Genomic DNA, 144,179 nt, shown 5'->3' on the forward strand with positions numbered 1-144,179 from the left:
TCTTCAACCATCCATTCATTCACTTCCGCTCATCCTGTTCAGGGTTGCAGGGGGGTTGGAGCCTGTCCCAGCTATCATAGGGCGAGAGGCAGGGTACACCCTGAACAGGTCGCCAGCCCGTCGCAGGGCCAACACAGAGAGACAAACAACCTTTCACACTCACGTTCACACCTACGGGCAATTTAGTGTAGCCAGTTAACCTAACCCCAGTAAGTGCATGTCTTTGGACTGTGGTAGGAAACCGGAGTACCTGGAGGAAACCCATGCAAGCATGGGGAGAACATGCAAACTCCACACAGATGTTATTCTAACTGTGAGGCAGCAGTGCTAACCACTGCGCCACCGTTCTGCCCTTCATTTTCAACCTTTCAGCATTAATTTTGCTTGGGGCCCCTTCAAGGCTTGGGCCAGCTCTGGTTGACAATGTCGACTAATCGTTGCAGCCCTAAATCAAAACATTGCTATTGAAACAATAATTGCAAATTCACATCAAAATTTATTTAAACACCAATTTCAGGAAAGCTGAACTGAACTGAATTGAACTGAAACCTTTTTATACTCAGCTGTGAATGTGTGTAACTGCTGTGAACTGAATGACAGCAGTCCTGGAAAAGATCCTCCTTCTCAGTGACACTGCAAAAACATGGATATAAAGATTGGGAAGAAAATAATGTTAACAACATCATCATAGTCATTGCTCTTCCACATTATTTTAGTCAGAAGACAAAGTAGAATTGCTGGTCACTGCCATGATTCTAAAACCCTGCACTCTTGTTGCTTAGCAACAGTAACCAAACATTCTGTCATCATTTCTGATATTCCAGACTTCTTAAGTACCCCTACACAGTATATCTGTATCAAAGCACAATTTACCACGAGAGAATAACGATCACAGCACACTTTATTCTACAGACAATATCTAAGCAAAAGTACAGAGCCCTGCAAATTTCTTGGAGGAAGAGACAGAGGACGCCTCTCCTGAATTCAGTTTGATGCCACATGAGGTTGTGCAGGCTGTTACGATCATGGAAGAAGACGTGCTACTGCCAGTCCTGACAGAGAGCCCTCCAAATGTCTTGGAGGACAAGACAGAGGATGCCTCTCCTGAATCCAGTCTGATTCAGCATTGGGTTTTGTGGGCTGTTGCGATTATGGACGAAGACATGCCACTGCCAGTGCTGGAAGAGAATGCATTATCTGCATTAAGGGAAATAATTAGTCAGACGTCTTTGCAAGAGGCAATTCAAGACATCCCCACAGAAAATAAGACTGGTGAATCGGTCAGTGAAAGCCCTTTGCCACCAAATATCTTGGAGGAAGAAGTTGAAGATGTAAAGGTGGTAAGTCCAACAGACTCCATGGACTCCACCAGCAAGGCCCAAACAGAAAGGAAAAAAACATGGTTCAAAAAATGTAAGAAAGGATTGAAAAAATTCTTTAGAAAAAACAAGATTGCCCCAAAATTAAGTGCCACTCCTGATCCACTCTGATCCACAATGAGGTTGTGCAGGCTGCTGCCATGGAAGGGGGAATGCCTTTACCAGTGCTGACAGAGATCCCTTCTCAAATTAAGAAAAACATAAAACAGGATGAGTTTAACAGGAGGGAGAATAGTCAACTGGCCACTGAACGCTCTTGGGAAACAATTAGCCTGGAGGTAGAAAGGGAAGATTTAAAGGTGGTAAGTCCACCAGACTCCAGCCATTCCAACAGCAAACACAAAACACAAAAACAAGGTTTCAAAGGTTTAAGAAAGGGCTGAAAAAATATTCAAGAAGCAAAGAACCACTTCAGAGTTGTCACATGAGGATCAAGCAAAGAAAGAAGTGCCCGTCCTTAATCCACTTAATCTAGGTCTTGCAAGCTGCTCTCATCATGGATGAAGAAGTTCTTCTGCCTGCACTGAGAGACTGCCTCTCACATGCTGAAGAGAGCATCCAGTCAGAGCAACAGAGAGAAGGAAATGAAGAAAACAGCATGGAAGATGTGGAGAAGTGTGCGCTGACGTGTTTCAGAATGTTCGAGATTTTCGCATCACATTTGTCTCCCGGTCATCCCGGTCTTGCACCTTGACAAACCCTCTTTCTTCTTACCACCTTTTTCTAATAACAAACAAATTGGCAAAATGTACTATTAAACGTTAAAAATCTTGGCTGAAATGCATTGTGTGTTGAGAACAAAATGACATAACAACGGTCAGCATACCAAAATCCCCCAACTAGTCAAGGCAGATGGCTGCCCTCGCTGAGCCTGGTTCTGCTGGAGGATTCTTCCTATTAAAAGGGAGTTTTTCCTCCCCACTGTCGCCTAGTGCTTGCTTATACGGGATCATCTGATTGTTGGGGTTTTCTCTTTAATACAGTAAGGTCTTTACCTTACAATATTAAGTGCCCTTAAGGCAACCACATTTGCAATTTGGCCATATACAGTACCAGTCAAAAATTTGGATACACTCAGTGTATCCAAATTTTTGACTGGTACTGTATTCATTCAATTTAATTGGAAACCAAAGGTTTTTTTAAAAAAGTGTTCAATTAGCAGTATATATACAAACAATGTAAATTTGAATATTTGATTATTAATAAAAAGTAAAAACAAAAATCTCAATATCTATGATTGTGATCTGTGTGTTTGTGATAAGAATATTGGTTTATTCACCCTTGAACCCAACAGCAATAATGTGTACCTTTGTGAATGAAACAGTGTAACTTGAATTCACTGCAAAGTGAAAAGCAGTTACAAAAGAGCAGTTAAATTTTCTATTAAGCATCCCACCCAGCTTGTTGGGATGCTGTCAATGAAAATCCCTCACAAGGGAATCATCGAGGATGGCAGATCATGATACCCAGTAAATTTATTCTGGGCCGTAACTCTCCAGTCCACCAGGTACTGTACTAGTACATGTACTGTACATGTAGTAGGCCACAACCCTTGCATCTCACATCTAGCAGTCTCTTGACTATTTCAAAGGGACCAATGAAGTTGGGTGACAGCTTTTTTTTGATTAAACTGCATTTGTTTACAGTTGTGGGGGGGTAATTAACCATCAGCAGTTAATGTTTTCTGTGTGATGGGGGAAATACTGTCAACTGTCACTGGATTACTTTAAGAATAACTCTTAAACAAAAAATTACTAATACTGCAGTACAAGATCAGCTAAACGTTAGATCCATGCTCAGCTATATCCTGCTCATTACAAAATGGTATTTTCACACGCTTCTTTGTAAGAAGTGATGCAAGGTCAGCCATTGCCAGCATTAACCACAGTACTAAGCATTGCCTTTTATCCTGTGGTTAAAAATAATGCTGCAGCACCTTCAGATAGCAGCCGGTCAATACTCTGTGTGTGTGGCTGATTTGACGAGTCAGAAATATGCAGCAATGATTGTACAGACTACAACTTATCCAGCTGTACCTACTGTTTACACGTGCCGCTGCCATCTTGGTGGGACTGCTCCAACGTCCTGAATGACAGTTTGAACTACATGTAGAGGGGGTATTCCGGTTTAAATTCCAACTTGGAATTTTGTGTGCTCCATTTCAAGTTGGAAATTCCAACTAAACCGTTCCAGCTCAATCAAAGTACTGGAATTTGGTGAGGTGGATCGCAATGGTCCCCCTCACACACATTTACCCATACCAAATGTAGCGGTTCCTAAATCGTTAACTCAAAAGAACACATCATTCTATATAATGTTGTTCTGGACTTAATTTCATATTTAGGTATAGTGGCCATAGATGTATACTAATGTAAGAAATGTAAGTTGCCTTGAATCACATGTTGAAATCATAAAGTTGACTGCTGAGTCCTCCATCCATCCATCCGTCCATCCATTCACTTCCAGAAAATGAAAGAAGTTGTTTCTGGTGGTGAGTAGGGGCAGAATTAGAAATGAGTCAGAGGGACAACTCAAGTTAAGGAGATTGGAAACAAAGTTAGAGAGGCAAGGATGAAATGGTTTACACATGCAGAGGAGGATAGTGGATCTAGGATGTTGAATATGGAGCTGGCAGGCAGGAGGAAAAAAGGAAAACCACAGAGAAGATTCATGGATGTAGTGAAGGAGGACATACAAAGGTTTGGGGTGACAGAGGAGGATTACAGGGAAATGTGGGCAGATAATCCACTGTGGAGACCCCTAAAGGGAGCATCTGAAAGGAGATCACACAAGTACCACTTTTGTGAAACAAACAGTGATGCATTTAAGGTAAATAAAGAGCTTGTGTGTAGTCAGGCATCAGACTGGGGCTTATCCAATTTACAGATTTATTTAAATCATTCTAAATGCATTGGTTGTTCATCAATATAAGATTTCAGTCATCCAAAAAATGTATAATTTTAATAACATTTAAACTAAGTTGAACTCTTGGTTTTTCATATTTTACATCCCACTCATTATTTTACCTGGCATCATGGTGTCACTGTCAGCCACTCTTCTAGTCATTTTGTTCCCCAGCTTCTCATTTTGATCTACATGCAGCTGTTGGCTGACATATACTGCCTTATAGGATACTATAAATCTACAGAGACCCCCACCCCCCCCCCCACCCCACCCACTTCTAGACTGGATTATTTTTTGAAACATTTTTTCCAAAAGGGATTTAAAGCATATACGGAAAAAATATTACAGTATTAACCCTTGCATTTATGGAGACCACAGTTAAGGTCATATAGCACATTTATTTATTTACATTTCATTAGTGTTGAGGATCTGATCTTACAAATTTGAGTTTTGAGTCTGCATTTCATTGCTTTGTACTTGTCACATGTGCAACGACAATAAATTTAATTTAATCTACACTCTACAAAGTGTATGTGCATAAAGTTGAAGTCACTTAAAATTTTGAGTGAAACAATCTACATTTTGTTTGTAGAATGTTTGACTCCCGGGCATGCCCTGGCCAAGTCACCAGTCTGTCACAGAGCTAACACACAGAGACAGACAACCATTTGCACCTACAGTCAATTAAGAATCACAAATTAAGTTAATCCTACTAACCACATGTCTTTGGACTGTGGTAGGAAGCCGGAGTACCTTCTTGCTGTGAGACAACAGTGCTAACCACCATTCCCCCCTTATAAAAATTTTAATTTAATTAAAATATGTCCCTAATAGCCTTTTCACACGCTCCACATAAAATGCTCAGCCAGTGCACAAGAAATTTTTTTGGGTCCTATTGGCATTTAATCAAGTTAAATAATGCATTTTGATCACAGTTTTATGAGAAGGCTAAAATACTGCCAACTCAGAACAACCTGTTCTGAGCCTGAATATGAGAACAATGGATAGAACATTTAATTCAAATCAGTACATCCTGATGTAAAGGGGAAGAGGGGAGCTTAATTTTGTTCTTACAGACGTGTCCTCATTCCTTTCAGAGCCTGTTTAACGGGCTTGGGCATGACAAAGAGATCTTTGTTCAAAGTATATTAATTTATGTACTACAGTATATAGCCTGGCCTTCTACCATGAAAACTGTCTGAACTTAAAAATGAAACTTGGTATTAGTGGTCCTAGAGTTTTGTATAATTTTCTGTCATTTCCATTTAGGTTTACCTGTTATTCTGTCACCTGAAGCTTTGATTCTTATGTTTTGTAGGTTGAGGTTTCAATTCCTTTTTTCATGTCTAATGAATCATTCTAAACACATTGGTTGTTTATCAATATAAGATTTCAGTCATCCAAAAAATGTATATCTTAGCCTCAGTTTTATTGGACTGAGTTCTAGTTACAGTGATGCATTTGTACTTATGGCATTTTGGATGTGTATCAATTTATAGGTGAGTTAATGATCTTAATTTAACCTCAAAATACCTGCGTTTAGTTTCCACAGTGTTTCCTTGTCTATCCATCTTTCTGTGTTTATGCCAGTGTTCTCCAGTGTTCCCTTGCCCCTGTGTTCATGTTTGGAGTTCTTGCCTAAGTGTTCAGTGCATCTTTTGGGCATTTCCTGTTTCACTGTGAAGTTTCCTCTGCACGCCTTGATTTTGACACATGCTCTATATTGTTATTGTACCAGTACCAGTACCGAATACTCCAAAGGTTTCTCCACATCTCTGATCGATGCAAAATAAGAAGAAAAAGTATTTCATTTTGTCTAGAAAAGTATCTACTTCATAAGAGTACCCACTGTACTGTACCCACAGTACAATGGTACTGTACTGGGTACTTAGAGGTTAGAGCTTAGAGGTTTTATTATGTGCTCTTTAAAAAAAAACATTCAGAAGAAAGGAAGAAAAAAAATAACAGAAATAAATACATTGATCACCCGGAGTACAAAATACTTTCAATAAAATAATACATAAATTACTAATACCAAAACTTTGAATTTCTAAATATTTATTATTATTTCTAAATTTACAACATGTGCTATTATCAACAATGCATTTTCACACATGCACCATATATCTTTTGACATTACTTCCCCAATCCACTGTGTATTTAGAAAAAATATGAAATGTTTAAAATATGATTAAAAAATAAACAGATTTTAAAGCCCCAAAATGAGGAGTAATTATGTTTCCCAGACACTGTGGATATTATATGCAATTCTGAGCTGTCCGGCTATGTAACACTCAAAGTTTCTACAGCAGTATGGACAAAAATAAGAAAAATATGCATTCATGAGTTATTTTATTGACTCACATGATATCTGTAATGTTGGTGTCTCACTGGTGGGTTGCTATAAATCTAAGTGTCAACGTAGATCATGCTGTTGGGCTAACAGCCATGCTCTTTGTCATCCAGACTTGAGCTGGAGGTATGGTGGCTGTCGATGCTGCTGGAAACATCTGGAGACATTGAGGACAGCAGGGGATCACTGGGGGAAATTGGCCCTAGGGTGTTGTCTCTTACCAGCTCCTTCATTTTACAGGCACTGGAGCTGCCATAGGGTCCAGGTTCCCCTGCATCTGTAGGTATCTGGTCAAAGGTGATGGTGCCGTTGTTGAGGTCCAGTGTGGTTGGAGGGGACATGTCAGGGGCGGAGCTATGCTGGTAGAGCTCTGATGGGCAGTCACCAAGAACGGGCTCCTGTTTGATGGCTCGCGCCATCAGCTCTGATGCGCAGACAGATGTGGATGACACGACTGTAAGACCATGAGCACGGGCTTGGATCTCCAGCTCCTAGACAAATATGAAAATGGCATGGATAATGCACTGTATTTCCACACTGGAGCAAAAAAATAAATAAAAAAAAAAAAACACAATTACAGCCATCTTCTCAGCCTAAACTTCAAAATCATATTTTCTGCAAATTAGCTTAGCCTAGCAGACAACCTGGAAATGTGCAAGCAGCTGATCTGGCTCCATGTAAAATAAGAAAATCCACGTAAAAGTATTTCTTGAACTCATTAACTGCCGTGTTATTTGTGAAGTTGGCTGAAGCTCGCTTTTGAATGGAAAGCTGTTTTCAAGAAAAAAAACTATCTGATTTTTGCAAACAAGTCCTGCGATGAGGATTTTGTTTTTAAGCCCCCTTTGACACTCTTCACTCTAAGCTGAGCTATGCTGGCTGTCGGCTGACTTTAACAGTGCAATTCCCTTATATAGTAAAACATTACTCACAAGCAGCTTTATACACATATCTATTACAGGCATTAAAATAATCATTTGTTAATTTTGTGTGAAATCTTGCACAGCTGGCATCAAGCAGGTATTGCAAGATTACTGTACACCTTTTGGGGTTTTCCTTATTTTTTCATCTTGAGCCTAAACTCTGACAAAAACTTCTGCAAAAACTTGGAGTGACCCACCTGTATACGCAGCATCAGGTGGCGATTTGCATGTTCCAGCTTCCTTTGTCTGCACTCAAGCTCCTTGGCTCTCTGCTGCTCCCGCTGTAATTTCCTGATATAGTCCACTGAGGCTTTCAGAATAGTGCCCTTATTCCAGCGCATGTCTCTGGGGTATACATGAGACAAGTATCAGAGTCAGCTGACCAGCTGACCAGAACAGCTCAGGATTCTTTACAGCTCGCTGAGTAGGATGTTAAAACATAGTTGATGACTGGATCACTCCAGCAGGCAGACAAAAAGATGGCTGGGCACATGCATCCATTAGCATAAATGCATGCAAAAATACTTACGGATCATTTGACTTGGGTATTAAGGTTCCCAGCTCTTTAATGCGATCGTTGATGTTGAATCTCCGTCTTCGTTCAACTAGAATACACAGTAAGTACATGAACTTTGAACATTATAATAATAAAAAAAAAATATTATATATATATTAAAATATTTTCAGTTATTTCTTATTTTAAAAAGTAAGATCACAAAACAATCAGAAGAAGGAAATGAAAGTTAAAAATTAGAAGCTTCTTTCAGTTGGTCCCTTTTTGGCAGATGCCCTTCCTGACTCCAAAGGGACCTTTCACATGTTGGGTGAGTGTGTAAACCACCACACCATTGAGCTACTAAAATTAAACATGAAAAATATAAATAAAATTATATTTTGATTGCCTTACTTAAGTTGTGGTTATCCTTCTTCTGTCTCTCTTTGGCCAGAGCACGAACTTCGGCCTCTATGAAGCAAGAGAAAAAAGAATTTGAGCACAATCAAAATATCAAATTAATTTATTTTATGGGAATGTATTTCACATGCTTTCAGGTTTGTTTAGCATATTTGAAATCTGTTAATCACAGGCAATAAGAAATAACATAATCTGAAAGCCACAGCTGGAAAAAAAAAAAGTTTAAAGTTTGCAGCTCAGTTTTTGCAATATGCAGTTATATGTTGTGTGCAATTTAAAAATACACAAAACACTAAACAGACAGTCTTAAATTTACAGTTTACAAAACATCATCTTTTTCTTTTTCTTCATTTTGTTTGCTTACCTACTGGAAAGCTTTCTGGCCTTTGATAGTTTTCATACTGGCCACAGGATCCAGGCTTGTCCAGTACTTGCTTCATGCCAGGAGCTGGAGTAATTATTTGGCACATAATTGACTTAACAGTATTTTGTGCACCTCTAAATTGCACACATTATTGACATTTGCCTAGAGTGATCTATATATTTAGATGGAAATGTGTCTGACTTTCGCCTAGACTCGGCTTTAGTCATACAAAACAAGGTTATTTACAGCATCTTTGTGCATGTATTTTATCAGCAGTGCATTTGTCGTTAACTTTTTAAATTACATTTGACTATCAGACAAAGGGAGGTCATACAAAAGTGTACTAAACTGAATAACCACTGGCCCACCTAATATGCCTAAGTGTAGTATACTTTCTAATATCCAAATACTAATAAATTTAAGGGTTTACCTGTAAATTCCCTTTTAATGTTGGGTGGGCAATTGTTGATGGCGAGGCCTGGTAGCGGAAGTCCTTGGTTGGAGTACACATCCAGTAAATTTCCAGACACAGGAAGCTGTTGGTGTTAAAAATCTGTTATTATAATATTTACATCAATGGAACAACTGTGTCATACACTTGATTTAAATTTTAAAAAGAAGGGTATCAACACATTGTAGATTTCATCTTGAAATAAATGACCTGGTTGTTCATTTGAAGTCCCGGGTCCATCAGTCCAAGAACATCTTCATTGTAGCTTGACTCCAAGCTAATAATATCATCAATGACATCATCCATCTGTATAACACAAAGCTACATTGGATAAAGAGCTTTCTCTCTGTTAAGGGCATGTGTATGTATTGAAATCAAATTTCCTTGCAATAAGCAGGTGTACCTCTTTCTCACAGTTGGAGCTAAGGGTAAGCAAAGCCATGGGACTGTTGGGTGCACTGCTGCCAGGTCCAGGTGGCATGCTGTGCTCGGGGGGCTGGCTCGAGCACTGGCTGCCAGCTTTACCACCCAGTGTGGTGGACAGATACTGCCTCACCTGCTGCCGCTGAGCCTGCTGGATGTGGTATTTGGTGGGACTTTCCAGGTGGGACTGCACCTAAGTGACAAAGTCATAATCATTACACCCTCATGCCTTTGGATTTATTCTTTGACTAAGCTCTGTGTGTTATAGAATATGTGGTTAAGGACAAAAACACAGTAGAAAATAGAGAAAAAGATCTTTAAAAATGAGTGTTAATCTGCAGAAATTAAAAAAAAAAAATGCTGTGTGGTTTTGATTATAATTATTTGAAACACCGGTCCCAAAATGTTAATAAATGCAAATTGAAAATGGAAGAACTTCTAATCTTACAATGTTTTAATCCTCAAATGCTTCCAAATTATAATAATTTAACTTACAAACCAAAATTAATCACACTATACTGCTATGTTGCAGTTCCATTCATAATTAATTCTACTCTGTGCTGACCAATTGACCTGAAAATACCCTTTTAAAAGTCACATCTTCTAACCTTTCTCTGCATCATCACAGTGCTAAGATGACAAAACAGTTTCTTTTACATCAACTCTGGCTTAAAAGTCTCCCTTCACTCCAAAGAATGCCATATAAAATATTTCAGTCGTGTTACATGATCCGTGATGACTAAAAGGTTATCCAGCATCTCAAAAACCATGAAGTGATACAAAAACCATTCAGTGTAAAACAGCTTGGCTATGTTAGCTCTAACCAAAGAGTTGTAAACTGGGTACGCATAATGAAGTCTTCAGCAGTCCACCGATAAATGCTATTTTTAACTAGAGCCAAAAAAATTTAATACTCTTTTGAGGACAGCAGGGGAACATATATCTATTTTTGTTGTTGTTTGGGTTTGTAGAAATAGTAAAGAAAATAAATTAGCCCATCTCACCTGATAATGACTGTATTCAAGCATCTCCAGCATGGTTTTTAGTTATTTCAGAAGTAATTGCTAAAAAATAATCTACATAGATTACAATCCCTTTATCTTGTTAGCTGACACTGTGGTCCGCAAGTTAGCATGTGTAAATCTGACAGCAGTCACTGATTCTGCTTAACTTATCCAGTATTTAAGGCTAATTAGTTATGCAAGTTAAGAAACAGAGGAGGACACCAAGACTTATCCTCCCACTGCAGTGTTGTTCCAGATTAACTATGAATTTATGTCTTTATAGAGCCCATTTGACGTCACCACTTTCAGCTCACAAAGAAGTCTTTCTACTGATTGGCCGGTAGTCTGCGAACTGAAGCTTGCTTAAGGCCAACTAACATTTAATCTTTAGTTCTGCTCATCCAGTATAAAACATTATTTGTTCCGAGCACCCGAAACACAATTGACACCACTGTTTCATTACAAACTAGCCATATGAAAACCCAAACGTCTGCTTTGTTTCCTAGCTCCATCCATTTTTAAAAATTTCTAGAGGTTAATTAAATTTGACCATCAACTGTTATAAAGTCAAAAGTATTTTTATATTTGATTAAATAATTTAACTATCTGGCTACAGTTTTGTGCTGGGTAGCTCAATTCTCTTTGTATTAGAGCATTTATCTTGTAACAGAGCAGAAGCGAAAGGGAGTTCATCTCTTTTCAAATCTTTTATTGAACAGGCTTCATATTTGCGAACTGGTTGAAGTCCAGTCAGTGGTGCACTGCGAGAAGCCCAGAGGGTATGCTGAATGACTTGGAAAAAAATGTTGTGGCTAGAGACGCATGAAGTGTAGCGCTGGTGGAAGTGGACTGGGATCATAAACTGTCATATGGTTTCCTTCAAACGCAAGTGTAAAATGTTCAAAGATGGATTAAAAAAGTCCTGATATGAATGCATCTTTTGAACAAAAGATCCTCCTCAGACCTTATGTCCTCTGTAGTGGTCACAAAAACAGTTAAATTGAGACGACGAGTTGGCCTGCCTTATGTAAGGAACAGAAGAGAAGTGACCACTCACTGGCCCTTAATATGCATAAAAGATTGTGCATGCAGATAATAACACTGAAAGCGTGGGAACCAGTGCTGTTTTACCCAGCCTTACCAGAAGTAAAACACTGACTGGAACAGTCAGGACCCATGGATAAGGAACAAAGATGGGGAACAGACAGAAGGGCACACATGAGGACTATAACAGCTCAAAAGCCTGTCCAACAGGTGGTACAGAGCCGCCATTTCAGGTCCTAAATTCACGGCCCTCATTCAGCATTAATTTAGTTACCAACTGTATCACTGTACACTTGTATACTGAATTGATGACACTATATTGATCAATATGTATTGAAGGTGGCAGTGTGTAAGAACTGCGATAAAACCTCCGTAAGTGCTGTATTTATCCAGAAGTGAAAAAATAAATTAAAAAAAATCTGTAATTAACACAGGAACAAAAGTGTAAAAGGGTAATAAAAAATACAATAAAATGGAAAATAAAACATTCAATTTCTATGCTGGCTGTGTAGATGTCCCTTAAGCATGAAATATGTGAATTGTACGCTTTGAATAAGAATGCCGTGGGGCCAAGCTGAAATCTCTGGTGCTAGAAAATGAATTAAATGTGGAAGTGGTGTAAACTACAGCTCCTCTAGTGGCCAGTGTGGCTGACTCCAAAAGTGAGTCAAATCCCCTAAACTTACAGGTTAATGGCCTTTTTAATGCCAGGAACAAAAACATGGCTATGGCTGTGTGCCTTCCTCCTTCATAACAGGTGCCTTTCAGACCTCTGAATTAGATCCCTCAAGCATGGCGCCTTTGTTAGCTTTTTAATGCTTTTTAATTGGACAAAAAAAAAGGTTCCTTATGAAAGTCAATGAAGTTTGTGCTTCAATTTTGGTGAGTGAACTTCTTGTATTTTACTTATAATTTAGGTATGTGTGTGTTTACCCATACAGTTTATGGATACAGTTTGTTGACCAAGCTTTGCTGCTAACATCAACCTCTTGCCCAAAAAAGGTCACTTCTATCTAACAAAAAAAGCGTCCAAAATGCTGTGCAGTTATTTGCACTCATACATCTTATGTGCATAAAAGATTGTCACCTTTACAGGCCACACAACAAATTAAAGAATAAGCAACCTACTTTAATCCACATCTCAAACCAGTATGCATAATTGTATCCGTATGAGTGTTATGTTCTCACAGAGAAATGCAGTCACAGTTACAAAAGTGCAACATGTTTCTTAGCATGTTAAATAATGCAAGCGTAACATTTTCTCAAGGTGCACAAGTGGCTTCATGAATTCACCACACACAGGGAGAATTGGAGACTCTGTGAGTGCTGACTCTCCTGGAACACATTTCCATTTATTTTATAGTTTTTGAGTGTGATCATGCTTTAAAGCCAGCTGCACAAACCAATGAAGGACCTCAATTTATACTGCTGTGCAAAAGTCTTATGCAACCCTTCATTTCTTTATATCTTGGCAGGAAAAGGTGAAATACATGCAGGGATTTATTGAAACATGTAAAGAACTGTGCCACCAACATGGTGTCAATTTTAAGGCCGTAATTAATAATTCACAGTGGAATAACATCAATGTCACGCCAAATTCCTTTCCATTTTGAGCTTTGCAGCTTAACCATTGAGTGTAGTTCCACAATGCTACCAATAATTAAAACACTTAGTTGAAAGTAGATTAAGTGTTTCGCCAGGAAAATGATGTTTTACAGTATTTCAAATGACATTTTGTGACAGTGATGTTTTATGTCTGCTTTTACAAGCACAAAAACAACAGCAAAGCAAGAGGAAGTACTCCACGCTGAAAACTACTTGTGTGTGACTGTACACTATCTCTAAAATCTCACATTTATTCAGAGATCCTCATGATGATGCTTGTTTAGCCATGGACCTTAATCATGCATTGCTATATGCCACTGCATCTAACATTCCTAGAACATAAAACATTGTGCCTTTATCTACATTAGTGGAAACTCACTAAAAATTTGAGAGGTAGAGGGGAAGAGCCCCCTGGCTTGACAGAGGTTTATACAATGAAACAGAGAAAGCATTCTTTGTAAACTCATAGCAGAACATTTCTTTGTCTCTCCTTCAGAGCGTGGCCTTTTCCTTCAGCAAAACCTTTGGGTCTATTAACAAGGGATGTATTTCATCTATCCCTACAGCAAGACGAGCTCTCGCTTTATTCACAGACTCTTTGTGAGACAGGGGTTTATTACCTTCTCAAGGAAAGCACATGGGTCTGCGCTTTAGACTAATGCCTGTAGGACCAATAACATTTCGAGATAGTCGTCACTCTTTGACCTCTGAAAAGAAATAGATCCATTCATACCACTCCACCAGCCCCACTCTGCTCTCCACTGTTTCTAACTTCCTTGGCAACCAGCCACACTTGCGTGCAACCAGTCAAAAGGAGGATGCTAACTATGTGGGCTAACATTTAAGAATACAGTAGAGCTCCTGACTACTTAAGATCTTTCATCGATGTTAGTGCAGTAAAGTATCCGTTCAATGATTCAGCCATGTGCTCACTGAATTTGAGCATGGAAGCAACAAGTCAGTTTCTTCCCTCCTAGATTTTCCACGACCAGCTGTTTGTGATATTATTGCAAAGTGGAAGCATTTAGGAATCACAAAAAGTCAGCCACAAAGTTGCAGATCGTGTAAAGTTAAAGAGCAGGGTCACTGAGCACTGAGGCACCAATGCTCTGCAGACTCAATAACTGCACAGTCCAAACTTCCTCTGGCATTAACATCAGCACAAAAACTGTTCAGCGAGAGCTTCATGGTATGTGCTTTAAATTAAAGGAACACGTTTTAATCATAGTGTAGCATTGAGTCAGTTAGACTTCTGGCATATTGACGGTCAGTTAAGTAGCAGAGGGGGTTGTTAATCAGTTTCAGCTGCTTTGGTGACAGGTGCACTAGAGGGGCAACAATGAGACAACCTCCAAAACAGGAGTGGTTTTACAGGTGGAGGCCACTGACAGTTTTCCGTCCTCATCTTTTCCTGCCTGACCTAAATCCAATCAAACACGTCTGGGGCATTATGTTGCAGTCCAGCCAATGCTGCCAGGTTGTGCCTCAGTTTGTCCAGGAGCTCAGTGATGCCCTGGGCCAGATTTGGGAAGAGATCCCCCAGAATACCATCAGTCGTCTTATTAGGAGCATGCCCTGATGTTGTATGGCATGCATACAAGCATGCGGGGGCCACACAAATTACTGAGTACCATTTTGAGTTGCTGCAATGAAACTTCAGCATAATGTTCTAGCCTGCTGCATCATTTTTTCACTTTGATTTTTGGGGTGTCTTTGAATTCAGCCCTCTGTAGGTTGATCATTTTAATTTTGATCAAAGTATGCAACCTCCTTTCATTCCTAAACATTACTCAGTCCATGTCAGCACAGATATCCAGCTTGATTTTATTTTCCCCCATTGAGATCTGATGTGTTTTCAAAGTGTTCCTTTATTCTTTTGAGCTGTGTGTTTTATAGCCAAAACTTGGGGGCTCACTGATTTATGTTTAAAACTACAAAGTCTCACAGTTTACAATAAACACTAAGAAAGAGCATAATCATTCCTGCTGTTCATCAGTCAAGCTGAATCTGACTCAAAGCAGTATGAGACATATCCATTTCAGGACTATCGTGGCTCTAGATGAATAGTAATGCGGGTCACGTGCTAAAAAGTCAACAATATTTATTTGATTTTTATTTATTCATTTATTTGTCAGATGAGCCCAGGTAGGCCCTCATTAATACCACCAAGACTAATTTTATTGTTGAGATGTGTTAATTAAAAATAAATAAATAAACCATAAAATAAATTGCTTATGCTGAAAATGAAAATAGCAAAACCTGAATATATTCCTTGCTAGAAGCAAATGTTTGATTTGTGTTTGGTAAAACACCAAAAACTATTAAAATAATATCAAGTACTGCTTTGTTTCAGTTCTGCCTTTAATCAGTGTATTATCTAATACATATTTATTGTGTGGATAAGTTTTAATAACAATGCTAGTTATAGTAAAGGTTGGGAAATTTACAAAAGTAGAAAGATAGACTTCCCACATAATGTCATTTTTGTGAACATAAAGCTGTTGCACAAATGTGTTACATAGAAAATGTCACAGTTTGTGTTTACGTGCTGACAGATTTCCTGGGAAGAATTTTCTGTGAAATTATCAATATTTCTGTAACCATATCTGAGTGTCTACATTAGCAATGGTTTCAATTGCAAAACTGCACCAGTTTAATGTCTGTGATGTAGAGCAACAGAAATAAGCTTGTTTCTGTCGCTCTACATCACAGACATTGCCCTGGTTGTTTTTTGTTTTTTTTTTAATCTGTTTCCTGATAATTCACTAGAGAAAACGTCAATTTACTTTTTGGGTAAACTCCATAGACATAAATGTTGTAACCAGGGTTAAAGTGTTGCTTCCAGCGAGTGCGTGCTCAGAAATAAGAAAATAATAACCAATGTGTCTCTGTGACACATTGTTTATAGTAATGCATTGTGTTGGACTTGTGCAGAGTAGCTGTAGTGTTCGTGGTTAAAGCTGGGTCGCATCAAGGGTAATTAAAGTGATTAGGAGCTGGAAAGCAGCTATAATAGTTCATGTAACATTACACTAATTATACACACTTGCACAAATAGAAGCAGAATTTTGAAGATGGAATTGTCTTTACCTTTCTGTTGTGCCCACTGTTGTTTCAATTATATAACTTTTCTAATGATATTAATAACAATACTAATTCAGATGGCAGACCTTTATTGCAGCCACCTTCAGTTACTGGCTTTATTGGGTTGAGATCAGCTGACTGATTTGGCCATGGAAGAATATCTCATTTTTCTGCCTTGAGAAACTCTTGGGTTGCTTTTGCACTACGCTTTGGGTCATTATCACTATCATTTGAACTGTGAAGCTCTGTCCCATCAGTTTTGCAGCATTTGGCTGAGTCTGAGCAGTCTAGTGACTGGGTTCCAATGCAGGCATCCATGCCCATGCCATAACATTGCCTCCTCCGTGTTTGACAGATAATGTGTTCTCTGTACTTTTCTTTTTCTGTCATTCTGGTACAAGTTAATCTTGGTTTCATCTGTCCAAAGAATTTTTTGTCAGAACTGGCTGGACTCTTTTAGTCTAATCTGACCATCCTGTTCTTGTAACGAATGGTTTGTACTTTGCTGTAAACCCTCTATAATTCCAGTCTGTTGATTGCAGATGTTAACAATGATATATCTGTCTTCTCGAGAGCGTTCTTCACTTGGCTAGATGTTGTTAACCAATGGAATAATTCTTCATGCACTTCTGTAGTCTTTCAGGCCTTTCGGTGTTGCTTAGTTTGTCAGTGTTTATCAGTAACTGCTGCTTGGGTTTTGGTTTTTTTTTTCAGTCTAATGATAGGCTCCTTCACTTGCATTGACATCTCTTTGGACTTCACATTAAGAATTCCAATGAAGAGCTTCCAAATGTAAGCCCAATATTCAGAATCAACTCCAAATATTTTATCTGCTTAATTAATTCATCTGACCATGAAACTCGTCAGTCAGTTTCTCCAATTACCTTTCAGCCTCTAAAAATGGGAAACTACTATTAAAAATGGGTGTAATTCATGAACAGTTAATGCAATACTTTTGTTAAACCCCGTGATTTAAAGCTGAAAGTCTGCACTTCGATCAAATCTTGTTTGTTTTAATCCACTGTGGTGCTGCACAGAGGCAAAATTACAAAAAGGATCATTCTTCAATAAATATACGAGCCTAACCATATCTGTCTTTGAAGCTTACACAAAGAAATTACATTTACAAGAATCAGCAGTCGTATATCTTTACACAACCACGGTCATTGTTACTCCAGAAAGTTCTGTCCACAGAACACAACAGTTTTCATTGGATCTGCATTCTACTGAATAAATGACCACATTTAAAGCCTTTAATGTTGTTGTATAGGTCACCGCCACCTCCCCCATAGCTGCCCAGCCTCAAGGGTTCCTCTTTTTCACAAGTACCCATTTAACCTTTGTTCAGGCTTTTTGCTCATTTGATGTAGCCACAGTTAAGAAAACCGTTGTGTATGTTGTAACAATACATAATAAATATCAGTGTAACTGCAAGGCCTCTATTTGAGCAAAACATTTATTTTTGAGGACTCATTAAAACCTCATATCAAAAGTGACTGTAGTTGTGTTGAACAACTACAGTATGTTGCTTTGACATGGCCTAAAGGACTAAAGACTTTGCTCTCTTGCCCAATGCCCACACTAACACTTTTCTTTAGCAAAGAGCAGCTACAGCTGAGACAGGCCGATTCATTAAGAGGAGGAGCTTGGGACAAAGATGTCTTCTTGTTTCTTTCCCTGAGGGTAGTGGGTAACATTAGCAAGAATGGAACATCCTCTTCCAAGAATGAGACACACAGTCCAGTCACTGTGGGATTAGAAACATGCACTTGCTAAAGTTACAAACAACAGAGCTTAATTTAGCAGCTACATAAACACACAGTCTGGCTGTCCAATCTGATGTGGGAGCTTTGCAGTCAGCTAGGCTTTCAAGAAATTAGTTAAAAATTAAATGATTTTTTTTTTTTAACAAAGCACTTTACATTTACATCTTGCTATACTGTCAGAATTTACAGATGAAATGGAGCACTAAAAATAAATAACAATATTATATATTATGCTTGAAAACTGTTGTCATGGATTTTGAGACTTTGTCGAGACATGTCCTAATCTTGGTAAACATTATCTCGAAGGATCGACTGGCTCTCCAAAATTGAGAACAGAGCTCTAGGTATACTCTGAGAAGTTTAACAAACAAAAGCTTCTCTCTTAGCTCATTTTCAGCTCAGGCTGAGCCAAACCCAAAAATCAACTAGTACAAAGATCTAGCATTATTCAGTTTAATGTGCCTGGAGTTTGAGGAAAAGGTCAATGTAAACCACGAAAGGCTGCACGTGGACTTGAATCTGATTTTTTTTTTTTTTTTTTTTTATTAGTCGTGGCTTTTCAGAGCAGTTAAATGACTTTGGAAAATCTTTGATGGCACTGTTGAATTAATTCAAATTTTATACTTGAAATGTTATGAAATAATCAACTGATTACAAGAACTGAACTGAACTTTGACTTGAAATTTCTATTTAAAAAAGATATAAAACATTTTAAAAGAAACATACTTCTAGAAATAAGTATCATGAATGCATAAACAGAGATAGCACAGAACACAACTTCAAGCTATGCAAAAGTTAATTGTTATAACTGCCAGAGTTAAATATGAAGAATGTAATTACAATTACAGTTAAAATAACAGACAATCTCATTGTCATGTTCAAGAAACCAGTTAGAGATGGTGAGCTTTGTGATATGATGTGTTATCCTGCTGGAAGCAGCTGTGAGAATATGTGTACTATACACTCGTCATAAAAAGATGGACATGGTAAGCAACAATTTTCAAGTAGGCTGCATGATTTAAATCATCTTAGTTGGCACTAAGGGGGTCAAAGTATGCCAAGAAAATGTTCTCCAACCTGTTAACTGACAGGAGTGGTACGTGGTGTGGTCTTCTGCTGCTGCTGTAGCCCATCTGCATCAAGATTCAACATGTTGTGTATTCAGAAATGCTGTTCTGCATACCTTGGTTGTGGTCATTTAAGCTATTGTTGTCTTCTGGTTGGCATGAAGCAGTGTCCCATTATGGCATCATCAAGGCATTTTCACCCAGAGATACTTTCTCTTTTTTTTTTCTTTTTTTTTTTGAACCATTCTTTAAACCCTTGAGATGGTTCTTCAGGAAAATCCCAGTAGACCAGTCCATCTGGCTCCAACAAAGATGCCATGTTCAAAGTCATTTAAATCATCTTTCTTCCCAGTTTTGATCCTTACTTTGAACTTGAGCAGGACATCTTGACCATGTCTATGTGCCTAAAAGCATTGAGTTGCTGCCACATGATTGGCTGTTTAGATATTTGCATTAACAAGCAGTTGAGCCAGGGGAACTAAACAAAGTTGCCACTGAGTGTTTTTAAGATATGTCATGACCGAGTGGGAGGGGCATAGAATTAGGTAGGGATGATAGGGACCCTACCAAAATCAAATGAAGGCTGTTATGTCCCTACCAATGTTTCTGATTGGAATATTTGGTACACAAAGAGTTAGCAACATGTAGAATTCCCTCATGAATACATACTCTGTCACCATGTCAATCAGTGTTGTCTACTTAGCTTGACAATAAAAATCCAGCTCCACTCCAACCACTGACCCATCCTGCCTGACCAACTTATCCAGCCAATCTTCTTAATGCTGCCTCCCCAGCACACCACTGCATAAAAGAGAATGCTAGCAACTATAGATTGGTAGAACATTTGCAAGAGTTTTCTGCAGATGTTGAAAGACTCCTCAAGAAATAAAGCTGGCTCTGGCCCCTTCCTACCTACCTCAGTTTGTCACTCCCATAGAGACTGGCTGCAAGGGTTTGTTTTCCACTGGCTGTTTTCCACTAGCCAAAATTAGCTACCTATTTAATACCATAACACTCCAGCTCTGTATTCTCATCTAAATATGTTCATTTCAAATTATTATTTCATGTACTTGATTTTTCAGTGGTAATCTACAAACCACTGAGCACTCTTTGTGTCTTTATTAAAAAATGACATAAGTTGCATTCGGCGTAATGAGAGAGGAAAAAAAAACTTTAATCCTTCAAACCATACAGAATGCTACCACAAACCCAGAAAATAAAGAAGTGCCTGATAAGCACCTGAGAGGTGAGAAAAACAGGGTCTGATTTTATGTGTAGCACAGCTATGGAAGCAGGCATAATGCTAAATTGCTGCTGCACACAAGAGAATTTTATCCCAACCCAGAAGCAAGCAACACAAATAAAAGTCAGAAAGTCAGGAGGTGGACTGGCTGGCATGTATTGACCTTTATAATATATGCTATTCCAAGGAAAACAGAACAGACATTTTCTACAAGCTCTGATATAATCTTAGAAGCTATCATGTAGGCATAGCACAACTCCAAGAAGAACAATTCCAACTCAAAGGCACAAATTAAGAAAGCTTTCCTGTCTGTGGTGCACCACAGACTCACAAAGCAGTTTCCATTGCATGAAGTATGATCTTAAACCATGAAAAACTCAACTTCAAAATGTTTTTCTAACAATTATTCGAATTATTCAAACTGCCAGGCTCAAGTAGTGAAACTTTTAGCTGTTTCTCAAAGCTTGAGAGCAGTGGTGCTCTGCTATGGCATTCCAAATGTAGCACTGAAGCAAGTCTGTCCCAGACTGGCTACTGGAATACTGTAACTTCCCAGGGATAACATAATAGATGGGCTTCCATTATTTTACCCCACAGTTTAGCAAACACTTTCAGTAGAAGCAGTGGCTCAAAAAAGACAAGTGGCATCAAGAATATTAATAGATAGATCATATTGAATAAGCACGAAAAAAAATTAATGTCCTCCATGGGTCTCACAGCAAGTGGCTACTGTACAAGTTTGTTAGTTTTGTTAGTATTTTACTGGTAACTTTATGCTTTATGCTGGCGATTTAAGTTCTTCAGCTCTTATCCTCTTCTCAGGATACTGTATCCAATGAAATATTCTTTTCTGTAAGCTTATAAGTAGAGATAAAAACTGTTAATTCCAATAGGGGTCCACAATACGTATGCTTTTAAAAAATGCTAATGTTTAAGGAGGTGGAGCTCCATTATTTTACTGTGTAAAAAGAGCTATAAATGTTACCTCTCTCAACACTTTAATAACCTGTTGGATAAAACAAACATTAGTTCTGAAAAAAGAGGCTTTTGGAGATTTTGGAGGATATTTTTTATTCAGAAAAATAATTATTAACTTCATGTTTGAGTGTATTGTGATTTAAATCTCTCCACACCTCAAAGCTCTCTAGTTGCTTATGAAACTATGAAGTGTCAAACTGCTATCACCATCAGTTACCACCATCTGCACCAGATCTTGGCCAAAAACAAAGTCGCTGTTCTGTGGAACCTAGTCATTAGCATTGTTGAGTGAGTGCCTTTGTCTCGGTCCTTAAACTCCTACACAACTTCTTTTATACTTCATTCTTGCAGGGGTCAGCGGCAACTTGGCTAATTAAGCCACCACCACCCCACTCCCCTTTTGGACTTCATCTGAGCTTTATGTTTTCACTTTTATGCTCCAGCAGCTCTCCCTGGTACTTCTAAGCTAATTTTGCACTGAATGCACGTCTTGGGGGTGGGGGTCTCTTGTAATCCAGACAGATAAGGTTCAAACTGTCAAGAAGTGTTTGCCCACATGGCATTTCTGTCTGGCTTGTGTGAAAATTATGTAGTATAAGAAAAAGATCCTTCAAAATAACCCCCTGAATAGTCCCCTGCTTTATTACACTGCATGTGAAATCATGATACAGTAATGCTATGTTTTGCCATGTGGCACACTTATTTGCAGATGGACCTGATGAAACACATGGATGATGAAGACATTTTACTCTAACTCAAGTACACAGAAAATCAACCAATGCCATGAACTACATACTATATCAAGTGACAACTGAAACTTTCTTGAACAGCCCCTTAAACACTTCAAATCTTAAATTCCTTACAACATGCAAACTATATGTGGAGACACATTGATATTTAGAAGTTTTAAAACTTAATTATATCTGTGCAGATTTCTTTCTTTTTTTAAAAAAAAAACATGTATGCTCACACTTTCAGGGTCTATTTGGTCATTCTAGGACTCAATTGAATGAAAATATGTCAGTGTAGTGGAGCAAATAGGATTAAATGAGTTTAAAGCCAAATGTCTGGAAACAGGAATTCTGTCAAGAGATAATCCCCTGTATGGATTTAACACAGTCCCCTCTTAAAGAACTGTATTTGTCTCTCAGCAGCTGAAAAAGGAATCTCTGAAGCCAAATTCCACAATCACGTCGAAATTATGATTTAAAGAAGAGCAAAATTATTAAGCAGGTTCGGAAACAAGGATCCAGAGAAGAGAATGCCCATTACCAATCGTCACTGACTCGTGCGGGTATGCCAGAGTGTTGGAAGGCTTACCTTCTGGACTTTTATGGACGGCTGGCTCACGGCAGCCTGGCCAGGTGGAGGCGTCAGGTGGTGGACAGCACTGTGTTGGGTGCTGTGGTGCAGAGGGTCACTGGTTTTCTTCTTGCCGTCTTCCCTACATGCTCGACCCTGCCAGTGGGCAAACACTGGCATCTCTTGCAGCTGGATCTGTGACATCACAGCCGGTAGAGGGGGGGAACCCTGGTGGCGCTTGTAGAGGCCATGCTGGTCCAGAGGAGCACTGAAAACACCAGCCCACCCAAGGGCAAAAAGTGGAGGGAGGAGTTAAACCAGCCAGGCTCAACAACATGCTGGTGTGTACGTACTTGGCCATTGGCATTTTTCTGAGCCATCCTGACTCACTGAGTTATATGAGGTATTGTAGTAGAATACAATGTAATGATTGAGCAAGAGGGAAGCCAGAGATTCTTTTATTGAGAATATGTTATTGTTCTTTGAATGAGTGTGAATGATGCATTTATGTTTCAGGGACTTTTATGCACTATAAGAGGGTGGGAAGTTATCTATGCAATATAAACTGCCCTGATATGCTAAAATAATATGGAAAGCATTACTGTAGGAAGTGTCTTTTGCTGTGAGGTCCAATATCTGCTTTCTTTTTTAGTTCTGCTTTTGGTTTACAAAAAGATACAATACACCAGTATGTTCATTGCTCGTTGGTTACTTTGTCAGTCCTGTGACACTACACAGATGGTACACAATGGGCTTAACAGCTACTCAAATGACTAGGACTATCTTCAGTGCTCATGTTAGTAAGTGTTAAAAACCAAAATATTAAATTACCAGGCCATAAAAAAAAATAATAGACAAATAAATAAGAATGAGCTGAAACGCTCCATACAGCTGAAGGAGCTGTGGAGCTGAATTATTATTCCTGGATTTGGGATTGTTACATTATGCAGCCTCTATCGTGTTAGTCAGAGTAGTCATTCCATGAAAAATCAGTGAGTAGCTTCCACCTGACCGCCTGAAGTGTGAAACGTCTTTTGTACTTTAGCATATTTAATGAAGTCTTCCAAAACTTTACCTTCATACTATGGAAATTTCTTGGACTTACAGGCCCTCAAAGAACAGCATATTGTATGAACATGGGCTGAAAATTGGCGCTTTTTAATTAACCTTAATTTTTCAAGCATTTTTATCCCTCATAACTTCAGTACAAGAGCTAGCCAGGTGAATTTTTCAGGGCTGGGTGTTTTATGTGTTTTCTGAAGAAAACATTAAAAAGTGTGCTTTGTGTAAACTTTCAACTGTTACATCATCATGTGGGTCAGGTAGCTAGTCAAAACAGGTTGTATCATATAAATGGTCTCCTTTGTGCCCACATTTTGATGCCAGGAAAGACATTTCTTGCTAATCTGAGGAGCTGTATTTTGTTTAATTCTGATAATAACCTCACTGTCCATGGCCAAATACTACCTGTAACATCATTAGGTCTGCTTGGGCTTCTAGCCATACTCTGCCAGCTAAGAGAATGATTTCAGGGAAATCTAATGCAGATTATGTGCCATCAGGCTCCAAATGACTGATCTGCTCTGAGGTACGAGGCAGCGCCTTGGCCCTTTGGAAAACCTTTAATAAAGATCACAGATTTACTCATGTGCAGAAATACTCTGAGCAAAAACGCAGTCTGTCCACTGTGAGTTCACCCATTCAAATCTGTAGCATATTTCAGCAGACAGCTGCTGCACATCCCAAACTGAACTGGGTCTGGCAGTGCACACGCTGTCAGGATGAGGCATTCCCTGAGAAAATGATCCTTTTGATAAAACCACTTCAAATCCTCTCAGCCGGTGCAGCTGTGTGATAATCGCACTAATTAGGCCGGCATGTCAAATCTAGCCTCGGTCCACAGCTATTGCTTTTACATCACCAGAGGAAGCGCTTCAGGAGAAACTCAAAAGGTTTCTTTTATATTTATTTAGGGGTTTTTTTGTTTTGTTTTGTTTTTTTTACGCAACCTTCACATAAATCTACATCTTGTTTCTTTGAAAGTGATTATTTGGGTTTTTTGCTTCTGACAAGTCCCATCTCATTAAGTTTTCTCAGTAGTTTTCTTTTCTTTTCTTTTTTTTTATAGTTTTATAATGTTCAATATTTGTTTATGATATATTGATTTTCCATAGGAAATATCTTCCATTCTGCCTTTCAGAAGATACTTGTGTTGTAACCATAGTAAAATAAAACTTCGTCATGCTCAATTTAGTCTGCAGTTGCTTTTTTAACCCTCAGTAAGACTGGCTGTATTTCCTGTTTGCCAAAGCATCTCTATTTCTTTGAAAATATCAATAAGTGCAAAATAATAATATTAATTAATAATATTATAAATTAGGAGCAAAGCTAATGAAGGTAATGAAATACAGTGTAGAAATTAGAACAAGGGACAGGATCACATAAGTTTATAGTGCTTCTGTTCCTTTTTGTACTGGAGTATAGTATATCTATATCTATTATTTTACCATACCTTACCATATCTATTACCTTAACCATAACTTTGAAATAATCCTAACTTCATCCTTAAAACCAGTCTTCACTGCATTTAAAATAATAATTTACCCCATGAGGTCTTGTGACAATAGATTTTTGTACCTGTGAGTCAAAAAAGACAAACAGTGTCCAGTAAGACTGTACTTGGCTCTCAGACTGCTGGTTCATTTGTGGTTCCTAGAATAATCAAGAGTAGAGCTTTCAGGCCCCTCTTCGGTGGAACCAGCTCCCAGTTTGGATTCAGGAGACAGACACCATCTCTATTTTTAAGATTAGGCTTAAAACTTTGCTTTTTGATCAAGCTTATAATGACCCTGAATCCTCCCTTAGTTATTCTGCAATAGGCCTGGGTTGCTGGGAGGTTCCCATGATGCACTGAGTGTTCAGTGCATCATGTGTTCATGCATCAATTTTACTGAGTGTAAAATTTCAAATTTTACTCCGTCAGACCTGTTGTCACTTTTCTGTCCAGTTCTTGTGTAATTTGAAATACCTCAGCATTTGCTTCCTGTTTCCCTTTCTCAAGCCTGGCTATAGAATGGCTTCTTGGCAGCCACCCTCCCACTGAGACCATTTCCACTGCTTCAGGGAACCAAAAGCATCAACTGAAGCATCAGATGCATCTCTCAGGTCCTTTGCTGGATTTCTTCTATTTTCTTAAGAACATGACTTTCAGAAACGGATCGTGGGCCGCAGACAGTTTTTTTTATGCCACTTCTTTTGTCCACCACTTGTCCAGTTTCCTCAAATGTTTTAACGACACACAGCACACCATGATTTATTCATAATTTATTACACTGCCAATTTTGTGCTCTCCCATAATTGGGACACAAACACTTTGGCCAAAAAGGATGTAACTGTGGAGTGGAATTAGCTTCCCCCATTAAGTTAACCTTTTCACATCCACGGAAGACTAAAGTGATCAGATCCAAACTAAAGAATGTGTGGACCAAAGACTGTTTGAGATGACGTGGGACACATAACTAAAGCTGAGGAGCAGTCTGACATTCCCATAGATATAATTTGGAATAATCTATAATCTTCCCTTAAACGCATTTCTTCCAATGCCTTATAACCATAAATGGAAGCTCCAGTTTGCTTTTATGGTCCTTTGTCTTCTAATCATTTTTTTCTCTTGTTATCTACAACATCTAAAACTGTTATTTCAGGTGCTGTTCTATGTGCTAATCATTTTTGTTTCAGTACGAATAATCCATAAACACAACTACAGTCACAAGTTGTTTTTTCGAAGAAGAAAAAAAAAAATGCTAATTTTGCTAATTAAAAACGAAGCTTTTGGAAACTCCAAAAGGGTGAGGATATTAAAACACTATTTGCAGTGTTTAAGTGTAGACAAGCCAGAGCAGAGATCAGGAAATGATGATACTGACGCCCATGTTCACTTCCCGAGTGGATCTTATCAGTTACTCAACAGCCTATTTGATTTGTCATAATTGACGAAACAACCCGCTTCTTCCCATTTATATAAGACATGCACAGGGTATGTGGGTGGTCATGTGATGTGCGTTTGTGTGTCACGGTTTGAGGTTTTTGTTTAGTTCCTACTTTATTTTTGAATCACTGCTTTTATTAGTTTAGCTAGTTTGGTTCTACTTTTGAGTTTTGTTACCGCTCACTAAATATCCAGTCTTCATACTACACGTACCACCTGCTGTTCACTTTCCTGTTGCCAGATAATCTTTCAATATTCCACATCAGGTTTTTCTAACTTTGTGTTTCCTTTTCTCTTGTTGTTTGTTTCCTTGTGTTCCTAATTGATTTTTGGACTGTTTTGCTTTACTTTGCCTCACTGTCTGCTTTGTTTGCCTTGGTACGACTTCAAGCCTGGAACTAATGCTTTGGACTTTGGATTTCACTCGACCTCTGGTGTGTTGTGTTGGGGGTGTACTTAAACTCGTTACCGTATGGAAAGAGATTTCAGAAAAGAAAAAAAAAAAAAAACATCTGGACAGATCCTTTTTGTTTTATACCTAAAATGCTTTTTCAACACCTTTTGTGGCAACAGACCTTTAGTCCTGTTACCAAATCTAACCTTACTTTATCCTTTAAATAGTAAATAAAATAAAACACACTTTATAATCATCATAAGGACACATTTTATATTTTTTCTCCAGTAATAATGATCACAGAAAGTGAATATGACCACTGTGTAGCAATACTTCAGCTTAAAAAAGGTTTTAAAAAGAGAAATGCCATTAGTCATGTCTTGCTTCTCTGCTGTGGTTAAGTTAGTCCTTATGTTAGTCATAAGGAATAACCTATGCATGTGCTATCAACTTTAAATTCACAACCAATTATCTTTAATAGCAAAACCCTTTTAAAAGGTGACTTGTAACTGCACATATGCTTACACGTATCCCAACCGACTGTCATTGATTTCTTTTTTTTAATTGCACATACTTTCCTTAAATTGACAGAACACATATTTAGTGCCTTCATGGAAATTTGACCAAACAGTAATGTAATGATGCTCCATAAGTATAAATAACCACCTTTTGTCCACAGAAAAAATAGTCCCACATAGTTGTTTGTCAAATTAACGCCTCAGAGTCTCCAAATATGAGCCTGTTGATTCTGTGAAAACCACAAACCGTTTCTCTGCAGTCGGCACTTTAGAGCAGCTGTTGAAAAAGACTTACATGCATGTGTAGCTCAGACACACATCCAACACGCAGCCAAAACAAAAAAAAAATGAGGACAAGAAAATGAATTTACTGAAAATAAATGAGGCTTTCTTACCTTTTTATTTTCATGATAATGACGCCAGGATTCACCCTTTAACACTGCTTCAGATTGAGGAATAAGATCCTTTTAAGAAAAAACGAAAGAGCTAAAAAATGTCAGAACTTCCTGATGTGACACAATGGTGTCTCACTCATGAGTCGGCCTAAAGACGAGTACCAGATGTCTCGACTTCCGTGATTTAATTGGACATATTGATTTAGGGAAGGAGGATGAGCAGTTTTGCAACAGCATTGCTATCTGGCCCTCTTTTTCCATTCACAGTTGTGATGGTGAACAGTTTTGCAACCCCGTTTCATAAAGAGATTTGGACGCTGCATAAAATGACAGAATTAAGTGAATCTTGCAATCACATAAACTCCACATTTAATATGAAAACACACAACAGAAAATGTTGGAACGGAAAATTTTTCACTGTTCATTTTTGATCAGGTGGAGAGCAGCAAGAAAGAGAGATGGCCAACCAAGGATGTCTAATCTAATTTGCAATTTAAAATAGACTTTACAATAGAACTCTAAAAACAATAAAAGCAGCCTAGGGTAGGCATACCTCAAAAGTATAATATCTTGAATACAGTCAACAGCCTCCGGGGGCAGGTCTGGTCCCTCCTTACATAGCAGCTGCTCACTCCACACATCAACTTCCTGTGCAGAAGTAAACAACTTCAGTACCTCTCAGAAACAACACCAGTCTCACTCTCGATACTGCGGAGCATCAGTACTCACAAGAGGCGGGCAGATGTTCAGTCTCTACCTGCAGCTGAATCCTGTCTCCCAGTCTTTCGTCAGCCCCTCAATGGGCTGCTTCCCAGAGCCGTCCACCCCTGCCTCCATTGCAGCATCTGAGTCTCTTAAAATCTTAAAATCGGCGCTCTTTCTGTTAAGAGTCGTGGCCTCTGTGCAGGCCTCCTGTCATTCCAGTGCTCCAAGTTTCTGATTATTTGTTAGCTTGAGTTTGGGATTAGACCTTTGGTTCTGTGATTCGAGTCTCGCTGTTTTTGCTTTGTGGTTTCTGGTGATTATTCGTGTTTGTGATGTCTTGTGTTTCTTGCCCTGGAATACGAAGCAAGTTCAGCACACCCAGGGAATCTTGCCAAGTGGGATCATTTTACAAAGGAAAAATAAACTGCAATATTGGAAAAATATGAACATGAATGCAAGTAACACAGCTGCAGCAGATAATCAGCAGTGTGAGAGGGAAAGCACTGGACAGAAGTTTAGTGTTAAAAGTGTGTGAATGTCATCAGTAAGACTGGAAAAAAGCTACTATATTAATAAAGTTTAGCCTATGTGAAGGCAGGAAGAAAAGCAGGCAAAACTGCCAACTGTGTGAGTTAACAGACTTATCAATAAGATCATTTATCATTAAGACACAGAAGCATCTGATCAATTATTCCATCAAATTAGTGTTTAGTTTTTAATTCTTTCAGCTGCAGCCCAGGTGGTGTTTAATGGTCTGAGTAAAGAATAAATACAGAGTTCAAATGGAGGTTTAATTTACCTGCAACTGATATAAAATCCACAAGTACAAATAGACGTCCGATTTATAGAACAACAAAATTGTTGTAAAATAGTTTGCAGCCAAAAGGTAATAACTAAAGGAATAAAGTTGCCTCCAAGAATCTATATTAATTACTGATGAACACAAAGACTTCAGACACTATTAAAAAACTTCAGACTCTCTTACTTCCAGGAACGGTGGCGTTATTTCCCCGAGACTCGATCGGTCACGAAGCAGTGATTTTATACCTAATGAAATCCTGCTTCGTCCCACAGGCCTCTGCTGTACACCTTATTATTATTTGTAGCAGTAGTTGTTGTATTATTGTCTTTTCTGTGTTTCTGTTTGTGACTGTATGTATGAATCTGCTTAGGTTATTTCCTGTTTTACTCTGATGGCTTGTTTTAAACTTGTGTGGATTAACAAAAAAAAAAAAAAGAAAAGTCCAGGATTTTGTATTAACCACTGCTTACGCTTAAGACATGCACGCAAACCTTAAACTTCTGCTGAAGCACAAAAATTAAATGTTTTATATATTTAAAATTTTCATTTTGTGGATGAAATAGAAGAAGAATGATATTTTTCTTCATTGTTCAAACAAAAGAATCATTAAAAACCACAATCTATTAGATTGGCTTGGCACACAGTGTGCCTGCCTCTGTATGAAAGTCACAGTGTCCTTGAACTTGGTATCATGTTGTGGTTTTGGGTTTGTCTACGGTAAATCTTCCCTGAAAGCCCAATCTGAAGCAGAACAACCTTGAAAAAGCCTAATAACATTATTCTATGTGTTATTTAGAGGTAGTTTAATCACCCCAAACTTAAATTTGTTTAAAGGCATATTTGTTTGCTCTAATATAACAAAAACTTGGTTAAAAATGTTGTAAACTACACTTTATGAAATTAATTGTTTATAATTTTTAATGTCTTGTTAGCACATCGTGTTCCCTAACGCAAGCTGATGATGCAGAAATCTGTTAAATGTGTTTTACAGATTTTTTTTTTTTTATAGAGCAACATATTTAGCGGATGAAGTATTTAGAGCTGGCTTTTGTTCGCTCCACTTTAGTCCCAAGATGACCCTAAAAATAACAATTTGTGTTCTAAGAAATAAAAACTGTTCCATGTGAGAAAGTGTAAGTAAAAATCATTATGTCTGTCCTTGTCGATGTCCTCGCTATATTCTATGTTTATATTTTTCATATTTACTTTCTTAGTGACCAACAACCTTTAAGCAGAAGTGTGTACGTCTGCACTGTGTTATGTAGCAGGGAAGCTTATATAGGTCTGCCCACAATGTTTGCACCATGTTTGTGCGCAGCTCTCATGCCCAAGGCAAAATCACCGTGTAATCTCTTCATACTAATCTGTATTTTTACACACAACCTTTCAGCTCTGTGGTGATACCAGCTCTGAACCACCAAACGAAGCGTGATCAATGTCCTCATTCACTTCATTATCAATAAAGTCTTGTCTCTAATTTGACCTCATGTTATACACGCCAAGGTTATTAAGGTTGAGTAAAGCTATTGTGTACATGTAACTAAAATCAAATAAAAATGTACAGAAAATTTCTTTAGTTTTGGTCTTTGGCAACTTTGTCACAGCCAGCCTGAGGAGCTTTCGGTGCCCGTGTGCATTGAGACTGTGCTGTGCATTCTTACAGTTACCATCCATATTTTGATAAACTAAAACTGAGCATTGCTAAACAATTAAAACTAAACTGAAATCGTTTGTAAAAACAAATTGGTCATGGAAAATTACTGGAACTAATTTAAATTCAAACTAATGCAATAATAAATAATTAACAAAAAAATTCTAACAGGTCATACACAACAAATAAGATCACACTCAAATGTGATGGGAATTATGGTTTTATGCTGTTTCATTACAAATACTCTTGAAGACTTTGGGTAGAAGTAGAACTAGATTTCTGACTCTCACACATGTATTATATGACAGATGCATGTGGAACATATTGATTAATGTGGCAAAAGGCTATCCTTAGACTTCCTGTGGAAGCCCAAATTTTCCAAGATTGTAAATGTGGCAGTGCAGCCACGGAAAACAGGAAGCATGGGTTGTGATTCAGCCATTTCCATGTTGTAACTTACATCTAAAATTGGTGCTTTCCTTTCCTGATGTTTTCATCACCTTCTTGCAGTTGCATGACCTGACTGTACCTCACAATCCAGCGTTTGACTTCATCTGTGTGAATACAGCAATTTTCCAATGAATTTTTGGACGTCTGTTTAGTTTTTGGCATCTCGTTCTCGTCAGATGAAAAGAACAAAAAAAAAACAAAAAACATCTGGTGCACAAAACTGTTGCGTTGCCCTTTAGCACATCAAGTTACAGCACTGCTTGCCACAGATTGTAAATATGGGCTTGTCAGATGTGTTTTGCTTCATGCAATTTCCACTGCAAAAGACTCCCCCTGTGCCTCTCTGCTTCATGACTGAATAAAGCATGCAAATTCATTTTGCTTGTTGATGTGTGAGGATGCAACTTGTTACAAGCTCAGTTGTCTGCACACAAAAGGACAATTCAAAACGACATCTTGTGTTCTTTCCCAATGATAATTGGTTATTCACAGGATCTGCTGCAATGTGCGGTCTCGGAATGCACAAGGCTACCAGCTCCACGGGCATCGGCTGCATCGTGAACCTCGTTGCTTAATTGTTGTGTGCTGTAATTCACGGGTGGCACAGATGTGTCTTTTAAATTAAGAAGAATGCAGTAAAATGCGCCTTCATATATGACCCCCCAGATGATGGCTGCAGACCGAAACATGTTGGTAATAAAGCCGTTCTTTATGCTGCAAGTGTTGCCAGAGCTTCGATCTCTTTAGACCCTTGTTTTTCTGAGTGCACTTTGCCAGAAACGTTGATTCTTTCTTCGTTTTCATACTCATATTTCGTTTGTCAGACAAACGCTTCTTTGTCCTCTCTATCTTTAGCCCCGATCTTAGGATCCCCCAAAGGTTCTGTAGTATAGTCACGTTTCAGCAGCAGTTTATGGGAATCTCATGACTCCAAATATGCAGATGTCTGATTATTTTAGGCTGATGTCAAGAAATGCAAAGTGAAAAAGCAAACAAATTAGTGAGTGTAAAATATCATGTTTGCACTGGGGGGGCTACAGTAGATGTACAGTATAAACTGAATCATGCAGTGCTAACAGAGCTATATGAGGAAGCCTTTTTAAAATTTAAATGACAGGCTGATTGTCTTCTTCTTCTGGAAGGTTTTCTAGTTGGTAGTGAGACCTGCTTTGGTGTACAGTTTGGAGACGATGGACAGGAGGCAGAGCTGAAGATGCTCAGATTTTCTTTGGGAGCGACCAGAATGGAGACGATTAGAACTAAGTACATCAGAGGGACAGCTCGGGATGAGCAGTTTGGAGACAAAGTTAAAGACTCAGAGGCAAAGCTGAGACGGTTTAGACATGTGCAGAGGACATGTTGGACAATATGGAGCTGCCAGGCAGGAGGAAGACCACAGAGAAGGTTCATGGGTGTAGTGAAGGAGGACATGCAGAGGTTTGGTGGGACAGGGTAAGATGGAGGCAGGTGATCTGGCTAAATACTCAAACGTTGTACATTGCAAAAGATTTACCTGCTGGTAAATGTTCACGAATACAGATATACAGTATTTTGAAGAACCAATGAAACCCTAAATCTTTGTTGTCAAGTGATAGTTTCTGTTTCTAAGACTGGATAACGTCACGTTCTTTTACTGTTGACACAGCAACCAAAACTTGCCCAAACATAGCTGGTAAGTAAAACTTGGACTACAAGCACATTAAAAACTGCAAACTAAAATTTGCCTGTACCTCTAAGCAGTGGTACAGGAAGATTTTAGTTTAAATTTTGTTTACATTTCCTAGTTGCTCAGTCCTGAGGCAGATGGCGTTTCTAATCACCGTCCAATTATTTTTAAATTAAATCTTTATTTTCCACTCACCTTGATTACTGTGGCTGCTTTGCTTTAGTCAAATGTTTTCATTTCTTCTCCAGCTTGTTCAGAGTGCTTCAGAAAGCCCTAACCTCCTCAGGCTTACTTAGAGTAAGAGTTTGCCATCATATGTGTGACACCAGTGAGGCAGTTCACTGACTTCATGTTGCATTAGAAAAACAATGTTCTGCTGTTTCCTGTCTCTCCAATGAGCAGGAAATTGTAGGATAGATGTAAGTTACATTTTGATGTGAGTTTTATATCAGTCAGTCATGTTTCTGCTGCTGCTTTGCAGACTTTATATGACAGTCAGTTATTCTAATAGCTGAAACATCTTCATATCTATGCCTGCCAGAGGTAAAAAAAAATATAGGTAAAAAATACACTGTGTAGCCACAGTGGAAGGAGAAGCTAACATAAATTTATAAGCATTCATGTGCCAGTATGCAAGCATAAAGGATAATAACAGCTATTATTTTTCATCTTCTATGCATTACCCACAGGCAGATTTTCTTTCTACTGTTGGGTGGTTGCTGTGGATGATCAGTCAGACTGCTGCTGGTCCGTCACATAGCTGACTGCACGACCTGAAGTCAGAAGATAATGTTAAAGGCTGTGTGTGGGGACTTACCTGGTTCAGAAGTATTATAATGAAGCAGGTTTGTGTTGGTGAGCAGGTCCTGCAAAACCTAAACAGCTTTAGGTTCAACTTTGGGAGGCGGTTGCTGTAGCTGAAAATGTTCACAAGAGGGCGCCAAAGCCAACTAAGAAGCCAAACAACGATTCCTCCCTCCTGACTTCGAAAGTTGTTTTTCTGGTCACGCACTTGTTAATACTGTAACCGAATACTGGCTCACAGTGTTTGCCAAGTTTTTAAATATCTGACTCTGGGAAAAAGAAAAAAAAAAAAAGAAAAGAAACACACACATCATCATCATCAATTTTTGATGATATGAACTGTAAATAATGAAATATTCAAAGTCTTCACAGTTTTATGTTGAGTAACATTCTTATGAAATTGTTCAACAATTTGCAGATGCATTTTTTTTTTATCAGATTGGAGAACCTCTGCCCATCTTTAGCTCCGCCTCTCTAAAATATTTCGCGTTACTGACCAGCTGCCGGTGAGCCTGTAAAATGTTGACAAAATATTCCTCCAGCTGTTTCATTCTAGTCCCTCTTACTTTCCCAGCCTTTTGTTGATGCCATCCTAATTTTTTTGGGGATGTGTTGCTCCCATCAAATGCAAGCTAATATTTGATGTTTTCTATGTTCTATTGTGTATAAAATATGGGTTTATAAGATTTGCAAGTCATTGCATTCTGTTCTTATTTACATTTTACACAGTGTGCCAACTTTTTTGGAAGTGTGGCTGTAAGATAGGAACTGCTGTCCATTTAGCGGTGTGATGCTAGAAGTTCCTCTTTAAACTTAAAGCTTGCATTACACATTTACTCCACATGGTGGTGCTGCAGCAACGTGTGCGTGCAGTTTCTCTACACTACAAGCGTCCATAATAAGCTGCGAGTGAACTTTAAAATCCAGCATTGTATTTTAGATTAGAAAATGACAAACTAAAATTATAAACAAATTTTTTTAAAAAAGTGAAAAATATCAACATGCAGCATATTATTTTGTCCTGTGTGAGTTTTCTGTCTTTACTCAGCTTCCTGGTCAGTGTCTCCAGCTGCATCCTGATAATCTCAAAAACCTGCAAAAGGTTTCGATTCTCTGCCAGTGTGACCACATGAGATTCTGAGCCAAGCAGACAAAGAAAAAGCCAAAAGATGTTATTCCAGGGAAATTACACATCCCATGCTGTCTGACCTTCACTTTTTAGTGCCTGATATCATAATTACCCCAGTATAACCTGAGGATGTAAGGAAACAGACTCAAGTTCTTTCCAGTGGCTATACAAGATATAAAACATCACTTCATTCTTGTTACAAATCAAAGCCAGGTTTAATCTGAAAAACATACATTAGAAGATATTGACAAAAGGGAAAAAATACATTTACAGATTTGGAAAAAAAATTGTTGGTATCCTTCCGTTAAAGAAAAACCTACAATGTCACTGAAACAACTTGAAACTGACAAAAGCAATAATAATGAATTATGGTTCAACAAAATTATTTTAAAAAACAAACTAATGAAACCAGCCAGGACAATAATTATGGTACCCATAGAAAAGAGTGAAATAAGTTGACCACAGGGACAGGCTAAACTAAGGCCTGTCCTGTAATTAGCATTACAGGTGTCTTCTAACTTGTAATCAGTCAGTCTGCTTATTTAAAGGGTGAACAGTGGTCACTGTGCTGTTTGGGACCGTGGTGTGTACCACACTGAACATGGACCGCAGGAATCTAATGAGAGAGCTGTCTCAGAAGATGAGAAAGACAATTACTGACAAGCATGTTAAAGGTAAAGGCTAGAAGGCCGTCTCCAAGCAGCTTGATGTTCCTGTGACTACAGCTGCACATATTATTCAGAAGTTTAAGGTCCACGGGACTGTAGCCAACCTCCCTGGATACAGCTGCAAGAGCAAAATTGATGATAAATTGAACAGATGGATAATACAAACGGTAACCAAAGAGATTAAAGGTGAACTCCGAGGTCAAGGTTCAACACTGTCAGATCGCACCATCTATCACTGAGCCAAAGCAGACTTCATGGAAGACGAGCGAGGAGGGAAGAGTGAAACTGGAATTTGCCAAAATGAATATTGACAAGCCACAAAGTGTCTGGGAGAATGTCCTTTGGACAAATGAAACAAAACTGGAGTTTTTTTGGCAAATCCCATCAGCTGTTCACAGACACAAAAATGAATCATCAAAGAAAAGCACACTGTACCTGCTGTGAAACATGGAGGAGGCTCGGTTATGTTCTGGGGCTGCTTTGCTGCATCTGGCACAGGGGGTCTTGAATCTGTGTAGAGTACAATGAAATCTAAAGACTATCGAGGCACTGTGGAGTGACATGTACTGCCCAGTGTCAGATATTTTTGTCTCAGTCATAGGTCATGGGTCATCAAACAGGATAATGACCCAAAACACAGCTAAAAACACCCAGGAACAAAACATTGGACTATTCTGAAGTGGCCTTCTATGAGCCCTGATCTAAATACTATTAAACATCTGTGGAAGGAGCTGAAACATGCAGTCTGGAGAAGGCACCCTGGAGCAGTTTGCTCACAAGGAATGGGCCAAAATACCTGCCGACAGGTGCAGAAGTCTCATTGAGAGTTACAGAAACTGCAAAAGGTTGTGCGACAAAATATTAAGGGTAACATCATTTTTGTCCAGGCCAGTTTCAGTAGTTTGTTTTTTAAAATAATTCTCTTGAACCATAATTCAAAAGCAATGTCTGATTTTCATTAGTTAATTTCCCCTAAATTCTTATTTATTATTTCTTTTGTCAGCTTCAAGTTATTTCAGGGACCATTGTGGGTTTTTCTTTAATGGAAAGGTACCAATAATTTTGTCCACATCTGTAATTTATAGCATTCAGAGGGTCAAACTTTAACAAAGGTACAAAGTATAACTATTTGTCCTTTTATAAACAATTAGTACTTCAAAATGTATTGTTATTCAGAATCAGTTCTAAGCATTTTCCCTAATAAGTCGGCTGTGTAATGTAGCAAAGATTATTAAATCATACAGCTGGGGTGCCAGTACAGCTCACTTGGTCGAGCAGGCAGCAGCTATGCCGAAAAGCTGCAGGGGCCTGGGTTCGACTCTACCATAGACCGTTTCCTCTGTGTTATTTCCCCTCACTCTTCCTCTGCTTTCCTGTGCATTCTCTGCTGTTGCTGTCCAATAAAGATCAAAATACCCGGAAAAAAAAACGTCATGAAGTTGAGTTTTTAGCAAGCTGGACACTGGCCTTTTAGCTGAGCCACCAATACAGGACATTATGATTACCGAGACATGACAAGAATAAATTTTTGAATAAAAAGAAAAAAAGATTCAGAATTACATATTCATACTACAATTAAGTCAAGTTGTACATCAAATCATACCCAAATTGCAGGTGAAATGATTGACAGTTCCAAAGCAGTTTTTGAACTCTGGAAACTGCTGAATGAATCAGGCTAAGAAATTATCAGAAGGTGTTTTCCCCTCTTTTTTTAGTACACTCTGATCTCACTTGTGGACATGCTCTGGTTTTGTCTACGTCATGAAGTCGCAGGTAGAACGTGCACTGAGCACTGTGTATGTATAAAATCCTAAATAAGGGAAACATGAAGAAACACTACCGAGAGGGGCGACTGAACAAAGTGCAAGGGGAAATGCAGACCACACACACACACACACACACACACACACACAAACTGGAGACAGCAGGGGAGAACAGGTGAACAGACTCATACTAACGAGACACGGGAAGCAACACTGGAAACAAAGCACACGATACAGAGACTGTCAAATTAAGAGGAGGTACGCAAACATAGAAACAGAAACGCAGACTTGACAACACAGCGAGGCCTGCACACCGAGGAAGGAACATACAGGGAGAACTTAAAAGGCACTGCAACAGAGAATACAACTAAATATACTTAAACTGGAAATATTCAAGAAACAAATGCAAATAACTATCAAAATAAAACAGGAAATAAATAACAACCCTAACTGAAACACAGAGCATGAGTACACTTAACAGGGGGATAAAGGAGAATAAGACAGATGGGACTAAATGAAACTCCATGAGCACAAATTAGAACTAAAATATAGCCAGAACTGAAGACTCTCATAAGAACAAAGACACATGAGGAAACCAATCCAAACTAATAATGCAAAACTCAAAGAACAGATGAAATATTATACAAAGAAAACAGGAGAGGTTAATAATTAATAAAACACAAGAAACCAACTATATCTAACATTAACAAGATTTGAAAAACAATAAGAACAAACTCAAACAAGGACTGGAACTAAAACCAGGAACCGTGAACCCCAACAGAACCCACAAAATGGAAAACAAGAACCTAAAACACCAGAACACTGAACACCATGGGTCCATAATCCAGGACCATGATTGGGCTGGAGATGAGAAGAATATTCTCACTGTAACAGAGAAAGACCCATCAGATAGATGCAAATGAAATTAAGCAGTTTCCTTAACACCAACACAGTTTTCTCATCTCAGATATTGAAAAGGATGATGGTTAACCGTATTAAATACTGAATTCAGATCTAGCAGAATTAAAAGGTGAGCAATAAGAGGCAAATCATTTGTAACATTAATAACCTTAGGTGCTGTGTACATACCCACTCTCCTTCCTGAGGAGGTATAGCAGGTCAGCTACTAACCGGAAGGTCAGTCTGGTTCTTCCAGTCTACATGTGGAAGTATCCTTGGGCAAAATACTGAACCCTGAGTTTCCCCCTGATGCATCCAGTAGAGTGTGCGTGTCTGACTGTTAGGTTAAAAGTGCTTAATCATGGGAAAAAATAAAATTTAAAAAAAAAAAGGTTCAAGTCTGAGAAGTGATGCAAGCCCAGCTTCAGGGGGTCACAGGCTAGTTTACCCCCAGTGCTGGTACCAAGCTTAGATAAATAGGAGGGTTGCGACAGGAAGAGCATCCCGTGTCAAATCTGCACCAAATCACACAGTGGTTCTGTCGGCTGTGGTGACACCTTAGGAAAGAAGGGAGCAGCTCAAAGTATCTACATATGTGTTGCATATAAAGATTGCTGGAAGAATAATTTTACCCTGAAGAGACGTCTCCCCGTCCCCAAAGCAATGATTACCCAGCCATAAAGTCAAAGCCAAAACCTGACCCAGCAGACAGACCAATCTTTGAACTGCTGTTGAAGCAGTGTTCATGAGGCCATAGACTGAATACTGCTTTGCATATTAACACTTTAGACATAACAGGTTACTGACAAATCAAATGGGACCAAATATGCTAATACACCAGCAGCCTCAGGCCAACTTGGCTTAGTTTGTCAAACTCTTCTAATATTCCCCGTCCTGAAATCTCTTTTTTTCTCCTTATATAGTAAAGCATGTGAAAGAAAATGCAGAGAAAGCTGGAACTCTTCCTTTATCCATTTCTGTGTGAAACTGAAGACCCATTGTTTTAAGAAAAAATCACTGCCAATTGGCATTTGAAACAAATGTGCCACTGTTTAGCCTATAAACTGCATGTGTGCCTTGGGTGAACCAAAAATTGAACAGCATGGCAGATGTTGGCAAATGGTCAATAGTTTGAGGCTTGAAATTAAAAACAACCATACTATTTTTAAAATGCAGAAAGCTTTGTTTTTCTTTGCGTTTTAATTCCCACTCTCTATACATGATGAATATTTGCTATGAACAACATATTTCTATCCACATTTCTTCCCCCCAAAAAAGCCCCTCAGTTTTACAGAACATGTGGGGGTTGGGTTTCACACAGTGAAAGACCACTGAATTCATTCACCCTGACCTGGAAAATACTAAAGACGCACTGAAATGACCAAGCCATGGAGAAGAATGAAGACCGGTGGCACAGGACAACAGCACAACAGCTGACCTGCTTGAAGGTTTAAAAGATGGGACGGAGAGGGTCAGGGCTCACGTATTGTTGATGTTACTTAATGTCATCCAGTCTTTGTTCATATCAAACTATTCATGAATGCATGAGGTTTGTTTGGAAAGGACCTTGGAAGTTGGCAGGAGTTAATGTCTGTCAGAGCACAAAGAAAGATGACATTAGCAGCCCATCAAGGTCAAGGCTGGTGGTGGGTGGGTTAATCTTTACTGGAGGGGGTGGGGGGCAACATGCAACCAAAGACTCAGAGGACGGGATGCACACTGACAATGGGCCAGTAACTGTGTGACAGTATGTCAGTCAGGGGCCACTCTCAGGAGGGTAGACTTGTCTCCATGCTAGCATCTGTTCCACGAGCACAACATAATCCCTTTGTGTTTAAAATTCATCGTTTCCTCCCGCGGTGCACAAACCGAGGTCCCCTTCAGGCTGTTTCTCAGGTCTCCTCAGCTGTTTAACTTGAGCTTCATATCAGTTGTTTTGTGTCTAATGAATTCATTTTCAGTTTTCAGATCAGCTTCTGCGAGATAAAAATGAATTTGTGTTGGCAAATAAAAGTTTTCCTTATATGGGTAATGCCATTTTCTTTTTGCATATGTGCCTTCCCTCTGTACTGTATACTGAGCATTTTCTTAAATAACTGGGTAATACAATCTCGTCATTGTATTATCATAATGAGAGTATAGCTTATTTGATGTGTCATCAGAACAATAGCTGGGGGCTAATCTCAATGGGAGCCAAGGCCAAGCAGAGATTTGGTGTGCCTGTGTGTGTGTGTGTGTGTGTGGGGGGGGGCTTGGTGCACACATGGCACTGGGGGGGTGAGCCTAATCACGGGCTCGCAGATATCCTCACAAATAGAGAGGGGGGTGGGGGATGTCCCTCGGGTTACTCATTTAGGTTTGGAGGTAAGCATTTAGCTCCAGTAGCACAGCCCGTCTTCATTGAAACACGAGGACCCGTGTTTTGTTTCCTTCTTTTTTGGTGCTCTCTCCTCTGTGTGTACGCACAGCTGAGACTGCCACGGGAACATCACCTTATAGCAGCCCCGACACATAGTTCAGCTGGTTCATAATAAAATGGACAGTTTCATCCCTCCCATTTCCTTTCTCCTACAGTTTCTGTGAGTTACTCAGCTTTTCCATTGTTAAGCCAACCATGCAGGCACAACAGTGTGGCACTCCTTTCCTTCCCTGTAGTCACTGGAAAGTCTGTGATACACGGGTGTTCTTACAGACCTGTAATCTAAAACCCATCATGAGTCAAACTTAATTCAGTGCAAATTCTCTTCACAGCTTTGTGATATCAGATACATAAATAGGATGTAATTAATATTTTTTGCTCACTGCTTTAATTAATTACAAAGTTGAGCAAAAAATATGCTAAAGTGCTGCTCAGACACGGGCTGTGGGAGATTGTGGTTGGGGTGACTTTTCTCTTTGAATCTGGCCCTGCAGATGATCCGGTGTACATAAAATATGTCATCATATTCCACAGAAAATACAAAGTGATGATTGGTGCCACTTGTAGAATATCAGAAGTTATATGGCTGATAGTGTGTCATTTTGCGTCCCTAAAACATTTGTAAAACTGAAATACTAAGCTGTTTGGTATTTGCCTGTAGATATTATGTGCAAATACCAACAGCATAAACAGACTGGGAAGGTACAACTGTGCGTGTGAAGGGATTATCTGGGCCTAATGCACTAAAATCGCCTTTTTAAGTCTCGTGCAACAGGGAATACAGTAAAATTTACAGCAGTCTTATGAACATAAATTGCTGAATGCCCTTTTAAATCTCCATTATTGGAAGCGCTTAATCTTCGGCTTACTCTGATACAGTGTTTTGTTTTTAATTGTCTCTTCCGCTGAGCGATAGTGCGTTTAGGCAGCAGAGAGCGCCTCTTTATTGGCTACCAACAGCAGTAGTGGGAAATTCATCTGTCCCATCCGGAATCCGTGGAAGGTAGCGAAGAGGAGGAGGAGGAGGAGGAGGACCGGGAGGAGGCGGGGAGTGTGAATGGATGGGACTCGCTGCGTGAAGTGTGGCAGAGAAGGTTACTATGCCGGGCGAGCGGGCAGCAGCCTCTTCTCCTCCTGGACTTTTCAGCACGACTTCTGATGAACTCTGCAGAAGCTGCTCTTCATTTTAACAGGACGTCTCGCTGTGACGAAGCCTCTGCTTTTAATAAGGAAAGCCCTCTTTTTTCCCTTTGCTTTCTTTCAACTGACCGGTGCCTGCTGAGAGGCTCTGCGAACAGACAATAAGTGGGAGCGATCACATCACAACAAAAGAAATAAGGTGAGAGTGGTTTCATTTTTACTGGAGCATTGCCCGTCAGAGCCGCTGCTTCTCCTTCTCCTTGTTATTCCTTTGTTGGCAAACTGTAAGCACACAGAGGTGTGAGGACCTGGAGCAGCCTTTCTGGCAGCCGCGCGGTTTGTTTTGTTATCTCGGGTTATTCGATGTCTTGCGCACTTTGCGCTCATGTGACACTTTACAACATGTAGGCTGCTCATGATACTCTGAGCCTGTAACTTATACACTTTATCAGCTATTTGGAAAAATTGTATCAAAGCAAAAATTGTAGCAAAGTTTAAAAATACAAATGGATCCTAGAACAAGGCAACCCACCTGCGATTTAGGTGACTTCTACTTGACTGAGCGTCAGCTGGGGGTTGAGCTGTTGTCATGTCAGCATGAGTCACTTTCTGGTCAGAAGGTGTGTGTGTGTGTGTGTTTTAAAGTTGTTAATGATTAGTGTGTACCATTCAGTGACAACTGTGGTGTACCATAAACTCAGCATAAACCTGAACTCATGCACTTAAAAAAAAAAAAATCTCACTCTGTGGTCAGCTGGCCATTCTCATCTGTGTGTGTGTGTGTGTGTGTGTGTGTGTGTGTGTGTGTGTGTGTGTGTGTGTGTGTGTGTGTGTGTGTGTGTGTGTGTGTGTGTGTGTGTGTGTGTGTGTGTGTGAATATCCTGTTTCCTGGCCAAAACAAACAATGGTGAGTCAAGCACATGATATCCTGTATGGGTCTCATATGAGTGCATTGTGTAAGTGTTGGTATGGATGATGGGAAACAAAAATACTTTAAAACAGAGTTTAAAATAAATGAAAAGTCATGGAGTCTGACGAGGCGGGAGGTTCTCTTTTTTTCAGTGGCCTGTGGTGGCGCAGCTCTGGCATGAGGAAACCTGAGTGACAGGATGTGAGAGTAATACAGAACAAAGGCACAGGGCTGCTTTGTATAGGTGGCTGTATTGAAATTGCGCCTCATGAGAGCAACATGTGCTGCCTCTGGTTCTCTTTTTGATGAACACACACACACACACACACACACACACACAGAGGCAAACTGCAAAGGCAGCGCTGCTTTGTGTTGACTTTCAGTCTAGGGTGTTCAGCTGCTTTTAATGGGGTCAGCGCTTCTGATTCAATAAAGCTATTAACGGTCACAGAATATTCCAACGCTGGCCTCGGCACATTAGGAGTCATTTGCCAATCAGGGTACATGAACAGCCTTAACCACACACACACGTGAGGCAGTCACTGAAAAGGTAAACAATATTAAACCTGTGCAGTGTGACCTAAGCTGGTGAAGTGTTCCCACCTCTCCTCAAAGCACCTGCTTTGAGTTGAAAGTTGCTCATCTGCATTTTTTTCTTTCCCACACATCTAATCGTGCACAGATTGGAATGATAGCATTTGTCAGTTAAGGCTGTGTGACACAGTCGTCACGCAGGTTCATGCAACCCAGCACTTCCAAGGAAGCAGAGATCCTGCCAGACTGGTTCTGAGGACTGATTTCATCCACACAGAGGGATCAAACTTATGATCACAGGCTGTCATGTGACTGACAATGTAATCAGTATTTCTTGCAAATTTTATGTGGAGGCATTGCTTTCCATACATTTTTTTAAAAAAAAATTCTTCCTGTTGCGAGCTTGTGAAAACTTTTAAATGTGGCCATCAGGTATTTCAAGGTCACGCAGTTCAGACAAAATATTTCACTTCCATAAAGCTGGGAAATGCACAAGAGACATTTAAAGCAGCAGGCATCAAGAAATCTTAACTTTAATATGATTTGAGCGCCAAACAGGATCTGTAAATCTGATGCTTCAGTACATTTAGCAGAATTTCTAAGTGTATTTCCCATAATGCAAATTTTGTGTTCTCCCTCAGTTAAAAACAAGAAGTCACATTGTACAGCTTTCAGATGTTTATTCTAAATTTAAGGAAGCCTACACTTGTGACTATAAAATGCATTGTTTTGTTCAATTCCTCATTTCCTATATTTGCTACTGCACGAACCATAACTGAAATCTCAACAGCCGCACTAATGGGAAATGTGGCAAATTGAATTCTTCATTGAGATGAAAAAAGTTAGCTTTGCAGAAATTCCAAACAAACAGAAAAATTAGATATCACCTATTGATCGTTTGGGAATATCCAAGTGTGAGATTAATGCTTAATGTTTGTCAGAACTTCAGGAAAAATAATTTGTGATTTGGCCTTTCAGGCGTGCTGCTTGAGGCCTAATTAAAGATCAGCCACTGGAGTGTTTTTCAGGTCTGCGTTTGTGGGTCATCAGTAATCTATAGATGTCACAGTGGAAATCAGTGCAGATCACCAGACCCAGGGACATCTGAGTGAAGAGGTCACGGGCATGTTTAGTGAAAATATTTGGTCCTAAATGTTTTATCACTAATGTGTCAGTCCTCCAGTGTTTGCAGTAAATGTCCTCAGTGCCTCTAAGTCTTTCCATAACATGCAACAACAGTTGTGTCAACAGGAATCTGTTCCTCATTGGTAGTGAAACAGCTCAGCGGTGTGCAGACACCTCTCTTCCTTTCAGAAAGGACATCCTGAGTAAAACAAAGAGTCTGGGTTTTGGGTTTTGCGTGCAAATCACAGACACTGGGAAATTTCCCATTTTTCATTGCGAGTTTCAAAATTTGCAAAACCAAAAAAATGCCACATGTGTAAAGTGATACTTTTTTGCTTGGTTACTGAGGGATTTGGTCCTTTAATGTGTGATGCTCAGAGTTTGTTTGTGTGTTTATTTCCCCTCAGAATAGAGTAGAAAACACTAGCATCAACCTTTAGAGAGAGTGGATCTCAGCTGGGTTTGGAATTCCTCCGGGAGCCTGTTTCCATATCATTTAGATAAAAGAGACAGCCTTAAAACAGGCTCCAATCTGTTTAAGGGCAGGCACGTCCCGGTTTGTGGACAAATTCCACCCCCAAAATGTATCATTCAAGCCCACCTCCTTATGAATTATTTAAAGAATGGACACAAGGATAGATTTATAGGTTACCCATGCGTATCAGTGGCTATTGAACCAAGCACTTCAGAATAAAAGGGGAATATTTGTAGGAAATAAATCCCAATTTCAGCTGTACATTGTTATCCCAGCACAACAGTGTCTTCAAATTAGGCAAAACAGTCAGTTGGTGATAAATCACCATTGACCCATCTTGAAGACAACAGCCACCAGACCACAAAATCACATTTGAAGAAACTGTAGGTGGATATTGCAGATATGATCTCTTTTTTTATAAAAATCACCATTATACACAGCAACAATTTGCAACAGCGATACATTTTCACTTAACATATTCACAGCTTGGTGTCATTCCCAGCTCAAACTCCCAACAAAAAGTCTAAAAAAAATAGACATGCAAACTCCTGTCAGCTGGGTGAGGCTGCTATTTGGTCTGTTTTTAATTTTTTTTCTTAACTTCATCATTTTGCAAGATGCTGATCTGGAGCATTACCCTACAGGCTGCAGGGGGGAGCCCAATGCAGGGACAAAGGGTCCCAGCAAAGCATCAGTACGTGAAAAGTGAGAAAGTGCTGTTTTTGGATTGCATTCACTGACACTTCAGTGATACCGCAACAAGATACTTAATGATCTACATATATCACTAAAAACATGATTAATCCATTTATGGTTATATTTCAGCACCTTCGAAAGGAAAGGAAAAGATTCAGCTCTGGATGAGGGCAGAGATGTCGGCATGCACACCTCAGTCTCTGTGCTTTATTCACCCACCGTCCACCACATAATCCTCCCAGTGACCGTTCTTTGGCATATGCCGTGCTTTGTTTAGCCAAGGTAGTTTATAACAGTTTATATGACATCATCTGATGGTTTTAAAGAAAAAAGCATGAACAGTATAGGTATTCAAATCTGTGTGTGAGTTACAGTTGAATGGCACATTAGTATCAGGATAGGCAAATGACCATTTTTATAAGGAATGTTTGCTGTGTCCCTCCTACCACTTACATTTCCTAGCTCTCCCAACTATCTGTATTCATAAGACTTCCTAAATCAAAATCCTATGTGCTGCTGCTCAGGTGTGCGGTTGAGATGTAGATCTTCTAGCAGATCCGAGCCCCTTCCTCCTTGTGGGGGCAGCCACATCCTCGGGCATTTGAGGGAACCTTGAACCCAACAGATCTGTGCACAGTTTCGCTCCGCTTAATACCCCTGTTTCCGTTCTTCCTCCTCCTCTTCTTCCTCCTCACGTGTTTCTCAGACTTGAATATAATTGCTGTGAGGCTGAGAAAATGAAAATAACAACAAAGCAAAGCCCTCCACCACCTTTCCTTCTGCATGTGCTGCTGCTGCTGCTGGCTTGCCTGGGAGGTTTTCGGAGAGATGGAGGGGAGGGGTTCTCCCTGAAATGATGCTGCTTGTGTGCCTCTCTTCTATCTGTCCAACAATCCCTCTCTTGTAATCACTCCCCATTTCTCTGTATTTCACTCCTCAATGCACGCTACACACGGATCACACATTAGGAGAGCTGCAAGGTGATGATGTGGAGGGGGGGGTGCTTAAAAGCCTGAATGGTAATGCTCAGAATGAGAGTCCCTGCTCGGCAAATGTGTGTAAGGTAAAGGCGGAGGGATGGACAGAAAGGGCCTGAGTTGCTATTATTATCCTCTCAGGCACAAATAGAGAGGTACATGATGTCGGAGCTGGAAAAAAAAAAACAAAAAAAACAACCGTGCTTGCAAAGCAGACATACCCCACAGCTTCATACCCACAATGATCAATACTGCTCAGCTCTTAAAACCCCATGTGAGTGTTTCACACATTATTGCCAGAAGGGTTAGAGGCATGTAAAAGACACACACTGGAGACTTCTGTGAATATGCAATGCCCGGAGTCTCACAACTCCCTACAAACTCATTTCCTGTTGAATTGGCTTGATCCCCCCCCATCCCCCTCCCTTTCCAACCATACCACAAAAAATTAATTTTGTATAAGTGGCCATATAGAGTGCATATATTGGTGGTTGGATACTGCAAGTGCTTACCCACTAGAGCTTAGCATCCATCGTTAATGGTGTTACCTGAGCTTCCTCTTGTACTGGGTTAATAGTGGAAAGCAACACCCCCGCTCCAACTAATACAGATACACACTAGCTGCTCACAATTCATGTCCCCTGCAGTTTGGAAAGACAGAAATCACCCAGCTGCAGTCACCTTCACCGCTGCAGCTTGGGATGAGGGGGTAAAGCTGGAGGAGTCGGCGGGATGTAATTATCACCTGCCTTGTGGACCAAAACCGAGCACCCTGCTGGTTCAATCAGACAGGCCAGACTGAGCTCTCTGACAAGGATGAACGTCTGCATTTTAGCCCCAACATGGAGGAAGTATGTAGGAGGTTTGTAACAGAGTGACAAAGAAACCACATCATAGGGGAAACCCTGTAATTCAATAGAAGCTGACTTTGATCTGGAGGGTTTTCTTTTCCAGGATTGCATTGTGCTGCTATATGCTATTGTATCAGCCACGGACCACAATTACAGAAGCATGCTAAGCAACAAGTTAAGGTGTCCCCTCGGTAACAATAACCGCAGAGTCAGTCCTCTACTAGGAATGAATGACATCAGGACATCATTTGATGATACTACACACTGGACTCGGACAGAAAGCTGATATGGAGGTTGTGTGCAGGGCGCAGTTATAACAGGTGTCAAGCACACTGGGAGGAAAGATGATACTCTGTTCTCAGGGGAGGGTGGTGGTTGTTATACTAGGGAAGATGATCAGTGGTATTAAAACTTGTGCGGTTACATTTAAACTCCTGCTAATGTTACTACGAAGTACAACGTTAATTTCATTGAGCTAGTTTATAGATTTATAAGATGTTAGTCACTGCAAACATTTTAGCCTCTGGAACATAACTGATTTTAGGGGCAATGCTAGCTCTAGATGCCAGTCTTTTAGGCAATTTGCTAAACTGGAAGTGTTTCTTCCCTTGGTCTGAAAAGCACAATAGCACCATTTGTATAACATTTGGCTTTTTGTGACTCAATTATCAACCTTTAGTCTTTTGCCTCAAATGCAAAGTGCTTCCATATCCGACTCTACTCTCTTTCTTATCAGCTAGCTGCGGCAGAGCTGTCGGTGCAGCTACTCTAGTTGTGTAGTTTTTCCTGTGCTAGCGGGTATCCTTCCTCATCTTCAGCATGCAAGGATAGACTAGAACACTTGTAGGCATTTGCAGGGGTTAAAGTGGGATTTGGTGGGTGGGGGAATCCTAATATCAGGTATAGTTTGGGGGAAATAATTACTTAGAAAAATCACATAATAATTTGTTTTATGGGCTCCAGTAGATATTTTTTGTGGCAGACTGTGATCATTTGGCCTGAGCTGCTACTCTAGTATTTGTAGATTTAGCCAACAAGCTATAAATACACTGATGACTGATTTCCAGCCCCTTAAACAACATGAAGCCAGTATAAAAATGGCTGAATGAATCTAATCAACATCAGCTTGAATTTAAATTAATGTCTGCTACCCTTGGTTCAACATAACATGAACACTGCAGCCTGCCCTGTATCAGTTCAATATAGTGAGTCACTATGAGCTTCAGAATACTCAAACTGACCAGTTTAGCCTGCACTACAGTACAATAAACTGTCTAGTAAATAACCTTTGAATAGCACAACAGTTTGCAAGACATTTCACAAAAACTTAATTCAGCAACACCAAGACGCTGAAGTACCATGACTGCAACTTTACATCTTGCACCTTGAATGCATCACAGGGACAAGAAGGAAACAGGGATGTATTGAAGATGTAAGCAGGCTGTGTCATTATTTCCTTATTAGAGCAAATATCTCCATGTCGTCAGGAAACGGATTTAATTGGTCATTACTTCAGTTTTTTTTTTCTCATTGCAAATGGCAAATTTCATTATTATTCACATTATTTCAATTCGAAAGGTCACCTCTGGCATAATAATTTGCACTTCGCTTATTTCACACATTGCATGTTTATTTAATTATTATTTTCAGTCAAGTCACAAATTCCAGTTATGGTTTAGAAGGAGAGAGAGAGAGATAGGTCCTATTAACTTTTCTTTTGATGTAGTTCATATTTTTTTTCCTTCTTGTTTCTTCTTCTAGCATTCCACAAAAACAGTTACCTATCGTACCCGTGCATTTAGATTGAACTCCAGTATTCTCTCTGCTTTTATCTCTGTTTTGGTCTCCACCTGCTTCCCATAAACTCATGACTGTAGCTCCTCACCTGCCAGTTTTTTGCTGTTGTTGTCATCTCTGTCAGTCTGCTATGCTGTTGTCGGCAGGTGAGTCTATCAGAGTTTTAGGGGAATGTTGCAGATAAACCAGAGAGAGCAGTGAGTGAGAAAAAAGCGTTACACTTTCAAGCTTTAAAGCCAAAACAATGAGCCTAAAAATGATTTCTGTCTTAGAGCCAGGTGGTTTGTTTTTTGTTTGTTTGTGGGGTTTATTTTTTTTTTACCTCTGTGTTTAAAATCATCTTTTTATATTGAAAATGAAACAATTTTCAATATAAAAATATTGATTGGTGCAACTTTTATTATGGAATCCAGCATAGTGTGCTATTTTTCAGTTACTGTGTCAGTATTGAATCAGACATACTTGAAGCAGTAAATTGGGAACAGATGCCCTGTTTTTTTTTAAGGCTTTTTGCACTACAAACTCTAACCTCAATTACTGCATGTTTGACAAAGAACTGGGTCCTTTGTCATTGTTTTGAGGATTGTTTTTTCTGTCTTCACAGCAACTCTAAGAATATTTACAGTTAAAATTTTAATTTGCTCTCGTGTGTTTTCCAGCCAGTAAAATATTGAAAAGCAATGAGACGTGTTTTCCATCTGCTGTGCAGCAGCTGTTTCAGAATTTGTGACCATGTAAACAGTAAAAGTATTGAATTAGACATACTTGGAGCAGTAAAAGCGGGAACAGATGCCCTGTTTTTTAGGCTCTTTGCACTACAAACTCCATGCACTTATAAATCCCCATTTGACTCACAATGAACTCAACCCCACTTCAAATCGAGGCACCTCATGAAATTGCTCTGACAATGCCTGCACCTTTGGGAGGTCTCAGCCTACTGAGGACTCCTGTACTCATACGGCAGGATAAAAATAGAGGTTGTCTACCATATTGGTGGCTTAATACTGACAGGACAGCATTCCCATAAGACCTCCCGTTAGTCCTTACTTTAAAGAGATGTCTCCATGAGCCTCACAGGTTCTGCAGTGTGCCTGTACAGGACGGGGGGGTAGACATGCACACTTCACAGCTGCACACACTTGCACATCTGTTGTGGTTTCTCAGACATGTGTTGTATGGCCAGATAAGGCCACATAAATGATGTGATTATCTGTTCACTAAATTGGATTGGGAGCGATAAGCCAGGGGGACTCACAGATCTCCACTAATCGCAAACTATAGCCACAAAATGGATTTAGACACTTTAGAAAGTAAATGTTTTGATTGAACTGATAGGAGCTGCAACACTCAAAGGGTTTTCTAGTGTTGATCATTTTACATGTGTTAAGGGCATGATGCCTGTTATTAGATGGAACCCTGCTGATATGGATTTTACGTATCAGATAATTTACCCGCGGTGAAAATCAGATTAAGAAGCAGCATTAGAAATCAAATTGAACATCCACAAATATAATGTAACTACTTTATGTTAAAGCAGATATTGAGCATTAATTCAGGCATGCTCAGCCACCGTCCCAGCAGATCACATCTGCTGATGGTTCAGCTGACACACTTCTACAGATCCCACTGGGAAATATCCCAGCACAGGCGCTGCACCTCCGCAAGCTGCTTTGCAACCCACCTTCCCTTTGCAGCCTAACTCCTCCTGTCATGCTGTATCCAGTTTAATCAGTGTCATATATTTTGTCACTGATGCCTCCTCTGTTATGTGCTGGGTGTTGCTGCTGCTGTCTCAAAACCGTTCCGTTCTGACGAATATAAATGACTGCTGATCAAGGAGTGAAATGCAGTTTTTAGTAATGCTAGTTGTGCATCTCCGGGGATGGCATTGTCAACTGTTCTGATGGAACAACCAAGTTGAAAATATATATATAAATATAATTTATAGAGCAAAAATACCCCAGACTTCACAAATAATTTTAGTGTATGAAAATGGTCTTATAATTTTGTTTTTTTTTGTTTTTTTTTTAAATATATTTACATGTGACTTTGAAAATATTCAGTCTTTTTTTTTTTTTTTTTTTTAAATGTTCTTAGTGCTTCATATTTAGATCATAATATCCTCTCAATAACTTCATCCCGTGCATGGCCTCAAGGCTCATTACAGACTGATAGTGTCTACTCCCCTCCCCCCGCTCTCTGCTTCATCCTTCTTTGTTTCATTGGGACGCCTGTGGTGATGTTCATAGTGGCCATTCATATTTTTCATCACTTGGATATGATATTGAAAACTTCTGACACTGGCTCTTTATGCACCTTCTAAGAAATGCCCAGGCAAATCTGGACACCCGCAGTCCCCTGAGGCAACATTTTGTCATGGTAGACAGCGTGGGGCTGTTGGCTAATGCCGTGGCCTCCAGCCCCCCTGCACCCTTCCCCCCGCTCTGACCTCCTCCTCTTCATAGCATCTGGGTTATTCACACACATGGTTTGTCATGGCCTGTGGCCTCCAGCGTGCCCCTAAGCGCCATCCTGTACAGCAAGAGGAGCTGGCCCCAAATCCCCAGTAACAACCCAAAAGCTGATAGGTGTGTGGTGGCAGCATGAAGTCACAGGCCCTCTCCTCTTTCCCTACCTTCTTTTCTTTTTTGACCCCCCCCCCCCCCCCCCCCCCCCCCACCTTGTCACACAAAGCCAAGCTTGACTGTACCGCCCAAATAAAGACACACACGCACACACAAAGCTTTTCTGTCTCGCCATTCATTTGCCAAATGGAGCTCTATCACAGGGTGTTAATTGGCTGTAATTAAGATGTCTTGTGGTTTCTTAAACAGATGTGGTGACAATTTCAGTCAAGATGCATAATGGCAATCTCTCACTTAGGCTGCCTCGGGTGTTAAATCTGAAGGCTTTACAGTATACTTCTTTTTTTTATAGGATTAGTTCCTTCTGATTCATTGCTTTCAAAGGATGTGTCAAGGGGAGATTAACAATAGTAAGAACAGACAAGATGATAACATTTGATATTCAGCATACCCATGCTTGCAGCAGTAAAGCCCTTTAAAAAGTAGGACATACTGTATCCATGACCAAAGATGGCCTTTTAAAAAATGTTTTATGTACCACATTGTTCATCTGTGATGTATGATTACAAATCATCCTCTGATCGGATATCATGATCTCGGACAGCTGTGTCCACCTGCTCCATTTCTAACTGACAGTCAGGAGGCTTCATTAGTGTGTGGGTAGGGTGCTGTCAGGAAACAGTTTTGTAAGTGGGAGTGCCAAACTGCGTGCGTGTGTGTGTGTGTGTGTGTGTGTGTGTGTGTGTGTGTGTGTGTGTGTGTGTGTGTGTGTGTGTGTCAAGCATACTGTCCAAAATGTCTTCCATTCAGCGTGTCAGCTGCAGGCTCCGTATGTGGCAAAGCTCGTCAGCTGCAGGCGTGTGTGGGTGACAGCTGTTTCCCTGCCCCACTCCAGCTCTGTTATGTTCACCGGGAGGCCTTCCCCTTTTAGACTATTAATCTACCACTTACTGTACACGGTAATTGCCATCCCATGTTGAAAGGAGCCCCGGGACAAGAAACTGTGATGATCTTGGCAGCGTGGCTGCCCCTGTCATGCCCTGCCTTGTATTCTCTGCAGATTCAGGCCTATTAACACAAAACGTCTGGGACAGAGCACAGCTAAATTGTAACAGCCTGTCCATCTCTACTCTTATTAAATTTTCAATCCAGATGTCAAAAGTGAAATAAGAGCTTTACATGAGGAGAAATGGCGTGACATTGACACAAAAGGTAACAGAAAAAGGGTTGTGTGACACCCTATTCCCCCATCTGCTGGCTATAAAGGGGCATTGCAACTGCCACAACAATTGATTGTATTCTGTCTGAGGTGCAGTACAACAGCTGGCAAAGAATGAGCCTTTTAAGTGAGCACAGCCTTGTGAAAGCACATGACTGGTTTAGAGAAATAGAGTGACATCAATGTGACATCAGACAGGATGACAGACCTAGGTCTGACATCATGGTATTTACAGCTGCTGGCCCAGTGGACGTTAAGAGCCAGTCATGTAGAAAAAGGGAATATGGGCTATAAATTCTTTCTGTGACTTTATCTTGAAATGAGTGGACAAATTTATACTTGTTCTGAAGCTTGTTAGCTTCAGATTTCAGAAGCAGTTAGCATGAATATGACACTATGACCACTAGAAGACAAAAAAACTATTTTAGGCATGCAGAGATCAAAGCTGCTACGATGTGTGTTTGTTTGTTTGTTTTGTTTTTAGCTTGAAACTCGTTTAGATTAAAGCACCCATCTTTGCAATTCTGGTTGATTCTCATGAGTTTGCAGACACAATAGGTGGCATTTTTCAAAAGAAAAGTACTAATGGACCAATTGTCAAGACTGGCCAACACCACAGAGCCCAAAAAGCGACTAAGTGGTAAACATAATGGAACAATTATGTGCTAATTAGCCACATATTCCCCCCAAGGAGTATTGCATATGAGATTTAGCATTTGACTAGTTGTTACTAGCTGTATACAGTATTCCAGATGTGTTCCACTGCCTGTCATCTGCTCAAAAAACAGTTATTTAAGGTTTAATGAGAATGTGTGCAAAATATTGGACAGCTTTGTATCATTACTTAAAGATCATAGCTTTTAAGCTACTACACATCTGGAGTATCAGGTAGATGGCTCATAGTGTAGGAATCTGTCATTTGGTATTGACAGTTAATATTAACTTTCCCCTGGGATGCCCTCCCTGACCCTATGCTCCCACAGACTGATTCCAGATGAGCTTTTCTCCACTTCTCCTGTGAGACTCAGTATAAAGAGTGGAACTGTATATGTGTCTTGTGCAGTCGGTGCGGTGCGGTGCGGTGCCTGCGTGCCCTGACACTGATTATTGTTTGTTTAACCACTGCGCCTAGGTCATTTATTATTCAGTCTACACAATAATGTTTTTAAGCAGGCTTCACTTGTTTATAGGCGATTTTAATGTCATCTGACATGCTCTAAGTGGAAACGTTTACATCTCAGAATTGTGTGCTGCAGATGCATTCGCCCCTGTGCACATTTCAAAATGATGTGAACCAGAACACATTGCTCTCCTCTGTACACATGGTGAGCATGTGTGTGATCAGCGGCAGCAGCAGTGTCCAACACATGTTTGGCCGTCCCGCCCGGTTTTTGCCACAGCCTCGTCCGGGCAGCTGTGGCTTTGCACGGCTGTCCATGTTTATTATAGTTAGCTGCATCTTCACCTCAGAGTCAAGTGTGATGGATTACAACATCATAAGTATTTAATCCTGTCTGGACACTTTTTTTTTTTTTTGCACTTTGATAGAATTTTAAAATGAATGCAAACAAATGAAATTGTATCCCTGGCACGCTGTTCAATACGATTAGACAGCAATCTTGTTTGCCAGGGGCAGCTAATCCAAAGAAAGCTGAGTAGGAATTAGGAAAGGAGCTAAAATGGACTGTTTCACATTCTGGGTGAACTGAGGGGCCGCAGCAAGTTAAATAAACGTGGTTTTGAACCGTGAATAATGCAAAGCCACTCTACTAGAGTTCATGGATTTGTTTGTGTCGTAATGAGACACGTTCGTTGTGTAAATTGTAATTTCTGTAAAAAGCCAATGTCACACTCGCTCAGCAGACCCTGATGGGTGCTAAGATTGTGCTTGTTTACCGTCTGAGCTTGCAGACTGATAGGTATGTAACTGGGAACTGGATTTAACTGGTGATACACACATACAAACTTACACTTGCTGCCTTTCTTTTTTTGGAATTAATGATATACAATTTTCACCAACAGGCCTGCTTCTCTTACCTTTGTCTCCACCCTTCGTCTGTGTTGTTATTGCTGATGTAGAAGCCACAGTCTAGCAGAGACAATTACATTGATCGTGTCCACTGAAATAGCAACGTGTTGTCTGTGTACACTTTCAGATTTCTTAGAAACTGGGGTCACGTAAACAAACAGCCGGATATTGTTTCCAGATGAACTGCAGCGCTCTTCAATCTCTTCTTTTCTGTTGCTTTTCTCAGTTTTCTCCAAGTTGTAGGTCTGACTCAGGTGTTCAGGTTGTGTGCAACATTTGCTTGTTAATTTGCAGCTATATAAAAGGAAGACGCCAGGCGCTCTCCCCCTTCATGTTTACATCAAAGCCCTCCCAAATGCTTTTCCCCAGGCAGTTTCACTTTTAGTTTTGCCCCGTCAGTTTTACCAGCCACGCTGATCCAAACAGGACCAATTATTTTTAGTGTTCCTGCAGAATATAGTGGGTGGGAATGTCTAGGCTCCTCAGGAAATTGCTCCCACATCCCAGACAAAGTGACGGATCACACCCTTTTCAGACAATGATACTGAAATACACGCTGAAATAAAAAAGTAATGCAAGAGATGAAGTCATTCGCGTTTGCAAAAAAAAAAAAAAGGCCAACTTTATATTACTGTGAGCCACAAAAGAATGACTTTAGAGTCTACGGCCGGAGTTTGTTTCCATGTAATATGTGTTGGTATACAAGTGTGTTTATGTGGAGGGAGATGGAGCCTTTGCAGCAGGGGCCTTGTGGTTCTGTCCTGCCCTCCCCTGCACTCTATGAGGCAGTGTTTTGGACTGGGGCCCAGGACCGAGCCGGAGGCACACTGCTCTGCTCCAACCTCTCTAGAGCGCTGACTCTCACTGACATCACATCAGCTGGGGAGACATAGTAGTCTAGTGTGTGTGTGTTTGTGTGTGCGCTGAAGTGTAAATGCTCCTTTCAGCTTGTTGCTCTAAAGCAAAACAAAGTGGTCCGCAGATCAGCTCTTCTGCTCACTCTGAAAGCGTGAGGTGTCACCAGCAGAAGAAGAAAAGCGGCCGGCAGGGAGAAACAGCACTCAGCCATGGCTGTGCGCATCATGCGCGGGATGGAGGATCTGGTGGCATCGAGTAGCCAGCTTGTCTGGACCCTGGCGCATCAGACACTGAGGAGGTGGTACAATCGTGGGCTAATGCCATGCAGACGCTTCCTAGAAACGTGGTTCAGGATTGGAAAATGCTACCAGGTATGACAGCTCGCTGTGGAGCATTAGGGTTTCTGAAGAAAGAGGAAGTCTGCCTGAGCAGCACTTGTGATTAATTACTGTATTGGATTTTTATGGTGAAACTTTCCCTTGAGTGAAGTGAGTCAGTGCTTTTTCCTCATCTGGCTCATTAGTGCATGCGTGTGTTTATTTGTTTGAACGTGCGGAGGCACAGGCTGCCTCTTGGTGAGTCACAAAGTCTGTTCTTTTAACAAGGGTCCCTCTCCCAGGACATATGGTAATCATTTGAAAAGCAGCGTGACCGGCCGTGTTTGATCCCAGCGTCTGGGTAACAAAGAGTACTTCCAAAATTGTCTTTGAAATGCATTGTTCCTGAAACACCTGAGCACTGTCTGCGTGGTTGACGGATCTTCCCTACATGTCATCTGTGCAGACTTGAGAGTCCCAGGCGTTGCTCTTTGCCGTCATATGAAAGTGAAGCAAATTTCCCTTTTCGAGAAAGCACCTGCTTCTCTGAAAAGGAGCTCTGAAATAACACAAGAATCAGATCCCTTTAATTTTAAAGCAGTGATATTTTCACTTTCCTAGCAACCTAACATGTGGTCAGTTTTAATGTCGTCTTTGGTTGGAGCGAGTTGATCTTTTTACAACAACTGATAGTAGTTTCATTCAAATATGCGATGGATTAAATGATGCAGTATTTTCTTTTGAAATAAAGCATTCAAAGTAGAAGTGCAAAGTAGCATGAAATTGGCTTCTTCAACTCCCAAAATGTACATAAATACAACAATTAAATGAAATCATTCCTCTCTGCTGCTGTATATACTTCATTCAGACTCCCAACATAGCTTGCTGCTTCCTACAGTTAAAGGCTGAAGCATCAGGGTGGAGATGAGCAGCTCAGTGGCTGCAGGCCATGTGAAGAGAGCACCATCAGGGTTCCCTGTCCATAATGACGGGGCTTCAGGGGGATGACCTCCCTGACACGGTTGTGACCTTTCTTTTCCATCGTTGAGGATCTTGCTCTCACTTTAGGCCTGTACTACCGAGCAGGATTTTGTCTTATCTGGGTGAGGAGGAGAGTCTAAAATGTTTCAATATAGACTAGAGCTTTATTCCTTGATTATCATTTTGTCTTTTCCCGTTGCCTTCAAATAATTTTGCAACAGTTTTGTTGTTCTATAAGCATTAATATGATCCTAAAACAGCACACCTGTTTGCACCTGTGGACCAAATTTCCACACAGGCTACAGTAAGCTACGTTTGAATTCAGTTTTTATATTTATTCTTTACTCAGACCGAGGCTGCAGCAGAATGAATAAAAACTCTTTCTTCTCACATACACTCATGCTGCTCCTTTGTCTGCAGCAGCTGAATTGCTTTCAGCCTGTATTGTGTGTTTAATTGCTTCATATATGTATTTTTTTAATATTATAGTTTTGCCTTCCTTAGTAAAATCAGCCGCTCTGCTGCCGGTACATTTATCCATGGTTGTGATTGGTCAGCTGCTGCCAATGCCACCCCTTTCATGTGATTCATAGATTGAAGTTGATAACCAGATTTGTGTGACTGCTTATCCCGATTGCCAGTTAGGATGACTTAATCCAGATACCCTGGATATGTTGAGCTCAGTTCATCGTACAGGCTTCTAGACTGAAGGAAGTGATCTCTGTTTAAAAAAAATCATACCAGAGCTTGTTTCTGGTGTGCATGTCATTATGGGCACTTGTAATAATCTGTCTGATTTCCTTATGAAAATAATTATGCATTGATGCAGGGAGTAAAAACTTAGGGATAAGATGGTAATGCTCAAATTCAATGACTGGCTGTGAGTTTAAAATCAAACCATTATCTGAAGACCTTTGTCCCTTTCTCCATGTTTTCATGTCCTCAGCTTACAACAATACAGCATTGTTTAATAGGCTCTTGGAAGGATTGGGGCCTGGACAGCAACAACAACTCAGAAAAGGGTTGCTATAGTGATTAATCCCTGTATAAACAATGGACATCACTGTCATCCACAATAACTCCTCTTATCAAGGCAAAGTTCAGGAGCTAAATGCCAACATGAAAACTGTGGATAACAGGTAATATGACAAAACGAACTCACAAAAGGTGCTGCAAGATAAAGTTCAGACAGCCCAGCAGAAGATCAAACAACAATAACACAACTCAGAAACGCCAAATCAGAACGGCAACCACACAGATGGCCAGTAAACAGATAAACTGACAACTAACAGGAGGAAACACAGGAGCCTGAATACACAGGGGACTAATGAGACTCAGGTGAACACAATCAGGATGGATCCAAAAATAACAAGGCTAGGAAAAAAACATCAGGGAGTAAAAACATGACATGGCACACAAGGGAAAGATATGGAAGATGCACTCACAGAGACAGAGAAGAAAGCACAGGAGACACAAGGGAAAAAAGAGGACAAGACACAAAGAAATATAAAACGAGAACCAAAGAACGGGCAGACCACAACATAGCTCGTAAAGATGTGTTTTTCATACAGTTGGGTTTCTGTGATTCTTTATTTTTGTCGGTGACAGAGATTCTTGCCTCCTCTCGACCACTGAGATTCGAAGCTCAAACCTTTGGACACACATACAGTAGAAGGAGGAGGTAGTGTTAAAATCTGGGGCTTCACAACATTCAGCAAAGTTATAGCACAATAAAAAGTTAGCATGACTGCACATGCAGCCTCTTTTTTTCTTTTCTTTTTTTTTTTTTGTCCCTGCAGAACTATAAATCTCACTGAGGTTTTGGGCTTGAAAAACAACAATTTGGAAAAGTAGCCTGTGCTGTATAAAAAAAATGAAATGACTTCTCTGTTGTGGTGCAGAGAACAATATATCCTGGCTCAGTGAAGTTTAACACAGTGCCAGAAGGCGTCTTCCCTGCCTGTGGTCTCAGTGACTGGAGGTCAGCATGATCACAGAGGCCGCATGTTTATTTTTTTTTGTTTTTTTTTTTACTGAAGAGGAATAAAAGATGTCCTGGACACACTTGTTGGCAGCAAACACCATCCAGTTAACATCCAGTTAACACATGCTGTTGACACTGAGAGTTTGCCTAGTGTTACTGAGATCAGACAGTAGGAAAATACTGCTGCTTCTATAGAATCTGGTGAATTTGGACTAACTTGCCCATCTAAAAAAAAGACACTGTTATTGCATTAAAACCAATATTCAGTTCAATTAAGTTTCATTTATATAGCGCCAAAGCACAATAACTGTCACCTCAACGTGTTTTATATTGTAAGATAAAGACCCTACAAAATCAGAGCGAAAACCCCAGCAATCAGACAACCCCCTGTGAGCAAGCACTTGGCAACAGTGAGAAGGAGAAACTCCCTTTTAACAGGGAGAAACCTCCAGCTCAGGAGGCTCAGGAAGGGGCAACCATCTAAAAATTGAAAAATGTTTTTTATTCCTGTTGTGGCTTTCACATGCTGCATTGAAGGTGGACTTTGTTTACTTTTGACAGTACTAAGCTAGCTGCTTCCCATTGTTTCCCATCATTGTGCAAAGCTAAGCTGACCAGCTGCTCGTGGTAGCTTTATATGCAGCTCCTCTATAGACACAAGAAAGAAAAGGAGTGTGTGAATAACGCCAGCAAATATGAAGAGGGTTCACGATGCACTGTAACACACTGATACCTACACAGGCATAAGGCACAATATATTTGAACACAAGGAAATAAATACAATGGTGTCACTGCGTTCCTCAGTGCTACATATAAATAATTTTTCTGGAGTTGGAGTCTGGCAGTTGGAGAATGTAACATGTCTCTGAAAGAAATTCCCATCTCAAAATATCCGAACCTCAGTACTGGTTATGATTCATCACAACACAATAATATTTACTGTGCTCGGCAGTGAAAGGCAGTTCTGCTGACTGCAACATAATGAGTCTTACAAACCATTCACCGTAAACAATAGGCTGGGAATTTAATTAAACTCTGGAGGAGGACATCATTGTCTTTTAGTGTTGTTTCTTTACGGGAGGAGGAAAACGTGAGATGACGACATCTTAAAGGTTTTCATTGGACTAGTGTTGATGCAGAGGAAGGATATGTGGGTGAAAGGGACACACCAGCAGACAGGATATGGGATCCTGTCTGCTGGCAAAAGAATCTCCAACTCTTTGTCTGAGATTCACTGCAGCCTTATAATGAGGTGACCTGTGGCTAAAATGCTGCTTGTGGACTTTTAAACAGTAGTTTTTAAACATATAAAGAGGATGATCCTGTAAGGACTCTGATATTTTGGTCCTTATCTTGTATATTTTCTTACCTGTTCACTCATCAAAAAAAAAAAGACACTGTGTCAAGGTTCAGCTTCCCCCAAAAAAGGGAGGGCATTTTATCCCAGGCCTGCAACAGTGGAGGCACGGCTTTGAGCTGAGAGGCACAGGTGGATGTGGAGACAGTGTGCTTTTGTGGTGTTGTGTTACAGTTGTTGTCTTTTTTCCCCTTCTAGATGACAGAGGGCCGTCTGTGCCAGGTTCACCTCCTCGATGACCGGAAGCTGGAGCTGCTGGTTCAGGTACCCCGCCTGTTTCATTTATTTTTCATTGCGTTTATGGTGTTTTTACCCTTTTTTTTTTTTTCCTCAATATAAAAGTGATTTCACCTGAGCTCCTGTGTTTTATCTAAAACTTTACAGCCCAAGCTTTTGTCCCGTGAACTGCTAGATTTGGTAGCATCACATTTTATCCTGAAGGAGAAAGAATACTTTGGATTGTGCTTCATAGATGACACGTAAGTATGCAGTTTAGTGGCAAGGGAATAAGGAAAATTCTCATTTATGTTAATAAGAAAAAGGATGGAAATGGAAAAAAATAACAACTGTACTGCAAACATTATTTATTAATTTTTTTTCCAGTGGCCAGAATAACTGGCTCCAGCTAGATCGTAAAGTCCTCGATCATGACTTTGCCAAGACTTCAGGGCCTTTGGAACTCAAGTTCCTTGTGAGGTGAGTGTGTTTCCTGCAAAAGCATGCCACCTGTGAAATAGCAGAGAGAGATATTTTATTGTTTTACACACTGTAAGACTGAGGGCCTCATTTTGAAGCAACTTCCACTGTTTTATCGTGACCAGCAGGTGGCAGTAACGGAACATGGTTTAAATCCAGCTGTAGGTCTGCCAAATGGCATTACTGTATTGAACGTGATGATGTGCATAATGCTCAGACACTGACTGCATTGGCATTCTGTTTCTCGTAAGTCTTACTGACCCAAAATAAACTCTTCACAGGTTTTACATTGAGAAGATCACCCACTTGAAAGAGAACACAACGGTGGAGCTGTTCTTCCTAAATGCTAAATCTTTAGTGTTTAATGTAAGTGTTTTTAAGCAAAATATGTCCTTTTTTTTATGGTAACCAAATCTGTCATTTTAATAAGTTGCACACAATAGCTACAAGATACAAAACACAACTATTGAGCTCCTGTTATTCTCTATACCAGACACATTTAATTCATAAAGATTTTTTTTAAAAGAAAAATCTATATGATGCACAAATATTCAGCTCCCCAGCCCCCCCAATAAAATTAAGTAAATAATAATAATCATGCACAACCCTCTGTGCAGACTTAATAAAGCACCTTTTGATTTTCCATTTTAGAAATTATTATACTTTTGCTGTAATTACCGCAACTTGACACAGCCTGTTCTGTGTTTGTTTCCTTTCTTCGTATTTCTTTATACTTAATTGTTGTGCATGCATAACATTTATTCATAATGTGCTGTTTATTTAGGTTGTGTGCTGAATCTCTCAGCAGGTCTTCTCCTACATCTCAAGAGCAGAATGTTGCTTTCAGTGGCAATTGGAAAGCTTGTAATGTTGTGCCTTGTAAAGTTAATGACGGTGTCATCCAAGTCAAATTTTAATGTTTAGGGTACATTCAACCAGAGCAAAGAGTTTAAACAAAGAGAAATGGAAAGGTCAGAGCCCCAGAATCACTTTTCACTCGTATTTTAGTCAAATAATTTATAAACATAATTGAAAATGAATATGATACTTGCTTAGTACAGTTAACAAATATTAGTAGATACTGATATTCAAATATGTTTAATCATTCTGAAATGTACTGTTACACTGTGAAGTTCTGTGCAAAGAGGACACGGGAATGTGGGGTATACGAGGAGCACATGAAGGCAGCATGTGATCAAACGTTGCGGTTGCAGTTTTTTCTTTTCGCGGGGCGAGCAGACTGATCTCCATGGGAGACGCAGACTGTTGAACCTGCTTTCGGACCGTACCACTTTGGCGAACGGGCTGTAACTTCAGGCAGGGCAATAACCCAGGCTGCTTCTGCACCCCTGCCTGTGCGTTACGTTTTATAGTAAACGGCAGGATAATTCGGGGGCCGAAAAACGTGTTAAATCTTCCTCACGGGTAGTTTAAAAAAACAAAAAACAAAACAAGGTTGAGTGGTTCAGTCGGTAACGGTGGGACCGAGGTACGGGACGGGAAGGTTTTCTCTCAAGTCAAGTGTTTCAGACGGTCTACACATTGTATGTGGATGTTTTTTAAAAACCCTTTCTAATTTCGCTTTTTTTTTTCTTCTTCTTTTTTTACAACAGGAGACCATTGAAGTGGAGAGTGAAAATGTGTTCAAGTTAGCCGCGTTCGCATTGCAGGTAAGAAAGAGTTTGTCGCAGCCTTTCCAGGCTGAAATGTTGTCACTCAGCCCAAACGAGGACGCTCGGTGGGCTCGCAACATTTGAAAATAGTTGTTTCTTGATGAGGGGCTACGGTCGGAGCTGTTGTTAACGAAACTGTCCCTTTATTATCAACGTTAACGTCTAAAATGCCCTTATACTTCGACTACATATTTGCTTTTCGTTATTAGCAATAGAAATGAATGAAATGCCAGTCAAATTAAATGTGTTGATATTTTGTTACGCTGTTTTGCCTTTGTAATGGTTGTGCAAGTAGCTAACATTAACACAGAGGTCAGTTTAATAAGTGCTGACTTTTCTGACAGTACCTTTTACTAATTTCTTTGTTTTCCCATTTTTAAGGAGGCCAAAGGAGATTATAGCAGGTAAGAAGCCTTTGAAATGATGCTTGGGTCAAAGCTCTTTGTTACATTAGTTTGATTGTTATTCAAAACATAAGAGTGAGAAATGAAGCATATTAAGCTAGTAAGAATACCATTTTTTAAGATATATGTATAGACGTTCAGAAAGATATTTTGAGGTATTGGCTAATCAGACTTCCATACACATTTTTATTAATTAGAATATGTATTTTAATGCAGGCTTTGTATCGTATTTGAAGATTTGGTGCTGTAATCTATAAAGGAAGCAGGGTCCCTGTTAATGATGGCTGTCTGTTAATGTACAACTTACCCGGCTCAGATTTTGTATTATGGTGGACTTATCTTAGTTAATAATTTTCTTTAGATTTTCTTTCCCCCCCTGTTTTTGTTTTTGCTCTTTTGGACTTGACCTTATGGCCTGCTGTTATCCACATAGAGCTTTCAAAGTCAGATCTTCTCTTATTCCTTGTGACACTGTTCTCTGTCAAGGTGTATCCAACGTGTTTATACCCTAAACATGTGGAACCCTTTAGTTTATTTAGTTTTTGGCATGGTGTGATGGCGTCATCGCTTTATAAATGTTACGATACGCTGACAATCTTGGACTGTGTGACATGTGCAAACACAAGGACGTAGTGTACACAATTTGGTCGATGACACTGGTGGGAGATTCTGTTCCATAATCTGTTCGCTCTAGTGATAATGCTTTTATAGTCACCTTGCTCTCAGAAGCCATAGGAGTGAAGGGCATTAGCAGCCACTAGTAAACACAGGCCTGTCTGATTCAGTGAGCGAGCAGCTTGAAGCAGCCAAACCTGCATGTGTTGTCTCTTTGCTTTGCCTCTAAAGGCCTCTCTGTCCATTGTGCAAACACAAAGATTTGTGCTTTGTAAGGAGAGAGCGCTTGTGCAGTTTGAATGGTGATATATATACAATGCTGAAAATGCAGTTCAACCTCTTGTCAAACCATTGCCTTTGTTCTATTGCAGAAAAAAGGAAAAACACAACTTGGCTGCATCTGCTTGTGCTCATTAACTTGCCCTGCTTTTTACAAGCACGACTGACCTGATAAATATTAATTAGTATTTATTATCATTTTGGTGCAGATTTATTCATCTTGTGTTTTGATTTCAGGCTCCTTATGTCCTTGAAGTGTAGCGTGCATGTTGCAGTCTGAACTTTCAGTTCATGTGGGTGTAGGGATGGGCTGTACTTTGCCCCGACTCTGAAAGCACAATAAAAGAAAGCTGGCCAACAAATCTGGAAGAATCAGAGAGGATGGGAAGTGTCCAAATCAAACAGGTTTTTTTTCGTTATTTGCAGGGATTCTCATTTTCCCCTCACTCACTTGGATTACCGTTGCTAGATTTTAGGTTGTAAAAAAAAAAATCGCAAATTAGATTTGGTTTACTTTACAATGATAAAATAAATATAATGGGTTTCCTTCAGTGGCAAAATACTTTTTTGCCTTGTCTGACTTAATCATAGTACCCCCCCCCCCCCCCCCCCCCCCCCCCTCCCCAATCCCATTTATCTACCACCATTATTGTCCTGGTGCATCCCCCACTTCTCTGTGGAAGTATTTCTCATCCCTGTCAGTGATCTCCTTTATTTCTACTGCTGTGAGAGAACAGGCCAAATAAATCCCCTCAGGAAGCACATGAATGCGCCTCCCATACACAGTATCAGCAAAGGGTCCTGGAGCAGTAAAGATTAGGTGTGGAGGAGTCAGGGAGCCCTCCTCATACAGACAGCTGCCTTAAGAGGGATGAGCCAGATCCACTGTCCAATTGCAGACAACTTGGCGTCAAGAGGACTCACTGTAGTCATGCTTTTGTTTTGGTGTGGGCCACCCCCCTGCTGTGCATTGAATTAATGCGCCATCAGGTCTCCCATTATGCTCTGTGTTAGAATTTCTTTTCCTATGTGCTATTGTATACAGATTCACACTTTATTGCTATCATCTCCCCACCCGCAGGTATAATTCACAGCAACAAGTTGCAGCAGTTCTCTGGGGGTTGGCAGAAAGCATCAGGGATCACTGAACTGATTGATGGCTTTAATTATGCCTTACAGTTTTAAGAGCAGCTGGGGATGTTTTTTCATTGCATACTTGTAATTACCTTCAAAAGTAATCTTTAGGCATTTGTCTATTCATCTGTTGGTGATTTTAAGTTAACTTGAGCGTCTGTTTAGTTCAAAATGTGCGGCGCATGAACCAGCATTACACCCAGACAGTTTTGGTCCTCGGTTCTATTTGCAGGTGTACCCTGTAGTTAGTGGTTGATTCACAGCAACCAGCTCTTTCATTGTGCTTCCTCCAAAGTCACTATGTCTCAGCCCCATGGAACAGCTGACACATGAGTATTATCTCTCCCACACTGAGTGGGTAGGCTGCTCCGGTTTGGGTTTGCACCAGGTGTAGGAATTGCCCCCATGCTGCATTCTGCGGGAAGATAACAGACATAGTAATGAATTCCAGATTGCTGACACGGCAGCGCGGCTGCAGAGTAGATCACCTCGACAGCATCAGGGCCCAGCTCCCCATAAAATGTATGCCATCAAACACACAGCTAAGTGCCGTGGCAGCAAAACCCAGTCAACCTAGGAGAGGTAGCTACAGGGCAGAGTGAGTCAAGAGCCTCTGTCCTTGTGGTGGTTCACCCTTTTTCTTTGGTTTAGGAAGCTGGTTCACATAACTGGATCATTATGGTTCTGTCCTATCACGACAGACGGCGTTAAATTCTATTACTCTCTGAAGAAGAAGAGTTAAAGGGATGCCCACAAAGTCGACTTGAGGTCAAGTGGTTATTAGCTTAAAATCTTCCAATGCTTATTGTGTTATATTAAGGTTATTGTAATAGAGTTAGGTGCTAGAAGAGCTGAGGATGTTCTAATAGCTTTATGTTACAGATGGTCTGACCTACACGTTGAAGCCCTGTCTGAGAAGCCATGGGCTGTTTTGTAATAGCACTGGTCCATACAATAGTTTTCAACACGGGCAGAGGCTGCCAAGTGCTTGTGAATGGCTTTTGTTCAGGTCTCCAGTGGACTGGCCTGCCAAGCCTGAGCCGTTTTTGTCTGACAGAAACTCTAGACCCAGCGCTCCCACCTACAAGAGGCTGCAGTGATTCATAGTTCATTAGCAAGAGACCTTAACAGTCAGTAACACCACAGTTCTGTAAAGATAACGTGGTTACAACAATTTGTTAACTTCTACTGGGGGATCTTTGGCTTACCTGTGAAGAATCAATATACTATTATTTACCTGCAGTACATTAGATAACTGAAGTAGATTAGTGTGGAGAACCTGCATAACATGGCTTTGATATTTTTTGAAAACATTTTTTTTTTTCTCCAAGCCCTTCATGACTTAAAAGCTCTGCATGTGCTGGGTAAATTACGTCTGGCAAGACATGAATAAAGCCCAGGTTTAGTCTTGGCGAGACGTTTTAGTCTTTATACCTCAGATAAGAAAGATGAAAACAATATCCTGACACTCCACTTTTTCTAAAGATTTGTGAGGGTGAGTTATTACTGTCATGCCTTAAGATAGAAATGCAAACCACACTGTGAAAGTCTGAACATGTGGAGAAATGTTCTCGACACATTTTTAGACTTTGGGCTGAGATTCTTGTGTAAACACTGAAGTTTTCTTTACTCATGGTCCACATGCTGGCACAGGGCACTTACTTTAAGGTCAAAACATGTTACTTTAGACTTACAAGCACGATTCCCATGTATAGGAAAACCTGTGCTTGGACGCTATTGTGCGTTGACGGGCATTAATCAGTGCAGTTTTGGTGCTTAACTGTGACTCTTCCAGCTCTGAGGGAGAGCTCGATAACTCTTTCCTATCTACAATAGAAAGTTATTAGGAATTAACATATTAGCTGCTTGTAAAATTTGAATTTTTTTTCCCTTTAGTGCTGAGACTTCTACATCAGACTTGAAACAGCTACCAGTCCTGCCCACCAGAGTATTAAGGGAGCACCCATCTCTCAATTACTGGTAAGATATCTGAGATCTTGTGGTCTGAGAAAACCACAAAATGCATGAGGGTGAAGTATGATTGGGTAGTTTTGGAGCAGCCCCGTAGAAACTTAGGTTTCAGCCAACACCACAGCCCCTTTCCTCATAATTTACTCTGACAGATCTGCTCAGTAGTCAGTAACGCCTGGTTGAACAAAGCAGTCAACTCTCCAGATGCACTTTTTTTAGGTGTTAAGGTTGAATGCAGACCTAGCTGCTTATTGGCAGAAGGTTTTTCCACTGATAGGGTGACTCATTAGTGTCTGGGTCGCGTTAATTACGTTTGCTCATTACTCCTGGAGAGCCCTGGGAGGTGCTGACAGCCGCAGACTATTTGAAAGATTGCTGTCTGCCTCTTCAATCCACTTTGCTCTTGCTTATCTTGGTCATCAGAAGCTGCTGCAGTCTCTGAAGCTGATACAGCAGTTTAATGTCCTGATTAAAATTACATTTTTATGGTGCGTGAGAGACCACATGTACACGTCTGTCGCTCTCTTTCATTCTGGCTGTTAAGTCACAGCAAGTTTGCAGTGTCGCTGTTAAGAGATGATTACAGTGGGATGTAACTGGAATGCATTTGTAGGAGAGGTAGACGAGAGCCATCAGCAGGCCAGTAGGCCAGACTGCATTTTCTGCATGAGCAGACAGAATGTGTGTTGGAGAAATGGCCCTCTCACAACAATCCCTCTGTGGCTTCAATATGCTACACTTGATGGATTATTCATTAAATGTTTTATCTATCCATTTACAGTGAGGAAAAAGTGATTGAACGGTACAAGAAGCTGAAAGGACTGACCAGAGGACAAGCCATTGTTCAGTAAGTCATGAAAACAACTTTTCTTTTGTGACTGAAAATGATGTACAGCTGAGCTTGTGTGTCTCTTCTGCATTACAGCAGGTTCTAGTTCAGGTTTTACTCTTTAACCTAATGTTTCTGCTCTGTGGTGGCTGTTGTTTTAAGAGGTGACTGTCACCATGCCAGAATGTGTCATTAATTAGAGGAGGTACTCTTAGAGTGGGCAGTTTGCCAGCCAGCCTTGGGAGGGTATCAGTCCTGCACTGTTTTTCCCAGGACTGTAATTCAGTGCAACCTTGGGTCATTTACGCTCTGATGATTTGTGCCCTTGAACTGATCAATGGACTCTGTCACAGCCCTGAAACAAATCGATCAGCTTGCCACTGCAAATGATTGTGGCTTCTCAGTGGCCGGAGCTTAAATCCCACTCAGTCTGTTGTATTACAGCAGCCAGATGACAGTGATGAAGTGTAAGTGGCTGAATTCCTATTAACCTGTTCCTCTTTCACTGAAGGTATCTGGCCCTGGTGGAGTCCCTGCCAACATATGGAGTCCATTATTACCCAGTGAAGGTAAGCGCGGTGCCCTGTGTCATACAGTAGCTTAACATTAGAGCAAGCTTATGTCTACATCTTCAGTTTGTTTTCTGCATCTGATCTAACACAGCAGTCTAACTCCTATTCCTACTTTTTTCCATGATGTTTGAAATCTGAGCCCTTTGCTTCAGCTAAGATGGCAACCTATCCATTCAGCTTTTCTCACTGTCTTACACACATCTACTGCTTTTATTTTTCCTACCAACCCCAATTAAATCAAGGTGTGTGAGGAGATCAAACAGAAGTGTTAAAATTACTCAGCTGGGCTCACAGAGGTTTTAAAGCCTTTAATGCATTTGATCTCTTCTTGAGTTGCTATTGCTGTGAGCCTAACGGGGTAATTGCTTTGGTAACAGGCCTCCTTTTTTTTTTTTCTTTCAAATGCACACCAATAAAGTTTCCTCTAATGAGTAAAAGTGTGGTCTATTTGTGTGTGTGTGTGTGTGTGTGTGCGCTTTCCTGCAGGACAAGCAAGGGATACCATGGTGGCTGGGAGTCAGCTATAAAGGCATCGGCCAGTACGATTGGCACGATAAGCTGAAACCTAGACAGGTGGGTTGACCTTTCTTTATAGCTGCTGTATTTACCTCAGCTGCTTTTTCCTTTTTCTCTTCCTTTCTGTAGTGGAGTTATACTTGAACTGCATGTATCTGTTTGTCAGATTAATCTACTTTGCTGAGTTACACAAACTTTAGTGGAGACACAGAGCCTGGGCTAAAAAGGCCTGTGTTAAATTTTTGTGTGGTCCCACATCCCTGTTTATAATTTCTAGATGGGGAAAATGGGTAATGAATCTAACTCCAAACTGCACCATTTGAGACACATTTTCTTGTTTGTTGCTTTTGTTTTGTGTGCAAAGTTACTCAGACTAGCTTAGGGTGTGGGCTTTAAAAATAGACCTGACTTTCATGCAAGTGACATTTAATACTCAAGCAAGTCACTCACCAAATGCAAAGTTGTTAGCTCTTAACTTTGTGGTAGTATGAAATATTGAGTGTCATTGAAATACTTTGTTGAAAACTCAGCTTTCATTCATGTGTTTCTTGTTGGCTGGTTAATGAGCCATCCAGACTGTAAATAGGCGTAATTAAGACTCTGGTTCCCATGCCAGTCAGGAGAAAGAGGAACATAGACGGGGGGAAATATTTTGGAGTGTCAGTATGAGCTTAGTGCTTTCAAGGCTGTAAGAGTAAATGCAGTAAAGACCAATATTAGCAGGAGTGGAATGAACAGTCATATGGATTATAAAATGGCTTAAACAGGAAAAACACTTAGAAAGAATAGTGTCAATCCATTTTTGATTGATTATAAAACCTATCACCAGGCCAGTGTGTTAGTGAAGTAAGTTTAAAAAAATAAAAAAACAGCTCTTGCAAGTCAGTTTTTGTATGTCTGTAATCTTCAACTTTTACTCCAGTTCTGTAACATTAGTGACATTATACTTACTAATAAGAATAAAGTGTTTCTTAAAACATCATTCTGATAATAATCTGGTTTTTACAGTATCCATCAGCAAATTTGCAATAAAAAAATTTCCTGTTCATGGGCCACAACTTCTTAATGCGTAGCTGTGTCCATGATTGTCACCTCCTTTGTCTGAGAGGTGTAATTTAATAATGCTCTAGCCAAGCATTTTCCCTGGCCTCTTTCTTTAGTCTCATCATAGCTGCTTTTATATGGCAGGAACCTGTTGACATAGCAGGGTGTGCAGTACTGAGGCAAGGCATTAATGGCCACAGGCACAGCGTGTCTCTACTCCTTACTCCTATAGGAGGGGTAATTATGGTGCTCCTGGGAAGCAGCAGAGCTCTGGGACCAGTGTTGGCACCCTGCCAGCCAAGTGGGTGGAATAGGTGGAATTTGTATTTTGGGGTGTTGGAAAGGTTCATCCAAAGCAGGTTCTGTCTTTTCTAACTCTTTGACTCAAGGCCGGGGCAGCTACATGAGAAGCTCATAAGAGTTCCCTGGTGGGAGGGAAAATGCTGCCTCTTTTAAAATGACCTTTTTTATTGCTCTTGCTGATAATTAGAAGCCTCTGCCTGCCTGCTTTCACTTCTCTATATGTGGGTAATATTCTTGTCTTAGTTCATAGCCCCTGTATTCCACCCATCCCATCCCTCCTTGCCCAGTCCCTCTCAGCATGTTGCATTCATTATGGTAATCTGTGTGTGTGTGTGTGTGTGTGTGTCTGTCTGTCTTTGAGGGAGCACAATTGCTCAAACAATACAAAGCAGTTATCTGTGGATGGGGCGAGGTGTTAGCCTTAGTGGGAGGTCAGTTGACCACCAGGGCAATCTTAAATGTAATTTACAGTTCTGTGTAAATGTTTTACCTTCACAAAAATAGTGCCTGGAACAGTTTTCATTCATTAAATAGAAAACAGAAAATTAGTAGTTGCTGTCGTTGTTGTGCTGAATGAATTTGGGATTTAGTGCTCTCTCTCTCGCTCTCGATATGATGTGATGAACAAGAATGAAAACATTTAACTTTTTCTCAGTGCTGCTTTTTTATTTGATACGTTTAGTAAAACTCGTAGAAAGCAGCTATGATAGCATAGCCCGATATTATCTTGTTTGCATGCATGCCACTTTGATCACTCTTAACTGAATAGCCTGAAACTGAAAAGCCCCCTTTCCCTGCTGTGTTTTTAGAGAAGTGAAATGTTCAGTAAAGTGAATACTCTGTCAGTTCCATTATGCACACATTCAGTGTGCGTGTATATATAAGCATGTAAATTAAACCCATTGATTATGCATCCCAAAGATCTGAATGTGGAATGAGAGGAACAAGAAGATTCAGAATTATAATTAAGAAGCCTGTGACGCAATTTAATACGAAGGAGCAAAACTGGAACGCCACAACTGTTTCTGGGACATTCAGTGGGGCTCAGGCAGATGGCAAGTTGACATTTAAGTCTTTCTTGAATTAAACCAGGAGGCTTGTGTCTCTTTCTCTCTGTGTCACTTGGGCTCTCTCCCATCTCGTAATGGGACCACATGCTGGTCCACAAATACGATGAGCCAGCGGAAGGAAAACCAGTCTACAGTTTATGAGCCACAGTGTCAGCTCAGGGTATGAAAGATCTTAAAGTATTGTAACTCCATTCAAAGAGAGAATAAAAATAAAACCTTCTTTCCTCTGTTTCTTATATTTTCATTCAACTCTGCTCACCCCTGTTAGGGAACAAAACATGACACATTGTGTTCTATTGTCGTCTTTTTCTCAGCTTATCACAACTTTCAGCTGTGTGTCATGCTTTGGAATGTACAGTGTTGCCATTCGCTTAGAACTGGTGTGTGACGTGCTACGTGATGGGTGTGGCAAATCTTTTTCTGTGTTTTATACTGGCATGTGAGTCAGGGCCTTTTTTTTTTTTTTTTTTTTTTTTTTTAAATCCATGTGTGACTTTTGAGGACTTGTGGCCCTGGGGGGTCTGTGGGCTTGTGGGTGTGTCTGTATCAGAACAGCCTGATCCCATCTGAAACCACAGGCATTTCTGGCACAATTCCACCTGCCTGTAATGACACATTTGGCAAAAACAAGGAAGATGACAAAAAAATGAAGACAGAAAAAAAATTTTGCGTACTGTTAATGCCGGTTTGTTTTCTGGTTTTAGCAAAATGATACTGTTCCCTCTGAATCTATCTGATTTCTTGGACTACTTCCTCTTTAAGAGGTCTTGTGATCGCAGAGTTTGAGGTGTGGCACATCTTTGACATTTTTTTTTTTTTTTGAGCAGTGCTTCCACCAGGAGCCACCTCAGTGTTTCGTTATGCCCTGGCACACAGGTGTGGAGTTTCTCTATCAGAAAGGGTGAGCCATTCTGCTCACTTCTTCAAACAATAGTGTCAGTATCAGTTGTTGCTGTGCAAAAGTACAGATGTTACCCTGTAAATGATGCTAAGTGATGGCGACTATCCAGTGTGAATTGGTGTGAGGTTTTGAATGTGCCTGCAGCTGCTTTCCATTATTTATTAAGAACAAGGAGCACAGTATTTAGTGGAATACCTTGTTTTAAGTAAGCATTATGTCCAGTTTTGTATTGTAGATCCAGGTTGTAGCACGATTTGGGCCATGCTGTGTGCTCACTTTCCTTCATGATGCCAAAGGAAGCCATTGCCATTAATGATTAGGCCAAAGTAAATTATTGCCAGCATGTTTTCTCAGTGGGAGAGATGGTTGTAGTGGATTCTGTTACTTGACAATCCTCGGTCTGCTGTTTACAGTAAGGGTAGCAGAGAACTTCCCACATTTAATGAGGGCCATTTAAATGTCTGCGAGTGACAGGAAGCGGAGCAAAGGTAAAATGTCTTCAAATGTGGAAAAAACTGGTTCATCAAATAGTTGTTGAACCTGCTTATCTGGTTTGACTGAAAAGGAAGAGAGCTGTGTAGGAGAGAAGGAAAAAAGAGCAGTGCAGAGCAGTACTATGCACTGAAGGCTGCATGAGGTGTCCCTGATAGCATAGGGGGGAGAGAAAGGAGGAGGGGTTAAGGGGCGTGGCTTTCTCAACCAAAACTCTTGCAACACCTATCTGGCTTCACAACAGACAAGAGAGGGTATTGTTCGAGGAAGCTCAAGCCCTGTGGGAAAGTCAAGGGATTCAATACAACCCCAAAAGAATTCCACAGGGATCTGATAAGCACAAATACAACCTTTACGGTAAGCCATGCTGTTGTGTCCACCGGTTACCTGTCAGGCTGATTTAAATATTCATTAAATTGTCATGTTTTAGTATCTGTGTCCACTTCCCTAAATTTAGTGTGGTGTGCTTTCTGTAACGTATACAACCAATTTGTGTATCACTGTTGTGGTGTGCTCTGCTTGCTCTGTTGAGAATAAACTCCGTAAATATATTTGTCCCGGTGTAATTGGATGTGTCTGCTTTTAGGGATTTCTTATCCCTAAAAGCACAAGGTGTGTGTGTGTGTGTGTTGTTTTTGTACTTTGCAGAGTTTTGGTTGTTATCTTCTGAGCTGGTATCGGGTAGAATGGTTTTTATGAACTCTGGCAGCTCCATTGCCTTTGTCATATTTTTTCCCCCCCTGTATGGAGCAGAGAAGAGTTGTTTAAAGGCAACAAACTCTAAATCTGAGTTAGTTAAGTCTGCATCAGTAGAGCAGATGTTTCTTCTGATACAGAGAGAAGTCCTGCCTGTTTCCTTCCTCAGCAGAGAGAGATGAAAATCTGGCCTGCTGCCTGGCACAGCTTTGTTCCCTGTAGTTACAGCAGCAGCATCATAATTGCTCTTTTGTTAGCCCGAACTTGCACCTGACTGCCTGGCACACTGTCCCATTCATGACTTCAGCTATTATTTTTTGTATATGTTATAAACTGTGCTCAGAGGCCGGCTGCTGCGGCTGAAACTAAGCCAGTTATCGAAATACCTGCCTCTCTGCTTGTTATCTTTCGGTGGAATTGATTCCTCTTGTTTGGAAAGCTTTTTTGCTCATGTAATGTAAATCCATATTTTGTAGTACTGTGTCAGCTAGTGTGCTCAGTGATGTGTAATGTCTCCCTCTCTGTCCCTTCCCCTCCTTTCTGCCGAACCCTCTCTGTGTCTCTGCAGTTGTTTCAGTGGAAGCAGCTGGAGAATTTGTATTTCCGTGAGAAGAAATTTTCAGTGGAAGTGAACGACCCACACAGGTCAGAAGACAAACCCACTTACTTTATCTTCACTGACCCTAATGGCTGCTTTTCTTGTATTCTGAAGTGTTCCCATTTTAGCAACTGCTCTTGCTTCCTTATCCTCTGCCTTCCACACTGAAGGTCATCTGCAGCCCCTGGCTCATTTAGGACACCTTGTTAATGCTTTTAACCTGTCTGTGAAACGAGTGCTTTCCTGCTGCTCAATGGCTGTTTATTATTCTAAGGTTGTTATAAGACCTCTGCCCTTCACAGAGGCTTTAATGTGCCACAGCTGTTATTAAACCTTTCAGACTGTTTCAGATTTAAAGTTATTCCACAAATTTCTGTGCCGTTTGGTTTGTTTTTTCTTTCCTTTACTTTGTTATATAGCTTTTTATTTATGTAAAAACCACTGTTTCTGAACTACCTGAAACGCTTCATTGACACTTGAGCCTTTACTTCCTTTATGAATCCATTTAACTGTGTTATCCAAGTTATCTGTTTAATCAGGGTAACATATTTGCATAATGCCCACCTAGCAGCTAGTTTGGCATGCCTTCAAGCGCAGAATGACTGCCTCGCACTTAACCATTTTCGCCAGCTTGCTAGAGCTGCGTCTGTTAACTTTAAAATGTCTCGGCCACAACAAAGCATTCAAAATGTTCTGTTGCTGCTAGTTGGAGCAGACATTCAGTTTTTATGCACTCTGAGGACCTGAACACCCAGTGGATTAGTTTTATTTTTGATGACAGTGTCACCAGAAAAACAGGAGAATCTGTATTTGCAGTGTGCTGCCAACTAATGTGGCAAACGTAAGCATTTCGTATGTCCCTCAGTACTACAGTATTCACTTAGCTCTGGCCTGTGGGCAATCACAAATGGCTTTAAGATCGATTTGTAAACACTAAACAAGAACTTGCTGTGGGTCACTGTTTTTTCTCTTTTTGTGCTATGGTGGAAGCAAAACTTAGCTGTTTTTTTTTTTTTTTTATGTTATTCCCTTATAATACACATTGATAGTATATATATAAATTGAAAAACAAAACATAACTTCAGAAATTGATGAAAACCTTGTACTCTATGTAATATGACTTTTGTAGGAGTCTCTTGAGCAGTCTCTTCCAGGAACAAATCTGATTTGTACTGGTGATACCAGCCAACAGTCATGCCTGTACTCAGACTCTGGGGCTACAATAACCAACATTATTTGGCCTTATTTTCACTGGGACTGTTTGGAGCAGACTGGGCTGTTAGTACCCACCCAAAATGAAATTAGGAACCTGTAAATGAATGTGTTATAGGCACTCAAATTAAAGCAATTGAACAGATTTGATTTTTGGATCAGCACAAATACTGGATGTCTGTGTTATCCTCAACAGAAGAACAGTGACCAAGCGAACCTTCGGACAGTCTGGCCTGGTTATTCACACGTGGTATGCCAGCCACTCACTGATTAAAACCATCTGGGGGATGGCCATCAGTCAGCACCAGTTCTACCTGGACATGAAGCAAAGCAAAGTGAGTGTCCATCTGTTTTCTCCACCATGACTCACTTTGCTTTTTTCATAGTCTCTGCCAGCTTGTCTATTGTGAAAGACAAAGAAACTGTCTAAATTTACACCGTTTTACACTGTCTGATGTGTTTAGAGAGCTTGTGTGGTGATAAATTGTGTGATAACTCTTAATGTTATTAGACTGATTTTAGTTTGTGTTATGGCGTTGACCTGTTTTCAGTAGGCTGTAGGAGGAGTAACCTGTAGACAGGTTAGCGGAGCTTGCCGTTCTTTTTCAGTTTGAATAGGGACCAAAAGCTGTTTAAACTGTTTGTTGTGTCACAGCCTCTTACAGCAATGACTGTTCTTCATGTGATGCACTGCCTGATCCGTGTCTCTTACTCATGACTAGTGTAAATATCTTGACTCAAGGTTTATCGAGGGCTTCAAGTCTTAAAGTAAACAGGTTCCTTGGCAGTCAGTTTAATGGTGGGGAGGTTGTTAGGTCTACAGTATAAAAGCTGTTGTAAATCGTGTAATCTATTGGAACCTCTCTAATTCACTTTAACAAAATAAAACTGAAAGTGTACAAGAGCTTATAATTGATCCTCAGGAAAGACTTTTATGTATACCATGTTTTATATATACAGTATTCATTAAAGAATAATAGTATTTTGCCTGTTTTTGTTTTATTTGTGGCTTAAGATAAAAGGCTCATGTGCCTAACAAAAAGTGAAGTATTTAGTTTGGACTGCACAAAATAAAAAGGAAAATACACTTTGAATTAAAACCAAATATCCCATAACAAGTGTTCAACTTTGGCCCAATGCTCTAAAGATACACACTGTGCTTGAGCATTGAGATAGTTATTATGTGCATTTCATAGTGAAGATGGATGAGTGTGTGTGGTTGCAGTCATATGAGGTTATTCAGCTCTCTGTCTTGGAGGCACACGGCCCGTCACTGTTCATCGAGGAAGCCCACACTGATTGATGAGAGGGTAGTGCAATTAGAATATTAAGCATGCAAATGCAGCCGTCACTGCACAGTGTGCTGTCGATTAAAATTAAATACTTCACTATTTTCTCCTCTACCTAACCTTCTCTTTTCTCACGTACAGTCAAAGATGACCACTACTAGGAGTTCAAGCGACATCGCAGTGGACCTCACAGAGATCTCCGTTCCGCGGATCAGTAAACTTTCCAGTATGGAAAGCAAAAATCAGCTCATAACAGCCAGCAATGGGAGCCTCATCTCAACCGGTATGCAGACAGATTATCAGCTAATGACTTCTGTCCTACATCAGATTGATAAGTGACGATTTAAAAAAAATTAAATCATGTCCTCGTTCCAGGTTCTGCTGACTCTGAAGTCAGCGAGGAACAGAAGAAAGAGAAAATTGCTGAGTTAAAAAAGAAGGAAAAGGAACTTAAAGATAAACTGACAGCGAAACTTGAAGAACTGAAAAAGATCTGCATGAGGGAAGCTGTGAGTGTCTCTCTTACTGGGTTTGTTTCCAAAAGTGTTCAAACTCTCAGCTGACTTCTGGATGCTATTCTTATTTTCAGGAGCTTACAGGCAAACTGCCTAAAGAATATCCTTTAGTCACGGGTGAGACGGTTCCTCAAGTGCGACGGCGTGTTGGGACAGCCTTCAAGCTGGATGACCTTTTCCCCTACGATGAGGTGAACACATATCTATTTGTGTTGTAGTTTTGTTGTGTGATACTGCTGTTACCATTGCTGCACCACTGTGTTTGTTTACCTAGAGGTCATTTAGATCAATTGACTTTTTTAATGAGGCTTAAGAGTTTAGCATCTGTTTTTGAGACCTACATTGTGTAACATTTTACAGAGACTTTTGTGGGGAGCTGTACCTAGTTTCCATCTGCAACTAAAGATGCATAGATAAAATTACACTAAAAGATGAATGTTTTTAGATAAATTCCGTGTTGTGACTAATTACTTGAGCTTGGAATGTTTAATATCTGTTTCTTTGTTCAGATGGGTGCCTCTGCTCTGACAAGATCTGTGTATTTTGTGGAAAGTCCCCATTAACTGTGTGGGTGTTGTGTTTTCCTTCAGGATCCACATCTGAGGAATCTGGAGAGCAAGTTTGCCTTGCAGCAAAAGATTGTGGAAGCAGCCATGAAGCTATCCAATGAGGCCGACCTCTGCAAGACGGTGAAGAGGAAGAGGAAAAACAACTATCTTGATGCTATGAGAAAGCTGGAGGAGATTGAAAGGGAGATTAACAACTATAGGATCAAAAAAGGACAGAAACCCACTCAGAGAGCATCACTGATCTTACGAGGTAGATGTCAAACTACGGCAGTAGCAAATGCTTGCATATCAGAGCTTGTAGATGCTTCATCCTAGTGAGACAGGACTGTGAATAAAAGTGCAATATCAGAGGCATTTCTTAAAACAGTTGTCTTTCTCTCCTCTGACCAGATGATGCCCAGCCTTCAGAGCTCAGCTCTCTATCTGACAGCCTCACTCTGGATGATGGTTAGTGTGCTCATGTGCTCCATAATCCCTTTTTCATTTATCGATGGGTTTTACTTAAAACAATGACTTTTCACTCCCAGATGATGAGCTCGGCTCCCAGAGGCAGCGGTCTCGATCAGTCCAATACTCACCCAGACCGCACCACCCAGAAGCTCTGGACAGTTATTGTAACAAAGAGAGACGAGCCTCTGCCAATGATCAGCTTGCAGACAGCAGGTATGTGACTAGTACAGACACTCATGAAGCATACTTGATTCATGTCCTCACACTGTGACTGAACAAGAGGCTGAGCATGAGCAGCTACACAACTCTGCTCAGGCACAGTATTGTCACCTTTTGGCAGAGCTCAACACACAGTCAGTGTAACTATTTGTGTAAAATGTAATATAATAAAAGCATGCATACACACAGGTGAGCTGCTGGATTGATGGGTATCTGTCCTATTCGGCACACCCGAGACTGGCAAACACGATCCAACTGTTTTCTGTGTAGATATGTCATGTCTGTTGTTTCTCCAGAGGCCTGAAGCATGGAGCTAGTACAGACCTGTAGAGTAGATTCAGAGCTACATTCCTGACAGTCACTGCCTCCCTCCTTCTCCTACCTCTCCAACAGTCTCCTTATCAGCCCAAACACACTGACTTTAAAAATAGATGGAAAAACAACATGTCTCTGCCTGTGAAGGAGCAAACACAAACCCAAGCTGAGAGGAAAAGGGAAACAGAAGGTGGTGCTGGAAATTTTGTTTAAACACCAACTACTGCATTAGTGTTTAGAGTGATGCAGATGGTGTTTTACTCTCAGGTTCATTAAAAAAAAACATAATGCTTGCTGCTGCATGAAAAAGACTTAATGGTCTATGCAGTAGAGGTCATTCAGGTGTAAGCAATGACTAAAGTGCTGCAGTCAAGCAAACCCTCGCTTTATTTCTGCTTTAGTTCCTAGAGTTATTGATGAGAAGATAGCAATGTTAATCATCTAAACATGGTTCTTATTTGCATTCCAGATTGCCTTATGACCAAAACCAGGAAGCACTCCATTACAGTCACCATGATGCCTTATCAATCTACAGCAGCCCATGTAGACCAGCTTCCAGGCAGCCACATGATGCCCGCAGCATGCCACCAACTCCTCTCCTCACCCGCAACGCCTACAGCAGTACACAGCTCAGGTGTGGCCCTTGTTTATTCTTCTCCTGCATGTTTTTGAAAACACACTTCATAAACAGCTTTTATTTAATTGTAATTTCAATTGTAGATCAGAGGATTCTCCACAACACTTTCGTCAGCGTAGCGGGAGTCTGGAGTCCCAGTCTCAGTTTATTACAGATATCAAACCAGCTGTGCCAGCGTTCACCGTCTCCCCAGCTCGACGCAGCAACAGCACTGAGGTGCTTGATGACGGCTCCTCCTACACAAGCCAGTCGAGTGTAGAATACAGCGTCCCCGGTAACCACACCCACAGACGCAGAGCGCGTGGACGCCACAGAAAAGACATGTACGCCAACACGGGCAGCATGCCCAACCTGGCTCAGCCAGACACTCGGTGCTATGCCTACCAGCCTCAGGCTCGACCCACCACAACAGCCTACTACGTCACAGGTTATCCCAGCTACGCAGAACCAGAGCCTTACTCCAATGGAGTCTATGTTTACCACAATGAGACGGAGGGACACTATAATGTCAACCCTTCTTACCACCACACCCAAACAGCTTATCACAGCCCCGACATGCACAGTCACTACGGTAATGACGAAATAGACGGCATATCGCCAAACCTGTACGCCACGCTGCGGCCACCCAGGCACCGTCCAGTGCCTCGCAGCAACGAACAGATCAGCAAGAACATCCAGAAGGCCCTGGTGGCTGAACATTTGAGAGGCTGGTACAAACGCAACACTGCACAAAAACAGGCTGCGTATGAATACGACAGAGGCTCTCAGCAGAGCCTGGGCTATCAGACCATGCCTGCACCGCAACAGCGAAACATTTCCTACTCATCAGGTTAGATGACTGCACCACACAATTTCACAGTGTCCTCTGTATTATATTTTTAACACTGGTTCTAGCTGTTGCTGGGTTGTTTGCTAACTTGTACCATTTCTCTGCAGTGTCCTCCGTGACCTCCAGTGGAAACTGGCACAGTCACATGACCGGTGGTGCTATGCTGGAATATGACATGCCCATGCATGCGCCGCAGTCCTACTCTTACAGCACAGCCCCCTACGCCCACAGCAGGTGAGGGAAAAAACCCCAAAAAAACAACAAAAACCTGGCCCTCAGCTCTTCTTCTTATCCAGTAAGCCACTCCCTGATCCGTCTTATCCTCAGAGCTAAGTGCTAGTGTTTAATTACCTAGAATGGATGGCTACAGAAAACATAAGCTGCTGTTTAGTTTTGTTATCCCTTACACACAACAACAGTGTGAACTAATGTGTTGCCACTGTTATCTTTTCTTCACCTTCACCCATACATTATGAAACTGAATCCACAAACATGCCACTGTTAAATATGACAGCTGTATTCAGTGGTGGGATTATAGGATCTGTGCTGCCCAGTCAGTTCCTCCTAAGAGCTTAAGAATGGTTCTGCTCTCCCTAACTGTCCACTGGCCCCTGCTCTCTTATAGATATGGCGACTCCTGGCACAGCCCTGATGGCCAGAGGCGTTGTGCCTTTATCCCTGCTAGTTCTTCCTCTGGTTATCCTTCCACCTCCTCCCTGCCCTCTTCTTCTTTTCCCTCCTCCTCCTACTACTACTCTCCTGGCTGTCGGGTCAGGCAGGTGGCCTCCAGCCCTGCGCAGCCGCAATCCTCCAGAGGGCACAGGCTCAGTAACGTGTCTTTTTCTAAAGGTAGCTCATAGTAAGTAAACGGCATTGGTCAGAGCCTGTGCGTTTGCTTCTTTCAGTGTGTCTGCAGTCTGAACCACAAGTCTGCTTGTTGATGTTTTGAAGTGAACTTTGCATTTTTGAGCTGTTTGACTGATACGTCAGTGTCATGTCTGATACAGTGACTGCATGGCTTCCTTTTAAAAAAAAAAAAAAAAGTGCTTGCCCTACTTCCTCTTCAGCTGCCATATTGTCATCCAGTGGTCACATTTCTCCGCAGTCTTCCTTTACTGTTACGATTTTGTTTGTTTTTCCTCCGCTCTTTGTTACTGTCTTGGACAATGTAGAGGCTCTTTGCCCATGTGCTTCCATTCACCATTGACCTTTGCCCCCTCTCATGCACAGATGTCTCCCAGAGTTTGAGTGGCGAAGCTGTGATAGGATGGCATGCCCCTCAGGGCATTTAGAGAGGTGTGGTGGTGTTTCCTGTGCTACTGACCAGGAAAATTAGCCCCTCCCCCCCATAATAATCAAAGTCACAGGAGAGAAGAAAGGGTGAGAAAGTGTAAAAACTACCCCACATGGTGATGGTGATGTGTTGATTTTTATGCGTGGCAGGGACTGGCAGAAAGCACCAAAATCATTTAATTTCACTCTGTCGGATTTTGGATTTATATCTCTGGGTGCCTCATGGTGGTGGGAGAACACTTGCGTGGCAAAGGGAAAATGTGACCCCTGAGCATTGCTGCATTAGAAGGCCATGTGTTTATGTATAGAAGGCTATTGTGTCTTGTGTGCATCTGCCTTATAATTGGGTGAGAATGATTGACCCTGGGTTTGAAATTGGCAATTGCATTAAAATGCCTGAAACACAGGTGATGGCTTACATTGCTATTTTAAATTGACATTTCTACCTTTCGTGTAGATACGCAGCCCAGGGTTAATCCATTCTAACCCCACGGTTAAACAATCACAGTCAGCAGTTTGCAGTCTAATGTGTTTCTGTTTTGTGTGTTCGTTACAGATCCTATATAGATGTCAGCCAAATGGACTCGCACATCAACAACCAGATGCACACTAACATGGACCCAGAAGACCAGCTTTACTGGCATGAAGACTCAAAACCGGGAACAATAGTTTAGCCATATCCATTCGAACTGTGCAAAATTTTCACCTTGACAAGGTGTCACTGTGCCTTAAACTGCACTTACCTGTTTTTTATTTTTCCTTGTAAAAGGACCCAAAGAATGAAGGAATTTAACTTCTGTGGAATTCAGCACGCTAAATGAAGTACTCTCATTTTCGTATCTCTTGAACACTGTCGCCAAACTGATGCCCATCCCTATATTTAAATCACAGCAAAACCCCACAGGAGTGTCTTATTATGGGGTTGCGAGTGTTTGTAGTGATGGGACTTGTGCACTGAAACTATACCAAGCCCTGCTGTGGACTGAATGGTATAGCCAAAGGGAATGTGGACTTGTGCAGTGTTTCCCTTTCGAGATACCAACCTCACAAACCAAGAACTAAAACTCTGTAAGAGGATACTGAGCAGCAATGAACAAAGAAAATTACTGATCCTGTTGTGCTACTTACACACACACACACACACACACGAACACTGTAACCATGAAGGATTAGACACGGCTTGATGAGGTCATTACCAAAATGAAGCACTGAACTCATTAAAAAGGAGTCAGAAAAAGGCTACTTCCTGGAACATTCTACAGTCACCTGATCCTGTTTTTTTTACAGCATCTCGTACCATTCTGGTTCCTACACTCGTTATTTACAAAGTATTTTCAGTCTGTTTCACTGTCAGTACTCAGAACATAATTGAGCCAAATGCTTACTTGTTGCACCATTTAAGTATTACATGAAGTCACCAGTTTTGATATTACTGCCTCTGCAGGAAGATAGAACATCCAGTTTTGTCTTGTTTTTAACAGTTATTTCATCCATGCTGGAAATCATGGACTGGTGCTCCCACTTTCTCTCTAGAGATTAAAACTGTGTAAATGTCGGTATGTAAATACACTGGTTCGGTCCTTTTTTTTTTTTTTTTTCATTTTAGAGCATTTTTATGTATTTGAAAAGCATGTAATATATAGTAAACAATTATTGTTAAGCTGGTTCTTAGTAATTTGTATAATTGCAATGGTTTGAATTAAAAAAATGTGCATTTCTCAGTGCGTTTGTTCGTGGGTGATATTTATTCAAAACGGAGCCTTTGAAACATCTCATCCCCCTTAGTGCAGGACAACACAGGATTTAAATCCAAATCCTTTGAATCGGCTAAATGAATGTCTGCTGGGCCAATTCAGTTAATGAAATGGAGTATAAAGAAAGTGCCATAATCACCGGGGGTATAAAACTTAAAGTCTGATTTACATTTAACGACAGAACAACACAACACAAATGAGTTTTCCACATATAAATGGTTTGGAAGCTGTTTATCTGGGGTTCATTAAAGGAAGCAGATTATAGTGGGAGAGATAACTAAAGCATTGGCTTTTTTGAGCCTCTAAGAATGAGTGAATGCAGAGCTGCAATCACTCATAATGACAGCCAAGTATGAATAAATGAGCTGATTTTAGAAATGCAGCGCTCTGCAGAGTTGTCGCTCTGCTGTATTTTCTCACTGCCTTGCTGTGTTACCAGGCTGGGCCTTTTTCTTTTTTGTGTGTGTGTTCTTAGGCTGTAAACTGACCAAACCAGTCTTTAAAGGCTGTCACACCCAGTATGGGCTATATAACCTCTGCTTGTGTCTTCTGTGTGAATGACAAGCTAGTGTTTATAGCATCAAACCCTCCCTGTAGGCATTCATGTTAAGAGAAGTTTTACACGTTATCCATGCCCCCCTCCCTTCACATTGTACTATAACCCTTCACCACCGTTCCCTCCCTTCCTTCCCGAGCTGCCACACATTTTCTACCAGTGTATCCTGCCTCAGGTCCAGTCTTTAGGAAGGCCACAGTTGAGCAGCTTTCCTGGCTCAGAGTGCGTCTCAGTGTTATGCTTCTTGAGTGAGCTCAGGGGAGGTCTCAGACACTTCCAGCTCCTCAGGCAGTGACAGAGGGGGAGAGTTCTTCATCCAGCTGTCTCCCTCTGTCTTGGCTGCTCCACACCAGCTGTAGTTAGACATCATGGGAGGCTGTTCCAGCTGACACTTGACTATATAAACAATAGGTTTCTATTGACTTGCCCTTCGTCTAAAACAATACAGACAAAACTCTTCTAATGCAGAGTGTGGATTAAGGCTGTGTATGAACTTCATTGGAATGATGACTAATAAACTACTGGAAATACTGCCATCAAATGTCTGCCTTGCTTTCGAGTTCACTGATTGGATGGTTTCTCATTTAAAGTTGCCCTAAATAATATTAACTATTAGGTTACTATGTGTAACATAGATTGTACATAAAAGATAGATGTAGCTCCTTTTCTGAAAAGTGAACCCAAAGGAAGTGTCTTGAACCTGCAGTCTTTCAAATGGTCAAGTCTGTATGGTGGTTTATGGTAAAACAACCCTTTGCCCCCCCTTGTTCTGGGGGCACACTAGGGAAAATAGTGGTTGGAGACTGTGGCATGACCCATATTATTGTAATTGTGTGTAATGAACTCGCCACCTCGTTGTCTTTGATACGGCTGCTTCAGAGTCAGGGACCGGGGTCTGTGACCACTCGCAGTCAGTTGCTGTCTTCAAAGTGACTTTGTTGTGTCAACATGGTGATAAAAAGATGATAAGATGGAGTCAGTCTGCTATCAGTTTGCAGTTGAACGGGGGTCAAGTGGCAATTACATGCAATCTGTGATAATACTGCGATTAACCATGATAAATTGGTGAAAATTGCAAACCTGCCATCTACATACACAGAATTTTACATTAAACAAAAACACAACCTCAAAGCTTTGCAACTGGAATTCAGAAATTCCTACACAAACAGTGGCGTTTGGTCAGCAACCTTACTTTTATATAGGAATATAGTAAAATAAAAGCAACTGAGTCAAGTTCCCTACTGCAAAGAGATGTGTTGCAGAGGAGTTGCCTTCATGGGCACAGACTGACTCAGACTGATTGCAACGTGTTGGCAATCTGTATGTGTTTGCAAATAATTGCCATTACATTTATAAAATTTCACCAGTCTCTCTGAGAGTAATTGCAGCACTGTTTGCAATCAGGTTGCCTCCCACCAGGTGACCTGTGGTTGAGGTTGAGGATGTTGCATGCTCATGCTTGGTTATTGAACAGGAAAAAATTAAATGCAACCACTGATTTTTCCTAGTCTTACTCTAGCGTGACTGAGACAAACACTTAGTTTAGGGATTCAGTTGCTAGTTTTAGGTCTTATTGATGGCCATTTTAAAAAGCAAGCAGGGAATGCAGAGTGAGGGAGGCCTATTTTATATGAGCGGGCAGTGTCCCTCAGTTTTCTCAGACTCATCCCTCATTCAACATGCTTGGTTTCAAAACAACAATGACAATGGCAGAAACACTCAGCTCGAGGCCTCACAACTGGACTTCACTCAACAGTGAGTGGCGTCATGGTGGCAGCATCCATCTTTTGTATACAATTTATGTGTAAACAGGTACAAGCAAAAGAAAAACTCACCAAACCCTCCAAATCCCCTCAGCTCAATAGGACATTTTAGCACCTTTCAGCTCCTCGTTCTGGTACGACAGCCCCGCAGCTTAAATGTTTTGGTTCGGTCTCACTACCTTGATCAACCCTTGATTTTAGGCAGTGCCAGCAGTTATCTGATAAACCAGCTGTGCACTGAAGGTACCAAGCAGCTCATAAACTTCATGGAGGATTTAGCAGTTGAAAGGAAAAATAATCTTTTTTTAGGAGGGGGAAGTCCCAAACATGAGGCTGATTATTAAGTGTAGAATATTAAAAGTAGCTAACGATAGCTAATCCTAGAGCACACACAGGAAGTGTTACACATGAAATACTAAAGTAAGCAGCCATAGGACTCAGCCAAAGTGAGATTAAAACAACTTTAAAATCATGTTGTGCTTACTCCCTGAATCCGGTGTTTTCCCCCAGGATTCAGGGAGTAATGACTCTGACAAGCTATGAAAAGGTGAACAGTTGAATTAGCTGTCCGGTCACATGCGCTCACATCTCGTTCCTGTCTCTTCAACAGATAAACCTCCTTTTAAAAAGGGGGCAGAAAAGGCGCCGTGGACATACAGGAAAGGTGGAAAAGCTCACATGAGGACACAGCAGACTGCACAGGTCATGGCAGGTCATCATTAATGGGTCACATGATCAGCTGTGGTGTAGGTCTAAGCAGCCAGGATCTGCTGAATGACAGGCTGTTTGAGTTATGAGGATAGCTAACCAGCTTAGCTAGCCACAAGCCAAAGCCTCTCAGGGAAGAGGAGGAGGGGGTGCGGGTGGAGGGGTCAAGTGGAAGGCAGCACACTCAGTATGCGTAACCAGACAAAAACAAGCACTGTATACTTTACTGTTGCTCAGTGTGCCAGGCCTGTGTTGTACAAACACATAACAGAATGCACAGTGTACAGTGAAGAGGTTCCTGGAGAGCCTGTTAAGGAGAAAACACCAAAGACACACACACACACACACACACACACACACCTGTTGGGTGTGCAGCAGCCCACGTGTCGATACGATCTTCGCAGCAGCTGCAGCTAGAACAAGGACTTCCACTGTGCCATCAGACATGACTTTACTTGACTGCATTGCCACCAGTGCTTGCGCTCACTCCTCCAAGTTTCACAATATGGATGCTGATGAGGCACCGCAGGCCATAAATCAGAGCTGCAGTACAAAAGAGGGGAAGTGAAACTGAAGAGCCACTGAAGTTGCACCTGAGTTTGAAGAGGTCATCAGCTGACCTCAGAGAAACAATGCTACTGCAAGTTTTGAAAGCAAAGGGTTAACACGGACACTGAAAAACTAGCTTTTCTTTTCTCGCCTTCACGTTTTCCTCTCGCCTTGCTGCTTCAAACCACATAGCAGAGCATTAGGTTCTGGATGGATTCTCGTTATCTGCAGTCAATTTCAAATGGAATCCATTAAAAAAAAAAAAAAAAGGAGCTGACACAGCGACTGAATTGGGTTTGGAGGCGAATGAGTGCAGATGAATCCGCTGTCAACTCTCTGCACTATAATCTACTGCAAGCCCATTGATTAGCATTTGGGGTAAGTGAAGAGAAAAGCAAAGTTAGCCCATCCATCACCCAAGGGGCACTGTCAAGATGAAACACTCGGAGACTGAGAAGGAATACCGATGGTCATGGGTCACCTTTGAAGTCTTTATTTTACAATATTGACAGAGCAATCTGAGTTTAGACAGAGCGGTCCTCTTTTGTCTGCTTTTTATTTGGATGAGCATAAGGTTGGTTGGTGGACCGAAGTTAACTTTACATTTTATGTGAGGAGATTATTCAATCCAGTCTCTGGAGTTTCTTGGCAGTACCGTTGCATCGAGTGTGCACTTTTCATTCTTTGTTAAAAGGCAACACTTGTGCTGCTTTCACAATTTTAGCTGAGCACAAACAGGCAGAGCTGACGGCTGTTTCTGAGAATGATTGAACACAGATTTCTTACCCAGGGATAAGTCTGCAGCTGGGTTTACAGGAACACTTGCACACTGCATAGCAGAGATGTGAGGCTGCACTCAAATGCCCTCATCACTGTTTGAAAAAGAAAAAAGAAAAACTACCCTGACAAGTTCTGGGTGGAGTGACAGAAGCCCTGAGGTAAAGATAAAGCCCTTCAGATAACAATCTTATTTTTTTTTTCTTTTCTTCGAACCACAAGCTGTGCATAAAACTTAAAAGGGTTTAGACTGAGAAATAAAGAAATATATTACATCTAAGCAAAAAGTCATGATCTTTGGCCAAAATAAAAAAAAGGACATGCATGTGCGTGTGTGCGCACTTCTTCCCAAGTTTAGTTATTCTGTCCATCCAGAAAGTTGTGGATCTTATGCGAGGTTTCCTCCTGCTGACCCAGAGAATCCAGCAAAATGCCCATTAATGACCTCTTCAGTCCAGAGCCCTCTATCATGTGCTCCAGTTTATTCTTCATATTGCGGAGACGACAGGAAGCGTGTGCAAATATTACTGAAAAACAGACCCATAGAAATGTCAGCTGTAATATCAGTGAGGATGTGAAAAACAGGTTTCATTGAATTTTGAATCGTTTGAGGATACCTCAAATGCATCGATCATTATGCTCTGAAAAGTAATCAGATATTTAATCGGCTAATAAATCTAATACAAGTCTCTGCTTTTTAACGGGTATATATTAATCTTATGCATCACTATAAAATGTCCAATATCATCAACTTACAAATCAGAGGCACAGTGATTGCCCAAATGAATACCATGACACTCCCCAGCATGGAAACAAATATGCAGCTGACAACGACGACCAAAATGACAAAAGCTGATGGTTTCTGATTCTTAAAGTTGTTGATGGCAGCTTTGTTCTCCCCGGCCCACACTGAGACCACGAACACGATTGACACCACGCCTATGGCTGTGATCGTCTCCAGGGGTTTCATGATCCTGCAAGGAAGCAACACAAGACACAGGAGAGCACGTTTAAACTCCAAAGATGCAGCTGGAGCAGAGGCATGTTCTCGTGCAGTAAATGGCTCCACCAAGTGGTTAGACACAGTCTGTGCAACAGCAACTGCTAAGTGGATCAGATCGGTTATAAAAAAAAAAAAAAAAAAAAATATCTCAAATGAGTTTAATGTGGTGGACATTTAGGATTATTAGTATTTATCTAATGAAACTGAGAAACTCCCATAACTATTTGTAATCTGATGCCAGCAACCCGTTTCATAACAGAAGACTGAAAAAGTTATGGAATGCAAAAACTAAACAAAAACAAACAGCTGGTGAAATGTTTCAACACTTAAACATCAATAACACGACTGGATGGAAAACAAGCATCCAAGAGAGGCCGAGTTTTTCAGAAATATCATTAAAAGAGTTGAAGACGACAAAGAAATTGCTCTCCTCAGAGGACTGAAACCCCACGCTGAGTTAGCTGTGATCTTCAGACCCTCAGGCAGCACTGCATCAAAGACTGTCAGGATTCTCGAGTGGAAAAATCACAGCATGGGAACATCTCTGAAAACCACTGACGGGGAATAAAGTTTGAAGCTACGTTGACAAATGCAAGCTAAAACTGTCATAACACACATACAAAATCATAATGAGGATTCAAAACCACAGCTGCCTTCTCTGGACACATTTAAGATGGACTGAAACAAAGAGGCGAGGTGTCCTGGGGATGTTGTGTTCTCAGGGCTAAAGAGGAGAAGCAGAATCAGCGTCACGATCAGCACACATTTCAACAGCCAGCATCTGTGTTAGATTCAACTCATTGTCATTGTGCGCACAAGGCACACAACGAAATGATCGTTCCACTCATCCAGAGACGAGCATGCAGCCAGAGACCGGCTGCTATCGTTAGGCAATGTGGTTTAAGTGTGTCTTGCCCAAGGACACAACGCAGCGCAGGGACAGGGGCTCGAACCTGCAACCTTCCAGCTGCAAGGTGAGCACCTACCCACTGCCCCACTGCCACCAATCTGTGATGGTCTGGATGTGTATTAGTGCACATACATGTGTGAAGGTACTGTTAATGCTTAATGATTTAAACATGCTATGGAGCAACATATGCTGCTATGCACATAATATCTTTTTCAGGACGGCCTTAATGCTTTCGCAAAAACTATAGCGCATTCAAAGATGTCAAACCACATTCTGCAGCAACAGGGGTGCTAAACTGGCTCGTCTGCAGTCCAAACGTCTCACGCACCAAAAACATTTAGAGCATTATAGAACTGAAAATACAATCAAATGTTGGGCAGCTGAAGTCTTACAAATCCAGGCAGGGAAAACATGAGATTTAATTGTGTTTCTACATTTCTCACTGTCCAGATTTGGCGCATTCTCATCTTATTCCTATCAAGATACCTCTGTTGTACTCTGCCTGAAAGAAAAGCTTTGTGATAAATCCAGCCTTGGCACAACAACAGTGATGCCACCAGGCCTAATGCGTGACCTCAGTGAGTGTGGCCAAAGGCCTGCCAGGCAACTTACTCAGGCTTTGCTGGTTTACTGGCATCACAAAGCTCAAGAAAATCTATGAAAAGTTTTTTTAGAAACTCTGAGATAATTATCTGATTCAGGAAAAACTGGAAGTTTTGTCATTTGCTTTTGTAATGATTTGTTTTTTGGTGTTTGATTTAATGTCACATCACCTTCACAGTACCTACTGCGACAGTTTGGCTCTACTTCCTCATATTTAGCTCTCAGGTTCACTAAGCAATGACAACACAAACCAATAGGGAGGCCAGACATTGATTGTTCTGTGGACTTTTATGTTAAGCATATCCTTAATGCAATGCAAGCCCTGTTGATTTGTAGGAATGTTGCTCTAATCCTGAAAAACATCTTCTTCTTGTTGGTTTGCCCTGCAGCTATCATGTTAGGCAAACTACACATATTACCTACTTGATCTGTCTATACAAGCTTTTATTTTTCCTTAGTAAGCACGCAGAAATGCCTTCAAATTACAGAAACAGATGGCAGTATAATGTTGATTTCATTTATTTTCTCTGAGTTATTGTATAAAATGCACACACATGCACGCGCACACACACACACACACACACACACACACACACACACACACACACACACACACACACACACACACACAGTAGAAACTGTGTGCGCTACACTTGGAGCTGTTTAAGCTTCACACTAAATGGAAATAAAGTCGCAGCGTTTTATGAAAAAACGTTAGATGCGTCAAAGTTTGAATTTGCGGGTCATGACCCCGTGACTCACTGAGAAATTTTTTTCAGTGGGCTTATTTGGTAATCAGGGGCATCTGATCTATCACAAGTGTGCTATCTGCAGTTGACAGTTGACAAGACAAGGCTTATGAGGCTTTCATGACCACACCAACAATGCCATTGCACAGATCAGTAGACATCACTATTTTTAGTAAGCTGGGCTTTAGATGGCATGGAAGTGCCATTCAAAGCCAGGAATTAAATAAATAAAAAAATAAATTGTATGGCGTTACCAGAGAACAGACTGCTTAAGCAAGCTCTCTGCATGTACTGTGCAAATGTAACTCGGTTTAAGTTAATGCACGGGACGAGTCAAGTCTCCAAACTGGTTGCTGACACCTGTGCCTGTTTCCAGCAGCCCACACACGCAGGCTTCATGATGACACTAATGCCAATACATGTGAATTTTAAGACTATCAGTGAACTCTCTTAAATAATATTCCGTATTAATCAGTTGTTGCTGGCTCTGGCTGTAACACTTAAATAAAAGTTCACACTGAGAATATAACAGTGAAAGAGGATCACAGTGCTATTAGATTCATCCTTACGGGACTGAGACCAAGTCTTCTGCACTCCTGCTTTATTCTAGCTGGGAAATATCAACAAATGGGGAAAACAAACAAACAAAAACACGAAGTGGTTTAACAAGGGAATGCAACTACAAATACCGAAAACTGCTGTAATAATACTGCTTAATAAACGATAACATGACTTACCCGACGATGAGGAGAACGGCGGTGACCAAAGCCAGATAATTAGTTTGATAATAAAGCAGGTTGCTGATAACTCTCTTGTTCCATTTCGCCATATCTTTCCCGTCTGGTCTTGCAAATCTCTCCGAGCCGGGGAAGAAGTCGCCCCACGGTCGGAGCGGCATCAGCTCCATTCTGGACATTATTCCTGACACGCTCCGTAACCTCACAGCTTACGGACCCAGCCAGAAAATCACCTCCAACTTCAAACAACAATCTCGCGAGACTTTGGTTGCGGTTACGTTAAAAACAGTCCCTCGCGAGTCTGACGAAACCTTGCGCTATTGGTCGGGAAAAGTGCCCGTTATGGAAACTCTTCCTGCAGTGTTGCACGAGAGATGACAGGACGGTGTTATGGGGAGATAGTTGCGATTTATGCTCATAAAACCTCTATTTTAAATTGCAGGTCAGTTTTGCCTGTTATATTTGTTACTCAGACGTTGTCATATCGGCATTTTTCACGTTCTTGGCATGTAAAAACACGACCGTGACATGGCCAAAGCCCAGGAGCACGATTACAGTCACCTATAGCTAGCTAACTTGGTAGAAGTGCAGAGATACAGCCGAGCCCGTGACATTTCTGTTCTCTGTGCAGATGTGGAGCAGGTTATTGAGTCCTGTGAGCGGTAGAGCAAGTTTGTATTGGAGAAGCCTGTTTACCATGCAGCTGAAGACCAGCGAGTTCCAGTCTCTGTTCACTGATGGACTGAATGGATTAGCAGGTGAGGTACAGCTGTGGAAAGACACGTGCCAGTTGTGGTCATTTCATTGTAAAGATAAGTGGGGATGCTCAGAGATCAGTTGAGTAACTAAGACCAGAGTCTTTCACGAGCCAGTCTGTTACTTGCTCTTTAGGCTATTTGATGAATTAGTTCTTATACAGTTAATAATAGATTTTTTTTTTTTAATTATTTAAGGATTATAATACTAAGGATTTTATTAGATGCAGGTTTATTGTTTCACTGTATCGGGCTTCCAAAGCTTAGGGGCCGTGATAACAATGGCACGGTCAGCTTTAGATTTAAGTTTCGACTTTGGAGCAGCCAGAGGGGCCCCACCTGAGGATTTAAGGATGCAGACTGGCTCAGGTGGGGCCAACATCTCTGCTGTGTAGATCCCTTGGTGCTTTAAAAGAGCCCAGTTAAATTTTTAAATAAAGTATAAAACACACAGGCACCCAGTGTTGAGCGGTCATGATAGGGAGAACCAGTGAAAAGCTGAGCTGCTGCATTTTGAGCTCATTGGAGGCAAGAGAGTGACTTTTCATTTATCCCAGAAAGCCTAGGCGATGGATGTTATTTGGAAGAAGCAGGGCCAAACAGGTTTTCTCAGTCAAATGTCACTATGTTAGAAAAAACTCTCATTAACAGACATTGTCCCTCAACCTGCCTGAACAAATCTTGTTGATTGAAACAGCAATAGACCCTTTTTTTAAAGATATTTTAACAGTATGGAAAGCAGCAGTGGAATTAAGTGGGATTTATCCAAATAAACCGTTCTAGTGAACCAGTGTAACCAAAAGCAGGACATGGCCCTAAGTGAAATGCAGCCATCACTAAAATCAGTTTAATCCCAAATTTTTTAGCACCTTTCATGCAGTGCTTTGAAGATGCTGCAGCAGCTCTTCTCCTTCTGTGACATGTCAATATATCTGCTGTGGGACCAAAGCAGTGTGTAAAACGTATGTATATCTGAAAGATATTGCGATGTCTTGCCATTTAAAATTGTATTGTTCCCCATTTTATTAACAAACTAAAGGATAAAGTTAAGTTTTCAGACTTGTCAGCTGATTTGCAAGAGAACAAATATACTGCAGAGGTGAAAGCAGCCTCCAGACATACTAAATCTGAAACATTTCCTGACTCTTAAGTGTGTGTTTTGTGTTTCCAGAGGTGTTTGAGAAACACCAGCATGAGCTGAGAATAGCTGGGGGTGCTGTGCGGGATCTGCTGTCTGGGAAGCGGCCTGAAGATGTGGATTTTGCTACCACAGCCACTCCAGATGAGATGAAGCACATGTTTCAAACTGCTGGGATCAGGATGATCAACAATAAAGGAGAGAAGCACGGTACCATTACTGCGCGAGTAAGAGGCCGAGCTGTGTGATGATTAAAACGTTTTTCACTGTTCTAAGCAGTCAGCTAAATGCTGATTAAAACAGTATTAAATATAGCTTTAGTCCTGGTATAGTTATGCTAGTTAATGTTGATTCAAAGAAAACGGATTTCTAAGAAAATGTAATATTTTGTGGCAATTTCTCTAATAGAAAACAAAATGCACTACTGAAGGTGTTAAACATTTGGACTGCAAAATATGAAATATAACATTGTATAAGTATAGTTTAGTCATAGTTTACTCTGCACTAGTATAGAAATAACTTGGGCTCACAATTACATGTGATTCAGATTTTAAAGCTGGTATTCAGACTGAAGTGGAGTTATTAAATATGAGAAGTGAAGAGGTTGGTGTTGTGACTTAACAGGTCAATAATTATTATGCAATAAAGCAAAAGTGCATCAGTGATATCAGAGCTTGTTTAATCAACACTTTTGGTCATTCTTAAAATAGAAAAACAAGTCTATCAGAATATTTTAGGCTGAATAGCTGGAATATCTTTGGTCCAAATGAGCTTCCGCACTAAAGGCAGAAAGTGTTTTAAGAATGAAGTTTTATTTAGAAATCACCAAATCACAAAGTTAGTTACATTAAGTAGGTGCTTTATATTTTAAGGTAGTGAACTTACAGAATTGCAAACCAGAATTTGTAGCTGTCCAGATACTTCAGATCTATTACTGTTGGTAACTGTTCATGACCACATGGTCATGGTGGGACAAAGTAACTATGCAAATATTAAGTAAATACATGACCAAAGATTTTGATGATACGCAGCTGCATCTGTGGTCTGATCAGTCAAATGTGACTTAAATCTTAATGCAGGAGTTAAGTGATTGAACGATCCTGATGGATTGCATAAATAAGCAGCCCACTAACAGGAAGCCCCATTAATGAGTGATGTGTTTATTTCTAGAATATGTAAATGGGTTATATCTACTGAGCAGAGGCAGCAGGCTGGAACATATGGCTCCATGAGTTTGGATGCATATCAAATGCAACAGTGTTCTAATGGATTGAGGTAGATTTGTTATATAAAGAGTATGAAATCACTGTACTGTGTGTCTCAGTGCCTTCTGAAATATCACACTCTGGGTGGGCTCAGATTGCATTTGTACGCAAGTGCCATCAGTTGAGACAGAGTCATGAGGGCAGGCTTCTCTGTGCCTCTCATTTTGATGTGTGTTTCATTTATTGGTTCCTTCACAGCTACACAACGAGAACTTTGAGGTGACCACATTGCGAGTGGATGTTCAGACAGATGGACGTCATGCAGAAGTGGAATTCACCACTGACTGGCAGAAAGACGCTGAGAGGAGAGACCTCACCATTAACTCCATGTTTCTGGGTAATTTCCCACATCTCCACAATCCCAAACATGAGCTGTGTAAAAAATCGAAAGTACTGTATTGCTACTAGGATTCTTTATTCTGTACTTAAACAAATTTCATTTGCTGACTCCAAATCTGAAAACTGTTTTCATCTAGTACATCCCTCTTTTTTTTTTTAAAGTTATTATATTCTAAGTATTAGACAGCTAGGATGACTGGACAAAACAGTGATGTGTTTCAGCTTTTAAGAAATAAGTTTGGTCTCCAGAAAAGTGAAGCCAAAATTAAGGAAGGTGTTTTTGTTGGCCCTGAAATCCGTGAACTTCACAATGAGTTCAAAAGGAAACTGAAGCCAACTGAATCAGCAACAAGGGGAAACATTAGTGCAGGTTGTCCAGAAATTTTGGCAATCACAGAGCAATGGGTCCAAGGATTTCCTGAGCTTGTGGATAACATGCTGGAAGCTAATGAGTGCCAGAATGTCACTGAAGATGCAGTTTTTAGATTTGACTTTTTCCCACCAAATCTGGGCGATGTTAGTGATAATTTCATCAAGATATAAAAGTGGGAAAATTTAATCCGAGCATCATGGGTGATTACTGTTGGTTCTTGCAAAGAGACAGATGTGCAGTACAAGTGCTTCAACATGTTGACCTTATTGCCAGAAATATGCTTTAATGCGTCTCTGGTATTGCAGTCTGGTTTGTTTTCACAATAAACACATTAAAACAATGTTGGTGAGAAATGGTTAAAATTCCAGGCGTCGTGTTGATATAACTTCAAAAAAATTAAAAGAACACGTTTTAATCACAGTACAGCATCAAGTCAGTTAGACTTCTGGGATATTGATCTGGTCAGTTAAGTAGCAGATGGGGTTGTTAATCAATTTCAGCTGCTTTGGTGTTAATGAAGTTAACAACAGTTGCACTAGAGGGGCAACAATGAGACAACCCCCAAAACAGGATTAGTTTTACAGGTGGAGGCCACTGAGAGTTTTTCTCTCCTCATCTTTTCTGACTATTTTTCAGAAGTTTTGCATTTGGCTAGGGTCAGTGTCACTACTGGTAGCATGAGGTGATACCTGGACCCTACAGAGGCCCCGCAGGGAGCCCAGCTCCTCAAGGATGTCACATCAACACGTGCCATTGCCAGAAGATTTACTGTTTCCCAGTACAGTCTCAAGAGCATGGAGGAGATCCCAGGAGACAGGCAGTTACTCTAGGAGAGCTGGACAGAGCCATAGAAGGTCCTTAACTTATCAGCAGGACCGGTATCTGCTACTTTGTGCAAGGAGGAACAGGATGAGCACTTCCAGAGCTACAAGATGACCTCCAGCAGGGCACTGGTGTGAATGTCCCTGACCAAATAGTCAGAAAGAGACTTCATGAGGGTGGTCTCAGGTCCTCTAGTGGGTCCTGCGCTTGCTGCCTGGCACCATGGAGCCTGATTGGCATTTTCCATAGAATACCAGAATTGGCAGATGACAGATGAGAGCAGGTTCACCCTGAGGACTTGTGACAGACATGAAAAGGTCTGGAGATGTCATGGAGATTGTTATGCTGCCTGTAACATCGTTCAGCATGACCAGTTTGGTGGTGGGTCAGTGATGGTCTTGGAGGCATATCCATGGAAGGGGACACAGACTTCTCTAAGCAACGGCACCCTGACTGCCATTGGGTATCAGGATTGGACCCATTGTCAGGCCCTATGTTGGTGCAGTGGGTCCTGGGTCCACGTTAGTGCAAAATTGTCTTTGGTTCACCACTGATGATAATCATCAACATGCATTCATACATATACAATCATATAAATGCATAAAACTTCAATAAAACTATTAAGAGACATTACAGCATCATTCAGTATACTAATTCCTCCTGGTGCACAACAATACCTGTCCTCATGTGGAGAGAGTATGCAGACAGTTCCTGGAGGATGAAGGAATTGATATCATTGACATACCCTGACGCTCGCCTGACCTAAATCCAATAGATCGCCTCTGAGACATTATGTTTCGGTCCATCCAACGCTGCCAGGTTGCAGCTCAGACCATCCAGGAGTTCAGTGATGCCGTGGTCCAGATCTGGGATGAGATCCCCATGACACTATTTGTTGTCTCATTAGGAGCATGCCCTAATGTTGTGAGGCATGCGTACAAGCCCCCCCCCCCCCCCCCCCCCCCCCCCCCCAAAAATTGAGTGTCAAAATGTCAGTGACATGCAAGCCTAAATCAGATTTTATATCTGAAATTGGTGTTTAAAAAAAAAAAACGCTGGCCTGATGTTCTCAGTATTAAACACAATATAATTTTGGAGACCAGTGTAATGACATGATGAACCCTGGAAGGCTTTCTCTCATTATTTTGGGGAGTGAAGTTTGTATTAAAATTTTTTTCATGTGACTCTTGTTTCTCATTATAGGTCTGGATGGCACATTATATGATTATTATCAGGGATACGAGGATCTGCAGAACCGTAAAGTGCGGTTTGTTGGCAGTGCTGAACAAAGGATCAAGGAGGACTATCTGAGAATACTGCGATATTTTAGGTAGACTTCCTCATTTCATTTTCACCTACTTCAAACTGGAAACAAAAAAACATCATCTTCCCTGTTTGAAGGGAGCACATTAACCTCAATCCCATCATTTCATCACAGGTTTTATGGTCGAGTGGCTTTGGAGCCTGAGGACCACGAGCCTGAGACACTGGTGGCCATCAGGGAAAACGGTCGTGGACTGGCAGCTATATCAGGAGAACGAATCTGGGTGGAACTTAAAAAGCTGGTGGTTGGAAACCATGCTGCTCACCTGCTAGAGCTAATCTATAGTCTGGAATTAGCCCAGTACATTGGTGAGAAAAGGGAGGGCAGGGCTGGTTATCTTGATTTCAAACTCAAGAAAAATATGTATATATCGGCATGTTCAGCTGTAGTCAGTATCTTTTTATTTTATTGGTAAAGCAAGATAAAGAGAGGAGAAGTACATAAGACGGGGCTTAGAACTGGTCAACAGTGGTGCATTTAGAGTGCACTTTAAGTGTTTCATGTTTTAGGACATCATCACCTCTGCCTCTTAAAGGAGTACTCCATAATACATCCCGTTACGATTGCTAGTAGTGATGAAGACTGATGAAGGATTGAGATCTTTTGACACTTTATTCTTCAGAAGGGATCAAGATTCAGAAAAGCTGCACAACTGCAGTCTGATGCTCCAGACCAAGAGTCTAAACCAGGATTATCCTGATCACTACTTTTGAATAGTTTTCAGGCAGCCAGAGTTCCTCCTCCATCATAGAAGAAACTGTTCAGCTCTTTCACAGTGGTAATAATAGTAGTAGTAATACTGTGTACGGAGGACCTGAACTTCATCTACAAGCTCACTGGTGTAGCTCTTTATTTCTTTCATATAAAACAGTTTTGAATCATCCATCCATTTTCTTCCGCTTATCCGGAGCCAGGTCGCGGGGGCAGGAGCCTAAGCAGAGAAGCCCAGGCTTCCCTCTCCCCAGCCACCTCCTCTAGCTCATCCGGGGGGACCCCAAGACGTTCCCAGGCCAGCCGAGAGATATAATCTCTCCAGCGTGTCCTGGGTCTGCCGCGGGGCCTCCTCCCGCTGGGACATGCCCGGAACACCTCACCCAAGAGGCGGCCAGGAGGCATCCTAATCAGATGCCCGAGCCACCTCAACTGGCTCCTTTCGATGTGGAGGAGCAGCGGCTCTACTCTGAGCCCCTCCCAGATAGCTGCACTCCTCACCCTATCTCTAAGGGAGAGACCAGCCACCCTTCGAAGGAAACTCATTTCTGCTGCTTGTATTCGCTATCTTATTCTTTCGGTCACTACCCAAAGCTCGTGACCATAGGTGAGGGTAGGAACGTAGATCGACCAGTAAATCGAGAGCTTCGCTTTTACACTAAGCTCCCTCTTCACCACGACAGACCGGTGCAGCGTCCGCATTACTGCAGAAGCAGCCCCGATCCGTCTGTCGATCTCCCGCTCCCTTCTCCCGTCACTCGTGAACAAGACCCCGAGATACTTGAACTCCTCCACATGGGGCAAGAACTCGTTCCTGAGCCGGAGAGGGTACTCCACCCTTTTCAGGCTGAGGACCATGGCCTCAGACTTAGAGGTGCTGATTCTCATGCCGGCCGCTTCACACTCGGCTGTGAACCGTTCCACTGCGAGCTGGAGGCCACCCCCTGATGAAGCCAACAGGACCGCATCATCTGCAAAGAGCAGAGACGAGACTCTGAGGCCGCCAAGGAAGAAGCCTTCCGCCGCCTGGCTACGCCTAGAAATTCTGTCCATAAAAGTTATGAACAGAATCGGTGACAAAGGGCAGCCCTGGCGGAGTCCAACACCCACAGGAAACGAATCCGACTTATTACCGTCTATACGGACCAAGCTCTCACTGCGGTTGTACAGAGACTGAATGGCCCGCAACAACGGGCCAGACACTCCATACTCCCGCAGGACCTCCCAGCGGATACCCCGAGGGACACGGTCGAATGCCTTCTCCAAGTACACAAAGCACATGTAGACTGGTTGGGCAAACTCCCATGCGCACTCGAATATCCTTGAGAGGATAAAGAGCTGGTCCAGCGTTCCGCGACCAGGACGAAAACCGCATTGTTCCTCCTGGATCTGAGGTTCGACTAACAGACGGACCCTCCTTTCCAGCACCCTGGCGTAGACCTTTCCGGGGAGGCTGAGGAGTGTGATCCCTCGAAAGTTGGAGCACACCCTCTGGTCTCCCTTCTTAAAGATGGGGACCACGACCCCGGTCTGCCAATCCAGTGGCACTGCCCCAGATCTCCACGCGATATTGCAGAGGCATGTCAACCAAGACAGCCCTACAACATCCAGAGCCTTCAGGAACTCAGGGCGAATCTCGTCCACCCCAGGGGCCTTGCCACCAAGAAGTTGTTTAACTGCCTCAGTGACCTCACCCCCAGTGATGGCCAGGTCATCCCCCTCGTCCCCAGACTCTGCTTCCACTACAGAAGGTGTGTCAGTGGGATTCAGGAGGTCCTCGAAGTATTCCTTCCACCGCCCGACTATAGCCTCAGTTGAGGTCAGCAGCACCCCACCCGCACTATAAACCGTGTGAGTGGAGCACTGCTTTCCCCTCCTGAGTCGCCTGATGGTTTGCCAGAATCGCTTCGATGCCGTCCGAAAGTCTTGTTCCATAGCCTCACCGAACTCCTCCCACACCCAAGTTTTTGCGTCGGCCACTGCCCGAGCTGCATTCCGCTTGGCCTGTCGATACCTGTCAGCTGCCTCCGGAGTCCCACAGGCTAACCAAGCCCGATAGGACTCTTTCTTCAGCTTGATGGCTCCCTTCACCTCCGGTGACCACCATCTGGTTCGGGGGTTACCACCACGACAGGCACCAACCACCTTGCAGCCACAGCTCTGAGCAGCAGCCTCAACAATGGAGGTGCGGAACATGGTCCATTCGGACTCAATGTCCTCAGCCTCCCTCGGAATGCTGTCGAAGTTCTGCCGGAGGTGGGAGTGGAAGATCTCCCGGACTGGGGCTTCTGCCAGGCGTTCCCAGCGCACCCTCACAATACGTTTAGGTGCACCAGGTCTGTCCAGCATCTTCCCCCGCCACCTGATCCAACTCACCACCAGGTGGTGATCAGTTGACAGCTCCTCTCTTCACCCGAGTGTCCAAAACATACGGCCGCAGATCTGATGATACGATTACAAAATCGATCATCGACCTGCGACCTAGGGTGTCCTGGTGCCATGTGCACTTATGGACATCCTTATGTTCGAACATGGTGTTTGTTATGGACAAACTGTGGTTTGCACAGAAGTCCAATAACAAGACACCCTTCGGGTTCAGATCGGGCAGGCCGTTCCTCCCAATCACACCCCTTCAGGTCTCACTGTCATTGCCCACGTGAGCGTTGAAGTCTCCCAGCAAGACTATGGGGTCACCAGATGGAGCACTCTCCAGCACCCCGCCCAGTGACTCCAAAAAGGGTGGGTACTCTGAACTGTCATTCGGCGCATAAGCGCAAACAACAGTCAGGACCCGTTCCCCGGCCCGAAGGCGCAGGGAAACTACCCTCTCGTCCACCGGTGAAAACTCCGACGTACAGGCAGCAAGCCGGGGGGATACAAGAATACCCACCCCAGCTCGCCGCCTCTCACTGAGGGCAACTCCAGACTGGAACAGAGTCCAGCCTATCTCCAGGAGACTGGTTCCAGAGCCCAGGCCATGCGTTGAGGTGAGCCCAACTATATCTAGCTGGTATCTCTCAACCTCACGCACTAGCTCAGGCTCCTTCCCCACCAGAGAGGTGACATTCCATGTCCCAATAGCCAGTCTTGATAGCTGGGGATTGGTCCGCCAGGGCCTCCGCCCTCGGCCACCGCCCGACACACACTGCACCTGACCCCTACAACACATTTTTGAATCATTACTAATAAAATTATAATATGTAGGGGGACAAAAACTAAACTAAAAAAGTAAATTTGACTTTTATTAGATTTTTATTTTTAACTATATCCAGTACCACCAAGATATCACTAGAAACATTTCTTTTTTTTTTAAAAGGGGAATCATGACAATTTCAGCTCAAATTTCAATCTTAGTTTTTCCCTGCAGATTTTTTCCTCGTGATGTTTATATCTGCACTCTATTACTAATAGAACAGGTCATGACGTCTGAAATACTTTTTGTACGTGTTGCGTTTTGTCATTTTTACCTAGTATGGTAAAAACGTGCTCGCTTAGCAGGACATGGCTTCCCTTCTTGAAAATGGTCTGAGGTAATGACAATGAAATCATTGTTCACTAAGTTTATTGAACATAGGTACTGACAAAATGCATCAACTTCTATGGTCCTCTGAGCTCTACAATTATCTAGTAAGATCCCCCAAAAGACTCAGTTTTCTGATTTAATTCTTTAACACCTATACTTCAGGATTGTTATTAATAGGATTGGGTGGAAAAAAAACAATTACAGTGTATCACAAAAGTGAGTACACCCCTCACATTTCTGCAGATATTTAAGTATATCTTTTCATGGGACAACACTGACAAAATGACACTTTGACACAATGAAACATAGTCTGTGTGCAGCTTATATAACAGTGTAAATTTATTCTTCCCTCAAAATAACTCAATATACAGCCATTAATGTCTAAACCAGCGGCAACAAAAGTGAGTACACCCCTAAGAGACTACACCCGTAAATGTCCAAATTGAGCACTGCTTGTCATTTCCTCTCCAAAATGTCATGTGACTCGTTAGTGTTACTAGGTCTCAGGTGTGCATAGGGAGCAGGTGTGTTCAGTTTTGTAGTACAGCTCTCACACTCTCTCATACTGGTCACTGAAAGTTCCAACATGGCACCTCATGGCAGAGAACTCTCTGAGGATCTTGAATGAATTGTTGCTCTACATGAAGACTGTTATATAAGCTGCACACAGACTACTTTTCATTGTGTCAAAGTGTCATTTTGTCAGTGCTGTCCCATGAAAAGATATACTTAAATATATGCAGAAATGTGAGGGGTGTACTCACTTTTGTGATACACTGTATACCAAACATTTTCTGTCTTTGTCTTTGTTAACTCTGTAACTCCTGTCCCTGCTCCTCCTCAGGTTTACCTCCAGATGGCGATGTTGACGAGATGAAGCGAGTGTGGCAGAATGCTAAAGATCACTCTCCCAAACCCATGACCATCCTGGCTGCTCTGTTCCGCTGCCCAGAGCAGGTGGAAAAGATGGACATCCGATTGAAAGTGTCCCGAGAGGAAAAGAATCTGGCAATATTTCTGGTCAAATACAGACGGGAGCTCTGCAAGAGTGAAGAAGAGCCGGGCAGCCTCAAGCCTTTCACTGACTTCATTATTGATGTAAGTTTCTGCCTCTTCCAGTTGGTCTATAGAAACAGTCAGATGGGAATATCCTTTCCAAACTCACCAGACCAATGTGGTCATTGAAATTAGCCACAGTCATTCATATATTCTTTTTAAGGCCAGTTTCATAGATATGGATTAAGCCTGCAAGTCTGTGAATGTTGCCTGTAATTGCCCACCATAACATGATGAGCTCCTGTTGAAGCTCAATAGACAGACACGTTTAATGTGGCAAAGAGTTCACCTTTCACTTTAACACTGTTTAAACACTACGTACAAATGTTGAGTGCATGTTATGGCTGCAAGATGAAGTTCAGTCAACCAAATTTGAGTAAATGTTTTGTCTTTAGTAGTTAACTCACGCCAGTGAAACATACCATGTGCAGATGGCATCCAAGGCCTCAGAAAAAATAAAATCAGCTGCATTTTCCTGGAGAGCAAACATTTAATTGAGAAAACACCAACCCTGAAAGTAAATCACACCACTTATTCCGCTTCCTTGCTAATGCTAGGGAGCAGTCTGTCTGCGGCATGTTCTCATCCAAACTGTTAAGGTTCGGTGTTCAGAGGCAGGAAGTGTGTAGGAAATGTGTGACATTTGTGAATATTGTGAACTAGGAACCGTTTCAAAGAGCCAAACCAAAGCCACTTCTGTTAGGGTGAAGTACCTCAGCTTACCCTGTTTTAATTATAGTAGTATTTCTTTTTTTGCTATTATTGTCACCCTTTATTTAAAGGAAACAGAAATGTAAACATAAATAGACTATGGCATTTAGATAAACTAAATGGATTAGGCTCTAGGTTAAGCTTTTGTTACAACCTGGCTCATAAGCTGCAGCTTATAGTGGAGTCTGTAGAAACATCAGTTTTACTTTACTTGATAATCTCAGCTAAAAATGACAGCCAAGAGAGTATGACAGGGCCTCCCCTCCAAGCTGACCTCACGCATGCCTTCATTGACACCTGACCAGGTGTAGACATCAGCAGGCAACAAAGGCTCATGCACTGCCACTGCAGGAGAGCAGGAGGACTGAGGAGCAACACATTGTTAGCTAGAATGGATTCAAAGAGCCAAAGCAAAGCTTTTCTATTAGGGTCAAATACCCCAAACGTACCAAAACACTCTCCTAGTTATTTCTGTAATTAGTGCATCTTTCACAAACCTTAACTCAACCTTAGGTGTTTAGTTATAATACTATTGTTTTAACTATTATTTAACTTTAAAAAAACAGTTGAAATACTAAAATAAGTGTGAAACGGTATTTAGATGTGCTAAATTGATTAGAGACTAGATTAAGCTTTGATAAAACATTGACGCTAAAGTATAAAAGACAATTTCAATACTACAAAGATCTTTTAAATCAAGCTAGATTATTGACATTATACAGTTTCTTTATATTTCCATGCTGTGGAAATGTGCTGTCCTACCAGTATGAATAGTCATGCTCTAAGAGAAAAACTTAAGAACTGCAAACAAAACTACACAGAGAACCAACAAACACACTCTTTGCCAAAGGTAAAGCTCTAAAATTTCAAGACGAGGTAGATTTTAAGTTGTCAAATTATGTACAAAGAAAAAAGAATATGATCATCACCAGGGAGTATCCAGAAGTTCAAAAAAAGAAACACTGGTACATCTCTGCACACACAGGGAGTAAGGAGAGAGTCAGACACAAGACACCAGGGAGTTTATTTCTGGTTTATTTTTACCAGTGAATCTCAATCGTTGTCATTCACATGTAGCATATTTGTCCTGTCTCCGTCCCCTCAACCAGTCATTGCAGATGGCTGCCCCTCCCTGAGCTTGCTTCGGTTGGAGGTTTCTTCCTGTTAAAACTGAGTTTTTCCTTCCCACTGTCGCCAAGTGCTTTCTCATAGGAGTCGTTTTGGTCATTGCTGCTGCTGCTGTTGTTGTTGTTGTTTTTTTGTTTTGTTTTTTTTTTTGGGGGGGGGGGGGGGGGGGTTGTAATTGTTGCATGGTCTTCAGCATACAATAAATAAAATGAAATAATAGAGTGCCTTCAGAGTGCTATATAAATAAAATTAAATTGAACTGAATAGCAGAGAACGATCTCACCAACCATAATTAGTGAATGGATATCAGCTACACAAGTGAGAGTTTTAAAAAACCCCATTTGTCTGGTGCTTTATTCCCTTTTTTAAATTGGTTTTGTAATTTTTTGTTTTTAAAGCCGTTTTTGCATGTACAGAACAGCTTACAGCAACACTAGGCTAGTAAGATACATTGCGTTAGCCTCACAGCATAATTGCCTGAGTCATATTTTGGCCAAATTGAGATATCTTATCTAAATGAATCTACAGTGTTAGCAAACCCGAATTAGGCAAGTATCTCAATTTGGCCAAAATATGAATTAGGCAATTATGCTGTGAGGCTAACTATTGGCTACCTTGATGGTTGCGGCTTTATTAGAAAAAATCCCCGGGGCTCAGGCTTGGTGCAGAGCCACGTTAGGCCGGGAGGGCTGCCTGGCTCATAACCTGCTGGTGGATCGTTGGCTGTGAATGAGAGAGGAAGTGAAAACATGGACAGTGCTGTAAGATTCAACAAACATTGAAGGGAAGCATATTTACTAAATATAAAAAAGTCAATTTGGGAGAGACACTGATATAAAGGAATGAGGTGATATTGAGTTTTTTTTTTTAATTCATTTTTTTCTTCTGTTTTTATGAATTATCAAGACCAAATTTGCCATAAGCTGTATTTTATGTCTATTTATTTAAGTTCCTTATTATTTTATTTGGTTGGTTGATTGATTGCCATCAGCATGTTAAAAACATGAAGCCATAAAAACTGTATCCTAGGCCATCATTAAAATAATAATAGACTAGATTCTAAGTTAGTAGATGCCGGGAGCTGAGAAGCTGCTGCAACACCGTGCACTGCCATTGTGATTCATATTTATTTTTTACCCAGTTTGAAATTGATAAACAAAAAACTATACTTCAACCCTGCCGTTACTAGAAGCATAACTGGATAAAGTAGCCTGAGAATGCTTCTATATGAAAACTTGGTTTCTCTCTGGGTTTGTCTCAACTCATAGAACTGATTTCTTTATTTGGACTTTGCTGTGTGCACATGGGTTTGAAGCAGCCTGAGACTCGGTTGGAAAAAATGTGCAGCTGCATACTTTTAACCACTCAGGATTTAGGAGAATTTGAGTCCAAATTATGGTGGCGACAGTTATAGATTTGTTTGTTTGTGCTGCCAGACCACTGTCAGTTAAGTCTGATCAGACCAGAGTGTCCTGAACAGTTCAGCCCAGTATTTAATGTAAATGGGAAACCTGTCTTTCTGTTCCTTATGATTATCATGTTCTAGAAAATCCCTCTGTGTTACTAAGCGAAGCCAAGCTTTAAGTTGCTTTAATTCACACACATACTGCATCTTTGCAGAGTCGGGAGCTGGATTCCCAGAGTAAAGTGTGCGAGCTGCTCAAATACCAAGGTGAGGAGAAGCTCCTGTCAGAGCTGAGCAGGTGGTCCATCCCTCGCTTCCCCATCAGCGGCCACGATCTGAGGAAGATGGGCATCACTTCGGGCAAAGAGATAGGTGCCACCTTACAGAAGCTCCGTGATGTCTGGAAGAAGAGTCATTACCAGATGGACAAAGATGAACTGCTTAGTTACGTAAAGCCCTAAATGAGCGGAAGAGTGGAGGTGTTTTTGTGTTAGACAGTAATCACATGGAGGCTTAATAGTGATACTGCACTGCTCCTGGGTATTGTCTGAGCAGCCTGATGCATATTGTTCACTAAGGACTCTACAGGAGGTGAGACATGGAATCAGGCTGAAAAATGCTCTTTCAGCCTGAGCCTATAGCCTTGGCCCACTGTTGTTATATGATCTAAACAGAGATGTGTCTGCTGTTAATAAATGGTTGATGTTCAGCCAGTTGAATTGTCAAAATTTGTGATGTAATCACTCCTTTGACCTGGGAAGGAAGACAACATATGGAATAAATTCAGTTTATTCACAGTAATGTTTATTTTTATTGTTCACATAATAATAGGAAGCAGAAGATTGTGTGTCTGTGGGTTTTTTGTTTTTTTAGCCTGACTGCAGTCATGCATTTCTGTGTTTTCTCTACAGATCATTTTACAATTCTACAAAAATGTTTTGTTTTCATTGAGCACACTCTCCTTTTCTGAATGCTTTGTACAATAGAAACGTGTGTGAATGTCTTTGGCACTGTGAGAAATATTTTTTGTGCCGGAGTGAGGTTGCTCCTCCCTCCTACAGATATGAGACATAAAACCCACTGATCTCCTTTTCCCAGCCTCTTTCTGTGTATGAAGAAGCTCAACAGTTGTTGCTTACTGAAAATTCACCCCATGTCCTCCCGCCATTGATTTTACATTTTCAAGCTTCTTGGATTGGTTTTTTTATTTTTATTTTTTTATATTAATTATTCAAATGCCTCCTCTGCCACTGGATTCACCTGCAGTTGTTATTTAAGCTCCCCTTTGCTGTATTTGGGTTGAACACATGGCTTGGATCAGTGTAAATCTCAGTAATGCCTCATCGGACAGCGCACTATTTGCTGATGATCTTCGAGATGAGCGTTTGGCTCAGGTGGAAATAGCTCTTCTCGCCATCATCTTCATCATTGCGGGGATCCTAAACTTTGGGCTCTTGCTGATGCTGTGCAGGCGCAGGAAGCCGCTCTCCAGGATGCGCGTCTTCGTTTTCCACCTATGCGTCGCTGACTTAGTGGTCACATTTTTCCAAGTCTGCCCCCAACTCATTTGGGACATCACCGACAGATTCATTGGTCCAGATATACTGTGCCGGGCGGTGAAGTACCTGCAGGTGGTCGGGATGTTCGCCTCCACTTACATGATCGTGGTGATGACTATAGATCGATATCAAGCCATCTGTAACCCCATGGTAACTTTCCAGAGGCGCACGGCGCGCTGGAACGGTCCGGTGTGCGCCGCCTGGTGCGTCTCTCTCCTCTGCAGCCTCCCGCAGGTCTTCATCTTCTCTCGAGTCCAGATCGCTCCCGGTGTGTACGATTGTTGGGCGCAGTTCATCGAGCCGTGGGGACAGAGAGCCTACGTTACATGGACGACTTTAGTGATATTCGTCCTGCCAATTCTCACCGTGATCGTGTGCCAGGTGCGCATCTGCCGCGCCGTACAAATAAACTTCCACATGAAGATGCACAACGTCGGGGAAGCGGCCAGCAAACCTTCGTCCTCCAGGGCCAGCAGCGTGGCAGGAGTGTCGAAGGCCAGAGTGAAGACGGTGAAGATGACCGTTTTCATCGTGCTCGCCTACATCATCTGCTGGACGCCTTTCTTCACCGTGCAGCTCTGGTCTGTCTGGGACGTCGAGGCGCCCACTCAGAGTAAGAAGACATAACGCGCCAACAAACAAACAAAAAAAAGTCTATTTTTTTTAAAAAAGTATATTAATGCGGGTTTAATTGGCTATAAACGCCATTATAACGAGAAAAACAATTCCTGTAAACTAATTTTGAATGATCACATTTTGGGGACCAGAGTTATTATAGTAACTTATTTGTATAGCACTTATACAGAGCAGTTACACATAATACACCCACTAAAATACAATAAATTATCTATAAATGCTTTTAAGTTGTCTGACATCTTCACCTTGAAAACTGTGATAAATTCTGGCCCAGTACTTACAATACAGTAAGTGTACTTTAAAATAAGAGGAAAGGATGTTCTCTCCATGTGAATGAACTCACTGTAATGGAAAGCCAGTACATTAAGTCAGCCCTACAAAGGTTAGGCCCTTAATGTCACAAAACCTGCAACTGATGACTTAAAATAACTGCAAATCGGCTGGAGGAACCCAAATAAAGTGACCCTCATTTCCTCCTCGTGTGTCTCCAGGTGCAACCTTCACCATCTTGATGCTGCTTGCCAGTTTAAACAGCTGTGTGAACCCCTGCATCTACATGTTCTTTAGTGGAAAGCTGCCCAAAAGACTGGTGAGCCTGATTTGTGTAGGTCAGCCTGAGCTGAAGGAGTCCATGCAGGAAGAGGCCACTGTGGTTAGCTCCATGTACATCAGCCTCAAGAGCCTATCGGACTGCAGATGAAAGCCCTGGTGATGTCAGCTATGATCACACACTTATTTCACCTCATGCCTTCCTGTTGTACATTGGGTGAAAACAATGTTTCTTCATGATAAAGGCTGAAAGTCTTCTAATAAGTGTGAAGGAAAACATCCCAGCAGTAAAGTGTTCCCACTGCACAGATGATCACTGTATACAGTACTTTCACATAGAAAGTATAGATGTCCTGAGTGCCAGACACGCTATCTAGCATGTTACATTTAGAGTGATACAGATGCTCTAAAAAACAAACCATTCCTTTCGATCTGGTTCGCCACTTTAAGTCAAACTGAAATATATCTTCAAATATAGGATGAATCCACTAAAATGACACATTTAGATATTCATAGTGCCCCGAGTCGCTCTGAGCACCAACCTGAGGTTGAATATTATTTTGGTTTTGGATTAGCAGGAAATGCTCAGATATTAATGATCTCCAGCTGATAGTAACTTTTTTTGGGGGGGGGGGGGGGGGGGGGGGGGGGGGGGGTGGCACCAGTATGAGGTCAGAGTTTTATTTTGTCTGTGACCAGCTGATGAGTAAATACCTTTAAAACTAATTACATCCCAATCAGCCTCAGTTGTGTTTTGTGTTTAGTAAGGGTGCAGATTAAAAAGACTGTGATGCATGGCTTGAAATGTTGTTTCTAATATTTTATTGTGTGCAGTATTTTTTCCTTTTATAAAAAAAATTGTTTATCAGCTGATCTTGTGGCATGTTTCACTTAAATATTGTTCCTGTGTGTATGTATATCCGAGTTTGATTCTTCAGGCTACTTTATCTCTACATGTACATATGATCATGTGTATGATAATGTCCGACCTATTCTCGGTGGTTGAAATAGTCAAGTATTCTCTGCTGGGTCATATTTGAATTTCAATTTCTTTTGTTGTGTTCAAACAGCTGTTTTTGAGGATATCATGAAGCCTTATTCCAATAAAAAACAAAAAAACAAAGCAAATGTACTTTTTATATGCCTAAACACATTATAAGGGTTAACAGATTACATTAATAGTCTTTTTTTTTTCCAGACACTTTGTGTTCAGTGCCCTAAGAGAGTCATTGATACATGTTTACATTTTTCTTTCATTTTTCCTAAGTAGTTACAACTGACTTTTTGTGACTCTTTTCTTTGTTCATATCAGTACTGTCATGTTGAGAAAAGCACTCGAGGCTGCAGCTACACATATTTCAGTTTATCTAGGCTTCTCATTTTCTGCTGAATGTCACTTAATAGTGTCTCCATCTTCTACATGGAGGATGGAACAGAAGCATGTGTAATTTTTCAATTGTGTGCTCTATATTATTATACAGCATGTGATTATAACTCTCGGAAAGAGGGTTGGGAAAGATTAGTAAAACCCAGCACATCGCACATCTTTCAGAAATGGGCAGTTAAAGATGTGGATGTTCTGTGTGTAATTTGCTACCTAGGAGAACTGAATAATACATTTCTGTGAAACATCATTACAGTCACAAGAAATACGCTTCTGTGCTTTTTCATTAGGCTGCACAGACAAAATCTGACAGAAATTGTCCAACAATAAATCTGCCTTTGCCCTCATCAGCTGGCTGAGACCCAGCAGTGACATTTAACTCTAATAAGAACACAGGCTGCAGTGAGGGGGAAGTGTTGCTCACTGGTCATGGCATCACCCAAACTTAGACCAAGACAAAAAGTCCATTGCAGAATTTGATAAATAAACATTTGCTACATCAGTGCAGTTTCACATGCTTTGCAGGGTCTAAACTGTTGCAATGGAGACATTTCATTTCTGTTTGGTAGTGTGACTATGTGTCCTCATACTGGGATACTGCCCACATACCCAGAATTCAATTGGCAATTACCAATAACTAGCATAAAATAGAAAACTTATAACCCTGACAAGTCAGTAATGAAAAAACTGATACATGATGGCCTACCTGTAACACCTGTGTGCTGTCCAGTAAACCTTTATAAAGTTTGTTTGTGCTGCTCTCTGACATCAGTTTTTATCATTGCACTTGTTGGAGCAGAATATGAATGAATTTATTTGTGTATTAAGTATGCGTGACAGGGTAATTGGTGGTCATGACTGTAGCTATATGGAGCTTTCTTTGGTCAGGTGCACCACCCAGAAGGGTAAACAGTTTTTGACCGCTGAAGCAGCTAGCAGCTATGAGAGTTACAGGTGTGGATGTTTCAAATGTTTAGGACACTGATGAGTTTGGATGGAATAAAAAAAAAAATGGACAAAGGGTTTGACCGGCAAGTATGACTCAGACTTTGATTCATCAGACACCGTAGCAATCAGCGCATCAATCAAGTCATCCTGCAGCACCTCAGTGGCAAATGTTGGTTTAGCCTCTGTAATCTAAGTCAAAAACTGTTCACCCTTCAGAGTGAAACACCTGATCAAACAGAAAGCTCCTACCATATATAGTCATGACCGCCAATTACCCTGTGATGCGTGATACCTAATACACAAATAAACTGATTCATATTCTGCTCCTACAGGACTGATTCTTTACTGAATCCCAAAGATAAATTAATGTTCTCCTGTATGATTGGTCATAACATTAAAACTACTTCTCCCAGAAAGGTCTGCGCAGAAAAGTCATTTTTATACAGTAATTTGTACCTTTTTCCATATCCATTCATGGTTGAATTGCCATCACTTATGTAAAGGAAAACACAAAATTCAGACCCCAGAGTCAGCACATATATAAACGTGATTAAACTTCATGTCAATTAAATATATTATTATGTTATTATTACAAATCTTCTTTTTCATCTTCTTTCAGCTGCTCCCTTTTGGGCCCCCCACAATGGATCATCTGCCTCACCCTGTCCCGAGCATCCTCCTTTGCATATATCAGATGTGTTTCAGCAAGATTTCTCTGATGTTCAAAACTTTCTTCACATTCAAAACATACCATAGCTGAGTGTTTTGAGATGATATTTAGGTAATAGGCACATCTCAACCATGTTGCTGAGGCTGACTGAAAACAATAGGCAGGCAATATTACCTTTGGTTTGTTGGTAGACAGCACAAGTTGCAGCCCAAGAAGCTGAGAAATTAAGCCAACAAAGGAAATCCCCCAAAACAACTGCAGTTCCTCTAATGGCCGCTTGAGGCTGCCTCCAAAAGTGAGTCAGTCTTTACAACTCCCTTCTTAAAATGCCAAAATGGTGACATGAAGCCTGATACATAACAAAATATTGTTGGTCTTTATAGCCTGGATAACTGCTGCTCAAGACCACTTAAAAAAAATTACAAGTCTGGCTCCTTGGAAGCAAAACATAAAGAAATGAGGTGTGACACATTTTGTTTCACTATGTCAGGAAAGTGATGTTTAAGTCAAGCCTTACAGATCAAAGAACGACTTCCAGGCTCTTCCTCACGGTGAGATATGCAGTTTATTGATTTAAGCCACGACACCTGTGTAGGTAACAGGACTGGAAAAAAAAAAAAAGAAACTGGATCGCTAGAAACTTACACTGACTTTCTGTCTTCACCCAGCAACAGTCAAACCAGCCCTGCTCACCAGTGATTTTCAATACGTCAGAGAAAACGCCTTAAATGACCCAGACACTTGTCTTTGTCACCACAATTGATTCTGAGACTGAGCACAGCATGCGATCAGGTGGAATTTTAAATTTCTTTTTCTACTTTTGTTTTCTTAAGGCTGTCCACAACAAAACATGCAGATCTCATAAGCTGCGATAACTGAGATGTTTACCATATGGTGGATGAGAAATGCATTGATTAAAAAAAAAAAACTCTTTGTGTGTATAGAGAGGAAACTGCTTGTGTCCTTCCATTTAGAATGAATCCAGAGACAAAAAGTCTCAGAGATGATACAGATCATGTTGTTAACATTGGGAAAAAAAAACACCACGCGTAAGTGGTTCCTCATGTTCATGCTGTGCGTGAGTGGAAATATGTTAAGGCGTGACTTCTGAAGATGTTTAAAACAATTGTGAAACTGTGCGTGTGAAATGAACCTTGCTAGAAACCACAATAGCTACAATTATTATGGCATAATGTCTGGAATTTAAACAGAACCCATTTTCTGCATTTTTCCTGTCCTGATGCAGTGAATCAGAGCTCAAGTGGCTTAGTGTGTACCTGCATTATAGCATCTGGAACAGGATGCTGTCATTAGACTACCATAAATAATCAATCAGATGTGTGTAGAGATGCTTTGAAATATAGCAATTTTACCTTCAAATTATATTTCAAATATGGGATAATTGCACTGGATTATGTAAGGGAGGAAAAAAATCACCAAAGTTGCTGTGGTCCAGATGTGTCACTGTCTGAGGGCTTTTGCAAGCACGAGGTTCTAATTAAACTTTTAAAGAAAGTGCAAAGATGAATAAAGGACTTTATAATTCATGCGCATTACCTCAGCTTAATTAAAATGAAATGGGGCTGTGACTTCATAATGGCTGCTAGTCCCAAGAATAGGTCTGACTTCTTATTATGGTCCACGCCTGAGGGCCGTGTCCATTTATCAGAGCAGCTATTAGGCCCGGATGAGACAGTTCTATTCAAAGGCTCGAGGAAAGCAAGATAATGAAGTTACAGTGTGGGATCTCATTGTTGTTAGTATACTTAGCCTATATAATATATGGATTATAATGATGTAACCTAATTTTTGTGTTTATAAAAAACTTAAGTAAATATGTTGAATCTGTTATATCCACTGACTGTATATGAAAGATGGCCAAAACCAATGGCCTAACATTACCCATTAGTGACCATTGCATTTTGGCCACCACCATGTTTCTTTTTTGGAGCCAGAAGAACACCATATTGGGACTAGAGGCCCATATGAATGCAACATACATATCTGATAACTAGCATAACAGACTAATATAGTAATACTAAAATTTCACTCACCAAAACTGAAGCACAGACTTCCTGAATGGTCTGCACCTCACAGCACCTTATATATGATACACACTTTATATGATAACTCCATTAGAAATGCTCCAAAGGGCACCAACAGCACAAATATGATGGAAAGATCCAGTTCAGTGACAGAAATTAGCAGAGGTAAGACTTATCAGACAGGTGCCTGAGACAGTTTCCTGTCTCAGCATACCATCGATCAAAGCAACTACACCCCAACATTAGCAGCATCCATACAGGTGAGTTATTGAAAAAAAGTCCCAAGCCATTTTTGTACTAGACTGTCAACATGCTTTTTAATGCTGTAAACTCGGGCATTGTTTTTTTTTCTTTCCAAGATGGCGCCACGGTAGGCAGCCTGTTACTGCAGCTCCCAGGTTACTTCCCTTTCTTGTGTGTTTTTCTTGTATTTTAAGGTTTTCTTTCAGACTCTTAGTTTCGTAGTTATATCGGATATCAAACCCGCCATGGACCTGCAAAGTTTCATTAGAGTAGTGGCATTCCTTATACTCTTTTTGGGACTTTTCACCACTTCATCTGGAGAACCGGTGAGCCACTCTATTGTTTACAGCCGGGATCAGCTGTTAGCCCTGTGCAACAGGAGCGTACTCCCGGAGGAGAGACCCGAGATTCCGAAGGAATTACGGCGTCGGAGGAGGGGATGCAGAGCTGGAGCGAAGTACCGGGAGAGGAGGAGACGGTACAAACCGAGCATTCCATCTATTCTCATGGGCAACGTAAGATCTTTACCCAACAAGATGGAAGAGCTGACGGCGCTAACCAGACTGCAGTGGGAGTACCAGCAGAGCAGCCTCCTGCTGTTTACGGAGACTTGGCTCACGGATCACACACCGGACTCCGTCGTAACATTGGAGGGCTTTCAGCTGGTGAGAGCGGACCGGAGCATGAGGGAGAGTGGTAAGAGGAGAGGTGGGGGACTGGCGATGTACGTTAATGAGAGATGGTGTAACCCAGGACACATCACTGTGAAGGAGCAGCGCTGTACCAAAGACATTGAACTGTTAGCGGTTAGCGTTCGGCCATACCACCTGGCCCGGGAGTTTTTCACATGTTATTGTGTTAACTGTTTACATCCCGCCGTCGGCCGACGCTACAGCAGCCTGTGAGGACATCCACACCACCGTCTCTCAGTTACAGACGGCACATCCGCAGTCCCTGATTATCATCTCTGGGGACTTCAACCATGCCTCACCTTCTTCCACTCTCCCTAACTTCACCCAATATGTTGACTGCCACACAAGGGACAATAAAACTCTAGACCTGCTGTTTGCCAACACAAAGGAGGCTTACAGCTCATCACCTCTACCCCCGCTTGGCCACTCAGACCACAACCTGGTCATTCTTCACCCCACCTACACCCCCATTGTGAAGAAGAAACCCCCCACCAAGAAGATAATAAGACTGTGGTCTGAGGACTGCAGTGAGGCACTGAGAGACTGTTTTGAATCTACAGACTGGCAGGAACTCTGCAGGCCTCACGGTGAGGACATTGACGCCCTCACCCACTGCATCACAGACTACATGAACTTCTGTGTGGAGAACACTGTGCCAACCAAGAAGGTACGGTGCTTCTCCAACAATAAACCGTGGGTGACCCCAGAGCTGAAGGCCCTGCTGAACGAGAAGAAGAGGGCCTTCAGATCTGGAGACAAGGAGGAACTGAGGAGAGTGCAAAAGGATGTGAAATACAAGATCCGGAGAGGCAAAGAGAGCTTCAGGAGGAAGATGGAGGAACAGCTCCAACATAACAAAGTCCGAGAAGTCTGGAGAAACATGAAAAAAATCTCTGGCCACTTCGAGGACAATGGAGGAGCCACAGTGTCTGCTGACCGGGGGTAGGCTAACGACCTAAACCTGTTTTTCAATAGATTTGACTCTGGGTCGTTGACCACCTCCCCCACCCCTCAGCTCCCATCTGCCCCCCTCCGTATGCTGACCCCCCTCTCTCCTGGTGTAGTGCTATCATTGCCTGCACTCTCCTCACCCTCACCTACAGCGGAGCCAGCCCCATCACCCACCCCAACCCAGCCTCACATCCACCTCACAACTGATCAGGTGAGAAGTCAGCTCAGAAAGACGAAGATCAGGAAGGCAGCGGGTCCAGATGGAATCAGCCCCAGACTGCTCAGGGATTGTGCAGACCAGCTCTGTCAGGTGGTCCTGCATATCTTCAACCTGAGCCTGAATCTGGAGAGGGTTCCTGAACTGTGGAAGACTTCCTGCATACAGATGCAGCCACCGAAAATGGCCGGCCGATCCGTGACGCGACCTTGGCCGGTCCTTGGCCGATTCGTGGCCGAACCTTGGCCTAAACGCGATCCCCCGCTAATGACGTAGGAATTCCGGCCACTGGTGGGAACGCCCCTAAGCAGCATTTGGGGAAAATGGTGGTAATGTCTTGTTGATCCACCAGGAGGAGCAGTAATAGTGGAAGCGCATTCATTTACAGCCCGCTGTATACTGTACCAAGGATCCTCACATCATTGAACTGTAATTGTAAGCGGAACTGTCCATTAAAAACAATAGAAAGATGAGAGTAAAGCGGTCATTATAGTGGAGCAGTGAGTATTGTCTGGAGGGACGGGCTGGGCTTGAAGTTCAGCCCGGGACCTCGTACAGGCTCTGAGCGCTGCACCGCCAGCGAAACTGGGTAAAAAAATAATTAAAATAATTCTGATCACCAGCCGGTTTGGCCTGGGAATGACCTGGGAAGCCTAATCCTCTCATCAGTGTCACATTGTTCTTCCAAGTCTTCACAATGTTAAGCTTTTTGTTTGTTTATATTTTCCCTTTTATTTTATAATCAAAACTGCGACCAAAATGACTCCTTCCCAAACTAATAATACCGGCAGTCGTTATTGTATGCTGAGCTAGGGTTAGGGTTAGTAATTGCATAATAAGTGGATTATTATTTACTTCTTTGACTCTCCTCCACCTGCTTCATCAAACCTCAGCAGCAAACATATATGAAGGCAGCAGCTGACACAGTAACAGTGAGCGCAGCACACTGTGCAGTCTAAACTCTGCTCTGATTAATTATAGGAATGTACAGCGAGTCAATCAGGATTGTGAAACGTCAGCTGCAGAGCCTCCATCATCAGAGCCCTGCCCGGTTCATTTTCCATTTTATAAACAATACTTTAGAGGTTTTAGTGAAGTCACACTGTGACAGTGACGTGCATTAGTGTGTGTGTGTCATCAGTGGCTATAAAAGGCCTTTTCTTAAAGGATAAAGTGGTGTTTGAGCCACAGTTACGACGGAGCGGCGGCTCTTTGAAATGGGACGCAGCCTTCCTGCGGCAGACAGCTAGCAGCAGGAACCGGACGCGCCAGGTTAGCCTAAGAAGCTGCTGAGGCGTCCGTGACAACCACCATAGAAACAGCCTTTTAAGACCGTTTTAAAAACATCCTCAGAGTTCAAACGAGCAAAAATATATGATTTGAAACAGTTACAGCTGCAGAGCTGTGGCGGCTTCTTTAAACGTTGTTTACATAGATGATCATGAATGATACGATGTAGCTAGCAGTGTAGCTAGCAGTGAATGAGGTGACGTCATTGTGTGCGCATTTCACAGCTGTCTGTCTCAGTCTGTTGTTGATATTACTCCAATTAACATGTGTTTACTTTCTCTGGACCATCTCAGGTCCACCGTTACAATTTCAGCCTACAAAATGATTTAAATATGAACACACACTCTAACATCAGTGCGCTTTATGAAGTCCAATCCTTAAAATAAATATTATGTTTGTAAACATTCATGTCTCTGAAATAAGTACAGCTGTTCATGTTTGTCATTACCATTTTATTTGTTTAGAGAATTGTGAACTTCACATTGTGTATCTAATCAGAGTCTCAGCAACCTTCAGTCAGAGACTGAGACTGGATCACAGCTTTAACCTCTGCAGAGTCACAGACAGACACAAACCTTCCAAATCACACACAAGCAGCCCAGTCTCATTATTTTTGGATGCCTCTACGGTACACTACACTGTGATCAATATATTAAAAATTATAAATGAAAAGATAACATTCACATAAAGCTGTTTGAAAGTAAAATTAATAGGTACTTTCCAATAATATTTTTAAGGATCTCTGTCAGAGACCAGACAGAGCCATGACTCTCAAGAACCAGAGACTGAAATATGGAAAGAAAAAATCCCTATGAGAAATAAATGTGCAACAGTAAATATTTTGTCCAGTGGAAAATAAACGTTTTGAATCAAAAGCTTCGGATATCATCAAACCAGAAAAATAGAACTCATTTTTTTCTTTAATAACACACCTTAGCATGTAGTAATGTGACACATTTCCAAACAACAATACATAGATTTTATTCAATGTTTTGATTGTGGCAGTGAAAACACATGTTGCTGTGCACTGAGACCATGAAGCCCACTTCTCTGAAGCAGCTTCTTCTTCTTCTTGGCATCAAAACAGAGGTGGGAGAAATCTACCAAAAGGAGAAAGAACATCTGAGGTGAAACCAGTCAGGACAAATGATTAAATTATATATAGTAGTTCAATACAGCCTCTCAGGTAGCTTTGTGTTGATTTCAGCTCACTGCTCCTGTCTGTGGACCCGTGGTTTTTATGTTTGTAACCATTTAACTTCCATTCATCTATTTAACTCAGGGAGGAGAAATGTCAGGTTGGTGCAGGCTGGTGAGTTTAGGAGGGAGGTGCGTTTGGTTCTCTGTTGTCATTATCTGAAAGATTTGGTTCACCCTGTGGCTGGGCTGTATCTGGGGTTATGTTGGACCTGTCACACTTAGCAAGTTTCCCAGGTTGGTGTTTATGGTTTAGAACTTCTAGCTCTGGAGCAGCATCTGTGGCTGTGTAGGGTCCCGTTGGTTTTTGCTGTTTCTCCAGATCTGCGTTGGAAATTAGGTTATTGATCTCAGTGCATTCCTAAACAGGCTGAACAAGGTTATATATCGTCACCCTCCTAAAAAAATGGTCAAAGACATTTTTTAAATTTTATTTTTGTCCAAATTAAATTTTCAACATTCAGTTCAGTTTTTTGTGTTTTCTGAAAAGCCTGAAAAAAATCAAGGGAGGGTGACGACATGTTTCATGGCTAAATAACATAACTGCTGCAGTCTGATGGTGACAGCAAGATCTGAAGCAGTGGGTGACGAGGAAGAGGAGGAATACAACAATTTGAAGAGATCCCTCAGTCTACAGTCAGCACAACGGCTACATTAGTGGCTGTTTGAGTTTCCTTCCATCTGCTGTGAACCTGAAGCACGGAGAACACAAAACATCTCTTCAAAATCTGGGATCTCAATTACAAATTTGTTCTTATTAAAGGTGAAATATGTGTTGTGACCTGGCTTTTTATACACCTGGCGACCCTGGGTCATCAGTGGTAACCCATCCCCACCCCCACACCCATCCCACACACATTCCGATCTACTGGCCCCGTGTACATAACAAAAGGTGGCCTAATGAGATGTAAACTGCCATTTGGAGGCGCTTGGTAGAAAAAGGAGTAGTGTGAAAATGCTGGTAGTTCTAGTGGTCCAAGTTGTTCACCCACTCTACACTAAGTCTCAGAGTGGGCTTGGTTTGTGGCCTGAACTTGAGTTCAAGCTTCTCCAAACTCCACTGGTGTTGCTCTGCAGTAGCTGGTCCTCCATCTTCTTTCTGTAGGTGTGTTTTCCATCCCTGATTTTCCTTCTGTGATCCTTCTGCACAGCTCTCAGCTCCTCCTTATTTCCTGATCTAAAGGCTCTCTTCTTCTCCTTCAGGAGAGCCTTTGTTTCAGAGCCACAGTTATGTACAACAAGTAATACTCAAGTGAATGTTAAACATGTATTAAAAGAAAAATGATTCAGCTCAGCTCACAAGAAACTGCTGGATACTATTCTGGAAATGCCTAATGAATACAAGGCCACTGTGAGCAATGACAAACCTTTAAACATGATAACCAAAAAGTACACATTAAGTATCATTGCTCACCTTTATTTATGAGAATGTCACTTCAAAAATGATTGCATGCTGTCAGCTCTCATGGGTGAAGTTTGGCTTTGAGGGTTGGAGAAGAAGCTTTCCAGCACCTTTGGATTTCCAATTCAGTTCTGAAAGAGCAAAGACACAAACTACAATGATGTATGAAGTGGAAATGTTTGATTGTTGCTGCAGCACTAAACAGGTTTATAAACTGGTAGCTGATATAGCCTGAATATTAAAGATGAACCTCCTCTTCCACAAAAATGCCAAAAATTACTGATTCATTAATATGTAAAACATATTGTATGTAAATATGTAAACATATTGTATGTAATATGTAAAATATGTATGTATGTATATTGTATGTAGTAGTATATTGTATGTAATATGTAAAACATATTAATGAATCAGTAACAAAATTATGGTGTTGAAAGTAAGTAGCCTGATGCTTCTAGATTAGTGACTCCAAAGCAGGCTGAGTCAAAACCTGAGATGGAGACTGGGTTTGTTTAAAGCTGAGGACAGTGAATCAGTCCCTGCTCACTGACAGGATTCCCAGAGTCTGGAAGCTAATACACTGTAAGTAATACACTGTAATACACTGTAAGTTTCAGCTCATTGTCAGGTGCTGGCAGGTTTCATGGATCCTCAGGTTTGTCACAGAGGATTAAAGGCAGCCAGACTTTCAGTTTTATGTGTATAGTGCCAAATCACAACAGTCACCTCAAGGCTCTTTCCACAGAAGAGCTGAAGGCTCTGCATCCCATTCTACTCTTAAGTATCATAGGAACCACAAGTAAGCCAGCAGTCTGAAGTATAAACAGACTGCTCTTTGTTTAAATAGTGAATATAAGAAACTTGCTAATATAAGGTTTGTTTACAGTGAATATAAAGAAATCACGGGAACCTCCCCAGCAGTCTAGGCCTATAGCAGCATAACTAAGAGAGGCTTCAGGGTCACCTGATCCAGCAACTGTGTTCAGACCAGTATCATTTTATTTTACATTGTGATAAGCCTGGGTCAGTTCAATGCAGATTAAACGAAGCACTGTACTCGCAGATATTGAATATGGATGCACTGAAGCTCATCAGGATATTTATTTGGAATCTGTGGCTGAAAATAATCATTTTACTTAACTAGTAAGTCCAGAAGCTCATATTTCTGTCATAACATTGTTTAAATAGTGAACGCTTTCCTACGATATCCGCTAACATTTGCACAGAAAATTTAAGCTAGCGTCTCAAAGACGGCAAAACCCGCAATAATCTCTACAAATGCATCTCAGAGTTGGGATATCAGCGCTCTCTTACACCACATTAATCTAATTTCAAGTGCTTATTGAACTCACTGCCTTAATAATATCACTATATAAACGCTGTCCATTGAAATCCTCTTACCTGAACACTGCAGCATCCGCCGGAAGTCAGCGAGCATGGCTTCTGTAGTCCTTCTTCTGTAGTCCTTCATCCCTCTGTCAGTGATCCTCCGTTAGAACGATAACTACCTTCTCGACTGACTACGAGGTGCAGACGGCCCTTGCTGGCCCATATCTACGGGCCTGAAAACCGCTAATAAAGTCAGTAATTACCTGATAACATCCGAAGCGGCTGAACTAATGCAATTTACCTGGACAGCAACGGGAATACGCGTGACCATGGTCACGGCCGATGGGGGGCATGGGTACTGTAGTTCATTTATTTATTCATCGTTGGTTCATGGATTTAACACAGAGGAAAAACGGCTTCAGACCACGGAACTCACAGAAAAAATTGGACACCGAATATAGCACTAACCATAAACACGTAAATATAAATTTAGACATAAAAAGCCCCACAAATGTCATCGTTACAACCATAAGCAGCACCCCACATTAAATGAAACAAGGAGAAATTCATGTCAAAAGGAAAAGTGGCGCTTAAGGATCGCAATTAAAGGCATAATTCAGCTTCTGAGCTTCCAGTTCAAAAGAAAAGGGGGGAAAAAAGGGGGACAGGGGGCAAAAAAAAAAACAAAAAAAAACTATACTGCAGCTTAGAAGTCGTGCTCAGAGGCACGAACTTTATCCCACTGCATTTCAGGCAGGTTAGAAGTCGTGCCGAGTAACACGAAAAAAGAGGGAATTCGTGTTCATGAGCACGAATCAATAGATTAAATTTCGTGACTACTGCACGAACTGCCGTGAGACCGGGTTGGCTCAGCGCAGCACCGCTTCTTTTTTAACCTACTGTATTTATTTACTTATTTAGTTAAAAGATGAAGTGAAACAAAGGAATCTTTTGGTGATTCGCAATGGAAATGTGTGAAAGGTCATACTGACAAAAATTTTAGGCATCTATTTTAGGTTTTCAAAACTTGATACTTCACCAAAACTTTTTTGAATCACAGAACTCAACGTTTTTGTTAAGAAGGCGCCACCTTTTGGTGACAGTCTACAATTGAGGGAAAGGGGTGTGTTCATGCTGGAAAGTAGATACGCCCAGGAGAAGGAGGGGGACTTCCAGCCCGACGACAGCCGGACGTCGGCCAGCTGGGAGCTGGACTTCAGCTGGCCGACGTCTGGCTGGATGCGGCAACATTAGGTGGCTGCATCTGTAGTTCCAGTGCCAAAGATCGCACAGCCCAGGGAGTCCAACCACTACAGACCTGTGGCCCTGACTTCTCACCTGATGAAGACCATGGAGAGGCTCATCCTTCATCACCTCCGCCCACTGGTGAGCTCAGCGCTGGACCCCCTGCAGTTCGCCTACAGGCCCGGCATTGGGGTGGACGATGCCATCATCTACCTGCTGCACAGATCCCTCTCTCACCTAGAGCAGGCAGGAAACACTGTGAGGGTCATTTTCTTTGACTTCTCCAGTGCTTTCAACACCATCCAGCCTGCACTGTTGAGAGGGAAGCTGAAGGGAGCCGGAGTGGACAGGCAGCTGACGGCATGGACTACCTCACCAACAGACCACAGTATGTGAGGTGCCATGACTGTATGTCTGATGTGGTAGTCTGCAGCACGGGGGCGCCACAGGGCACGGTCCTCTCACCCTTTCTGTTCAGTCTGTACACCTCAGACTTCAGGTACAACTCGGACCACTGCCACCTACAGAAGTTCTCAGATGATACGGCCATCATTGGATGTGTATCAGATGGGAACGACCAGGAATACAGGGGTGTCATCAGTGACTTTGTCGGCTGGTGTGAGAACAACGCACTCCAAATCAACGCCAACAAGACGAAGGAGATGATCATAGACTTCAGGAGGAAGCCACCCCCTACAGCACCGGTGAACATCCAGGGAAAGCATATTGAGACAGTGGTCTCCTACAAATACCTGGGTGTTCATCTCAATAACAAGTTGGACTGGACTACAAACACAGATGTCCTGTATAAGAAGGGCCAGAGTCGACTCCACCTGCTGAGGAGACTGAGGTCCTTTGGTGTCTGCAGGACTCTGTTAAAGACCTTTTATGACACAGTGGTAGCATCTGCCCTTTTCTATGCAGTGGCCTGCTGGGGGGGTGGATGCACCGAAAGGGACAGGAGCAGGATCGACAAACTGGTGCGGAGGTCTAGCTCTGTGTTGGGATGTCCTCTGGAGTCTGTGATGGTGATGGGTGAGAGGAGGATGTTAGCAAAGCTGACATCCATCATGGACAACCCTCATCACCCTCTTCATGAGACCGTGGGTGAGCTGAGCAGCTCCTTCAGTCAGAGACTGAAACATCCTCGCTGCAGGAAGGAGCGCTTTCGCAGGTCATTCATCCCAACAGCAGTTAGACTGTACAACACTTCATAATGTCTTGAGTCACTTGGACACTTTATCTCCTCTGCCATCACTTTATCCATACAGTCCAGATACATTTTATTTATTACACTCACCCATATAATGCATACCGTGTATGCTGTGTACCTTACCGACTACAAATGTATATAATATTTTGATATCTGTATATAGTGTTTTGATGTGTGTGTATATGTACATGTGTGTATTGACTATATATTTTCTGTATATAGTGCTTATGTATATGTGTATAGTGTTTTTCTATTTTATTCTATTCTATTTTTAGTTTTCTGTACTGAGCTGCTGTAATGCGCAAATTTCCCCGTCGTGGGATCATTAAAGTTTTATCTTATCTTATCTTATCTTATTGTAACATAGGAGTATAAGGGGATTAACTTAGAGACAGCCTCAAGTGGCCACTAGAAGAACTGCAACCACTTGTTGGTTTTTCATCTGGTCCCACTTAGTCATTTTATTCTGCTGAATAATTAAAGCAGAATTATCCCTCAAGCATATATGAATCTGATATACAAGTATTGACCTATATACTCTCACTGACCACTTCATTAGTTACAACTTGCTAGTACTGGTTGCCTTCAGAACTGCTTAATTACTGTGAATGCTGCAAAGCATTCACAGTATTGTTCTTGTACTCCAAAAACCTTCGGTTGCTAAAAACTCAAGCAGCGTTTGGGCTACAGACACCGTTCTGGTATCAAAACGTTCAGCCTGTTCTGGAGATTTATGCTATTACTTTTCTTTTCTGTAACCTTTATACTTTTTAAGATATTGAACTTTTTATAATCTTCATTTTTGCCATTCAAAATGAATGGGGAAGTTTCAAATTCTTTTCAAATCCTTTCAGGCTTTAAAAGCTAATAACTTCAGCATACTTTCAGCTAGAAAAACCATTTAAGCTTTAAAATGAAGCCAAGCCTTTCAGCTATTCAGCTATTACTTGGTGTTTCAAAATCTTTTACGGTTTAAGCACCTGGAGCGTTTAAGTTTTTTTTTTCAGCCGTTTCAGAGTTTATAATGATTGTGTATTGCGTTTGCTAGAGTGGGAGCCTGATTAGTAGAGTGGGAGACTTCAAAACTTTCAGGTGGGAAATTTATTTTTAAACTGCCACTGTGTCCACACTCTTTGCGCTACAGCCATCATTTTATGCTCAAAATGTAGAGCTGCTTCTCTACTTTCAAACAATGTGCCTCTAAACCCTATCAAATGTACACTTTTTAAACTGTAAGCATTCAAACAGAGGGAGTACCTTCCAACTCCTTCATTAATCTCCATAGTAATTTCAGAGAGGTGATTTTCTCCAAAGCAGAAATGAGCACCTTTTTTAAACTGCTCCCACGGCCACACTTTTGAGCCCAGGAAAATAAAAATTACACTACTGTTTAGAGCAGGTCCTTGTGATGCTCACAGTTCAAAAATGATTTTGATAGGAGCTACGGTTTTTGACTTAGAAGCAGTTATTTGACAGGTGCGCCGAGGCAAATTTGACAGACTGCATGCATCTCAGCAGGTAAGCAGTGCACCTGGCAGGTGTTTTCAATTGGTGCATTTACAAGCATTCAGCTTGGCAGAGCTCTCCTATATGTATGGTTTGCAAGCATACATATTGGAGAGCTCTGCCCATCAATACACAAGAAGCATACAGAGCAGGTTCAAGTCCCACTTTACTCCAAACTTTAAAAATTTTCCATTGAGCATTCATTCACCAGCTTAAACTTTTTCAGCCAGATTTAAGCTCTTTGGAGCATTTCCTGGCATTTCAACTAGAGACACCATTTAGGCTTTAAAATAAAGCCAAGCCTTTCAGCTATTCAGCTATTCAGCTGTTCAGCGGTCCAGCAGTCCAGCTGTTCAGAAGTTCAGCAGTTCAGCTGTCCAGCAGTCCAGCTATTCAGCTGTTCAGAAGTTCAGCTATTCAGCTGTTCAGCTGTTCAGAAGTTCAGCTTTTCAGCAGTTCAGCTGTTCAGAAGTTCAGCTATTCAGCAGTTCAGCTGTCCAGCAGTCCAGCTGTTCAGATGTGCTTTGAAATAGAATAACTTCAGCATACATTCAGCTAGAGACACCATTTAAGCTTTAAAATAAAGCCAAGTCTTTCAGCTATCCAGCTGTTCAGCAGTTCAGCTATTCAGCAATTCAGCAGTTCAGCTATTGAAGCTCATTCAGCAAATAAAGTTTCAGCTCTTTGAAGCATTTCTTAGCATTTCAGCTGCAATCTTTCAGCTTGCAGCATTCACAGTGCATTTTCTTCAGGAAATGCTTTTTCTAGTTCATTGTGGCATACATTGAACAAGGTGCTGGAAACATTCCTCAGAGATTTTGGTCCATATTGATGCAACAGCAACAATACTCGGGTTTGCTGTGGCTCAGTTGGTATCATGTAACCCAAAGTGTGCCAAGAAAATCAGTAGACATTACACCACCAGCAGCTCGAACCACTGATAAAAGGCTGGAGGGATCCATGTTTGTCATGTTGTTTACACCAAATTCTGACCCTACCATTTGAATGTCACTGTAGAATTTGGGGCTCATGAGACCAGGCAACATTTTTGCAATCTTCTACTGTCCAGTTTTGGTGATCTCATCTGAGCTGTAGCCTGTTTCTTGTTCTTAGCTGATAGCAGTGGCACCTGGTGTGCTCTTCTCCTTCTGTAACCCATCTGTGTCAAGGTTTGACATGTTATGTATTCAGAGATGCTCTTACACACACCTCAGAGTGACTAGTGATTATTTAACTTACTTTTGCCTTCCAATCAGCTCAAAGCGGTCTGGCTGTTCTCCTCTGACCTCTGGCATCAACCGGGCATTTTTGTCCAGAGAATTCCAGCTCACTGGATTTTGCAGACCAAACCCTAGAGACTGGCAGTGTCATGGTCCTGGGCCGATGGCCCAGTGTTTTTTGTTATCTTTTGTATTGGTCTTCCGTTGTTTTTTCTGGTTCAATATGTTTTCCTGGTGTCAAGTCTGCGTCTTTGTCTCCCTCTTCTGTCTTCCTGTTTTACTTTGATAGTTGTCTGGTTCCTGTCTGTTGTCTTCAGTTTTGCTTCCCCCAATCTTGTCAAGGTAATCAGCATCACCTGTGTTCCCACCTGTTTCCTCTTCCCTCATCAGCCCTTCTGTGTATTTAAGTCCCGTGTTTTCTCTGCCTGCTGTTGCATTGTTGTCATTTGCTCCCCTGCTGTGTCCCTTCTGTGTTCTACTTTAGTTCTACTTTAGTTCTCAGAGTTCATGTCTGGTTGTAATTCTGTTTTGTTGCATTTGCTTCTGGCTCTGCCCTGCACTACGCCAAATAAAGGCTGAACATACATCTTACCTCGTCTTCCGTATTCTGCATTGGGGTCTACTTCCTGCCTGCCACACAGTCATACATGACAGGCAGCTTCTGAAATACTCAGATCAACCTGTCTGGCACTAACAACCATGCCAGGTTCAAAATCACCTTTCTTTCCTCCTCCTCCCACTACTACTACTACTACTACTACTATTACTGGCTGTCTGGGATAATGGATGGACCTTTAAGTTTGCTGCATTGCCTGGACCAGCTGTAGCTCGGTCGATAAGCATATAGTCATCTTGCTAAGTGTACAGTGGCCAATACTGTATGGTGTACAGTATTCTGAGGTATTTTAAATCTATGAAACGTTTAAAATTGCTACTTTGGAGAATTAGGTGGCCTTCTGGTTAATCCTCACTTGTTTAAGCCTGCCTTGAGATAATTAAACATAAAGACAAAAAAGAAGCCTGTTTTGTTGCATTTGTCCTGTTTTCAGTGTAGAATGGGTACAAAGAGGTGTGGCTACTATAGAGGAGACGCTGCTGCTTCATGGCAGAATAAAGGGAAAAAACAGAACGCCACTGCTGAATTAACTTCACATGACATTTGGACTTTCTCTGGCAAGCCTGCAGGAGACTTCAATAAAGTGGAAGATGGTTCTCTGCTCAGCTGGCGCTAAACTCAGCATTCAGACCATCATTTGAATATAACTGTTGAATGAAAATGTGTTGTGAAAGGGGAACAAAATACACTGAAAAAAGTCCAGAATGAAAGCCTGCTCCAGTACCCAGGAGAACAGCTGCTTGGAACAAGATTTACTTTACAGCCAGACATCAAGTCTGTGCTGCAGTGCCTTAGAAAACAACATGCCCGCTCGGAGTCCAGAGGTCAATTGACTTTAGTCTGGACGCACAGTTTGCTCTTTATCCCAACTCAGTTTGATAGAACTTTGGCAGCTTTTCAGAAAGTTTGATCAAATGCTGTTTATTTGAACAAATTTAAACATTTTTTTAAATATCATACCTGAAAGACCTTTCCTGTTTATTGATTTTAACAGTGAGGTCAAAAATCTTAAAACGTGGTGTATACTTTTCCCAGTGATAAGTGGTGAAGGACAGAGAGCTCTACTGGTATCCTGATATTTAATCAGGTCATGTTTCCTCGGTAAGATAAAGAGTAATATAAATTCCAGCAGCTCTATGCAGGAGCACAATAGAAACCAGGGCTACACGAAGAGACTAGATTGACTGTGAAGTTGTTTTTGGTACGACAAAAGCAAAAACAACTTCACTGCCCTCAAAGTCAAAACTGACTCCAGATCAGAACAAACTGTAGTATAACACTTTTTAGGCCTTGTCAAATGTAACACATCCTCAACTGAATGGCATCAATATAATTAATAAACTGATGAGCTTTTATTAAAGGAGTTTTAAACCTTTCTCGCTTCTATATGAGTTTGAGGATTAATTACTAATCTGTGCCACGCACTGATCGCCAGCAAACACATGCTTCATCTAGTATACCTTTGATGATAGCCTAGAATACCCCACTGTGCTAAAACAAGCAAATATTGATAGTGATCTTGGCTAGATATAAGAGAAAATATATGATCAATACGAAGATGACAAGGGGATGTCAAACCTCCCTTGGCTGTTGTAGACTCAGCAGGAATCAAAGTGGCATTTTAATAAGACATGAATTCCAGATGAGATTCATATTCAAAATCGTTTAATATTTTTCATCTTTCATTCCCCAAAGCTTTCTCATCATAAAGGGAACATTTTTTTTCTTACATTGAGTGATTATTCTGTCTCATGACAAAAGAATAATCACTCTCCTTTCTTATTGTCAATCATATGAGATCCAGTCACAGAGTCATTTCCAGGACGGTGGAGGAAAGTGGCGCTGCTGCGTTTTTTGCAGGTGCTAAATTAAATTGCGAGAAAAAATGCACAACTGTGACACCAGGACCCAAGTTTAGCTTTAAACATTGTGCAGTAATACATGTGTGTAGTTCACTAAATAAACACAAAGCTAAATCAACCCCCAGTCTTTTACTATTTGTGATAATTTCACCTAACGCATGTATTTGATTTATATCTGGTTTCTTCCTTTAATAGGGAGCGAAACTGAAAAATATATGTCTTCATATACTGTATTATTTTCCATGGATCAGGATTTAGCATTCCTTAATCTGAGCTGCAGTTGTAAAAAGTGAGAGGTCTGTGTCCTTGCCATTGTTTTTGGATGTATTGTCACCTCATAGCAGACAGTCAGTCAATGTGTTTTACCTGCACTTCATTTCTTCACTCTGCACAGAGGTTGAACCAAACTGCTCTCCTGGGAAAGAGGCGCACACAAAAATGAGGCATGAGCAGAGGCTAGATTGAAATGGCTGCTGCATATAAATGAACAGCATGTACTCTGTGGAGCAAAGGCTGATTGAGTGCTGTACAGCCAATGCAAACATCACTCACTTTTAATGCTTCAGGGGACGTACATTTTAAATGCTGCATGATGATTCCAGTGGTGTACTTCTGGGTCTAGCACACATTTCAGCTTCATTGGCAAGTTTTCTACTCTTGAGTTTTCATTTACAAACTTTACTTTTTTTTTTTTTTTACTCCTCCAGTGTTCGTTGCAGACAGTCTGAGCTGATTTCATTTTCCTTATTAACTGAGGGAGCTGATCATTACAGCCTAAAAGGTGGGTCTTAGACAGAAGATATTTTTTTTTCTTGATTTGATTCACGGTGGTTTTCAGCCAGCTTTAAATATGCTGTGATGCAGCCTCTCAAGAAGAATCTGGGCCCTTCTGTTTGCTCTAACTTCAAGCTACAGTACTGTGCAAAAGTCTCGAGTCACCATTCATTTCTTTATATTTTACTAGGAAAATGGGAAATAAGTGCAGTGATTTACTGAAATATCTGCAAACATACATGTATATACACTATATAAGGCAAAAACAGAGTTTGTACAATTCTAACAAGTTTGAAAGTCAATATTTGGTGTGACCACCTTTATTCTTCAACACAGCCTGAACTCTCTGAGGCAGCTTTCAGATCATTTCCTTAAGTAGTCTTCAGGAATAGTTCTCCAGGCTTCTTGAAGAACATTCGAAGCTCTTCTTTGCATGTTGACTATTTGTTCTGTTCTCTGTCAAGATGATTCCACACTGTTTCAACAATGTTGAGGTCCGGGCTCTGGGGAGGCCAATACATGACCGAAAGATTTTATTGTGTTTTTCTATCCAGGTATGCTTTTACTGCATTTGCAGTAGAACCAAACAAACATTCCTCTGAAAATGTTCAGGTACAAGGGCTCGACTGAAAATGAGCAAAAAAGCAGCATGTCCAGAAGACCTTCAGAAAGTCTGGAAAACTGTTGCTCAAGACCACTTCAAAAATTTGAAGCAAGTCTGGTTCCTTGGAAACAAAATATAAAGAAATGAGACATGGCTCAAGGCTTTTGCAGAGAATTATAATTTCCAAGCTACCTTATCTTTTTTTAGTTTTATTGAAATTAGTTTGCAAACATTACACATTTAGATCAGCTTGGCCTTTATGAAAGGCTTCACTCTGTTTTAAGACCATTCAATCTTTTCTTTTTTGCTGATTTAAAGAATGGTGTGGTACTTTCATAGGATCCTTATATCACACCTTGAACAGTGCAAGATGTTAAGAATACCATTTTTAAAATGGTTTAACTCATACCTAAAGAATAGGAGTTTCACTTTAGAAGCCATATTATTTGAATGCTGTCCTTAATTGAGGGGTTCCTCAAGGCCTGATTTTGGGCCCCAATCTCTTTTCATTGTATCTTTTCCTTGGGGTCAGTTTTTATGAATCATGAGATTCCTTTTCAGTGTTTTGATAAAAAATGAAATGAAAATTTTGGTGAAATTGCTGTTGGATATCTTAAGAGATATGAAGATCAATCATGAAAATTAGAGTGAAATCATCTTTTTTGGAGAATCCTAATGTCCCTCTTGGCTCTTTGTCTTCAATCTCAGTGCAACTTTTTACTGTTCCTTCAAATTAGATATTGAACTAAATGAAGACTTTCAGCCAAGGTAAAAATCCCCTCTTTGACAGAGACTTTGAAAAATTTTTGGTGCTTTTATTAATGTACTTCTTGGCTACTGTAGTCTATTGCAATTCTTTGTATGTTGTTTTAAACATTCCTACTTTGTATCAAGCTACTTGTCTTTGAACAGGAAAAATATGGTTTGATCACCTAACACCGGGGCTAGATTTTTTTAAGCAGAGATGATGGTGCGTTGATGACTTTGTTACCCAGCAACAACCCTTATGTCACTCAGGCTGCACTTTTGGCATTCTTTGTGAGCACTGCCTTTATATACAGCAACACACCCACCAAACCAAACTGTTGCACACTGTTGTACTCTGTCATTTAACCCAGAAACTGTAGCATTTACAGACTCCCCCAACTGACTTCCTGTCCATCTCACTGACTGATTTTAGAGGGAATATATCTGGAGGTGTGTGGTTGGCATGTATAAAACCTACTTCCCTCATTTGGAAATTCTATTTCAGCCTGAATGTAAACAACACACTGCACATTAATGCAGGGCAAAACCGAACTGAGTTCAGAGTGCTGTGGGTTGTCATTTTACATGCACACCGAACTCCGGCTGCTGGAAATAATGGAATTTCATTTGCATGTTGGCCTAAACTGTGACTACAGCAGCTCTGTAAACATATTTTTTATTCAAAAACGAGAAAAGCACTTTTTGGTTGTCTGATAAATAGAAATAAGCATTTGATGGTGTTTTAATTACTAACAGAGCTGGGACAAGACTGCTGAGATGTGGAAAATGGAGAGATGTGTGGAGAAAAAAGTCCTCAGAGAGGTGAAAGGTGAGCCTTTCAGGGACTGAAGCTAGCCTATTACTGATATAGTGGTGAAGGACGCTATACTATTGCTATGAAATGGACACGTTGGGAAATTACAGCTTGGTTTCAATAAGTTTTGGATAGCTAATGTGGACTGACACAATGCATTTCTCTCATGTTTTTGGTTTTCTTCTTTGTTCATCTTTACTAAAAGAAGTAAATGCAACTTTTGTGTTCAGATACCATCAAAGATTGTGTGACTCTGGACAAAACTTTAAGTAAATCTGGATCAGCGCGGCTTCCTCTCCGACTCTTAATACTACCCTTTAAGTGGTAAGCCGAACTGTGCATAGGCTCGTACTGACACATGTAATTGTCAGAGTCGATACATCCTCACGTATCTGCATAAAAGTGCAAACTACTGAGACAGCCAGAGGAGCTAGACGAGGCAACGGGGAGCATATAGATTTTCTCTTTCTTCTGAGCAGGAGGAAATCTATATGGTCTTCTTCCTATCAAAGGAAGGCAATATTCATGTATGGCTCAAGGAGTCACTTCATTTGGAACAACAGACTGAAATGTTTGCTGCTTAAAAGTAGTTGCTGTGGTTTGACAGAGACTTATAGATTTTATGAGCTGTTTTCTCTCTTCTGTCATCTTTTTCATTTCGTGCTGAGGAAAGGGCCATTTCAAAGTTTTTTGATGGCTTAACAGAATTTGATCTGCACTGTTTGTCATGGTCCTGGGTTTTTGTAACAATGGGTTTTTTTTTTTTTTTGGTTACACTTGTCTCCTCAGTGTTTCTCTGTCTACATTAAATGCAAAGTATTCTTCTCTCTTGTTGAGTATGTGTCTTCGTCTTTGTTAGGATTCCTTTTTTTTGTTTGTTTGTTTGACTCTTTATGTTTTCGACTTTTGCGTTGCAGCCAGATCAAAGGCTTCAGTTTATCTCACATGCCTTTGAGTCCTGTTTTTGGATCCTCTCCACACTGTTCCATGACACTGCTGTCATACTCAGCTTTAGAATAATGGGCAAAAGTCTTGAGTCACCCATCATTTCTTAATATTTTGTTAGGAAAATGGGAAAAAAACAAAATTTGCAGAGTTTCTAACAAGCTGGAAACTCAGCATTTGGTGTGACAGCCTGAACTCTCTCAGGCAGCTTTCTGTAATTTCTTTAAGCAGTCTTCCAGGCTTCTTGAAGGACATTCAAAGTGCTTCTTTGGATGTTGGCTGCCTTTTGTTCTGTTCTCTGTCAAAATGATCCCACACTGTTGAGTAATGTTGAGATGTGGGCTCTGGGGAAGCCAATCCATGACTGATAATGTTTCATTGTGTGGTTTTCTATACAAACTGTTATTTTTGATATTTTCTGAAGATTAAACAAAAAAAAAATGGGAACAAATTGTATTTTTGCAACAGGCTGTTATGTTGACTGTTATGTGTACACAAAGCACTGGTTCATCACTTGAGTTAGGAGCCTTTTTTTCTGCTTGAATGATTCATAGGTTAACAAACAAACAAACAAACAAACAAACAAACAAAAACCTTCCTCTGAAAATGATGAGGTCCAAGGACTGAACTGAAAATGAATGAAAATCAGCCAGTGTCCAAAGAAAACCTTGAAAGACCTTCAGAAAGCCTGGAGAAATGTTGCTAAAGAGCACTTTAAGCTCCTTGAAAACAAAATTGAAATAAGTGAATTGTGGTTCAAGATTTTTGCACAGTAATGTATCTCCAAAAAAAGCCCTCCAAAAGTGCATAGCTGTAGAGAGCCCCCCACTGCTTGTGAAAAAGCTAATGAGATGAAGTTATTGATTCTGGTGGAGCTTTGTAGGGGGGGGGGTTGTTTTTCAGCTTTAGCTGCAATTTTCAGCCCGATCAGACCCTGAAGAAGACATTTACATGGAAATGTTGTCTGTGGCTTTGCTGTGAACCTGCCTGTTACCTGTGCTTTTAGTTTTTTTGTCTGCTGGATTTAGTTGCCTGTTTGAACTGAATTACAGTCCTCAATCAGGCACAGAGACTGTGCATGAACATGAAAGTTAACACTACTGTCAGTGCTGTACTAATGCACCAAAAAGACTAACCCAGCAAACGTGCCCCCATGTGGGAGCACTGTGGGCAGACCCACATGGCCCTCAGTACCAGCATGGGTGACCAAGAGGGTAAAACAATTACTGGGCTTGCATGTGCCAAAGTACACGAGGGACAATGAGCAGTTTTCAGTGGGTAAGCCCACTGTGGGGTGCCCACAGAATTACCTCTTGGGTATTAGAAACTAACCTCCAATCATACAAATCAAACCTAGCCTTTGGCAGCAACACAATAACAGTAGAAAGACATGACTGAATTTCCAGAGGTTTTCTGAACTGTTTGACTTTAAGAAAATCTCTAAGTAGGAGGTCATTTTTAACAGTTTGTGATCTCCACAAACAGTAATACGTGTATTACTTCACCCAAGAGGCTTCTCCATTGGACTGACAATGTAACTTTGATCCTTCCACTCTACTTTAAAGCAACATCTAAGGCTTTTTCCCCATCCAGGCTGAGTCTAATCCACCTTTTGCACTGTTGCTTTGCACTTGATAATAATTACTGTTTTTTTTTTTTTTTTAATCACTTTTCCACATTTTTATTAATCTTGCAAAACTCTGTAGAACTGAAAGGGTTTTCTAGTATAACAGTACCTCTGGTTGGTTATCACCACATTCATCCTTAGACAGGAAATAGGCAGAAGCCCAGCTGTTCTACACTGAAATAATCATATCTTGCTTTTTACAATGCATGCTCTTTTCTTTTAGTGGATGTCATCAACTCTATTATACTCTGCTTCAGTGACTGCTGTGCCGTGTTCAGGACAGATACAAATGACTCATCTTTGACACACAGAACACTTTTTCTTTAGTTTTCTTTAGTTTTCCTGCAGGTCAAATCATTTATTGTTGTCACAGCCTATCAAAAAGAAGCAGGAGCCTTCTGTTTATCTTTCTGAATATTCCTTAAAAGCAAAATTGCTTTTTTATGTGGTTTTTTTGGTGTGAAGGAGAATTTTTTTTTTAGCCCAGCAATTAAAAAAAAAAAAAAGCAAAACTAAAAAAACTGATTACACAACTTGCTATTTTAAAACTGACGGTGAATTTTTTGTCAAAAGTCAGACAACAGCTACTCAGTACATAAAATCCATGGCTGTGTTCAGTCACATGAACACTGGCATGGAATAATAAAAAGGTTGCAATGTGTTGTAATCACTGAGAGCCAACTTTTATTGCTGTACTGTCTAATGGCACTAACAAGCGTTCCTAACTCTGAGAGGGTTGTGCTGTCACACACACTCTATCTACTATATAATGATGTTCCTGGACAAGTAGACTGCTCAATTACATCTGGAGTGAAACACCGTCTCTCCAAACGGGCTTACACTTTAAAAGACTAAAGTTCACATAAAGCACTGGTGGAGACACAACTAACTTGGATTTTCATCCAAGAGACCTGGGTTTGATTGCATCATGGGTGCATTTTTCCCCACTTACTATAATTATGTGTTTTTTTTGTTGATGTTGTTTTTCTCATTGCTTTGTTGCTTAAACCTTACTGGTTTGGTAAGGCTGAAACAACAAAGCTGGAAATTGGCTGGAAATGTTTGAAGCTTCTCCCTATCAGTTATCCAATAATAGCAACATAGAGGATTTCACTGCGACAATTTCATACAATCCAGAATAAATTATTACATTTACTTTAATGCGTTGTTTGAATAATACCACCAATTTCTGCTTTTAAAAACCGTTCTTGGAGGTACCATGAGATTTCTTTCTGTGACATTTTTCAGAAATTTGAGCCCCCCATTAGGGTCAGTATAGTAGTGACATCAGTGACTCAGTGAACACTTAAATGCTGTCGTGATGTTGACATTTTTATTACTTTGGTAACGAAATGGACTGCAATTACTTTTTATGACCTATTAAGCCATATCCAGTGACACCATCATCGCAATGTATGTTGTTTTTTTTGTTGTTGCTGTTTTCTTTTAGATTTTTTAAAAATGTACACTAAATTGCCAAAAGTATTCACTCACCCATCCAAATCATTGAATTCAGGTGTTCTAGTCATGTCTGTGGCCACAGGTGTATAAAACCAAGCACCTAGGCATGCAGACTGCTTCTACAAACATTTGTGAAAGAATGGGTCGCTCTCGGGAGCTCAGTGAATTCCAGTGTGGTACCATGATAGGATGGTACCTGTGCAACAAGTCCAGTTATGAAATTTCCTCACTATTAAATATTCCACAGTGAGCTGCTTGTGGTATTATAACAAAGTGGAAGTGATGGGAACGACAGCAACTCAGCCATGAAGTAGCAGTGTAAACTTTGGTGGAGGGGGGATTATGATGTGGGGTTAGGAGTTTGGCTTGGCCCCTTACTTTCAATGAAAAGGAACTCCATCACCATACCAAGACATTTGGGACAATTTCATGCTCCCAACTTTGTGGGAACAGTTTGGAGATGGCTTCCTGTTCCAACATGACTGCGCATCAGTGCACGAAGTAAGGACCATGAGCAAGTTTGGTGTGGAAGAACTTGACTGGCCTGCACAGAGTCCTGACTTCAACCCGAGGGAACACCTTTGGGATAAATTAGAGCGGAGACTGTGAGCCAGGTCTTCTCGTCTAACATCAGTTCAATAAGGAGAGATCATTTGGAAAACTTGAATATTATTTATTGATATACAGAATTCAATTAATCTATTTGGCAGTGAGACTTCAATGGCCCATCAACGCAGAATGAAATCCTGAATTGAAATCTATGAGAGTATTCCACAACACAAAGATGTTGGTAGACTTATAATATCCTGAGGGTAAAAACGCTTTAAAACCATATTTAGAGGCAAAATCAGGACTTTAAACAGTTTGCAGCAGATTTGGCTGATTGATGGTTCACCATGCATGGAGTTACTAAATACAAATTTTTCCCTTGCGACCGCTCTCTATGTCAGTGTGAGACTGCAGTGTCACGTATCCAAAGAGAAGTTAGTCCCGTGGTTAGCGGTCATGTGACTATAAAACCGGAATAGAAGGACTTTGATACTAGTTAGCAAATATTAGCATACTAACACAACTGAACAGGAGGGGATGCTTAAATAGGATTCTAAACAAAATAAATTGGATAAATATTAGCATGTTAGCATAATGAGGGCATGTTGGACTTTGTCATGTCAGTCTCATCATTATTGTCTGATTCACACACGTTTGACGTGCACTCAGCCACACACTTCTGAGAATGCTGATAAAGCCCCAGATTTGTTTGATTTGTCTCTTGCTCTAGGCTCATTTGATGAAACCTAAACATAAACGGACACATAGCCCTAATACCTGCAGCACCTGCAGTGTTGCTATGGCAACGACAAAGGAGCACTGTGATTGTGAGCTACTGGTTTTAAGGTCAGCAAATCCTTGAACCAGACAGTCTCTAGAAGTGTCATGTATAGGAAAGAGCTAATCAGCTGACCAGGTTTGCACCACTCTGTTGGGCTCTAAGCTAAGTAATGGCTGCCGCTGTGTTTCTAATAGCAAAGCATTTACCTTGTAGAGTGCGGTGTTTGAGTATTACCATAAATGATTTTTTTTCACACCATCAGACTGCTTTTATGCCACTCTAATTTTTCAGCTCTAAAACCGTAAATAACCCAGCATGAATAATTCAGCTGAATGATATGCATAGGCACAGATTAATTTTAATGGAGTCAGCTTGACTAATGAAGCTGTCATCAAGTGCTGTGTCTGCCTGGTCCAGATACACAGAGGGACGCATGGAAACAAGCCTCGGCAGAGGAAATCGATGGACAGCTTTTAAAGCCAGCGATTCTGAGCTGGTGAGCGGCTTCAGTGCAGGTCCTAAAAGTCAATAAAAGACACAATGAAGACTGCAGCGATGTGCGCTGGAACACAAAACACCACTGTCTCATTAATTGCTATCAAAACCACTGTGGCACACTCAGCAAGACATAATTTTAGGTTCAAAGAACTTTGCTAAAATGGAAAACTTGCTTCTTGTCATTTCATTATCCAAAGACAATGAAATTAGAGACAGGAACATTTAAATGAGAAAACAGTGCCATGCTATTTCTGAGACTTCATGCTCTAAACCCACACCAATCCCACACATGCACATTTTAATGTATACTACCATATTCCAACACATTTGTTCAGATTTAGGGGGGTCGTTTTTATTTTTTAAAGGCTTCAGAACACAAGTGTTGTTGAAAAAGTCCTACTTTTTATTACCTCTGTGGTCCTGAGCTGTGCTGGATCAGGATTCTTGGAAAAGTACTTTGTATATTCTCGTCACATTTTCAATTTTTCAAAAGCAAAATTCCCATTCAAAAAGAGACTAGATAACTGTTCTAAAAAGCTACTCATTTGGTTCCTTTTGAGCACCATGTGTTTAAACAGGTGATACTCAATATGCTAACTGCATTTAATGGGATGAGTACAAACAGCCTCACCTGCATGTACTGTCATAAATTCTGAAAAAGCAGGATTGCTCGCTGGTTTTCCAAAGCAACTTATAAAGTGATAACACATCTATGTCGTGTTTAAAGCTTGGTGTTGGAGGTTGGGGAGCTGGGTCACAGCGCATAGACGTGGAGTTAGGGCCTGTGCTAAATCTCTAAATGTTTCTGTGAATTTACCTGGAAAAAAATATTAGCACCAGTGCCAAAAAGCTTGCAACAACAGGACACTTCAAAAGATGGAATTATATTGCAATTCCAACTTTAGGACCAGATAATGGCTATGGAAGGGGCTGCTCCAAGAAATTCACAGATATTTTCACAAATGCAGCCCCCAGATAATGACCACCCACTAATTTTATTCTCATAGCAATTACCTTAACTTCTGCTCCTGAAAGGCACCAAGAAAAGTACTAGTTCTCCGCCAGCTTTGGCACCGTGCCAGTGGAAATGTCAGATATGATTTCTGTGTATTACAAGAATGTAACACCATTTAGACCGAAATAAACCGCAACAGAAAGCATAATCCAGGCAGCAATTATCTCAGCCAAAAGCTGCAATTACTAAAACCATTTCCCACGTCTGTTTTCTTTTTCTTTGTGTCATTTCATGAGGGAGCAGACCAACACTGACAGCTCATCCGATGATGATCTCTGTAAAGACTTTGATGAACTTCACTCTTTTTGTAGTACCTGCCACGTTTTCCAGGAATAAGTGATTCAGCAATCATTGCAATAAATGGCTGGGCAGAGAATCATGACAGAGGATAATTTGTGCTGTACTGAAATATTGTCATCATCAGTTCAACAATTTGATTTGTCTAATTCTTGTTAATGACTAAATCCCATTAGCCTCTGCTATACTTGTTTTATGTTTTTTATGCTCATTGTCAAAGGTGTAGAATCAAGCTTAATAAGCCGGTGAGAGGATATCTGCTTAGCATTTGCATCCAGCCTCACAAGCCGGCAGCATGGCTGTTGTGTCTTGTGTAAATGTAATTTTTGTTGGTTTGAATGCACACTCCACATTTGCAGTGGGTAGATAATCAAATGGAGCTGTGCAATCAACATTCCTGCTTCTGATCGCACACAGTGGATGGAGTCAATAGACATGTAAAAATTGGCTAGTCTTTCATGTCAGCAATGGGCTTGATTCAAAGCAACCTGCCTGTGACGCTCACCCTGCATTGCTATATGCACTTTAATGTTCAAAGCACTATGGGAACTGGCATGGCTGAGAGGCGATGTGGTTTCCTTTGTAGAAAAGTAAAGATTTCTATATTAGTCTTTAATAGCTCCGTGGCAGGTTGGGTGAGTGAACTTGACATCATATAGATGCACCATTCATCACAACCACAGCTACACAGACTTAATGTTTTTCCTTCTTTGGTGTTTCTTGAAGGTAAATGCCATCCTTTCAAAATTAAACACAATGAAAAAATGGAACATAAAAGACTTTGTAGTGTGAGAAAACCATATAGTCTGTTGAAATCTGATACTTATTACTGATGTTATTCATTGCAGTCTTTTATTTAATAAAAGAAATACCAGACAAACCGCAGAAAATATGTGACAGATTCTATTTTAAAGGGAGTCAAACTCCAATTTCATAACCTCCCAGAATACAAAAACAAGAGTGGCCACCCTGCATATACAGTGGCACGTCTCACAGAGAAAATTCTACAGAAAGGAGAAACTGAAAAGTTCATAGATGGAAAAGGTCATTTCAAAAGACGAGCATAGTAGTAGCATTCTTCCACCCCACCTTTACGAGGATCCTTGAGGAAATAGATTTATCCCACTAGAGAATATAATATTCTGTCCCTACATGCTTTATACCATTCTTTCATATGCAGCTACTTTCCTTTATTCAGTTACTATTTTTCTGAAAATGACTCTCTCCAGGTGTCTCTGAGAATGATTTGCACTCTGCACTCTCTCGGTTCAGTTCTTCAGTGATTGTGGAAAAGCAGATGACACCTTACAGTCTTTTCTGTATTACCTTTTGGACAGAATACTTACAGATGAGTCTTTTATAACCCACCTAGAAGAAAAGGCATAAAACTGAATAAGCCTTATCTTTAGGCCTGTTGAATTTATTCAGTGGTTGCTGGAAATGACATCACATTTTATTTTATCAATTGATGCCCCCGAATCTTTATTTAAGGGTTGTGTTTTTTCCCCTCTATGTTTCAGAGTTATTCTGTAATAATTGTATACACAGTTACTGTTAGTTTAGGTCAAGGATACTAGTCAGTTTGTTCGTTTAATCAGTTGGTTTAATCCATAAAGAGCAGTAAACGTCAGACTCAGCCAGAGCACGGGTCAGCTGTTCACTGCGTTCCCAATAAGAAAATCTACAGGAGCTTTAAATGCAAATTATTTTGTGACACTTAATGGGTGTGTGTGTGTCAAACTTGACAGGTACTGCATATATAAAATTAGGTGCAAAGTCATTTCTATAAAGATTTACTAATAAGGACTTATTTTGTAAAGAATCAAACTTGTAAAGACGAGCATTCCATTTATGATAAGCCGATCAAAAATTCTTTGTTTGAAACATTTATGAATATCAGTAACAGCATTCAGCAAATACCCAAATGAACAAAACTGGGAGCAAGTGTATAAAGAAATGTATGGAAACAACAACTGTTCAGAAATGGGAAAATGCAATTAAGCATTGCAATAAAATTGTATTTGTGCATGTGTGTATGCATTTCATAATAAAAGCTGATTCTGATGGGTTGCAAAGCTCTAGCTGTGACAGAGGCATGGATTAATAATCCATGTTTGGATAATATAAAATATATTGGGATAAATTTAATTAGGTGTGTTATATCTAGAATTGACAGTGTGACAAATTCCCTTAACATGGGGAGGAGCTTATTATTTGCTATGCCGGTCAGATTTGTCATAAAGTAAGGGTCACTTTGGGGACAGGTGTGTATTTTTAGCACACTTCAGAAAGCAGCTGGCAATTTGCCCGGAAGTTGGTCAGTCTGGTGGTCCAGTTTCAGGAGGGAACAAAGTATGCAAATTAGCAGGTATCAGAAAGAAGTGGTGATATTGATTGGGAAATCCTATAAGAGCCGTTTGTCTTCCTTTGTTTGTTTTGCTGCTGTCGGCTTTGCTCACTCTCTTGCGTAGGGGAGGCGCTTAATGCTTTCTTGTGTTTTTGTCTAAATCTTGTGTGTTAAAACCCTTTGTATCAAACCCTGCTCATTGTGACTTTTTCTTTTTTTTTTTAATTTTTCTTTTTTTTAATTTATTTATTTAAAAGGGACAGCGCACATTAATGGACACCAATGTGTAAATATGCCAGAATTAGCCAAAAAGGCTACTTTCATCTGTAGTCCCTGGCAGGTCAGACAAAAGACATCAAACAATTAACAAGTAAATATAAATATAGACAACAGAAGCATTAACAGAAGATCAGGTCCGGATAGGGCTGTGCCATATCATACCATCTGTGATAATGCAGTTATAAATTTTTGCATGCTATAGAAATGTCACAGCATGCCTCCACATTCCCTAGTGTGCACAACAGTGAGACGAGATCAGGCATGACTGAGGGCAAGAGTCTCATGTCAGCCTCCAAAGACAATTCAGTACTTTAGCAGCTTCCAACAAAACAAAATATAAACTTTACCCACTAAAGGTGGAAAAAACACATGTGTTTCACCACTTGAGGCAAAAAACACACCATGGAGTACAACCAGGCTGTGAAGCAGGGGTACTAGCCGCTGGTCATGTGACCCAGACGTAAACAAATGACTTCATTCAGCATTCACTGAGCACTCACTTAATTGCACTCCACATAACAGGAAAAAGAAATTACTGGCACAGTTACATGGTGGTTAAGAGGGGCTTTAATCAGCTGGTTAAAAAGATCAACCCAAGATACGACATCCCTGCAGAAAATATTTTGATTTTGTGATGATTTTGTGCAGCTCCTGAAAAGTTACATGGTTAAATTACTTTATTATTAAACTAAAGGAGTTATTTGAATCTGTCACTTACATTTTTCAGGGAAAACACTACCTTTTCTGCTTACTTCTGACTTATGTTGTGTCGCTGGACATAATGCTGTGTAACTGTTATTGCACTATAATGCTGCTGCATTATAGTGCAGCAGCATTAAGTAGTGACAGTAGCTCACTGGCAAAGAAATATGGAAAATGCAAGCTGCAAACATCAAATAAAACATTTAGCATTTTTTTTTCGATATCATCAGAAATATTGTTATTGTAAATTTTCCTGAAATACCCTGAAATATTTGATGCTACATCGCTCATCTCTGCGTTGGAATCCAATTCAGATCCTGTCATTTCCCAGGTTTTCCTGTGTGGATCCATTCTGGATCCGTTCATAGCGGCTTGTTTTGTCCCAACATGATTTGTATTCCTTTAAAATTTATGAAGATGTTATTAAATGGGTGATCAGTGCGTGATTATTAGGGTTTAATAATTATATTTAAAAGTCAAATGTAAAATTAGGATTCCAGCTTCATCTAATAAAAATTCAAGTTGGCTGAATGATAATCACAGACAGTATAAAAAATATATATTTTATATTAAATGTACATCAGACTGTCTATGATGATGACAGAGTGGCCGAAATTAAATAAAATTATTGCTTTTGCCCATTCTGTTTTCTTAAGTAGCCTACCTAATCTGACATGCTAATTTTCTGAACTAGCGGTCCATGTTAATCACATAGGGATGTGATATTCCTCTTTCTTAAGCTTATCCTAGTGCCAGGTTAAGTTATATTGCATTCCTATGTGTGTCACAGGCTGCTTAGACCAAAGCAAAATGGAGAACTCAAATGCAGACACAGCTTTGCAAGTTTCAGAGTCTTTATTTCTCACAACAAGGTTAAGCAAAAGCTATAGGTCACTGAGGAAGATGGGGCTGGATCTGCAATTCTGAGTACAGGTGAGGGTTTGAAGGTTTCACGGAGGCGGGTAAGTCGCACAGGTAGGTGACCTGCATTTGAGCCAGGCAAGGTTAAACTGAAAGAGGAAGAACACAGGGGTCACAGTTGATGAGCAACACGTGTCCTGGCTGCAGCGCGGGAAACTAGACTGTGTCCTGGAGGGAGGAGGAAGCCAGTCCATCCCACAACCTGGACCAGGGAGAGACAATACTCCAGAAGGCAACAACCAGCAGAGATCATAACAATGTGACGAGCAATGTCTGATTATGAAACAGAATTCTGGTTTCATAGATCTGGCTCTGACAACATCATTACATTATGCACATTATCATTTTGGGGTCTTTGCAGTTATGTTCCAGTA

At 41.0% G+C, this 144,179-nt stretch overlaps 5 protein-coding genes across 8 annotated transcripts; 3 read left to right on the top strand and 2 right to left on the bottom strand.

Annotated features, from left to right (window-relative positions):
• Positions 1–6,351: 6,351 nt before the first annotated feature.
• mitfa (melanocyte inducing transcription factor a) lies at positions 6,352–28,151 on the bottom strand. Of its 3 annotated transcripts, none has more exons than XM_030729038.1 (10): positions 28,099–28,151; positions 22,822–23,071; positions 9,691–9,903; positions 9,498–9,608; positions 9,267–9,372; positions 8,837–8,920; positions 8,467–8,523; positions 8,089–8,164; positions 7,757–7,904; positions 6,352–7,127 (listed from the first exon to the last, which is right to left on the bottom strand). In XM_030729038.1, exons 1-10 carry the CDS (start codon positions 28,110–28,112, stop codon positions 6,723–6,725), a joined length of 1,464 nt encoding a protein of 487 aa, XP_030584898.1. In that variant the 5' UTR covers positions 28,113–28,151; the 3' UTR covers positions 6,352–6,722. The 3 variants fall into 3 exon arrangements, with proteins under 3 accessions (XP_030584898.1, XP_030584900.1, XP_030584901.1); XM_030729040.1 differs by having other exon boundaries at positions 6,353–7,127; positions 9,498–9,593; XM_030729041.1 differs by lacking the exons at positions 22,822–23,071; positions 28,099–28,151 and adding an exon at positions 10,715–10,848 and having other exon boundaries at positions 6,354–7,127; positions 9,498–9,593.
• A 14,043-nt stretch (positions 28,152–42,194) lies between these two features.
• frmd4ba (FERM domain containing 4Ba) lies at positions 42,195–83,646 on the top strand. 2 transcript variants are annotated; one of them, XM_030729871.1, is made up of 24 exons: positions 42,195–42,394; positions 61,089–61,154; positions 61,275–61,369; positions 61,494–61,586; positions 61,868–61,952; positions 63,200–63,256; positions 63,641–63,663; positions 67,588–67,671; positions 68,444–68,509; positions 69,003–69,060; positions 69,550–69,636; positions 74,654–74,730; positions 76,092–76,230; positions 77,326–77,467; positions 77,560–77,693; positions 77,774–77,890; positions 78,290–78,518; positions 78,659–78,715; positions 78,796–78,931; positions 79,722–79,886; positions 79,973–80,718; positions 80,826–80,952; positions 81,344–81,567; positions 82,568–83,646. In XM_030729871.1, the coding sequence occupies exons 2-24, from the start codon at positions 61,089–61,091 to the stop codon at positions 82,576–82,578; spliced, it is 3,018 nt and encodes a 1,005-aa protein (XP_030585731.1). In that variant the 5' UTR covers positions 42,195–42,394; the 3' UTR covers positions 82,579–83,646. The 2 variants fall into 2 exon arrangements, with proteins under 2 accessions (XP_030585731.1, XP_030585730.1); XM_030729870.1 differs by lacking the exon at positions 42,195–42,394 and adding an exon at positions 56,461–56,622.
• Positions 83,647–87,824: 4,178 nt separating this feature from the next.
• arl6ip5a (ADP-ribosylation factor-like 6 interacting protein 5a) lies at positions 87,825–92,361 on the bottom strand. Its single transcript, XM_030729874.1, has 3 exons — positions 92,121–92,361; positions 88,875–89,092; positions 87,825–88,645 (listed from the first exon to the last, which is right to left on the bottom strand). The coding sequence occupies exons 1-3, from the start codon at positions 92,297–92,299 to the stop codon at positions 88,473–88,475; spliced, it is 570 nt and encodes a 189-aa protein (XP_030585734.1). The 5' UTR covers positions 92,300–92,361; the 3' UTR covers positions 87,825–88,472.
• Positions 92,362–92,404: 43 nt separating this feature from the next.
• trnt1 (tRNA nucleotidyl transferase, CCA-adding, 1) lies at positions 92,405–107,471 on the top strand. Its single transcript, XM_030729872.1, has 8 exons — positions 92,405–92,562; positions 92,752–92,878; positions 94,047–94,240; positions 95,477–95,615; positions 98,016–98,142; positions 98,251–98,444; positions 103,215–103,468; positions 106,886–107,471. Exons 2-8 carry the CDS (start codon positions 92,752–92,754, stop codon positions 107,129–107,131), a joined length of 1,281 nt encoding a protein of 426 aa, XP_030585732.1. The 5' UTR covers positions 92,405–92,562; the 3' UTR covers positions 107,132–107,471.
• A 136-nt stretch (positions 107,472–107,607) lies between these two features.
• Positions 107,608–109,913, top strand: avpr2b.1 (arginine vasopressin receptor 2b, tandem duplicate, 1). Its single transcript, XM_030729873.1, has 2 exons — positions 107,608–108,842; positions 109,357–109,913. Exons 1-2 carry the CDS (start codon positions 107,978–107,980, stop codon positions 109,563–109,565), a joined length of 1,074 nt encoding a protein of 357 aa, XP_030585733.1. The 5' UTR covers positions 107,608–107,977; the 3' UTR covers positions 109,566–109,913.
• Positions 109,914–144,179: the final 34,266 nt, after the last annotated feature.

This window comes from Archocentrus centrarchus, chromosome 5 (genome assembly GCF_007364275.1).
Source record: "Archocentrus centrarchus isolate MPI-CPG fArcCen1 chromosome 5, fArcCen1, whole genome shotgun sequence".
NCBI lineage: Eukaryota > Metazoa > Chordata > Actinopteri > Cichliformes > Cichlidae > Archocentrus > Archocentrus centrarchus.

What these genes read in the sequence shown, in the direction of transcription:
- trnt1 (XM_030729872.1), top strand. Translation starts at nt 92,752, where the DNA reads ATGTGGAGCAGGTTATTGAGTCCTGTGAGCGGTAGAGCAAGTTTGTAT. An exon ending in TGGACTGAATGGATTAGCAG is followed by an intron (nt 92,879 to 94,046) that starts GTGAGGTACAGC and finishes TTGTGTTTCCAG; the next exon opens with AGGTGTTTGAGAAACACCAG. An exon ending in CATTAACTCCATGTTTCTGG is followed by an intron (nt 95,616 to 98,015) that starts GTAATTTCCCAC and finishes TTCTCATTATAG; the next exon opens with GTCTGGATGGCACATTATAT.
- avpr2b.1 (XM_030729873.1), top strand. Translation starts at nt 107,978, where the DNA reads ATGGCTTGGATCAGTGTAAATCTCAGTAATGCCTCATCGGACAGCGCA. An exon ending in CGTCGAGGCGCCCACTCAGA is followed by an intron (nt 108,843 to 109,356) that starts GTAAGAAGACAT and finishes GTGTGTCTCCAG; the next exon opens with GTGCAACCTTCACCATCTTG.
- arl6ip5a (XM_030729874.1), bottom strand. Translation starts at nt 92,299, where the DNA reads ATGTCCAGAATGGAGCTGATGCCGCTCCGACCGTGGGGCGACTTCTTC. An exon ending in GCCGTTCTCCTCATCGTCGG is followed by an intron (nt 89,093 to 92,120) that starts GTAAGTCATGTT and finishes GCTTCCTTGCAG; the next exon opens with GATCATGAAACCCCTGGAGA. An exon ending in AATCACTGTGCCTCTGATTT is followed by an intron (nt 88,646 to 88,874) that starts GTAAGTTGATGA and finishes TCTGTTTTTCAG; the next exon opens with TAATATTTGCACACGCTTCC.
- mitfa (XM_030729038.1), bottom strand. An exon ending in CATTAAAAGGGAATTTACAG is followed by an intron (nt 8,921 to 9,266) that starts GTAAACCCTTAA and finishes TAATTACTCCAG; the next exon opens with CTCCTGGCATGAAGCAAGTA. An exon ending in GAAGGATAACCACAACTTAA is followed by an intron (nt 8,165 to 8,466) that starts GTAAGGCAATCA and finishes TGTGTATTCTAG; the next exon opens with TTGAACGAAGACGGAGATTC.
- frmd4ba (XM_030729870.1), top strand. Translation starts at nt 56,461, where the DNA reads ATGGCTGTGCGCATCATGCGCGGGATGGAGGATCTGGTGGCATCGAGT. An exon ending in GAAGTGAACGACCCACACAG is followed by an intron (nt 74,731 to 76,091) that starts GTCAGAAGACAA and finishes TATCCTCAACAG; the next exon opens with AAGAACAGTGACCAAGCGAA. An exon ending in TACAGCAGTACACAGCTCAG is followed by an intron (nt 79,887 to 79,972) that starts GTGTGGCCCTTG and finishes TTTCAATTGTAG; the next exon opens with ATCAGAGGATTCTCCACAAC.